Below are 144,179 nucleotides of genomic sequence, written 5' to 3'. Positions count from 1 at the left end.
ATGGTGGCTATGGTTATGGCTGCTGCCGCCCACTGTGTTGTAGAAGGTACTGGTCTTATGGCTTCTACTGAAGAGATTCTGCAGAGGCCCAGGTTTCCTGGCTGGAAGTGCTTCTGAGTATTTACAAGACACTTCAAAAATATATTGAAAAAATTCTACCCTTCTACTAAAATATCTTAAGAAATAATTTAAATACTGCATGACTACCTAATTATTCACCTTCAATTAGACTGTGACTATGTTTTATGTTATCTTCACCATGCTCTGTAAAATGTTTTCAAGTTTGACTCTCAACTTTTGTGTAAAAACTATACGTATTATCAAATAACTGAATGATTAAACTGTTCAACTCAATTTCTGTATGCTTTGTGTGTGCATTTGTATCTGTTTGGTCTCATGTGGGGATGGTTGTGGAAAAATTGGAGGGGAGTGAAGGAGAGAAAAATGGAGAGAGAGAGAAGAAAAAGAAGGTAAATAAGGATGGAGGAGAAGACATTAGAGAGAGAGAAAAACATATCATTCAGCAGCCATCTATGGATGGAGATTTGTTTGTTTATATAACTCCACTATTGTAAAACATGTGACAATAATATTGGTCATGTACATATTTCTTAAAAATCCAGTGATTTTTTTTACCTAACTACAACAGCAGTAATGTGACTTCTAGTTTCTCTGTCACTTCCCTCTATATTTGCAAGCATGCCACATGCTATTTTGTGTCATGGCTGCACCAAGTTACATTCCCAACAAAGGAGAAGCATTCCTTTTTATCCACATGCTCTATAACATTCATCTTTATATTTTGAAATATTAATTACCTAGAAGTTTTAGGGTGTAGTCATATCTTGATCTTGATTTGCATCTCTGCACTATTAGTTAAGTAGAACAATTGTCGATTTGTCCATCTGTATTTTTTCCTTGAAAAATACCTGTTCTAGTTCTTTGCTCATTTTAGCATCTGTTTATACTATTTTGACTACTTAGCTTAGCTGTGTGCACTCCCCACCAAATTTGTGTGTATTAATCCCCTGCCTGGTATACTTATTTCCTTCATTTGTGTGGTGCATCTTTTTATATAGTTGAATGTTTTGTTGTTCAGAACTTCCTTAGTTGGATATCTGAAAAGTTATCTATTTTCATATTTTTTACTGTTGTCTTTATGTTTGTGACATCTACGATTTATTTATATGTGTTCATATATATGTGTATGTGTGCAGGAGCATGTTTATTAGTGTGGCCATGTGGGGAGGTTCCCAAATGGGGTCTTTTCTCTTCCTCAGCTGTTCTCCACATTACATATTGAGGTAGAGTCATTAGATTAGTAGCTGACATTCTTGTTAGTCTGACTCTCTGGCTTATTTTACTTGATCTCCCAGATTTATGAGTAGACTTACACATTCAACTAGCCTTTTAATAGTCTATGTGGGGTCCACAATATTGTTTCTGGTCATTTTATTTAATTATAATTCTTCCCTCTCCACACTGCCTTTCCCTACACCTCCTCTACTTTCATGTTCTATGTGTAACATTTTGACTGTCTTGTTTTCATGCTCCATTGATGTTTTCTCATGGTATCTTTCTAGTTTTATGAACTATTATGAAAATGTGCACACACACATGTACACAAACAAACATACACATATACACCTGCTCACACATACTTGCACACACACACACCTCAACACACACACACATGCAAATGCACTCACATACATAATTCAAATGTTGATTCTGTGTATGACTTAAGCCTTGTAGCATTTGTCTTTTTAATTTTTTAGTGTAAAAATGTTTTTAATTTAAGAGTTTTGTATTATGTGAAAATTGATTACAATGCATTTTGAACATATTCATCTCCTCAACTCTTCCCTTTACCATCCATCTTAGTCAAAGTTCTATTCCTGTGAAGATACACCATGGCCACAATAATTCTTATATTTTTGGTTGTGAGCTCAGCCTTTAATGGCTGAGCCATCTCTTCAGTCAGACCACATTAATTTTTAGAAAAGAGAGCATTTAATTGGGACTTGTGTGAAGTTTCAGAAATTTATTCCTTTTTCATCATGAGGGAAATATGGTGTCACACAGGCAGGTATGGTGATGGAGAAGTAGCTGAGAGTTCTTCATCTGTACCTGCAGGCGGCAAGAGAAGAGAGACTCTGGGCTTAGCACACACTATTGAAACCTCAATGCCCACTCCATGATACACTTCCTCTAACAAAGCTGCACCTTCCAATTCTTTCAAATAATGCCAGTCCCTAGTGACCAAGTATTGAAATTTATGAGCCTATGGAGGCTATTCTCACTCAAACCATCAGGTTCCACTCCCTGGCCCCCACAGGGTTATACTAAATCATAATGTAAAATGCATTTAGTCCAACTTCTAAAGTTCCTATAGTTTATCATAATCTCAATTCAGTCTAAAAGCCCAAAGCTCAAAGTCTCTTCTGAGACTCAAGGCAATCTCTTAAGTGTAACCCCTTTAAAGTCAAAAAGCTGTGCATGGGCAGACTTTTGGGAGCCTGGTGCCTGTGGTGTGACACCTTGTGCAGCCTTGGTGCAGTGGGGAGGGTCTTGGACCTGCCTCTGATCAGTGTGTCTGTCTCTGCTGACTCCTCATGGGAGACCTTGATTTGGAGAATGTAGGGATGGCTTGGGAGGGAGGGCTGGAGGGTCAGAGGAGAGAGAGGAGGGGGGATCTGTGGGTGGTATATAGAGTGAGTAGAAATTTTTTTAATAAAGAAAATAAAAAAAAGCAGATTACATATTTCTAGCACACAATTGCACAGAATATATATTACCATTTCTAATGGAGAAAAGGGGGCATAGTGAGGAAATACTGGACCAAAGCAAGTCCAAAAGCCAGATGTACAAATCCCAGACTCTGCATCCTCATGTTGGAGGAAAACGACCTCTACAGATCTTCATCTCCTTTCAGCTTTGTTGACTTCAACACACTTCTATTTCTTTGGCTGGTTCTATACACAGTCTTCAGCTTTCCTTGGCAGTAATCTGACAACTTTGTCATCTACAACATCTTAGGGTCTCCAACATAACCCATGCTCCATCATCACAGCTTCACACTATGGCCTTCCTATGCCTTCATGCGAGGACACCCCTAACACGTTCCTGGCCTCAGAGGCTTTCCTTAGCCAAGAAGAAAAATTCCATAACCCTTGTTGTTGAATATTTGATCATACTGTAAACCCTTAGATTGCATTAACTAAATAAAAACAACCTTGGTTCAAGAGGCAGAGTCAACAACTAGTCAACAGGAAGTAGCCATAGAGAGTAAGAGGGAGTCTGGAAAATGGATAGAGAAATGCACAGGAAGTAGTGAGGAGGAACTTTGAGTTTGGCAGCTTTTTTGGCTTGGGACAGCAGAAGAGAAGCTCTGTTTCTGAGATGCTGGATAAGGAGGAAGGTCAGCTGGTTGCTCCTCAGCCTCTCTGAGCTAGCAGGTTTCCATCTGATTTCCAAGTCTTTATGGGTAAAACTCGTAAGACTGAGACTTACTTTACAAACAATAAACCCATATCTTATATCTTTTACTCTAAAGCCAGAACCACATATCAAAAACTGTCAAATTCTGCTGTTTGCTGGAGTTGGAACATGCCCCTTCATTCTGTTACATTTTTATCAGCTCTCTGTTGTTGATTATTTCCATCACTGCTTAAGCTTTTCTTTAATTTCTCTTCATAATTTGGATGCTTAGCTGGGTGGCATCTGGCCCTGAGGTTAACTTTTCTTCCACTAAGCACTAGGATTTGCTGTAAACTTGTTTATTTCCTTGAGCACTGAATTTAGCTCCATTTACACTTCCTTTTCTCGTCAAACTGTACCTTTTGTATTTTTCCTTTCACAGATTGCTCCTTTTCTTTGTAGATCTGCAAAAGACTGAACAATAATAACCATGAAACAGTAAATACTAGGCTATCTTGAAATCTCCTTTGTCAACACCATTAATCCAAAAGTCATAAATTTAACCTCAGGCAGACTGCATAAAGCAGCCACATTCTTTGCCAAAATATCAAAAAAAATATCTCTAGACCATTTATTAATATTCTTCTCTAAAACCTCTTGAACTTAGCAATCATAATGTACATTGCTCCCAGCCTTGATATCTTTCCACATTTCTACTAGTAAGGCCCATTAAGCCACACTTAAAGTGTTCACCTCTTTCCCAATCCAATGTTTCTCAGTCCCCATTTTATCTAAGCCTACTGGCATCAAGTTTTTTTTGGAGATGCCAGTACCATGAGGCAACCACCAAGAACATCAGCAGTGGAGTAGAGCCTGCCCAAGCACAGAAGACAAGCTGTGTGTGCTGCAAAGGGCAGAGCCAGAGAAGTGTTTCAGGCCATTTAGATGGAAGACTGAGAGTGGATCCATGACATCGGGCAGTGTGTTATTTACACTGGAGGGAAATTGGTTTTGCTTTGATCAGACTATGATTGTGCCCTAGTTCTTCCCCTTGAAGTAAGAATGTATTCAATTTAATTTGGATTTTTTTTTTTTTTGGTTTTTCGAGACAGGGTTTCTCTGCGTAGCTTTGCGCCTTTCCTGGAGCTCACTTGGTAGCCCAGGCTGGCCTTGAACTCACAGAGATCCTCCTGGCTCTGCCTCCAGAGTGCTGGCATTAAAGGCGTGCGCCACCAACGCCAGACTTAATTTGGATTTTTACAGAAGCCCACAGTTGACAGATCTTGGAGTTTTCAAAGATGTTCTGAATTTTTAAAGATTAGATACTTTAAAGGAACTGAAATTTTAATGGGCTTGGATTTGTAAAGACTGTAAGACTTTTAAAGTTATTTATGTTTTTATTGTGAGATCTTGGGGTAAAGGAAAAAGCAAAGGTTGTAGGTTAATAGAGGTGTGTTTGTGTATCAAGTTGACAAGGTGTCAATTGTGCTGAATACTTTTGTATCAACTTCACATAAACTAAGGTTATATAAGAGGAGAGAACCACAATTAAGAAAATGTCTCCAAAAGGTGGGGAAGTATGCAAGCCTATAGGGCATTTATCTTAATTAGCTATTAATGAAGAAAGGCCAAGTCCATCATGGGTGGTGCCATCTCTAGGAAGGTTGGTCCTGAGTTCTACAAGAAATCATGCTGAGTAGGCCATAATAAGCAAGGGAGTAAATAGCACTTCTCCATGGTCTCTGCATCACCTCCTGCCTCCAGGTTCTTACCCTGTTTCAGTTCCTGTTTTGACTTCCTTTGGTGATAAACAGTGATATGGAAGTGTGACCCAAATAACCCTTTCTTCCTCAGTTTGATTTTCATCATGGTGTTTCATCATAGCAATGGGATTCTAACTAAAATACCATCTCTCTTCCCACTCAACTTGGAGATTACTGGTTTTTTGTTTTTTTGGTTTTTTTTTTTGTAAAATTAACAACATGAAAATGGCTATGTTTGATAAAGTAATATACAGATTTCATTCAATCTCCATCAAAATTCCATTTGTATTTTTAAGAGAGCTAGACAACACTATCCTAAAGAAAATATGAAGGCACACCATGATTCTAAGAGCCCAAACAACACTGAGCAGAAAGGAAGATGTTGGATCTATCCCTAAATCTAATCTCAAATTATACCACAAAGACATAGTAAAAAAAAAAACATAACAATATCACAAAAAAGATATATAAGAAAGAAATTGAAGAAGATATCAGAATATGGAAAGATCTCCTCTGCTCACGGACCAGTAGGATTAGCAAAGCATAGTAGAAATATATGACAGAACATCTACAAATAGAATACATTTAAAATAAAACCAAAATACGCTTATTTACATATTGTGTCATCAAGTTAACTACAACATAGCCAATAACCAGATCATTCTTCATGAGGAATACTTAGGAAATACATGCCTCCAGATATTTATTTTATAATAACAAAGCAAAGAAAACACAAAGACCTTTTATGCATTAGGGTACTACAAAACAGACATAAAAAAGAAGGGAGCTATTTCAATGATTTGTATTGTGGCACAGTAGACTTTCATTAAGTATTAACTAAACTAAATACAGAATGAGGCAGAGTCTTGAAAATAGAAACAAAATTTCACGTGAAAGCCTTATGATTTGACCATGGGATCCTAACACATGAGCATAATTATCTCAAGCGATGCAGCTTTGTTTGTCCAGTAAACCATAGCATGCCGATGTTTTCTGAAGCGTGGTGGAAACATGTTTGATATTATAATACCTGTGGTTTTCCCCACCAAACACCCAGGTATATAAAAGGTCCTTGGCAGGTGGTGACATCCAGATTCAAGAAACTTACTGCTTATCTTCTCTGAACAGTCCACTCCTGACACCATGTGTTACTATGGTGGATACTATGGAAGCCTGGGCTATGGCTATGGTGGCCTAGGCTATGGCTATGGTGGCTATGGTGGCTATGGTGGCTATGGTTATGGCTGCTGCCGCCCACTGTGCTGTAGAAGATACTGGTCTTATGGCTTCTACTGAAGAGTTTATGCATCTTCTTTGCCTTTTTGCCTGCAAGTGCTTCCAAGTATTTTCACACCAATACTTTAAAAACATCTTCCAAAATTCTAACTTTACACCAGAATATCTGAAATAAAACTGAAATACAACATGATCATCTAATTACTCATCTTCAGTTGGACTGTGATTTATGTTTATGTTATCTTCATAATACTCTCTAAAATATTTTCATGTTTGACTCTAATTTTGTGTAAAAATATGTATATTATCAGATAACTAAATGATTAAACAGTACAAATCAATTTCTGCAGGTTTTCTGCTTTTGATTTGTTTGGTCACATGTGGGGGTGTTGTGGAAAGTTGGGGGGCAGTGAAGGAAAGAGAGATGGAGAAGAAAACAGAAGGTAAATAAGGATGGAGCAGAGGACAGCAGAGAGAGAGAAACATATCCTTTCAGCAGCCATCTACAGATGGACATTTGGTTGTTTATATAACGACTATTGTAAACAATGTGAAAATAAACCTGGTAGTGTACATTTTTCTTAAAATTCCAGTGATTTTTATCTAACTACAATAGCAGTAAAATGACTTCTAGCTTCTCTGTAATTTGCTCTAAGTTTGCAAGCATGCCACAGGCTAATTTTCTGTCATGACTGCACCATGTTACATTTTCACCAGCAATCGAGAGGAGTTCCCTCTTCTCAATATGCTCTGTACATTCATCTTGCTTATTTTTAATATTGAGTATCTAACAGTTATGAGGTATAATCTCACCTTGATCTTGATTTGCATCTCTGTGCCTCTGTGCTATTAGTGAAGTAGAACATTATTGTGTGTGTTTGTCCATTTGTATCTTTTCTCTGAAAAATGCCTGTTCTAAGGACCCCAAGAAAGACACGGGGATCACCCAATGACGAAGAAATGGCTGAGATCTACATGAACAACCTGGACATGAGTGGGAGTAATGAAGGGCGAGGGGCGAGGGAAAGAGAGCCTGTGGGAGTGGGAGATCCCAGCTGGATCAAGAACAGAAAGGAAGAACAAGGAATAGGTGACCATGGTAAATGAAGACCACATGAGAAAAGGAAGAAACAAAGTGCTAGAGAGGCCCCCAGAAATCCACAAAGATACCCCCACAATAGACTGCTGGCAATGGTTGAGAGACAGCCCGAACTAACCTACTCTGGTGATGGGATGGACAAACACGCTAATAGTCGTACTAGAAACCCCATCCAACGACTGAGGGATCTGGATGCAGAGATCCATGGCTAGGCCCCGGGTGGAGCTCCGGGAGTCTAATTAGCGAGAAAGAGGAGGGTTTGTATGAGCAAGAATTGTTGAAACCAAGGTTGGATAAAGCACAGGGACAAATAGCCAAGCGAATGGAAACACATGAACTATGAACCAAAGGCTGAGGGGCCCCCAACTGGATCAGGCCCTCTGAATAAGTGAGACAGTTGATTGCCTTGATCTGTTTGGGAGGCATCTTGGCAGTGGGACCGGGTCCTGTGCTCATTGCATGAGTTGGCTGTTTGAAACCTGGAGCTTATGCAGGGACACTTGGCTCAGTCTGGGAGGAGGGGACTGGACCTGCCTGGACTGAGTCTACCAGGTTGATCTCAGTCCTCGGGGGAGGCTTTGCCCTGGAGGAGGTGGGCTGGGGGAAAGGGGAGGGGAGCAGGAGGGGGGAGAACTAGGGAATCTGTGGCTGATATGTAGAACTGAATGGTAGTGTAAAATAAAATAAAAAGAAAAAGAAAAAGAAAAATGCCTGTTCTAATTCTCAGCTCATTTTAGCATTAGTTTATATTCTTTGGGATGTTTAGCTTGCTCGTGCATATCATCCCCTCAAAAAAATTTTATGTATTAATTCCATGTGATGTACTTGTTTTCTTCATTTGTATGGATCACCTTCTTATACAGGTGCTTGTTTTGTTAAATAAAACTTTCTTAGTTGAATGCATGAAGTTATGTACTTTAATGGTTTATATTTTTGTGTTTGTAACATCAGTATGTGTGCTTTACATGTATTTGTGTGCATCTGTATGTGCAGGTGCATATGCATGATAGTGTGGAGTCGTATGTGTGTATAGCTTGTGTGTGCACACAAGTGTATGGGAACAAGTATGCCAGTGTGGGAGGCTTCCACGTGGAGGTCTTCTGTCTTTCTCCATTGTTCTCCACCTTACGTATTTAGATAGTCATTAGAGCTAGTGTTTGGCATTCTGGTCAGTCTGACTATCTGTCTTGCTCTACTTGATCTGCTGTGTTTACAGATGGACTTCTGTGCTCAGTTGTCTTTTAAGAATTCTGTACTGGGTCTCATACTGAGATTTCATAGGCATTAGTTATTTAAGTGTAGAGTTGGTTTATGAGATAAACCTTGTAACATTTATCCTTTAAAAAAACTTTAGTGTTAAAATGTTTTCTAACTTAAAATATTTGTATTACTCCCACAAATTTTGTGCCACCATTGCCCTAGCATATTTTGCGGACAGGATGATTGTAATTCAATGGTTTTGTGGCTAGACTGGTGTTTATGTTTCCCTTTTGGTAGCCTGCAGAGTATCTTCCTATGCCAAAAAACACTAGAACATAAAGTTGAAGGCTCCCTGTAGGTACCAGCTCCATTTCTCCATATTCAGTGGTTTGGGTAGGTGTTGTCCTCAGCAATGGGGTCTAACTGTCAGTTTGTGGAGAACAATCCACTGTCTTAGCAACAGCATTAGTTGTTTAGGACATTTCCATGGGATCCCTTGGCCAACAATTCAACTGAATGAAACGCAGTCCCACTACTGGAAGCCTCATTTGGTGAAAAGAAATGTCCAGTTGAAACTCTGTATCCTCATTATTAGGAGCCTCATTAGGATCACCTTCATATATTTTACAAAGTTTCCACCGCACTAGGTTTCCATATCATCCCACAAATGCCCATCAGTTACAGCTGTATCCCCTGGAATTCACTCCCTCTACCCTATCTCTCCTACACTCCCTGCCTGATACTGCCCTGCCTGTCCCCACACTTCCAGTCCACCCATAAAATTTATTCTATTGCCCCCTCCCAGGGAGGTCCATGTATCCCCCAGTGGCACTTCCTCTATACCTGGATTGATGTACTGTAGCTTGGTTTTTAATATCTGCTAATAAGCAAATACATATCATATTTATCTTCCTGGATCTGGGTTACTCAGTTTTGTCTGATTTGACTTAAGGCACACTCTATGACACATACTCATTATGCCTTGTACCAAGAAATAAGAGTAGATAGTTTAGAGACATAGGGTAAAACCAAACACTACCTAATATATATAGAGAGAGATACCAGATAGATAGATAGATAGATAGATAGATAGATAGATAGATAGATAGATAGATAGAAGATAAATAGATAAATTCCTATTGATTGTGCTATACTTATATCTTAGTTAGGGTTTCTGTTGCTGTGAAGACACACCATGACCATGGCAATTTTTATCAGGAAAACATTTAATTGGTCTGGTTTGCTTACAATTTCAAAGGTTCAGTTCATTATCATCATGGTGGGGAGCATGGCGTCATGCAGACAGACATGGTGCTGGCTACATCTTGACCAGAATGCAACAGGAGGTGGACTGAGGCACTGGACGTGGGTTGGGCATATATGAGACTTCAAAGCCCACTCCACAATGACATACTTCCTCCAACAAGGCCATACCTACTCCAACAAAGCCATACATACCTCCTAATAGTTCCACTCCCTATGAGCTTATGGGGTCAATTAAATTCAAACTACCACAACTCATAAATCAGTACCTTATCTAGTCATCACCAGACAGACTTCCTCTGGCAGCAGATTGGAACAGAGGCAGAGACTCACAGCCAGACATTACATGAAGAGAATGTCCAAATGGAATGTCTCTATAAAATCCCTCCTCTGAGAGAGCTCAAGGAACCCCAGGGAAGAGAAAGCAGAAAGAGTGTAAGAACCAGATATGATGGAGGACAACTGGAGAACAAGTCCCACTGAATCAGGTAAGCAAGGTGCATGTGAACTCACAAAGACTAAAGCAGCAAGGACAGGGCCTACACATGTCTGCACCAGGTCCTCTGCATATGTATGACAGCTTTTAGCTTAGTGTTTTCATGAGACTCCTGAGTGTGAGAATAAGTCAGTCACTGATGCTTTTGCCTGCTCTAGGGACTCTTTTCCTCCTGTTGTGTTGCCATGTCTGATATTAACATAATGGTCGTTGCTTTATCTTATTATATTTTATTTGGTTGTGTTTGGTTGTTACCTATTAGAAGTCTGTTCTTGCCTAATGACAGACAAACATGGAATGGGTCTAGAGGAATGGGAGGTGAGGAGGAATTGGGAGGAGTAGAGAGAGTAAAAACTATAATCCTGATATATTGTGTAAGAAAATATTTTCAATAAAAGGATAAATAATGGAAATATTGTACTAGTTGACAATCACATACAATGAATTTTGAATATATTCACACCCTCAATTCCTAATCTTCCCATTGCTCTTCCTACCCAACTTTGAGATTTCTACTTTTCTTCTAATCCCCCCACCATGGACTCCAGTTTGTGCTGCCCAGCTTGTCTTGCACTGGATTCTGCTTTGGTGTGCCGTTGGACTACCAGAGGTTGTATCAGTAACAAAAACTGACCTTTCAGCAGCCATGTTAGCAAATGCTAAATGCTCCTCAGCTAGTAATGGTTGACCTCCTTTCTCCATCCATGCTAGGAGTTTTTTCTCGTTGGAGCTTCCTCGGGTCTTACCCATATTGTCACAGTCATTATGGATTCAAGTGTCTATCTCCTCTGTTGTGCCCCTTGAAGTCATTCACCACCTCTGACTCTTCCTGTCTTCCTGTCCCCTCTTCTACAAAGAGGGGAGTGTGAGTGTGATATGGATTTCCAACTTAGAACTCCAAACTCCATTTTCTTTCATCTGGACATTAACCAACTGGGAGGCATGCCTCTTTGTTTACTACCATTTAAGGCAAAAAAAAAGCTTCTCTGGTGGGGGTTAAGGAATATACTGTTCAATTGGTATAACAACAAGTCATTAGTGATTTTAATATATTCATTTAATAGAATAATTAGCATCGGTTCTCCCCTGGGGCCTGTACATCTTTGGCTTTTTTATTTTTTTATTCAAATTTTATTCTTTCTGTATGTGTTGGGTTGGGGGATATACATATGCCATATCATGAACCTGGAAGGCATAGGAAAAAATTTGAGACTGAATTTTTTTCCTTCTACTGTATGGAATGCTCAGATCAAACTCAGATCCTTAGGCATGATGGAGGTGCCTTTACCTACAGAGCCACCTCACAAGCTCAGCATTTGTTTTTCTCAGTTTGGCTTACTTTTTTTTTAAAAAAACATAATTAGCATCCATTTTTGGTGAAGGAAATTTGAATAAGAAACCATGGATTGGCAGAATTAATAACATGGGAATGGCTATTTGCTGAAGCAACACACAGATTTCATGCAATCTTCAAGATTCCAATTACATTCTTAACAGAACTAGACAACACAATTCTAAAGGTCATATGAAGGCATAAGTAGTCAAAATAGAACAAAGCAGAAAGGAAGAAGCTGGACCTGTCATGAGACCTGATCGCAAATTATAACAAGGAGCCACAGTAATAAAAACTAAATGACAATAGCACAAAAACAGACACACAAAGATTTGAAAGCACATATGAGAATAGAATACATCCAGAATAAAACCAAAATACGCTTATGTAGACATTAACTGTCATCAAGTTACCAATAAGACAACCAATAACCAGATCATTCTTCATTAGGAAGATGTGGGAAATAAAATCCTCCAGATAAAATTTCTCTATAATAACAAAGCAAACAAGAAAAGAAAACACAAAGACCTTTTTCTTGTGGAGTATTACAAAACAAACAGAAATAAAAAAGAGAGAGCGCTACTTCAATGATTGATATAGAAGCACAGAAGAGTTTCATAAGTATTAAATAAACTAAATACAGAATGTAGCAGAGTCTTGAAAACAGTACCAGAATTTCATGTAAGAGTCCTATGATTTGACCATGGGATTCTGACATAGGAGCACAATTATCTCAAGTTATGCAGCTTTGTTAGTCCAGTCAACCATGGCATGCTGATGTTTTCTGAAGCATGGTGAAGACTTGTGTGACATTATAATACCTGTGGTTTTCCCCACCAAACCCCCAAGTGTATAAAAGGTCGTTGGCAGGTGATGAAATCCAGACTCAAGTATCCTACTACTGGTCTTACTCTGAACAATCCACTCCTGACACCATGTGTTACTATGGCGGATACTATGGAGGCCTGGGCTATGGCTATGGTGGCCTAGGCTATGGCTGTGGCTATGTGGCTATGGTGGCTATGGTGGCTATGGTTATGGCTGCTGCCGCCCACTGTGCTGTAGAAGGTACTGGTCCTATGGTTTCTACTGAGGAGTTTCTGCAGCTGCCCAGAATGTTGGCTGTCACATGTTGTCTTAATAGAAGTATCCTAGAGTTTCTTCACATGAGGAATTCTTAAACGTCTTCACAATTTTCAGCTTTATACTAAACTGAATAAAGTTGTTTATTCTTTACTCAGAATAAAGAGTTATCCGAGAAAACTCAGCAATGCATGACCATCTTCTTTGTCATTTTCGTTCGGACTCTGTGACAGCCTGCAGACAATTTTATTAGTGTCTTTGTAAGGATCTGTGAAATGTGATCAAGTGTGAACTCTCTACTTTTTATTAAGCTGTATATATTAATATTAAAATGTGTTTCATTGTAGATTTTGCCTTTGTATAGTTTTATTAAAGAGTCTCTCAGTTTGTCACATGGTTTTATGTATTTCTGTGTGATTTTTTTCAGATGTGTGGGGTTTTTTTAAACGATACATGGCAGGAGGGAGGGAAGCAGAGAGAGACAGAGGGAAAGAGATTTTATTACATTTGGCTGCCTAAAATCAATAGGAAAATATACTATTTCTTACTAACAGCTCATTACAAATGTTTTCTTTCTCAGCATTCCGTAGTTGACTGTAGTTCTTTGTATAGGGTTGAGACCTTATGAGCTTCCCCCTTCTACATTAACACATCTATTGGTACTGTTTTTGTCCAACTCATATTTAGACACTGGCCTTGGTCAGAGTTATGGGTGTACATTCTGAGATTTCTAGGAGACACAATCTCACAGTCCCCATCCCCTGGATTTCATAATCTTTTCTCTCCTCTTTTGCAATGATTCCCAAGCCTCATGTGCATGAATTGTTATATATAAATGCATATTTAGGGATATGCAAATGTATATGTGTGTGTGTATCCCTGTGTAAGTAATTTTCTCCAAAATAAAAATAATTTTTATTTTTAATGTATCTGTGCCCCACAATTGGGCTGGTAAGACTAAAGGTAATGAAATACTGGTATAAATGAAATACATGGTATAAAATATGAGAAACTAAGGGACCACTATTCTGGAGAACATTGGAAAATAAAAATGGGTTTTCTTTGTACTTTGTTTTCCAGAACTATCAAACCACATCTGTAAAAATAAGTGCACACATCTGTGGCAACACTATGCTAGGGTATACAGAGATGAGCACAAAGCTTTGATACTCTAGGGTTGTTATTTTTCACTTCAGACATTTCCAGGACTAGTTTCCTATGAGACAAAATTGAATTACTTAAAAATTAGAAAAAAAATTCCCATATCAATGTAGGGAGAAAATAATTAACAATTTTCAAAACCTACTAAGAGACATAATCTTTAATTTAAAAAGACAAGGGAATATCTACTATAGACTGGGAAATGGAGACAGATCTTTGCTGGAATATTAGCAATTTTCTTTTGTTTTAGCTTTTGCTGTATTTAGGGCAATATTCTTCTTCCATACCACCCCCACCTCTCTCTCTCTCTCTCTCTCTCTCTCTCTCTCTCTCTCTCTCTCTCTCTCTCTCTCTCTCTCTCTCTGTGTGTGTGTGTGTGTGTGTGTGTGTGTTTATGTGTGTGTGTATGGTGTTTATGTTCTAGATCATCCATAATTTAAATTGAAAATGTTGAACTTGTACAACCCTACAGAAGGATACAAAAGAAAGAACAGATTTTTAAAGTTAACAAAAATATCAGCCACAGATTGGAGTTTTCAGGTTAGCAATTTCAAATTAGTTATGCAGAGAAGCAAGAAACTTTCCAAAGTCTGTGTGAAAATTGTGGAAATTCACCAGAAAAACAAATTTGGGTTCAAAATCATTAAAACAAGTAAATAGTAAAGTTAGTAACTCAATAAACTGATGTAAATTAATAAACTTAAACTTTTGCAGATTAATTAAGTTGAAGTAAAATGATTTCAAAATGGAATGCAAAACACTGAAGACAGCATAAAGGAACTCTCAGCCCCATCCAAGGACTGAGGAATCTGGATGCAGACATCCACAGAATTGTTGAAGCCAAGGTTGGATAAAGCACAGGGACAAATAACCAAATGAATGGAAGCACAGGATCTATGAACCAAAGGCTGAGGGGCCCCCAACTGGATCAGGCCCCCTGAATGGGTGAGACAGTCATTTGGCTTGATCTGTTTGGGAGGCAGCTGGGCGGTGGTGCCGGGTCCTGGGCTCGTTGCATGAGTTGGCTGTTTGAATCCTGGGACTTATGCAGGGACGCTTGGCTCGGTCTGGGAGGGGGGGACTGGACCTGCCTGGACTGAGTCTACCAGGTCGACCCCGGTCATCGGGGAGACCTTGATTTGGAGGAGGTGGGAATGGGGGGTTGGCTGGGGGGAGGGGAGGGGGACGAGAGGGGAGAAACAGGGGATCTGTGGCTATTATGTTGAACTGAATGGTGTTGTAAAATAAATTTTAAAAAAAGAAATTGTTAAGTGTTTGTGGCTATCAATGTTATTTCTATACTTTGCTAAGTGTTTTCTTAAACTTTTACAATGATATCTATAATCCATTTTATTGATTTTTATGTGATTTGACATAGAGGTAACTTTTTACACATGATTAACCAATCAACCTTATACTATATACTTAAAAGAGAATCATACCCACAAAAACTTTAATTTTACATTTCTATTGTATTTTTCTTACTCTGGTTGAATGCAACCATGCATCCATTTCCATAGAGGATCAATTTAAGGACCATCTACATATATAACCAAATCCATGAGCCTTCAATACCTTAAGTAGAGTACCATGGCATGTAATCTATATACTTCATCCCTTATAATTTAAAACTCTCATAGTTTACTTCTAACACCTAATGCAATATAAATGCTGTTCACAAGTGTGGTATTACATTATTTAGCAAATAATGACAAGAAAGGCATGTGCATGTTCACTAAATAAAGGTATTTTCCCCAGAATATTTTCAATTCCAAGATGGTTGAATCCATGAAGCTATATGTGGTTTCCACAAAAAGCAGACTATATACATAAAAAATATTTGTATTTCAATGTGAACATTTCTATCTACCCTGACAATTTTTAATATATCTTTAGCATCACTTACTCTCAAAACTTTGATAATTTCTGCAGTGCTCTTTGTCTTTGATCCTCCTAAAGACGAATTTCTCACTGAGTTTGAAACATTCAAGGCTATCTTTTATTATTGTGAGAGATGAGTTTATCTCAGCTTGTGCCCAATTTTATAACAGCTCATGTATTCTGGAAGAGGTTTCTTTTAATTTGATCTTTTTCTGGCTTTGGGTTTGTCTTTCACTCTCATCCTTTTGTTAAATTCATTAACTGCAGTTAAGTTTTCTATATCTTTTCTTATTTTTAATCCCCTTAGCTCATTCTTTCAATTGTAAGATACATGTTGTATTTTGTCCCATTATAATGATGGCCATTATTTTGCTCAGTTATATTTCATTTATAGATATTTTTATATTATATGAAATAAAAGTTGCTTAGGTTTTACTAAAGGGATGTTCCCTATATGGTTGTAATGATTTATTATTTATTTCAAGCAACTTTTATTACCTAAAATGCTACAATGTTTGATACTAATGTAGCTATACTAATTTCATTTTGTCTAACATTTGTAGTACATAATTCTCCCATGGTTTGGCTTTCAAACATCCTATTACATGATAGTAGAGTTACATCTATTTTAACCACTAAGACATGATGAATTTTACTTTTTCTGGGTTTGTAATTTCTGTTTCTATTGAGTCATTTAATCTGTTTATATTACTGTTCTATTTGGTATTTATCCTCCCATTCCTGTGTTTGTGCAATATTTACATTTTTTTCTCCTTTATCAGTTTAACTTTTTCAAGTTAATAAAAGACTTTGTTCCACTTTTCCTCCATGGATGAGAGAATTATTCATCCTTTTGTTATTCTTGCACTGGTTCCTTTGAAATAAGGCATAATTTTACTTATTGTATTCCAACATAAATTCCCATTTTTGTCAACTCATGGTACAGAACCTTCAAAAAATTGTACTAGCATATTAGCATATATTTAGTATAATTTCAAGCATGGTGATTTTATGTACATTTCATTATGTAATCTACCTATATGCTGCTTATGATGATAATTACAATGTGTGTAACAGTATACATTTGTATTTTCTCACACAAATGGAAACAGTGTAATATATTCTGTTGTTTGTCATTCCTCTCAATTTTTTTGTGTTTCCAAATGATATAAATTTTCTTCTGCCTAAAGAATTCTCTTTAATGTTCTTCAAGTGCAAACCATTAGAGGGACATTTTCTCATGCCATTATTTTCAAAGGAGTTGTAAAAAATTTTTCTTAGGATGTAATATTTTCACTGGGAACTAATTAAGCACATGTAAAATGCTATTTTTGTAAGAAAAAATAAAGTTTTTGCCACATAATTAACATGTAGGCATTAAATTGCACATAATCTTAAATGTGCATCTCTGTCATAATATTCTATAAATATCAATACCATGTTAAACATTTAAATGGAAATTTCATGAAAAACAGAATGAATTTGGTTATTTTTTTTTTAAGGCAAGGAAGGACTTACTTCAAAGAATAGTAATTTTCTAGCCCACTGGAAGTAAAGGGTGGGAAATATTTTTCTCCACGGTTCAAAATTATGCTTCTACCCCAGGGAGTGGGAGCATGCAGGAGCCTCAGAGAGTAGCCAGCGGTTCACATAGAAATTCACATTTTGACAATGCCATATATGACCCCTCTGCTATCATCTGATAATTTGGCTCTCTCTTCTTATTAACCAATCTTGCTCAATTTTGGTCAAGAACATACTACTGAAATCATTTCTCTAAAAATACTTCAAAGAAAAGACACTAACAACTTCAATGCCCAATTCTTGTGATAAAAGAAACATATAGAAAGTTGAGAGTGAAAAAGAAATCTTATTCCATAGGCCTCTCTCATATAAGAAATATTTTTTTTTCTTTTCATTCATATTCACAACTCATGGCCCATTTATGAGGCCCTGTTCAGATTTCTGAGTTTAGACAGAAATCTCTGTCTAATTGTGACAAAGAAATTAAAGTCATATGTAGGTTTAGTCTATAGTAAGACTCCATTCTACTTCTGGAGACACAAAGAATACCTTATAAAGGACATGAATAAATTACTTGGTCGTGGTGTACATGGCTGAATCAAAAAGTCTCCAAAAAGGAGAATATGTAAGTAAAAATTGGAAAAGTAAAATCAATTCTCTTTGCTGATGGTCTATAATCAAGTATGAAGAAAACCTTAAGGAGAAAAACAAACTTACAAACTAGTAAGGTGGCAAATCACAAAAACATAAAAAAATAAGTAAATCAGTGACATTTGTATGCACTAGCAACATGCTACATGAAAAACAAATTTAAAAAACCCCACTTACAATAGTGACAAAATGACATCATTAGGAACAAAAGTACAAGACTTCATAGGGAAAAGAGTACTGCTAATGAAGAAATTAACAGGTAAGAGAGAAAAATGGTTCTACATTCATTTATTGGAAGAATTAACATTAGTCTACAATCTTCAAAGTGTGCTATGGAATCTTTATCAAAATCACAAAGATATTCTTTACAGAAATACAGAAAAACATCCTAAAACTCATTTAGAACCCAGAGAAGACCATGAAAGGCAAAACAATTTTGCAAATGATCAATTAAGCCAGAATCATCTAATTGCCTAGTTTTAAAGTATGTTAGAAAGATGTAGTGTCAAAGACCAGGAAAAACAACAACAACAGGATGATAGAACTATAAAGCATAATATAGTGCCCAAAAATTTTTCATCGTGTATTGCCATCTTTATTTTGACAAGAATGTCACAAACATCCAGTAGTGAAAGGACAAAGGCTTTATTTAATAAGTAGTACTATAAAAACCAAATATCCACATGCAAAAGAATGAAATGGAATCTATATGTGATATCACATATAAAAATCAGCTAAAATATAAGACCTAACCATAGCACTGAATCTAAAAACTACTGTCACAATTATGGACAAAACTGCTTGGCTGTGGTGTTAGAAATGATGCTTTTATTAAAGCCACAGAAACTCTGGTGACAAAAGCTAAGAATATCCTAGTGGGATTGTAGCCCACGAGAAGCTTCTAACTATCAAACAAAATAGCCCAAAGAATGAAAAGATAATACACATTCTGGGGAAAAATTTGCAAGCCATTTGGCCTACAATGGATGGTGCTCACAATTGCCACTTCATTACCTATTCTTTTCCACAAACGACCCCAATTTACACTTGGCTGCTGTTCTGCCGCGCCACATAAAGCTAGGTGAGTGATCTTCTACCTGTTCCAGGCCTCTATGGCAATCTCCACTATGTCACCACCCCCTTTACAGTAATCATAATTCTCAAAGAGTTATGCTTAACTGCATCTCACCTTTCTTCGGTCCCTATAACTTAGTGAATTCCAATATTTCTATTTGAGATCTTATTTCTACTGTAAAAATATAGATTTTTTTTTTTTTAGTATTTCTTAGTGTAGGTCTAATGGACATTTGCCTCTGGGGGAAAATTGTTTTGTATTAACTTTGGAAAGGTACAGCCAATGAGTATAGAATTTCAAGTTGGTGGGATTTTCACCTCCCCAGTAATACTATGAAAGGCATTGTTCATTTTAAAAACAAGAAAAAGAAGCATTGTAATACCAACTACATGATACCACATAACTTGATACATTATATTCATCTACTTTATGCTAAAGTGAAAAAAAAATGTGTATAATAATCTACCTACAGAAATAAAAGGGTTGTTTGAGCTCATGTTTTTAGGAATCTAGTCCATACATATTACACTAGCCACTCTTTTGACAATCATGGTGAGATCATTTCATAGCAAACATTTCTTACTTCATGACCAGGAAATCAAAGAAATAGGAACACAGAGGACCTAGATCTTGTAATTCCACTCAAGAAGATGCCTCAAAGATCTGAATACCCACACTAACTAGCCTTTCTTATAGTGTCTGCTACCCACCCATAGCACACTGTGGAAAATACATGCAAATCTTGGCCAAGTGCCAGGGCTGCTATATTCAGGATACTCTTAACTAGAAGGGAAAGGGGAAAGGTAGAAAGGCCTCCTCCTATCTTAGAATAAGACACAAGTTATCATCAGTACTCCACTCTTGGACAGCATGCTGACAATACTGTGGCCTTCAAATGTACAAAGTCCTCCACCTACCCCAGAGATTCAACTTATACCATTGAGCAAATGTTGATAAGTACACTAGAAAAATCACTGTGAACAAGGTGAAAGAAGTGGCAGCATCAGAATAACAAAGGGACAGATACACAGTCACACTGAAACAGTCACTGCCAGCTCTGTTCTAGGATAAATACTATGAATGCATTAAAATCAGATAAGGAATTTAATAATATTATAATTCATTAATATCTCTAGTCATGAACTTGAAAATTTACATAGAGGTATTGATAAATCCTAGATATACATAAACAAAATGATAACAAGGGCATGAGAAGAATGTGCCTTCTATGCAAACTCATCATGAAAGTTAAACTAATAAAAACATAGTGTTTAGTGCTTGTGCATTAATTCACAAATAACAAGGGCACTCTGTTAAAGATATCTTTGGGTTGTTGGGACCCTAGCATAATTCCAACGGATTCTTATTTAGGAAGGCTTCTGTATCTCTAACAAACTATGCAGCTTAAATCTTTAAAATGTCAATTAATGTAAGGCGTGAGACTAACACCTGCCTGGGGTTTACCCTTCTCACCATGGAAATACACAAAAGCCATGGGCAGCTGGTGACATTCTAAAAGAGAAAGGTGATAATCTGATCAGCTGAACTCTTCCACTCTCAGAACCTGGAGCTACCGAAGCAACTAGTATAGTGGGCTGGGCTGTGACTATGGCTGTCTAGGCTATGACTATGACAGGTGTGGATAAGGCTGTTGCCGCCCACATTGCTGTGGGAGATACTGGTCCTACAGATTCTACCTAGGAACATCTGGAGCTGCTTAGCCCGTAGAACCCTTCCTTCTCTATTTCTCTGTCCTACTGTTCCTCCTATAAGTGACCTTTCGACCCACACTGGAAATGTATTCTAAGCTATTTCAGTTTCTGAGTTATTACTTTGGCTTCAGCATGCTACAACTAGATTGTCCAAGATCGCATGCAACTCCTCACCACTCAGGACCTTGTTTATAGAGTGGATACTGTATTACTTCTTCATTTGGTATGTCTTAACAGCTTTGAGGTGAAAAAAAAAAATTGTCATCTTTTCCAGTAAAGCTTGTCTATCATTGCAGAACACTTCATACTTATATTGACTTTTCTCTGTTATCTCATGTGGGTGTTGAGATGTGTATACTTTTTTCAGAGGTATATGGATGAACCTGAAAACATAACTGAAATGAACCCACTTATCTAGAGTGGCTGCCAGGTCAGATGACAGTATGAAGAGGCACCATTGTCAAAGCCAAGCAAGGAAGCTCTATTCAACAGCAATGTAAACTGTAGCATGAATTGTTAGAAGGTCTTATTAATACAAACAAACCCAAGGCCAGGTATTGGGGTGAATGCTGGAAGATCAGAGAGACAGAACAGGCCGCAGCTAACCTCACCTGGCCAACTTCTCAGCTGATCCTGTTTCCTCAGACTGGAAGCCTCTGAGTCCTCCTCCAAATGAATCTCAGCTGAACTGTGCTGCTCAAAGCCTAAAAGCTTAACCAACTCTAGTTCCCGGTCCTCATGCCTTATATACCTTTCTGCCTCCTGCCATCACTTCCTGGGATTAGAGGCATGAGTAACCATGCCTGGTTGTTTCCAGTGTGGCCTTGAACTCACAGAGATCCAGATGGATCTTTGCCTCCCAAGTGATAGGATTAAAGTGCGAGTGCCACCATTTTCTGGCCTCTGTATCTAGTGGCTGTTCTGTTTCAGATCCCAGAAAAGTTTATTAGGGTGCACAATATTTTGGGGAACACAATATCACCACAGTAAAACAGCAAGGCAAGCATGTTCCATCCACCTAGCTTGTAGGTTATGCAAAGAAAAGTAAACACACAAATTAAATAAGTGATTCTATGGGGAGATTTCTTTTACTTAAAACTATATTAATGAATAAAGTCACTTTTGTTCCTTTTTATTTATTCTTCTCTCATACAATACACCCCAACCACAGTCTCACCTCCCTCCATTCCTCCCAGTCAGCCCCCCTCCTCTCCTCTTCCCTAGATTCATTATTTCTCTGTTTCTCTTCAGAAAAGATCAGTCCTTCCAGGGATAGCAACCAAGCAAGATGTAACAAGATGCAACCAGACTAGGCACAAACCCTCCTATCAAGGATGGACAAGGCAGCCCAGTATTTTTAAAAACAAATAAGAGTCTACATAGAGATATCCATAAATCCTAGATATACATATTACTGGGAAATGAAAATATAATAACAAAATGGTAACAAGGACATGAGAAGAATGTGCCTCCTCTGAAAACGCATCATGAACATGAAACTATAAAAATGTAATGTTTAACAAATAGAAGTACTAATGTGATTCTGCAGTGTGCATGTATATAATAGGAGCCTTGAGAAATGATCTGTGCAGCTCCTTCCATGACCAAGTTTAACTCTAATTTCTCACTGTGTTCTTCATGAGTCCTACCAATACATCTTGGTCCCATGTGACTCCTCAATGAATAGTCAATAAGATGCATAGTTACATTTGAATCTTAGGAACAAGCCTTCAGTCCAGCCATCCCTAACCACTGGTTCCAGCTTTTCATGGTTACAAAACATTATTCACTGTACAAAACACCTTTCTTCCCATCAGAAGGAAATTAAATCAAAAAGTATTTCCATGCTCTGCTGATGAAAGAACATATCTGCAGCAACACCAATCATCCACAAAACAAAAGGTGACCACCAATTTGTGTCAGAATGTTATTTGGAAGAACCCCATTTCTAAAAGTGTGAAGCTATGACAATACCTCTAGGGATAGAACAGGATTTATATAATTTACAAGTCTCACACACATTGAGTAATACGTCAAACATAAATGTCAAGGGGCAAGATGATGGAGGAAGAGGAGAAATATGAAAAGGAGGAAGATAGAGGGAAAATAATCAAATTCAGATGTATTGAAATATTAATAATTGGGTAATATGAGTAAAAAGGATTGTGTGTGTGTGTGTGTGTGTGTGTGTGTGTGATATGTGTGTGTATGCTGGTCAAATATTTTAATATTTGAATTCTTTCAATGTAAATTGTACTAAACATTTTAGAAATAAAATACAATGACAAATTCCTAGTGGACAGTTCTTTCTAAATGGTTCATAGAAAAGGTTTTTATTTGTCTCTGTTTGACTCATTATCTGGAACTTATCAAGTTGCATTGCTGTTCTCACATATTAAATTTTTAAGTGATGTATTGTAAGCATAAAAAGCACTATTCCCCTGTTCATACTGTTTTTAATTTCCTGACACTGCTGTGCAATATCAATTCGTTTCTCTCACATCCCACCCTTGTGATGGTTCCACTACAATTCAAGGAGGAAATGGAGAGAAGAAAGCCTGTAATGTCTCCTCATTGTTGCTTCTATCTCTGTCAGTTTTTTATAAAATATCTGCAGCAGGACCAAGGTTGTGGCTAATTTGATGAGTGTCAAGTGTGTAAACTCGTTAGAAAATACAAATAAATGTGTAGAAGTGCAGGAAGATGTTATGTTTGGGCTGGGAATACAGCTTAGTACTTAAAGTGTGTGCCAAGCATCTGTAAGGCCATGTGTTCAAGTGCAAAACTAAAAACAAAATGAAACATATAGATGGATTGCCACAAGAACCTGTCATCATTCCTTTATGTGTAGGTCAGAGTTTCTCTTCTCTCCCCGATTCTTACAGAATTAGTGATGCCAACTTGATCTTAGATGTTACAGGACTCTGCTTTGTTCAAGACCATCATGGCCTCCACTCACGTGTAAGGCAACTGCAAAATAGAACTTCATCTGAGTAATTGCCATTCACGTAACATAGACAAGAATATTTGGAAAACTTAACTGACAGACGCCAAAAAGAAAAATTCTTTCCTACAAAATCTCATGCAATGGAAACTCAGGCCCAGATGTTTTTACTAATGAATTATTTAAAAGACATAATAAAAAATCACTACAAATCATACTAATATTCCTCTATAAGAATAATATCCCATAGTTGTAGAATTTCTCACTGGTTTAAATTCTAGTCATTCAAACAGTGAAATCCATAGCATGATAGATAGAAGGAAGTTATATACCCAAGTACATTGATATAAGACATGAGAATTATATACTCCCTGTTCAAATTATAACAGGTAAACAAAGTACATATTTATGGGGTACAACTTAATATTTCACTGGCTTCACACAGAGCCCACTAATCAAATCTTTAATAACTTAAAATAGCAGAACTTTCCTTCCCTATGTGCTGACTTAGACTCACTATGCACAAAATTGTCCATTTCACAAACATGTCTGTTCTCATGTAGAGGATAGAATGATTTTTTAAAAAAAAAAAAGTGGTTTTATACCTCCTAATAATTTCTGAAGAAAAATGTCTGCCCCAAGTCTTGGTAACCTTAGAATCACAGGTGAAACAAAAAAAAAAAAATTAAACTCTCAGAATTGTGTTTGGAGGAGCACTGATTCTACAACTGGTGTGTCAGACATTATTCAATAGAGCCCAGATCAGACACAGGGGGTTTTGTGATATAAGGATGTGTAATTCAGGTGGAGAATGAGAGACGTGAGAGAAGTAATATGTGAAAAAGAGATTCACAGTAAATGCACATGTACAGAAATTTCAACATACAAAATTTAGTTAAGAAGAGTGATGCTGTGTGTGTTGAAATTAAACTTCTCCCAAAGTATCTCATCAATTTACAAAAACATTTTTAAAAAAAGAAACAAGATATTCACTATTTTTATCTAATCTACTCATAAAAATTATATAAAGATAGCCCCCAACACCAGCAATCATTTCATAGGTATGAAAACAAAGGTGGCCAGTATCACTAGAGCAAGCAAAATACTAATTACTACCCCCAAGGAAACAGCACTGCGCACCCATCAGAGTGGATAAAATTAGAGACTGAAAGTACCAATTTTTGAAAATGCTCAAAACCTGAGATATATGACAGATTTCTGGTTACATGTTTTGTCTTTGTAATTGAACCTTGCTCTTTCCACATGACACTCTTTGAATGTTCCTCCAAAGTTTAAACATAAAGAGAGGAAATATCTGCTAAGCATTACAGTTGCTACTTCACTGGCTCAGGCCTTCACCATCCTGCAGATGGGTGTACAGAAAGGCATCCTTGTGAACAGCTCTGAATACTTGGCTCTGAGATTTCCACATAACTCATGATTGTTTTCCTCTTTGGATCCAGTTTTTAATATCACGGTGCTTTTGGTTTACTTATAATTGATCTCCTTCACCTTCTGCTTACTGAAGGCATAACAGGAAAATTACATTTATCTCAGAAAACCACATTTTAATAACACCATTAAGAACACCTAATAAATATGAATATTTTGTCACTTATCAAAAGAAAAATGTTTGCTTTAATATCTTTGTACAAAGCACACATTAAGCACAAATGTTTTCACTGAGAAAATATTTAAACCCCATAAACAAAAAATACTGTCAGTCAATACAAATTTCCAAAATGTGAAAATAGCAAAACTATTCACAAAGTTGAAATTTTGTGATGGATTCTCTCTCTCTCTCTCTCTCTCTCTCTCTCTCTCTCTCATCTCTTCTCTCTCTCACACACACACACACACACACACACACACAAAGATAAACAGTCATAAAACTCTTTAAAAAAAATCATCAATTCAAATCCAATGAGCCATATACACTTCAAGTTTTCAACATCCTAGAATTGCTTTATACTTAGAAACTTAGTCAGTGCAACTCACTATATTAATAGGAAAAGAAAGAAATCTTTATGGATAACTCAATAGATTAAAATAAAGTACGATGATCCTTAATACTTATTCATGAATTTTCAAAAATCAGTAAAGTAGGAGAAGGATGTGGCAAATGTCACGTGCATATAATCTACAGCTTACATGTCATACCTGATGCTGAAATATAGGGTAATTTCCCCTTGAGACAATAAAGAAGGTAAGTGTGAGTGTAACCAAATATCCATTCTGCTTTATACCACAGATTGTGGTATAAAGCCACTGAAGGTAACAAATATTAATTACTTGATTCATTATAGAAGAAACTAGAACAATACAGACTTGGACTATTAAAAAATCATGTAATCATTCATTTGGCTATTTGTCCCTGTGCTTTATCCAGCCTTGGTTTCAACAATTCTAGCTCATATAAACCCTCCTCTTTCTCGCTAATTAGACTCCCAGAGCTCCACCTGGGGCCTAGTTGTGGATCTCTGCATGCAGATTCCTCAGTCCTTGGATGGGGTTTCTGGCACGATTATTAGGGTGTTTGGCCATCCCTTCACCAGAGTAAGTCAGTTCCGGCTGTCTCTTGACCATTGCCAGCAGTCTATTATGGGGGTATCTTTTTGGATTTCTGTGGGCCTCTCTATGAACCAAAGGCTGAGGGACCCCCAACTGGATCAGGCCCTCTGAATAGGTGAGACAGTTGATTGGCTTGATCTGTTTGAGAGGCATCTAGGCAGTGGTACTGGGTCCTGTGCTCATTGCCTGAGTTGGCTGTTTGAAATCTGGGGCTTATGCAGGGACACTTGGCTCAGTCTGGGAGGAGGGGACTGGACCTGCCTGGACTGAGTCTACCAGGTTGATCTCAGTCCTCAGGGGAGGCCTTGATCTGGAGGAGGTGGGAATGGGGTGTGGGCTGGGGGGAAGGGGAGGGGGCTAGGAAGGGGGGAGAGAAAGGGAATCCATGACTGGTATGTAGAACTGAATGGTATTGTAAAATAAAATAAAAGGAAAAAAAAAGTATTACATTTTAAAAAAAATCATGTAATCATGGGGAAGTTGGATTCCTGAAGGAAGAGGGTCCCATACTCAGATTCAAATATCTATGATAAACAGATTCAAAAACTGAACTGTTACTGAAGACAAAAGACAAAACTATATGCAATTAAATTAACAATTTGATGACCACATAAAGAGAACTATGGTCATTCACACCATGCACATAAACAAGATATAAGACTTTGTTAGTTGAAGTAATAATTCCTTTTAAAAAGTTTTAAAAAAACAGAATTCATAAAAGGTATAAATAGCATTTAATTAAAATTAAAGTTCCATTTTGGAGACAGAAAAGGTCACCTCTAAAGAGAAGGTATTTATGATATATGTAGCTAAAACAAGAATCATATTAACATTAAAGTACTTATAAAACCCTGTAGGAACCCACAAAGCACAATTAAAGACAGCCAAAATGATCAGCAATTATGAAATGCTTGCAGGTATGAAAACAAAGGTGGCCAATCTCATTAGATCAAGAAAATGCAAATTATTACCCCAAGGAAACAACACTGCACACTCATCCAAGTGAATAAAATTAGAGATTGAAAATACCAAGTAATCTTGAGACTGTTCAGAACCTGGAACTTAGAACAAACATTCCCAGGGAGCCCGTGATTAGCATGACTGCTGGTGAATCTATTAGCAGCATCTGCAGATCCTAAGCCCCATTGTCTCTGTCCGGCCCGTGTATTCTCAAAGGCTTCTATGGAAATGTTACTCTTACTCTGTATTTGGAGAAGTTAAAGTTATTCTGAGGAAACAACTCAACAAACCCAGCCTCGGAGAAGCCACTGTATGTCTTATGCCACAACAAGTAATCAGGGCCTGTCAGTTCAGCTAATATATATGAGTTAGTGTGAACAAAACAGTAGGGAAATGAGTCTCTAAAAACACTTGATTTGAAGTATGTCATTCTGACACAAAACCAGAATAAGTTACTAATGAGCTCTTATCCACAGAGTGAAACAAAGACCCAAGGAATGTGTGCTCTTCTAATGTCTTCTGAACCTCAGTCAGTTCTCCGACCGGTGATATTTCCTGCTGATTGCTGTTTTTGTAAGCTCTCTGGATAAATAAATTCCATGGGCTTGGAGATTTAGTGTTATGTGATATAGCAGAAGCAATGACAAAGAGGTGATTTCTCTAAAATTGAAGCATAATCTTTCATGGATTCATTTTCCTAAGAGCAGAGAATCCGGCAAAATTTATACAATGTATTATGGAGACAGCATGGCAGTGGTTTGACAGCATATAAAAAGATACATTGTGTGAGAAAGGTGACAGTCATTCTAAAAGGAGTGATTCCCCACTCTATGGAACACTGACTCATTCCTGACACAGTGTGCTACTGTAGAAACTACTACGTGATCTGGGCTATGGCTATGTCTATGGTTGTTGTGGATGTAGATATGACTACTATCATCCAATTTAGTATAGAAGATACTGGTTCTGTGGCTTCTACTGAGAAAGCTCTAAAGCCACTCAGCAAGTAAACAAAAAAAAAATCCTCTATACTTCATAAATCAGTATTTATCTTAAAAATAATTTGTTTCCTGAGTAAAAATTGTAGCCTTGGCCATTTCATCATTAGTTGGATGCCATAGTCTCAGCTCAATGGACAAATGTCACATGTAAAACCTCAAAATCCATAAAATATCTGCATTGGATATTGACTTACCTCTCTGTTGATTGTAACTAAATGATATGAAGACTTTTATGTAAATAATATTTTATGCAAACAGTTTTACATTTATTTCAGTAAATGTTTCCTGTATTTCAAACAAGTTTTTGTGCTCCTTTTTCTTTGGTATTTGAATATATTTGGTGAAGTATATATATTCCATTTGAAGTAGTTGGATGAAGCAGTTATCTTTATAGAAACACATTCATACACTTAAGATCGTCTAGATGATCCTATGATAACATTACACACATGTGCTTCCTCTGTACATCTCACAGTAAAATATTACATTTGGTCTTGAACAAAATCTTAAAGAGAGCCTTTTCTTTTTTTTTCTTTTTCTTTTGTTTTTTTTATTAATTAATTAATTTTATTTTACAGTACTATTCAGTTCTACATAACAGTTTGTTCTCCCCCTTCCTGCCCCCCTCCCCTTCCCCCCAGCACACCTCCCATTCCCACCACCTCCAGATCAAGGCCACCCCGAGGACTGAGATCAACCTGATAGACTCAGTCCAGGCAGGCCCAGTCTCCTCCTCCCAGATTGAGCCAAGTGTCCCTGTGTAAGTCCCAGGTTTCAAACAGCTATCCCATGCAGCGAGCCCAGGACCGGGTACCACTGCCTAGATGCCTCCCAAACAGATCAAGCCAATCAACTGTCTCACCTATTCAGAGGGCCTGATCCAGTTGGGGGCCCCTCAGCCTTTGGTTCATAGTTCATGTGTTTCCATTCATTTGGCTATTTGTCCCCGTGCTTTATCCAACCTTGGTTTCAACAATTCTTGCTCATATAAACCCTCCTCTTTCTCGCTAATTAGACTCCCAGCGCTCCACCTGGGGCCTAGCCGTGGATCTCTGCATCCAGATTCCAGCCATACCACCCAGAATGCGCCCGATATCGTCTGATCTCGGAAGCTAAGCAGGGTCGTGCCTGGTTAGTACTTGGATGGAAGAGAGCCTTTTCTAAAGCCTGGTCCAGACTTCGCATGAGTACTAAAGTCCACATCTGTACATACACCACTGTTCTCACCTGGAGTGGATGAAATGAAAGTGTCCCTTCCTTTCTTGTTACGCTAAAATGCACCTGCAGCAGGATTAGAGCTCCTGCAAGAAAGAAGAGAAACCAGTGATGAATTTTATGCAGAATAGTTCCTTGAGGGTGTGTTGGTGAACATGGCTGCATACCAGAGCTGCCCCTCTGAACTAAAAAGCATGTTAACTGTGAAGAGCTAAGAGTTTACAGTGTTAAGATGCATGAAAGGACAAGTCATATATGTTGGTGATCAAGGAAAGCACAGTGGAAAGAAGAGAAGAGTGAGAGAGTATAAAAGGAGAAAGGGAGGAACAGGGCTGGAAGAAAAAGCAGGATGGGGCTGGAAAGAAGAAAAGAGTAGATTGGGGAGGAGGGAAGGTGGGCGATGAGCGAACGGGGAGCAGAGGGGAGAGGGGAAGGTGTCAGTGAAATGGACATATAAATTCTTTACACCAATCTTAAAATTTCACTCTGACACACGTATTTCAGCATAAATCATGCAAATATTTAGAAAAATATAGGACAAATATGTAGTCTCCTGTTCTGTATAAACTTCTTATGTAAAATGCCTTCTTGAGGCTACAAGTCTCTCCCATGACCTCTATAAGTCTCTCCCATTACCTGTATCTAGCCTCGGTGTATTCACAACCTCCTGTAGTAAGCAGTGTCTGTCTAAACCCAGCACTATTTGCACAGACACACATCCCTAGCATGGAAACTGTGGTCCTGTGGAATTGCAGTTTGTTCCTCTCTACATCGCATTCCTTTCAGCATCCCTAAACTTTAAGATAAATGCAACATAAAATAACTCCTATGGCTCCTGATGGCTGAATCCATGGCTGGGTCTGTCAATCTTTCTCAAGAGTGCTACAGAAAGAGCTCTTGTCACAGTTTCACATTCCATATGTAACAGTAATTCTTATTTGTGGTCCATGTCTAACTTTCCTTTGAAGTCCCCAACTTTTATTTGCATGATGTTGTGTGAATGGAGGTGGAGTTTTTCTGTCCCCACTGCCCGGTCACAAATAAACACACAAAAGTTTATATTAGTTGCAAAATGCTCGGCCAATAGCTCAGTCTTATTATTAACTAGCTCTTACTTTTAAATTAATCCATTTCTATTAATCTATGTATTGCCACATGGTCCGTGGCTTTACTGGTCCTCTGGCATCTTGCTTCTTGGACAGCTAGTTTGCATTTCTCTTGAATCCACCCTTCTTCATCCCAGTCCTTAGTTTGAGTGTCCTGCCTAACTTTATCCTGACTTACTATAGGCCAAACATATTTATTATTAACCAATGAGGGTAATACATATTCACAGCACAGTGTACAGGAGGATTATCCCACAGCAATGTTACATCTCCTCTCTCTACCCATAGGAATAAGAGAGGATATGAATTTAGATGGGCAAATATCAACCAGTTCACACATGCAAGAAATAGAATTCACAAATAGCTTAACACTGATTAAATGAAGTAGATCTGTTTAAAACACTCATACAAAGATGGTTCTAATAATAAATACTTTGAAGAGCCTATAAAAATACACTATTAAAAATATTATTCTTTATATTAGAGCAAAGATAAAACATACAACAAATCCAAATACCAACCAGGACTCTGAATGAGAAAGTATGTGTTATGAGCACATATGTAGATATCAAGAGGATACACTAGCAAACTAATCCCAGGACATAGCATCCATAATAATAAAGTTCTATACTAGCTCAGTACCTGAAAATCTAGATACTCCAAATCATCTTATTGAAGAAATGTTAATGAATGTCATATGAGTTTCTCAATCGAGTAAGATTAAACCATGAAAACAGTAAATACCCATCTTTTCTTTGAACTTTAAAACTCTGAGTAGAACAGAGTGGAATACCACTTGCCCAGTTTGATAAATAGAATCTGCAAAAAACCCTACAGTTTCCACATCATAACCAATTCTGAAATATGGATTATTTCCTCCAAGCTTGGGAACAAAATGAAGTTTGCCACTAACTACTTACTTCTACTTAACTTTGTGCTGAAATAAATTGATAAAAAAAAAAAGTGGAGAGAAAAGGTAAACGGTATTATTAACTGATGGTATAGCATGTATGTAAAAAATATGGTTGGTCTAGGTTCAAGAATAAGTGTGTAGACCAATGGAGAGATAAAAAGTATCAAGCAAGTGCATTAACCAGATGCAAGGTCGTCACTGCAGATTAGCAGTTAAAAAAACTGCACTGCAACAAACAGTATCTGTCTAATTTCATAATCACATGAGCAAACAAATGCAACTCATGACTTTAATGAAAATAAGAATGCTTTTACTAGCCAACTTCTAGGGCAAAATAAAAGGGTTCCAGCCGGGAACAATAAGTTGACAAGCTATATATATATATAAGAACTAAAGCTGTTCAATTCTTTGAAAATGAGAAAAAAAATGTTTATTTTTAAGTTATATCATACAGTGTGTCAATGCTTCTAGATTATATAGTGTTCAGACAAGGGTAATATCTATATTCTCAGACATTGATCATTTCCTGTTGAAAAAAGAAATTAAAAATCCTGCTAGTTTTATGTCTATATAAAACATTGGCATCTAAAACCATTCTGCTGTGTTAATTAATTTTGAAAAACACTATTTGATTTTCTAATTTCATAGCAGTACTCCTGAGAAACTGAACAAACACAATGTAGCATATGTCTAGAAAGGAATTTGGGGCAAAATGAAATAAAAATGAAGAAAAAACTTTTTAATGTAAAAAAAACTGCACAAGCATATTTTGGCAACTATACAAGAACAAGAAAATATGAATTAAAACCACAAGGAAGTGTCATCACACACTCATAAAAATGTCTGAAATTAGACACTGAAGATGGCAGGTGATTTTGAGAACATTCAGAACCTGGCACTTATAATGCCCTAGTGGGCATGTGATTTGCAGAACCCTTTAGAAACTGCATGGTATTAACCCAAAATATAAACCAGAAGTATATATCTAAACCCAGAATTTCTACATTATAGACCGTTCATTTATCCGGTTTAAGACTTCTGTCCCATTCACATTCTAACAAATTCATATATGCAAACTTCAGTTTTTATACTACTTTTAAAATATATTTCTTTTAAAATTTATTCAGAATAGTTATTCATTTATGTCTATCCATATGCCTTTGAGTCTGAGAGGAGGGCTGGTGTACATGCAACATATACATGTGTGAGCTGCTAGGCTAGGGAGATGGCTCAGCAATTAAGAGCACTGACTACTCTTCCAGAGGACTTGGGTTCAATTCCCAGCACCCACATGGTAGCTCACAAGTGAGTGCTGCTAAGGGAAAGCACATATTTTAAGGGAGTCACTGGTGACATGTTTTTGGAAAATGTAACTTGTTACAAGACCCTTCTAATTCATATTCTCTCCCCTCCTCTCTCTCTTTCCTCTTTTCTCCTATATCATCTCTTTCTTTATCTCTCTTCTTTTTCCTATTTCCTCTCTTTCTTTCTCTCCTCCTCCTTTCTGCCCTCCCTCTCTACTGTGCCACAATCCCTGGAGCAAAAGAAACAGATTATTAACAGCCAATTATGCGCTTAAATCTCTGGGACCAAAAGGCAAATAAATCTTTCCTTGTTTGTATTGTGTAATCTCAAATGTTCTGTCACATAAATAAGAAGATGATAAATGTGGAAAATTGGTGTGTGAAATGGGATGCTTACTGTGAGCACATCTGATGATGATGCAATGAGAGGTGATGTGAGAGATTGGGAGGTGCAGAACAGAGATGTTCTAAAATGTTAAGTGGAGGTTAATGGGGGGAATTCTGGTTGAGCTCAGCAGAATGGAAGCTGCAGTAACGAGAACAGAGCAGACTGTGCCCACAGGGTCACAGGTAGAAATGGAACTCTTTTAAAATTAGACTAGAAGGCATTCACATTACATTCTGGCAAAGAACCTGTTTACATGTTGTCTTTGACCCAAGACTGTGTGGGGTTGATTTTAAAAGCCTGAGAAATAAAACAAAATAGGAAGGTCTTTTTATTAATAAAATAAAATGGAAATTTAATTTTTTAAAAGTTGAAGAATTAATCAGATAGAAGAAATTTCAAGGTAAGACATGAATATGGATGGTTGCTTTTAGCCGGATTTAGAATTTAGAAGCAAAATTACTTGAAAAAACTCATAATTTGGCCAGAAGAAGCCTATATGAAGGTGGGGACAAGAAAAACATGTTGTTCAAGTGAGTGATGCCATTAAATCTAGGCTGTCACCTTGCAATGGGACAAGAGAAAAATGTCATAGATGCCCCATAGGAATCGAAGACATCAGCAACTGTTGGTTCAAGGGTATAAAAGTTGTATTTAGTTTTAATGAACTTGTTTTGAAACTGAAATCCTAGTATGCTTCCTCACACAGAGAGACCTAGGGCAGTGTTTCCCCACATTTAGCCTTCCAGGGACACAGTGGCCACTGGATCTGTAGTTCAGTGGCACATGACTGCATCTCTCTATAGTGCTGGTGTGGCAGAGATACAGTGCACAAAGCTAATAGTGTCACAGAAGCTTTTACTCAGACTTCAAAGGGAAACCTGGGATTCCAGGCAATGTGTGATAGTTTCAGAATCCCTTAGGAGGAGGATGTAGGAAGTAATTACAGGCAGGCTGAAGCTACAGCAGAAATTCGAGGAAGTCAGAAATTCCAGGAACATGGAATGTCTACCAAAGAACTCCACAGGAAGTGATGATTTGAGTGGAGGGAAAGACCATGTGTGTTTCAGCTAACAAGGCTGTCAGTGGGCTCAACAAACCCTTTGGGGTACACATGATGCCTCTCCGTAACCTAGATGCTAGAAGTGAAATTACAGGATTTACTAGTCCCATGATAGTTGTAGGGTTGCTTTAACCAGAGCTCTCTTTTTTCCTTTTGTCTGTAGAGAATGTTTAGTCTACACTTGTCACACTAATGTATTGTAACCAGCTTTATGACTTTTGAAGGTAGCACAAAGCCTTGTAACTCTTTGATGGCCATCTACATATGTGACAAAATGCCCTAGAAAAACAACTATACTAAGGAAAAATTATTTGGGTTTGTTGTGGCAGAATTTTCCACACATAGGTTGTTGGCACAATTGCTATGGTCCTGTGGTGAAGGGGAACATCTAAAGAGATGGTGTGTTGGGGACAAAGCTGCTTGTCCCATAGAAGCTGGGAAACAGAGAGAGCACATCCAGTGACCTACTTCCTCTGAACAGGGAGTAGTTCCTAGAAGCCTAACTAAAAGTTGACACCAGAATAACCAACTGATGAAGTCCCAGCCCTCTAAACCCATTCGCTGAATACAACCAAGGGTAATTATGAATGCAGCCTTTATTATTAGGGTTTCCACTGCTGTGAAGAGACACCATGATCGTAGCAACTCTTATAAAGGATAACATTTAATTGAGGCTGGCTTACAGTTCAGAGGTCATGGTGGGAAAGATGGCAGCATTCAGGCACAGATAGAAGTAGCTGAGAGGTACCAGAGAGGTAGCTGAATATTCTGCATCCAGATCAGCAGGAATAAAGCCCAGCCCCTAGTCACACACCTCTTCCAACAAAGTCACACCTACTCCAACATGGCCATACCTGCTGGTAGTGGGCCTGTGGGGGCCACTTTTATTCAAACAATCACACAGCCCAATCATTATCACATATTCACTTAAATTTTTTGAATAAAATTTCAGCAACTTTTTCATAATTTTGATTGCATCATTCTCATGTATCAACTTTGTAGATGACAACATCATGTCACAATATCAAAAGGCTGAACATACCCCAAACAGCTAGAAACCAATTATTTAATACATGAGACTTCAAGCAACAGTTAGAAGAAAACCAAAGGAGACTGAAATGTTCAACAGTGCTATAACTGTTAGGAATTTGGTGAATTTGGGTGTGACTAAATGTATCTTGAATTATGGAATGGTCATGAGGCTTTGGAGCTCACAGATAGAATACTATGGTTTGGAAATACATTATGTGCTATCAGCTTGGTCGCAAACTTATGGGAGTTTGGGAAGTGATAGGATCTTAAGGCCTCTGACCTCATCAATAAATTAATCCATTATTTTCTTATTTGATATAAGGATGTGGGTCATGTTTGGAAGAATTGAGTTACTTGTATTGTGCCTGTGACAACATCTTGTTCCCAAGCTGCTTCCTCTCATTTTCTTCATTCTTATCCTGGTGGGCATGAAGGAAGCAATAATGCTCCACGACACCCAACTGACAGTGTTCTGCCTTCGTGCCAACCCACAGCTACAGAGTTAACTGATCCTAGACAGAGACCTCTGAAAATATATAGACCAAAATTAATTTCCCTCCTTGACTTTATGATGTTTCTCTCATTACATTCATGGGTGTTTTGTCACAGTGATATAAAGATAATGAATGTAGTCACATTATAATGAGTGAAGACAAAATTCAAGGGAATTTCTAATGCTTCTTACATCTTTAGGCTCTGATTTGTGACTCTTTTTGGCAAAATTTCATGAAATATTTTGTTTTCACTTCCTCTCAGGAAGTGTAGTCTTTGGGCTTGAATATGTATTGTTTCTTGGGAGTGGAAAAAAAATGATAAAACTTAGTTCATGGTATTCAAAATGTCTTAAAAATGTCCAGAAGAACCACCTAATTTAACTCGGGTGCTTTATACACCAGCCAAGCTATCTCACAGGAAACTCCCCTTTACTAAGTAAACAAAATACTGGATACATTTTTCTTGTGGAAGTTATTTTAAATTATGCATGCAGGGATTCTTGTGGTTGGCCCTACCCTCCCTGCTTGTGTATAAAAGGTCCTTTGCTTGCAGAAATGTCATTTAAACCAGAGGGTATCTTCTACTTTTCAACTATACCTTCTACTCTTAACACCATGTGCTACTGTGGAAACTACTATGGTGGTCTTGGCTATGGCTATGGCTGTGGCTATGGTTGTGGCTATGGAGGCTTGGGTTATGGCTATGGCTGTGGCAGATTTGAATACGGCTACTGCAAGCCATATTGCTGTGGGAGATACTAGTCCTACAGATTCTACTGAGCAACTCCAGGATCCATTCGCCCTGTTTAGACTCATCCAACTTGTACCAAGTATGACATTTCCATTACGGTTACATGTTTATTGAGGGGAAAACTCCCCCAAGATTTTCTGAAAACCATAATTCAGCTTTGACATGAGAAATCTTTATTCATTAATGTCTTTAAATTTATTCAAATGTATATTTTTAATGATACTGTTTCTTTGAAACTACATTTCTGTCATATTTTTCATAAATTCTTGCTAAAAATGCAAGAATGTGAAAATTCTAGCTCAGATTTCAAACATTTCCATATTAAATACAATGTTTTGAAAAGCTTTTATGTATATTCTATATGTGAAACCAGTGGTATTTCTGTCCATAAGAGGGAAAGAGAGTGAAACAGAGAAAGACTGAGGGACACAGAAACTGAGAGACTAAGAAAGAGAAATAGAAACAAAGAGAGTTGTGGTGGCAAGAAGAAAACATATGGCTCCTATCTTTAGTGCTTCTGGGCTAGAAGGCTGCTGGAAATCCAGGCGTCCATCCAAGATCAATGCTCCCATTTGCAATGGTCAGAAGATACACAAATTGAGACAGAGGACACCTATGTCTAAGTCACAAGACTTACAGTCCAAAAGATGAGCCAATGTCTCACCCAGTAAAATGATGTTAAATATGACCTAATGTCTATTGTTTTATCTTGCTAAGCTTTATATTAATTCATATGAGAAGATTTGAACTTGAAGTTCTGAGAATCCTTGGAATTATGCAACAGTGGTTAGGCTCATAGTCTGTAGCCTGCAAGTTTTCCAGCCACTGAAGATCTCAGAGGGTTACTCAGACATTGGCTATAGGGAAGACATGTCTGTACCCATCCATTCTACAATCACTCACTCAGTGCTCACAGGAAGATTCTGTTCCTGTGGGCTGTAGTATGGATTTTTTTTTTTTAGTAACTCAGCCTGACATCTCTTCCTTTGATTCAGTTTTTGTTCCAGTATTCTTTATTTTGACAGTTCTATTATGATTAATGACAAGAATATCTGGAACAATAAACTCAGATGTGGCAGATCTCAATCTCAATCAACCAACAACATCTGTGCTATCTTATATGTTGAAGACAATTTACTTTGCTACAATAATACTATTCTATTTTTGTTACTATTTTTGACAGAATGTGAAAATTTTCCATTCATTTTCAAACAATCATAGTAACATTTAAGTTTATAAACATTTGTAAGATTTATATATTGTGTGTGAAATATGCAGAAATCCCTTTGCTACATTTTTAATGTTCCTTCTTTTAATAAATTCACTGTAGGCAGTTTCTTCCCCATTCCTTGGGCATGCAAAGGATCTACTTCTGTCTAATCATATTAGGTTAAGGCTGGTACTTAGTGAAACTATCCTCCATAGCTCTTTGATGCCTTATGCTAGGAGATTTTTCTACCTCCCAGGAACTGTGCAGTCACTCAGACTGTGCTGTTGGATCATCCTCCTGCTGCTGAGTGACCCTCTTCAGTTCAAGGTCAAAACATCTGAAAACAGCCCCTTAGCTGAGTAGCTACATGCTGGATGGTTCTTTGTCATTCATGCCTATGGAACTCTCCAGGGACATCTACCTGATTACCACATAGAAAAACTAGATCTGATCAAGTTTTCTCATTTCATCATTGTCAGCTGAATTATGAAGATATGTAGATTACACTCTTTCTTTTCTCCTAGTTTCATGTTTCTCAAAATCTATGATTAAAATTACCTTGTGAATGAAAATTAACCTATAAGCTAATAATATTTGGAGCAACCACTTACAAACTAATGCAGATAACACCCAAGCTCAATATGCCTCTGAAAAATTAAGCTGGTATGTGACATGTACAGAACATAAGCAAAGCTGATACCTACTCCAAAAAATTAACCATCATGCACTCTGTCAAATTTAGACTCTAAATATCTGTTCTGTGTTTCTATGTCCTTGGAGTCAAATAAGATTGTCAGTATTTCCCTTGGTCATGTAAAAATGTATGTGTACTCTACTGCAGGGAGAATAATAAAGTAACTTTTTAAAAGCATGGAATATATACATATATATATATGACATTACCGTTAAGAAAACAGTACTACAAAGGCCACAAAATAATATGCAATTGACACAGTTTGCAGTTTATACAGGAAACATATCATTTGTTCTTAAGATTTATACAGATGGCATTACCACTGCTTGGGTTGAGTTTTAAATCTGCATATAAGAGAAGGGTATTATTATCAAAATAATCATGGAAAGAAGGTGGCACTTGCCTCTCATGTGATGCCATGAATCAGGGTACAAAGGACAAGTGAGGGAGAATAAAGCCAATATTTTCATTTATGGTTTATCAGTTTGGGGGGAGAGCTTAAACATTCCAAGAACATAATGTTTTAATATACACAGTCTTCTTTATCTAGTGAAATATGAGCAATGGGATTATTAAACACTACCTGTGTCTTGCCACAACCACAAGATTATATTTTTAAAAACTTATTCCTTATTGCTAAAACTGACTCTTTCTCCTTTAGCTAAATACCTATAGTCTTGTACAATATGCTGCTGAAGCTACCAGTATGGAAACCAGGCTTAGCTCTTGTCTACAGATTTGGTTGTGTTGTGGTTCCTTTGATTCAAGAATATAGGGCTGTGACTATAGACTTAGTGGTGATGGGTATGGATTTATCTTTGGTCACTGATATTGTTGCAGTAAATTCTTGTCCCAAGGCATAATGTATATTTATCCTTCTCTTGTGATTGTCTTACCACACTTTCTTTCTACCTATTTTATGCAATCAGAATTGCTAATGATCAGGATCAAATATGTATTATTAAATTCACATCACTCCTACAGAGGCATCATACACTGAATACATTTTATATTTGTAAATAATTTTGTATAATTATAGAGTAGACAGATTACATTAAATCATGTTTCATAAGTAGAGAGCTTTAGGTTAATTTCTACTAATACTAAGCAGGCTGAACAATGTTAACAGGATTTTCAATGTATCACTATTTGCTTATTCACATTGTTGAGTAACTGCCACATGAGACATTCTGTGTGGTCTTGGTGTTACTTGTATGAAAACAAAGCAGATCTGTATAAAAGATGGTTTAGCTTGGGGCTTGAATTTCAATTTGGGTTGTGCATACCCACCTACTGTTATAATGTGTCTAATTCCTTCACCTGAAAGTACATGAAACATAGACCCCTCTCTACAGGTACATTGAACTACAGTACCACTCCAATTTTTGAACAATGGTATAAGTTTCTCCATCCTCCCTGTAAGAATCAGATGCAGACATTTTTTATTCAAATGTATTTCTAATGTACCCTGGTATGAAGAATGAAACAGCTGATTTAGCCTCAACTGGTTTGGTACATATATATTCAGTTAGACAAGACTGTGTTCTGTAGTAGTCTTTTAGAGAGTATCTCTTATTTGTGATCTGTGGTGGTATGAATAAAAATGGCCGCCATAGACCCATAGACAGTGTCACTATTAGGAGGTGTGGCCTTATTGGAGTGGGTGTGGCTTGTTGAGGTTGGTGTGGCTTGTTGGAGGAAGTATGTCACTCGGGATGGGCTTTGAGGTTTCAGAAGCTCAAGCCAGGCTTAGTGGCTTACTGCCTCCTCCTGCTGACAGTAGATCCAGATGAATAGAACTATCAGCTAGCTCTCTAGCACCATGTCTTTCTGCATTCCACCATGCTTCCCACCATGAAGAAAATGAACTAAACTTTTGAACTGTAAGGCAGCTCCAATTAAATGTTTTCCTTTATAAGAGTTGTCATGGTCATGGTGTCTCTTTACAGCAATAAAACCCTAACTAAGACACCATATTATTCACATGTTTGCATTATTGCAGTATTCACCATGCATATGTTAAAATTGAACATATTTTGTGGAGAGATGTACAGTAGGAAAATGGAATGAATGACCTTATCTATCAGTCAAAATAGAAAAACATGCCCCCAAACATCCCTAAGTAACCAACTTCTACTCTGAATAATAATCAGGGCTCTTGAGTACTCTCACTCTCACAGCCTGCTGTTAATCTTGACAATGTATCCTTCCATATCTTGAACTATAAGTTTACTCCCAGCAAAAGTTTGATTATTTTGCAAATCTGTATAAACACTTCAGTTCTTTGGAAACAAAGCCAAAAATCTGGAAACATCTGGCCTAGAGAATGACCATCTGAAAAGCAACTGATATGTCTTAAGTGGAGAAACAAAGCTATTTGATGTCTATGCTAAAGCATGGCAGATGATGCAATGGCTGAAGAAAAACTCTTGCAAACACTGACAAATTCAAGGCACAAGGGAAGGACAAAAATCTTCACACTGTACGTAACACTTGAAAAAATGACAAATAAAAAATAGAATAGTCTGAGTTTATGTATCAGGTATGTATCCACTCCTAGGGACAGACTTCTAATCCAGCCCACAAATGGTGAGTTCTCCCCATAACAGTCATGCCACTATCAGACCAGTGGACTTATCTAGCCTGGCAGGTTGGTCCTGTAATTTGGAGGGTTTACAGTTGGGTGTGACCATTGATGTCTTTTATTTCCTGAACAGCATCTTCTGTCACCATAAAAGTTCACCGGTAGAAAGGAAGCTTTCAGCTCAGTTTCCACTTGATTTCTCTGTCTTACAAACATAGTGTCTGGTGTTTCTCTAAAGAGATGATGAGCTTTAGTGAAGAACTCACTGCTGTTATTAGCCAAATTGACATAGAGCCAAAGTAATCAATTCAACAACTATGTATCAGAGTCATATTCAAATTGTTTCCTAATTAACCCCTAAATGCCCTTAATAGCTACTTTAATCAATTACAAATCCATTCAAAATTCACAAATTGTACTTTATGGTTATAGCTCTTTAATATCTTTTAATCTAGGGCAGTCCCACCTTTATGCTACCTTAAGTCATTAACCTTCATAGGCTCTGCATGTTTTCTTATAGAGCACCTGCATATTCTACATACACACCAAAAATAAAAGGTTCTAAAATGTGTTCCTCCTATTTTAAAAAATAAAAATATAGTAGAAAGGAAAAGTGTGTATACAGAAAGAAAAAAACAGTCAAAGGTCACAGATAATACACTGGTTTTTAGATGATACAGACAGAAAAGGAAGCATGGCAAACAACAAATAATGAGTCATTCCTGGGCACTGATAACAAGTCTGAGTTCAGGGCATGTATTGTGCCATAGATTCATAAACACTAATTTTTTTAAAACCTGTTATTTTTTGTTTGGTAACTTCTGTTCTTTGAAAGTCATTATGTAAACTAACTAAAGGGAAGGTGGCAAAAGAATATGACCACAGACCTGTACATCATTAAGAGAGAATGAATATTCATACAGCCACTGCGAGGTTTTAATGGCAAAGTATAGCAACTGAGACAAAATGACATCAAGAAGAAAAAAAAATGTACGAGTCTTGTTTCTGGAGTGTGGGAATGAAGAGGATACCAAAAGTTTTTAAAGGGAACATACATTGAAGACAAGATTGGAGGTTCAGCAATTCACAGCTGTGAGACAAAAGGCAGACTGATAAGGAATGGAGACAGTCAAATGGAGACATTTCAAAGACAATCAAGATGAAGGTCTAATCACCATTAGGAAAAAAGTCACCATAGAAAAAATCCTACTGGGTTGCCTCATCCAGCCTTGACACGAGGGTTTGTGCCTAGTCTTATTGTAGTGTGTTGTGTCATGCTCCGTTAATATCCTTGGAGGCCTGGTTTTTGTTTTTGTTTGTTTTTATTTTTGTTTTAAGAGAAATGGAGGAGGAGTGTATCTAAGAAGAAAAATAAAAAATTAAGAAAAAGAAAAAGAAAAATTAAGTGTTGAAGAAGTAGAACAATTATAGAGCATTGACTTGGCATAATGAGGCCCTGTGTTTGATTCCCAAAGCAAAAAGAAAAATCTAAGAGTTGAACAAGTGGGTAAGGCTGAAACTCACTATCACTGTCTAAGCCTGCTGCTTGACCATGAATTCTCACGTTTATTAATTCCTTATTTATTTATCTCAGAGTTGCAAACTTTCAACCTGGTTTTCTTTATATGGATGCTGATAAAATATCATGCAGTATTCATAAAGTCCTCAGGGTAAACTGTTGAAGGAAACTCCACTGCTATAAAAAAAAAAATAGAGCATTATAAGATGTCAAAAGAGACACTCACACAAAGTAGTGGTAGTGATGACATTCTGAGAAAGGTCTGTGAAGAAAATTACACCAACATATTATTACAGAGAGAAAACTGTCTATCTTGGTAGCTAAAGGCAATTGCAAACATTCTCTACAATGGTAGAAACTGAAATAATAAGCACTGGAGATACCTAGAAGGTTCAATTCTTTCTAGTCCGTTTTGCAAAGCAAGGAGTCACAGATTAAACCAAAATAAAGCAAAGACTACTTTGTTCTAGTGCAGAATTGATTTGTGAATCAGGAAAACACAGGAGCACTTTAGAGGCCAGGGGATGCTCCACTGAAGTTCATCAGAGCCAGGTTTTGAACAAAAGGGAGAAAATCCCTAGAGAAGATAAAAGCAAGACTGAGGTGAGGCCAGCAGTGAGAAACCGAGGCAAACCAAAATGGACACAAATTTTGTCATTCAACTGGTGAAGAGACTGTCCAAAAGGCTAACAGTTCAACCTTATGTTTTCAAGCTTTACAAAGGAATGTTAGATTGCGGAAATTTATTTCTTCTGTGGACATAATGTCTGTGAAGCAACTTATCCCTGTCAGAGCACTCCCTAAGGATTGGAGAAGGGGTTTTTCTTTCTTCCTTTTCTTTAACTATTCTGTGGTTGTTTTGACTTTGGGTTATCACTTCTAAGAGGTTTTATGGGTTAATGTCATTAGACTTGACTCAAATCTGTTTCCATACAAAGCAATTTGTTCAAATTCCCTATAAAGATTCAAGAATTCTATAAAGGGTCCAGTATTTCTGTAGTTCAAAAGATATCACAACACATTAAATGAAATACTTATATCTACATATTAAACATCTATATTCACATATATGTATTTGCATATATGTATGCATATATATGTCTCTGTGTATATATATATATAAACAACTGACCAATTTCTCTCCATCCTCCCTTTTTTCTCTTGCTCTATCTCCCTTGTCAGGAGATGGATCTGATATATTTGTTGAAATGCAGATGACAAAAGAATTAGAAAAAGGTATGCAATATAAAGGAAACTTCTCTAAAACAATTTCAAATATAATATTACACACAACATAAATACATGCTTATACTTCTGTTGTATGTAATATTCATAAGAATTGGATCTGTTGACTTACTAGATATTGGAAGTACATATTAAAGGCCCAGTATGATGATTTTGTTTGTTGGTTAAAAGCCACAAACTCCAAGCCCAACATGTCTGCCTAACACTTGAACACAGATAAATTACTTTTGTATATTCAGGAAATAGAAGTAAAGAAAGGTTAGTATGTGGAGTCAGATCAAAGATGAAGAACACCATCTTTCTACAGACCAATTTTTCATTATAGATATGCATTATTTGGTAAAGAAGGATAACATCAAATGAAAGAAACATTTAGAAACTGAGTAAATGCTGTAGACAGTGTAAAACTGAACCAAAGCCCCCATGGGATGAGAGCCACTCTGGAATATTCTTTAATTTTCTAACTTAATCTGTGATTTATTTGATGGTGTTTATGTGAGAGAGCTTGGAATTTGCAAGCAGCTCATACTCTGTCCTTAATTTCTTATATTTATCAAGTTTACTTTGTTTACATATCCTGAGAAGAAGTGTATTTATCCATAGTTCTCTAGAGCACTACTAACATTGTGCATAAAATTCAATCAAATGAGGTAATGTAAAATGTAATGCAGCATTATCATTATTTTTTTTAACAAGCATTCTCTATTCTATTTCCAGGAGAAATTCCCTGCTTTCATTAGCAGAAGCTTCTACCGTCATATATATAATGAAGATGCAGATTATATCTTAGGAAACACACCATGATAGTTGAATTTATATTCCGCTATGCCAAAACAAAATGAGATGTTATTTAGAACCTTCTGAAAGTGCCCAATATTATCAATCAAGGTGGAAGAGCAGAATTGTTTACTTGTTCAGTTTCATAGTCAGGAGAACTAATAGCCAGAGTAGATGCACACTATATTATGCTGCTTCTATAAACTCTGCTAGTAAATAAATGGAGGAAAAAAAGAAACATTCTGGACAGGAAGTAGCAAACACCCACCAAGGATCTTCAATCAGCATAACCCTGACAAGATTCTTATATGACAGAGAGGAGAGATACAGAGAGAGAGAGAGAGACAGAGACAGAGACAGAGAGACAGAGACAGAGAGACAGAGACAGAGAGAACCTTAATAGGTATTGAAAACCACATACACATTTTAAGGGATTTGCTGTGGACATTTTTTTTTTTTTACATATAGTTCCTTGTAGAATAACTTTACTATAAAACTGTTAGGAGAAGCTCAGAAAATAGAGCAGGCTTTCTTTTGGGTAACTAGCCATCTCCCAAATCATGACAGGGAGTCTTGTTATTAGTCATGAATGCTTACCCTTATCTTAGCTCTTGTTTTAATCTGTTTCTTTATCTGTATTTTTGCCTCAGAGCCTTTCGCAGTTCTTTCACTCTGTATGTCTTCCTTTTCTGTTCACCTCTTCTCACCCCCACCATCTCCCCCTGTGTTTGGCTGGCTGGAGGCTGCCTGGCTTCTGGCCCCAGGCATCTCTCTCTCTTTCTCCCTTACTCTCTTTCATTCCTTAAGCCTTAATTTCTCCTCCTACTTATTCTCTGTGCCAGCCAACCCCACTTATCCCTCTACTGCCTAACTAATCAGGTGCCTTAGGCAGACAAGGTGAAACAGAAGCACATCTTTACCTAGTTAAACAAATGCAGCATAAACAAAAGCAACACACCTTTACATAATGAAATAAAAGCAACATAAACAAATGTAACACACCTTTGCATAAAGTAATATTCCATGACAAGAAAATACACTTTTTGAATACTTAAATAATCCAGATAAGCTTACTCATTATAAAAGTTTTTAACTTGTTATAAGAGAACAGAAGGTTTTCAAAGAATGCACGAATTTATTATTAATTTTATTCTGACATATATTCATTTAACATGGTCTATGAACGGGGTCTTAGTGTGTGGACAGTTATTTGCATTAGTGTATTGAATTTATTCCCAGAATGTTTGATTCTTCCATGAAATATAAATAAAATAAAAAATGCCCTTATATTTAATGATTTTTAAATAAAAGAGACAGGGATATGTTCTTATAAGTCAACCTTAACAGCATATACAAAGAAAACATATAATGAAAGTATATGATGTCCATACTACCATGAAGAGAAAATATGAAATGTGAAATCTGCTATCTACAACTCATTTTATTAGTAAGTTCAACAAAAAAAATTAAATTGACTCTAAAATAACATACTAAATGAGATGAAGGTATGTCTGAAATGTTATAAGCCATAAAGATCACAGTAGTTGGGAATGGTAGAAAATCTCAGTGCAAGCCAGGGAGAGGTACGTGCTTCATAGAAATGGTGAGAGAGTCAGGAGTAGTGGGAAAAAAAGACAAATATTTAGATTGTAAGAGGGTGGAAACCAATGAACAAGCTATGTAGAAGTAAACCTGTAGGAGTGCACTGTAGACCTACAAAGTGTTTTTACCAAAGCATTAAGCTTGGATCACAGCCGGGTGTTGGTGGCACACGCCTTTAATCCCAGCACTCGGGAGGCAGAGCAGGCAGATCTCTGTGAGTTCGAGGCCAGCCTGGGCTACCAAGTGAGCTCCAGGAAAGGCGCAAAACTACACAGAGAAACCCTGTCTCGAAAAAAAACAACCAAAAAAAAAAAAAATAAAAGCTTGGATTACACCAAGACTTACATCTAATCCACAGTTAGTAGAAAATACAAGAATTCAAGGATGAAATGAACATGAGAGAAAATAAATGCAATATTTAGCTGTAACACAAACTAATCTGCCTTTGTCAAGAAATTAACAGACTAAAAATGTATACTGTCAATGTAATATGTAAAATTGACTTGCATCCTTATTTTAGTAAAATAAGAAGGACAATTCCTCAAACTGAGGAAAGGTGTGTACAAAGATCCTTTTAATATTACATGAAGTATTGAGACCCTAGCCAGACATGGTGGCAACGTGCTTTTAATCCCAGAACTTGTGAGGCAGAGACAGCTGGATCTCTGTGGGTGTCAGGAGAGCTTGATATACATAATGAGTTTCAGGTCAAGGAGAGTGACCTGTCAGAAACACTCTCATGTTAATTTTGGCTCATACTTGAGGAGATCTCAGGTCAAGATGCCACATCAAGTGATTGCCTTCTTGATGAGACAATCACAAAGTTACATAAGATAGCATCTCAAAAGAAATCATCTAGGAACACATGTATATAAGTATAGTCTTTCTCCCTCTGCCTCTCTGTGTCTCTATTACTCTCACTTACATTCTTTCTCTCTATCTCTGTCCCTTTCATAACTCTCCTTGTGACCATCACCATTAATCAGTGAGAACTCTGTCTTATTAATCATATCTAATTCTTATCACATTCCAAAGAACCCAAACCCAAACATAATAATCAGGATGATTTTTCGCAGAACTATGCATACCAATAAGGATCAAATTTCAATGCAAGCAAACTTAGGGACATTCAAAACATGTCTAAACCATACCATTTCTTTTAATTACACATTTTTCAATACCATAATTGGATTTATAGCTAGAGTAATGAAACAAGAAATGAAAATAAAACACATATGATCAGGAAGAAAAAATAAGTGTCTGTTTAGAGATGTCAACTTTAGATAGAAAATACAAAAGAGAAAACAAACTTCTCATACCAATAAGCTTCTATGGAAAGATTGTAAGATACAATGTCAATATACAAAAGTCAATAGCCATCCTATGCAACAACCAGGAACATGGAAATCTTGAACAGGAAAATGCAATACAACTTACATTTGCAGCCCTCAGAACTGAAGCAAAACATGCATGGAGTCTAAAGGACAGAAACAATAAAACTCAGATGAAAAAAAATCTGTACAAGCAGAGTCAACAAAATTCCAGCAGATTATTTTCTTTAAGGCAACAAACTGATTGTGATGTTTACATGGTGACACAACAGATTTAGACTAGCTAAAACAATAATGACAAAGAACAAATTTATGTTGTAGATGTATGGACTTCAAAACTAAGGTATAGTAGTCAAGATAATTTGGCAGGAATGAAAGCATAGACAAACAGACCAACCAATAGTATAGAACAGAGACCAAGAACATGCCTGTATTAATTGCCTACTGACCTTTGATAATTAAGTAAATCATGAATGTTTCATATAAATTAAAATTCATTATTATTTGTGAATGATACATCTTTAGAGTAAAGTAAGTAACCAGAACACTAGGGAGAAGTAAACAAATAAAAATGCCTGTCCAAATTAGACTGTGAAGTGAAAAAGGTCTTCCCAAAGGTCTTACTAGCCACCTGATAGATACATATGAATAGAAATACCAAGGCAAGGACTAAAAAGGCATTTCGTGCCGAGGAGAAAAGCATAGCAGATATTTGAAGCAATGATAACGTAAAGGAATTTATCATAGATACGACAGAAGTAAAGGAGAAAGTGAGAGTGGAAAAACTAAGATTGGAGAGAGGGGAGGGGAGGAAGAAGAGGAAGGAAGACTGGGAGAAAGGACCAGGCAGAAAGAGGGGTGGCAAAGGAGAGGGGCTGGGGAGCTAGGCGCAGGCAAATACTGGATGATTGTCTCCATATCTGAAACACAAAAGATGGTCTCTGAGAATCTGAGAGTGGGCTGCGGTCTTCAGAGCCTGTCGGTGGAATACTGATTCATGAGCACTAAGTTACCCTTAGGCGAAAGTACCATTGTCACATTGCATAAGGGTAACTGCAAAGAAATGCACATTGTGGTGTAGTGCAAAATCCCAAAAGAAAGAGTTTTAAATATTTCACCATAAAGAAATGACTGAGGAGATACAACTTTAACCTAATGTATAAACATTATCTAATATATGCATGTATTGAAATATGTAGTAAACCATTAATACATACAATAATGTGTTCATCAGATAACAAATAAATTTAATTTAAATTGACAAAAGGCAAAAGCATGTATTTTAAAAATACTTTAAACTCTAACTGAAAAAATTATAAAAAGAAACAAAAGCTAAATCCTTCAAAGCTGAAAGAAAAGACGAATTATGAATTGAATACTATTGATAACAGAAAGTATCAATTAATGGAAATAAATAAAATACAGAACAGAAATCAACAGAGAAAGGTGACAGGACCAAGGTTCACTCTCTGGGAGAAAGCAGTCAGCAAAATGAGCTAATGTTTAGTTACAGAAACAAAGAACAAAGAAAAAATGACAACCACTGAAGTTAGACTTGAGGGAAGAGACATTGCAACTTACTTAAAGAAGTACAGGGACAATGAGGAGTACCATGAACAACTGCATGCTAACATGTTAGATAATAACGAAGAAATAGAAAAACAATGCCCAGAAGAACACAACTACTGAAGCTTTGTCTGTAAATCTGAACAGATATACCAGTAGCAAGGTCACAGCAACTGCAGATACTGCAGATACTCATGGCAGTGCCCTCCTGCATTCTACATGAGCAAACAAGCTCCCTGGGGTCTCTAGCAAGAATCAAACAGTCTGCTAACTCGTAGCATCTTTTGCACAGATGAGCAAAATGGAACAGAATAAAAGTTCTCAAAAGATGAGCTAGCTTCTCATGCAGCAATAAATAAATAAATTAAATAAATAAATAAATAAAAATTTAAAAAAAGTCAGAAGAAACATGAGTTATGTCGTTCTGCAAAAGAACAAAAAGACTTCCTCCATCCTTATCAAGTTCCCAAGCCAAACCCCAGCTACAAGTACAGAATCTGGCCATTGCAAGCTTCTGTTGAAAGGCCTAGACCCCTACATACTCAGAGTGTCTGCATATCACACACCCAAAACTGGTGATAGGTCTTATTCAATAAGCCATTTCAGTTTACTCTTGGACTTAAGTTTACTCTTGTTTCTACAGTCACAAGGATTTGAACAGTTACTGGCTCCAGCTGATTACAGTCCCTGTCTTGGTCTTATATCAAAATCAGAATATGATACAAAAAGTTTATAGCACAAAAACTATTGTTTTATTATGGTTAGCGATTTTAAATATGGACATGATGTAATTTTAACAGTATTTTGATCCATCATTAGTAGTACAATTGTAAAGAGAGCCATAATTAACTTCATTTTAAGAAATGAATAAAATTAGGTCTCATTGTAGGATGTCAGTGCCCTCAGTCTTTGTTCAGTCATTTCTTCATTACTTTCTTGTTCTTCCTCTTTCTTCCCTCTCCAAAATGCCACACTATCTCTTTTTAATTTATTCCAGTCAATTATCACTGAGGTGGCCAATGCCTGGCATCGTGTCTGACACATTAATGACAGAAATTTGCAGTGTTGAGTACTCTGTTTTCCAGCAACTTTCTCTCCCCACTTCCTCCACTCTATGACTACCAAGGCTTCTGGGAGATAAGGGAGGCTACTTCCAGGGGGAATTCATTGTCAAAAAGCTTCCCCATCATTTTTTTAAAAATCAGATTCCCACAACAACAACAAATCTTATTTTCTTGTCACATACTTGACTATTTCCCACCCAGAGGAATGGTTTTATTATCCATTTATCTCTGTGCAATGTAAGCAATGATGAAAAGTCCACATAAACTCTGACATACCCTGTCATCTTGTAAGCTCATAGGTAGTTATCATTTTGCAATACCCGATATTGCTGGCAATGCTGCATTTCAGTTGCCAGGATCCTAGTAAACTTGTGATGAATGTCGCTTTGATGTGCCCTCAATCCAGAGCATATCTGATGGGTCTTAGGCTAAATCACTTTGTCTTGAGTTTCAGTTTGAAGCTTATTCACAGAACAGTATTTGTTTCCAATGTCCCTGCTTGCAAATGGTTGATTGTGTATTCTCTTCATATGTTTCTGTCTAGTTTTAAAAATGCTGCACACTTGAATTTTGCTGTGTAGAGCTGGAATCATTATTTTTAGAGAATGGGATCTCAACAAAAATGAAATCCAAACCTCTTCAGTGAAAAACATTATAGTACATGTCTTCAGATGACTGCCTTCAGCCTGATGCCATGAGAAGACATTAAAAAGCAGTGTGAGAAAAATCATATTTGAAAAATGTTCATCTTTCAACCACAGTAAAGAGGTTGCATATGCTTAGAAAATAAAGAAACTTAAGGCATATTTGTGTAGTTAACTGAATTCTTCATCCCTCAAAATAAATATGTTTAATTTATATGTGAAACTATGTACTCACATGTAGGTTGTGTATTTATCATTTAGAGTCAATGAATAAACAAAGGTTTTCAGTTAACTATGAAATTCTATTTTTAAGAAAAAGATTCCAACTGCACTTGCACTTGGGGCCAATGAGATGGTGCAGTTGGTAAACATGATTGCCACAAAGCCGGATAACTTGACTTTGATCCCTAGGAGCACATTATAGAATAAGAGAACTCATTCCCATGGATTGTTCTATGATCTCCATATCCATACTGTGGCAAGTATGCAGGCACACAAATAAATAAGTATACATTTGTTTAAAACATTTATTCACATGTACAAGAATTTACTATTAACCTAACACAAATATTAAGATTAAAAATTAGAGGCCTAGGGCTGGAGATGGCTAAACAGTTAAGAGCACTGTTTGCTCTTCCAGAGGTCCTGAGTTCAATTCCCCAGCAACTGCATGGTGGCTTACAACCATCTATAATGGAATCCAGAACCCTCTCTGTCATGCTGACATACATGTAGACAGAGTATTAATATACATTAAATAAATCATGAAAGGAAAATTGGAGTCCTGTAGTTCTCCACACCCAGTCATGGTGGTATAGATAGGTTCTACATGTAGCAACAGTAAACTTGAACATTTACTATTCATTTTGTAGCCTATATTCATACCTAAAGACTCTACACAGTAGCTGCACTGGAGGTCATGAGAGTAGATGATAAAGCTGTGGACATCCAGGCAATGCTTATGGTAGAGATTATTAAGGACTGAACCAAGTTAATGAACAGTTACCATGGGGTTGATAGTTCTTCTGACACTCATTTTACTGTGATCGAACTGCCCTGCAGCTTCTATTAAAAAGCCAAAGCTAAAGCAGCTACCTAAAGATTCATCAGCTCACTTTCAACAGATAAGGGAACCTACTCTTTCCATCCACTGTTTATAACCAGTGATCGTATCTCCATTGCTCAGGAGCCTTTAGACAACTGAAAATTTGAAATGTAAATTCCAGCATTTTAATTCCATCCCCTCTTGTCAAATTTATTTTTGGCTCTGATATCAACTACTTTTCTGGTACTTCAAATTTTAGAAGGCTTATACTTTCATTTTTAATAAAAATGCTTAATTAATCCTCACAAACATTGTCCTTATTTTTACTTACTCTGTTCAAATTTATAATATTATAGGTACATCATTTAGAATCCAAAAGTAAATTTCCCTGTACTATAGCTGATATATCCCACAGGAATGGGCATATGCTTATGAGGAAAAAATGAGCCACTTAATATATTCTGGCTTTTTATGAAATAAGTAATAAGGTCTTGATTTTTATTTGCTTTTGCCTTTTCATGATTAAATGTATTTTCCTTCCACTCTGACTTCTAAATACAATCTATGCATAGAACTTAAATGCCAGAGACAGGAATGGAACTGCAGCTGAGTTGCCAGAGTGCCTGCTTGGCATACACAAAGTCCCAGGTTCAAGTCCTCACATCCTATGAATGAGGCATGGTTTTGTATAGCTGTAATTCTAATACTTGGGTGGCAGAAAGAGGGAGATCCAAGTTCAAAGCTATTCTTTGGATACCTAGTGAACTGATGGTCAACCTGACTATATGATGCTCTGACACAAATAAAAACAAAACAGCCAGAGACAATAACAGGAGAAAAAAAAAACATAGTCCTGTACTAATCGCATAAGACAGCCATAGGAGAAGCACTATAACCTGGATGATTTTAAAATCTATTCCCTTTGTTTTGGAGGTAAGTTCTCCAAAGTCAAGGTGTTGGCTGGCCATGTCATCTCTGGGTTCTCCAGAGGAGAATTGTTCCCCTACTTTCCCTGACTAAGGCTGTGAGTAGCACTTGTTTACAGGTATAGACATAGATATTTAGAAGACACCTTGGCACCATGGCAATTTAGTTAAACAATACTAGTAAGTTCACCCCTTGCCTGGTCACAGGAGATGGCCAGTTCAGGCTATGTATCTGCTATTGCTAAAACCCATGCCAGGAGAATAAGCCCATCCCTGATACTGCCTAGAGCACCAGGACCCAGAGACCTAGAATAGAACAAAACATGACTGGAAGAAAAAAAAATGTCAATGTACTGATGCCTAACTATATTCTGCTATACTCATAGATTGGTGCCTAGTCTAATTATCATCAGAGAAGCTTTATCTAGCAACTGATGGAAACAGACGCAGAAACTCACAGCCTAACAATAGGCAGATTTGGGGGGGAAAAATGGGGAGACAGGATTGTAGGAGCCAGAGGGGTCAAAGACACCGCAAGAAAAACTCACAGAATCAACCCACCTGGGCTCGTAGAGGTTCACAGAGAATGAACCAACAACCAGGGAGCCTGCTGGGGACTGACCTAGGCACTCTGCATATATATTACAGTTGTGTAGCTTGGTCCTCTTGTGAGACTCCTAAGAGTGGGAGAGTCTTTGACTCTTTTACTGGCTTTTCAGACCCTACTCCTCATACTGGGTCTCCTTGCCCAGCCTTAATACATGAGGAGGTGCTTAGCCTTACTGCAACTTGATATGCCATGTTTTGTTGATTTTCATGGGAAACTTACCCTTTCCTAAACAGAAATGGAGGAAAAGTAGATTGGGGGGTAGGAAAGTGGGGTGGTAGTTGAGGGAGAGATTTGGAGGAGAAGAAGGAGGGGAAACTGTGGCTTGGGTGTAAATTAAACAAATAAATTATTTTATTCTTAAAAATTAATTAATTAATTAATTAAAAATAGATGAAAAGGGGGAGAAGAATGGGAGAAAGCATCCAGTAGAAGCTGCCAAACAATGGTCATTATTAACACAATACTGGTTTCTTTGGACTGTTAAATTTAAGAATAAACAAATTGGAAAGCCATGTGAAGAAAGCTAGGTCAAAAAGAAAGATAAAATACATAGAAAAAAACAGACAATATATTTTCTTTTCAGTGTTTGAAGCTGAGGTTTAAACCTCTTAAAATATAAGGAGAAAGACTACAGAATTCTTTGGGAATATGATTTCTATCTTGCAGCAAAATTTTAAATCCATGGTAGTGTGGTGATATTATGCACCCAATATATCATGTACCTTAATGAACTTATTTGGGGTCAGAGAACAGAACAGCCACTAGATATAGAGGCCAGAAAATGGTGGCCCATACACCTTTAATCTTAGCATTCCAACGGCAGAGATCTGTCTGGATCTCTGTGAGTTCAAGACCACACTGGAAACAGCCAGGCATGGTGACACATGCCTTTAATCCCAGGAAGTGAGCCTTTAATCCCAGGGAGTGATGGCAGGAAGCAGAAAGGTATATAAGGCGTGAGAAGCAGGAACTAGAGCCTTGTTAAGCTTTTAGGCTTTTAGTAGCAGTTCAGCTGAGATTCATTCCAGATGAGGACTCAGAGGCTTCCAGTTTGATGAAACAGGATTGGCTGAGAAGTTGGTGAGGTGATGTTAGCTGTAGCCTGTTGTGTTTCTCTGATCTTTCAGCATTCACCCCAATACCTGGCTCTGGGTTTGTTTTTATTAATAAGACCTTCTAACAATTTGTGCTACAGGTTAGGAAGAATAAGCAATTCTTAGGAGCTGGAGGATGGCTCAGCAGTTAAGAGCACCTGTTCTTTCAGAGAACCTACGTTCAGTTCCCAGTACCTACATCGTGGTTCATAACCATCCATAAGTTCAGGACCAAGTGATTCAAGCACTCTTCTGACTTCCCTGGGCAGCAGATACTTATGTGATACATAAACATACATGCATGAAAAAACACTCATACATAAAATAATTTTTTAAAGACAGAGGGAGATGAAAATTCGTTCAAGGGAACAGAAAAGCTATAAGATGTGTAGCTAAATAGATGTATAGTTCATAGTCCCAGAATGTAGATACTGAGTTAAATACCTGTTGGCAAGCTCTCTCACTTTCTGTGAAATTTGAAAGGACAAACTCTGAGAACGGCCCATGTTATAGTAGCCATAGTAAATTTGACACAAGACCGAAAGGAATGGTAAGGACTTAAAACTGGGTCCATGCATTGTGTTTTCTGGAAATCTAAGAAGGTATGCTATTTGGTCCCATGGGTGTTTATTATGTTAATACTTTGTAACCAACATTCTGAGTGGAGGTAGAAAAAAAGTAATATTGGATAATTGGGGGAGAAATCACACTCAGCACTGAAAAAGGCCATTGGAGTCATACACCTGGGTCTATATACCACAGGTTTAGGTAATCCATGTGTTATGGGTCACCTCTGGAAAGGTAAGACTTCAAATGGGGCTGGTTTAAAATACTAGAATATTCTTTACATCCTACTTGCTTAGCACAGCCCTCAAATAGGCCAGAGCAATCAAGCCCTCCATGAACTAGGTCTTAGGGAGCTTCTCCATGTTATCATCCAGCATATCACATGTCCTACTATTCTACAGAAAGACCAGAGCATGTAGTATGCCACCAGTCTGAACAGTGTTGTGAATTTTTTGTGATAGCACTAGTAACTAGGAAATAAAAATATGAAATACAACCATGTATACCGTACAATTTCTAGTTATTTGTTGAAAAAGAGAAACTTCCTTCCTGAAATTCTCATAAAGGGTATTAAAAGTCCTTTCTAATACTAGTTTTCATGAACATGACTAGGAAAGCACTTACGGTTGTATACCAGAATAATTTGATTATCACTGTGCTGTAGACAGCAGACATTAGACCTCATGTCCTTGAAATAGTATAAATTTTCAAGTTGAACATGGAAATATAAAAAAGTAGTCATTTAGAATGCAAATCAAGAAATTATTTTGATCATATTTCTATGTAGTTAACTGTAACTGAAACACAGAATCCACAAAAAAATTAGAATAAATAAGTGGAATCTGGAGTTGGTTTTTCTTGTCAGACTTTCCCTGAATTTCCAACCCCCAAGTAATGACACAGAGACTTATTATTAATTAGGAAAGCTTGATCTTAGCTTAGGCTTATCTCACTAGCTCTTATAACTTAAATTAACCCATTTCTATTAATCTATACTCTGCCACATGGCTCTTTACCTCTCCTCCATTCAGTACATCCGACTTCCTCAGTGTCTTGCTGATTTCTCCCACATGCCTACATTCACCCCCCTAAGATTCTCTCTCTGCCCAGAAGTCCTGCCTAACCTCTCCTGCCTAGCTATTGGTCATTCAGCTCTTTATTAAACAAATAACGGCAATACATCTTCACAGAGTGTATAAATATCCTACAACAGGAATCCAGGCAGAACCTAAACAACATGGTAGCTACTATAAAATCATATTATCTTGGACTGAAAGCTTAACTTTGTGATTTATACCCTAATTTTTTTCAGTTATAAATTAAACTGTTATATCTACCTCACAGACTTTTTAAAAGTTTTTATAAAATACAACTTCAGCATGTTGCCTTGCATGCTACTTTATAGCTCATACCTGTCAACTCCTTCCTTAAATCTCTAACTACATGAATGGGTATCATGAAATTATTCAAATCTGATAATTCTTAGCAACATGCTGCATGCTGATGGGCCTGTTGTACAATATGGACCTAATAATTATTTTCTGACATGGACAACTTCTCTTTGTGAAGTTGAAGATGACCAATAGTACCATTAGCCTATGCTGTATCTGAGAGCAACCTGAGTTATGATTCCACTGCGACTTGTGAGTTGAAAGGAAAGTACGGAACTTCCTCAGGGCTATCCTAATTCAGTGGTGCGTGTTTATATAAATAAGACGTGCGTGATGTGAAGCTATAAAGGTTCATCATCCAGTGTGGTTCTTTCATGTGGCATAAAAGACCAGATCCCTCTGGGAATCACAAGGTCCAATAAAGTATAAAAGACTATAAAGTTTGTGATGTGTGTTAATGAAGAAAAATAGCAGTCTTGCTTAGCTAAGTAAGTTTATTAGGGACCTCATTTGCATTTGCTCCTCATGGAGGTAATAGAAGAGAAATTATATAAGCAACACTACCAGGGGTTATAAAAACCAATGTCATTATTTATGAATGCCTTCTTTGAGAATAGTGCCTTCAAGTACTCTGATTTCAGAGTATGACTGGGTGAAAGATTCTGATCATAGACTAAACTTCTTACACTTGGCAAAGTGATGCCAAGCATAGAGAGAGCTGAGAAGAAATATTGGAGCATCTTCTACGTTGTGGAAGTTTTATGAGAGTGTATCATGAGCTGAATGTAGAAGAAACCACATAATTTATAAAACAGGAAAATGATAATCTGTCTTCTCAAGAAATTTAGGTGCTATAATAGCCAGAGCTAGGGCTATGGCAACAACCAGGCAGCTAAGGATTCCATGGACATGCAGGACCCAGGCAGAAGGAAATTAGTCGCCACAGCCAGATACATGTTCTCCATACATATTTCATGAATGGCATGCAGTCTTCTGAAATGGATGCTAAATGACCTTCATTTTCTGCATCCCACACCCTTGTTTCAGGTCTCTCTCTTATGTGCTAAACAAAAATTATGACTTGTTTCTAATGGATTGGCTACGGTAAGTGTGACAAAAATGCCACTTGCATCAAGTTGTAAGAGGATGCCTTTTGTCTTGCTGACACTCTCTTAGACTCCTTTTATACACACTTGGGTGGAAGCCCCAACTGGCAAGCAATGGCTTTTACAGGGTAGCTAAGCCATCAGTCCCAACATGCAGCAAAGAGTTGAATTCCTTCTATAGCCATGTAAATAGGTTTTGAGGAGAGTCTTCACCAAGTCCAGATGGCTATGGAACTGTTCCCAGTTAATCCCTTTCTGAAGCCTTGTAAGAAATTCTCAGGCAAAGAACCCAGCGAATCCATATCCAAATTCCTGATAGCCACATCTTAGAAGGGCATAGTAGCCTTGTGTGGCTTTAAGTCATTTTGAAGTTATTTGTTTGACCATATTACACATAACTGAAATGCCTTAGTAGTTAAAACCTTGGAGTTTTTAATAAATTTCAGATTGAAAACAAAAATTATATTATCTGAGGGTAGTTGCCAACTTTTTCAGAGGTCACACATCCAAAAGCAGTTTTCCCACAGGGACTGTCATTTCACTTTGTCCAAGCTGAATTACTTTATGAAACCCCACTTGTGGGAGTCTGACAGAGTCCAGGTCTGACCTGCTCCACCTTTTGAAGGGTGGAGGAGAAAGGAATGAGGAAATATTAGGTAGAAAGATAGAAAGAGATGATAAGAAAGACAGAAAAACAGGATAGCTTCAGGAGGGCCTTGGGTCAATACACAGTCGCCCAGTCATTCAAAAGGACTTTTCATAATACGCCAAGGGAAAAGGCAAAAGATCTGCCCCTTGCAGAAAGTACCAATAAGTATAGACCCTTCCAAACACCTGGTAACCTCACCGCTGGCCAAGTCATCCCACTATGGAGCTCTGCTGGGTGAAGCAGGCCCAGATTCTCAGAGTAAGGTCTCACTAGATAGCCTCTGTGGACCCCCATACCCACTGTTCTAGAGTAATGGTGAGCAGAGTGTATCTGCACATTGACTAGCTCAAATATAGTTCCATCTTTATCTAGATATTTTATTTTTCATGTGTCAGCCATCTGTTCATGGAGTCTCTATTGTAAAGTCTTGGAATTTAATTATTTTTATACATAAAAATGCTTGAAATCTACTCTTGAATGTATGAAGGATTAAATATGCACTTCTAGTTTTTTGTTTTGTTTTGGGTTTTGTTGTTATTGTTTTGTTTTAAGGATAGTCGTTTGCCTTCACTCACAGACCCAGTTTCTTGTCTTTATTAGATCCATTCCATTTGTTTTCATTTAGTGTGGCATTTTTATCTGAACATACTATAAAAGGAGAGGATAGCATATCAATCAGGACCCAGAGTCATCTCCTACATTTGAGATCTATTTTATGCTCTATAGCCACAAACATGTCCAGAGATTCTCTGAGCAAAGAACATTCCACCTGCTCAGATAAAGTCGAGCACTCTCCTTTCTGGAAAAACAAGAAACATAATCAATTTGGAAACAGAAGAAATTCTTTCTATTAAAACTGGGTGTTCAACAGAAACACCTGGAATAGCTAAATTATGTATCTACCATGCCAGATGCCCACACAGAAAGAACCAAATCCAATTGGGATACAGCCTAAAATTAAAAACTTTTAAAAACACTTTCTGAGGGATTGTAATGGGCAAATGAGGATTGGAAATCACTGATTTAGCATGAAGCCCCTTGTTAAAATATCAAGAACTATAGAGGCTTATTTCAAGTGACATAGATAATTATTGTTAATGCCAGGACTAGATGATGAATCCTCTGATACTGGATACTTGGCTGTTCAACCACTGAGTTTCTCTGCATGCACTCATTATTTCAATCATTCATCAAGCAAGAATATAATGAGAAATTATTTAATATAAGAAATGATAGGAACATAGTGATAAGCCACTCAGAGTCACCAAGTGATATTTTTAAGACTAACATTTTAGAGATTTATAGTAAGAAAATGTGACTGGTGTTTGGCCATCCCATCACCAGAGTAGGTCAGTCCCGGCTGTCTCTCGACCATTGCCAGCAGTCTTTTGTGGGGGTATCTTTGTGGATTTCTGTGGGTCTCTTTAGTACTTTGTTTCTTCCTTTTCTCATGTGGTCTTCATTTACCATGGTCTCCCATTCCTTGTTCTCCCTCTCTGTTCTTGATCCAGCTGGGATCTCGCGCTCTCTTTCCCTCGACCCTCGCCCTAATAGTTGTGCCAGAAACCCCATCCAAGGACTGAGGAATCTGGTTGCAGACATCCACGGCTAGGCCCCGAGTGGAGAGCCGGGAGTCTAATTAGCGAGAAAGAGGAGGGTTTATATAAGCAAGAATTGATGAAACCAAGGTTGGATAAAGCACAGGGACAAATAGCCAAATGAATGGAAACACATGAACTATGAACCAAAGGCTGAGGGGCCCCCAACTGGATCAGGCCCTCTGAATAGGTGAGACAGTTGATTGGCTTGATCTGTTTGGGAGGCATCTAGGCAGTGGTACCCGGTCCTGGGCTCGCTGCATGGGATAGCTGTTTGAAACCTGGGACTTATACAGGGACGCTTGGCTCAATCTGGGAGGAGGGGACTGGGCCTGCCTGGACTGAGTCTATCAGGTCGATCTCAGTCCTCGGGGGTGGCCTTGATCTGGAGGTGGTGGGAATGGGGGGTGTGCTGGGGGGAAGGGGAGGGGGGCAGGAAGGGGGAGAACAAACTGTTGTGTAGAACTGAATGGGGTAGCAAAATGGGAAGCCAAAGAGATAAGGAGTCAGGCTTTCTCTTTCTTATATAACTGTCTGGTGAGACATTCAAATCTAGTGAGAACTACATTAATTCATCCCACAGCGGTGGCTCCATTCTTCTAAGGACTGCCCCAGTCCATCCATTTCATGGATCTATTCCATCATTGACTTATCGAGGCCCAAGCTTACAACACATGGGCATGTGGGGCATAGTCCTTATCTAGGTGAGGTTTGCAAAAACATTGTGTGAAGATTGTCTGAATGAGCCAGGCTTGGTAGTGTGTGCCTCTGGCCTGAGAATATGAAAGGGGGGTGGGTGGCTTAAAGGTCATTCTCCACTATATAACAAGTTAAAGAAGAACATGGTCTAAATGAAATCCTGTCTCAAAACAAACAAATATTATCTAAATGATAACAGTAAATCACATTCTTTTCGTTAAGATGTTTACCCTATAAGAATTTTATAGACAGAGAGGACAAAATATGATCATAACCATTCCCCCATTTCCTCCTCACATTCACCCAAATCCCCACTCTTCCATGTCTCCCAAATATGTCACCCTCCCAAATTCATGTCTTCTTCTCTTTTATTTTGTAATAACCCATTATGTCCAATTGGTGCTGTTTATATGTACATGTGTATGCAGCTTTTCACTCGAGTAAGGGGTACTGACTAGTAACCACACCCTAAAAGAAGAATGATTCTCCCTTTCTCAGCAGCTGTCTGCTGTCAATAGCACCTCAATAAGGAGTGAAGCAAGTTATGACTTCATACTGAAAAGGGATATTTAGCTTTCTTTAGAGTGCAGTCCCTGGCAGTCTGACTGGCCTCCAGTGCATGGCTGTATATATGAGTACAGAAGCTACACAAATCTGGCTTGGGGGGTTACAGAAGAATAAATCACATGACATTTGGAGGGGCTGGAGAGGCAGAAGTGCATCTGTAAAGATTTAGATGTAGGAGTGGGGATGGATGTGCTCAAAATACATCATATGCCTGTATAAAAACCTCAAAGCAGAAAAATATTATGGTAGAAAAAGAATGTGGTCGTCATAAGTAAAGATATACTTCCCATGGACAAATGTAGCTAGTGCAAATTAGTTTTCTGTTTTGTAGCAACAAATATAACTATAGAAGAAAACTAGTTTTCAGAATAAACAATAACTTAAAATAAATACAATAATTAAACTCATTTGTTATATGTTTCTGTGAAAGCATAGTGCATGATAATTATTTAGTTGGCAATCTGTCCCTACCACTATTCTAATACTTTTCAGCAATTTCCTTCCAAAATTATCAGGTCTTTAAAATAGAGCCATCATTTTGGCTTCTCGTTATACTTGTTCAGGAACCCACAGAACACCACAGGCACTTAGCTCAGAGCAAGTCAATACATTTCACAGGAGACATGCAATTTCTTTTAGATGGTTTCAGGATCTTCAGACCCCTTTGACCTGTAAGAGACATAAGTAATCCTTTGAACAAATCAACAATTAAAAAATAAAGAAGCTGCCCAGAGGCCAATGTTGTTCAGTCCTCTCTCAAGTATGATATAACCAGAATTTTTTTAAAAAAATACACTCTCATTCTTCTTTTAGTCTTGAATACAAAATTTCTCATTTGAAAAACCTAAGACTTTGAAGATGGTGAAAATCCCTTGATATTCTCTGTTTACCAATAACAAATCTTTGATTGTCAACCTTTCATCTTTATAAATTACTGGAGGGAGAAATCACCAAGCCAGGTAGATCACATAACCAGAGACAGGATTTTATGTCTGAATGATTGAAAAAGATGTAAGAACTTTATTTGGCTTGTGAATCAAATCATTCTAAGATCTGTATTTCATTCAAGGCATTATGTTATTTTTCTGTAACTAGAAATACAGAGACAAATTAATGTTCACAAAAATTATAAGATAGTAGGAGGTGAACAAGATGACCAAAGAGTCACAAGATGCTGATTCTTCTGTCCAATATTCCTGAATTATCTGAACACAGATACCACATTAAGAAACATGTTCTAATGGACCAATATGGAAAATTATATTTCCTACCTAAAATGTGTTCCTAGTAGACATAAAAAGGAAGGTGAACTACCTATATCAAAACTCTACTACATTAAAAGGTCTCATCACTTTAATTTGTGTGCAAATGCTTTGCTCCACATACGTATGTACACCACATGCACACCTGGAACCCACAGAGGCCAGAAGAGGTCATTTAACCTCCTGGAAATTACCATTACAGATAGCTGTAAATCACAGTGTGGATACTGGGAATTGAATCTGTATCATCTGAAACAGCAGCCAGTGCTATAACTACTGAGCCATCATGCCAGCCCCCTACACCACATTTTGGTATGTACTTGAAAAACTCTAAATCCACATATGACAGAGATACATGTACATTCATCTTTGTTGTAGCACTATTCACAATCCAAGTTATGGAATCAGCTTTTGTATCTGTCAACAGATGAATAGATAGAGGTAAATGTGACATATGAGTATATGCGTATCATTGAGGCAAAAAAGGGTAATAAGATTGTGTTATTTGGTAGAAATTATGTTCAACTGGAAATCATCAATTTATAACAAACTACCTAATAGTAAGCCTATTTCAATTGAATATTTACATATATAAAAAGATGTGGCTTTAATTTTCCATTAAATAATTCAAATCAAATAGATCTAGCTTGTAGCAGGGTCCTTGCTGTTGTTCCCTTTGGGGGTAGAAGGCAAGTAGGCACAGAGTCAACGGCACAACTCCGGGAGAATGTCAAAACAACAAGCTCAGTTTATTCAGGAAGAGGCAAGTCTTATTTATATACCCTCCACCCCTCCTGGGGGGGGGGGTCTGATGAATATGCATCAGCTGGTGTGACATAGCTGTCTCTCATTGGTCTAGGTCATCTCCAGATCATGTTTCAGAAGCTGTTGCTAAGGCCTTAGGCAGACCCAGGCTGGCTCTCAGAATCTTTTTTACTTGGCTGTGCCTCAAGCCTTCTAGAGATGAGTCATCCCACACTAACTAAAGCATTAAAATGATAGGCCACAATTAACATTTCTCAAATATTGGCACTAAAATGCAAGTCTTTGGTTTTATAAATCTCTGAAGAAAGAGAAAGGAGGCATTACCAGGACCTTTCCTTGAAATTTCAGTTTAAAGACTGTGTGTTTTCCTAGAGTTTATAAAGCCAATTTCTACCTTCTTTACTCCCTATTTTATGAGGCTCCACTGCAGATGATGTGGAAGGACTAAATTTTTTTTTTTTTTTTTTTTTTGGTTTTTCGAGACAGGGTTTCTCTGTCTCCCGAGTAATGGGATTAAAGGTGCGTGCCACCACCGCCTGGCATTTTTTTTTTCTTTTTTTGAGAGCAAGGAAGAGAAATTTGTCTTGGCTAGAGTTTTGAAAAGCAACTGAACCACAGGGAACATGTTAGAGGTGGGCACAAACTTGTAAAAAAAAAAAAAAAGAGGTAGTAAAGGCTTCAGGGCCTCTTATATACAAGATCATATCTTTTGCAAAAGTAAAAATTTTCACTTTTTCCTTTTCCTTTGTATTCTTTTATTTTCTACTCTTTCCCTGTTGCTCTAGCTAAGACCTCAAAGCTGATGTTGAATAAAGGTGGATAAAGTCCACACCTTGGCCTCATTTCTGATGTTAGTGGAAATGCTTTCAATTTTCCTAAATTCAGTGTAATTTTGGTTGTAATCCTCAACATAGACTAAAATTAGAACTACAATATTGCCCAAATATACTTCTTCCTGTCCTATACTATTTTAAAGACTACTCTAAATTAATATACAACAGTGAAAACCTGATTATCCATACTTATTGTAGCATTGTTCAGAAAAGCCAAGTTATAGAATCATTCTGAATGTCTATCTGCAAATGAAAATGTGGAGATTTGTTAAGTTGTGAAGAGGTATGAAATAGGTCATTTTCAGGAAAATGGATGTAGCTGGAGATTATCATATTAAGCAAAATCCTGAAGCTCAGAAAGGCCAATGCTTCAAAGTGTTTCCATTCATTTGTTCATCCTATATTTTTGAAGATATATACACTCTCTGTGTTTGCATGTGCACACTGAGGAGAAAGAAAAGTCTGTGGACAGTTAATAAGAGAGAACACAAATAAACACCAATTAAACCATGAGTAATGGGTAAAGATAAAATGATGGGTGTTTTATATAAACAAGAGTCAAACAGAAAAAAAAGCCTCCTAGGTCATCTATTCAATTGGATATTGGGAAGACAAAAAAAGGACTCATCTATGAAAAAAATAGAAATAAAATTCAAGTCCCTGAAGATTGAAGAAGGAAGTCTCAAGTTGTCACCATGTTAAAAATGTCTTTGCCTGCATCAAGAACTTTAAATATTTATCTATGAAACAAAGACAAAAATGATGCTACAGTGTCGTGTGTTTTACTATTCATCACACTAGTTGAGTGTGTTGATTTCTATAGGACAACTTTCTAGTCTGTGAGCAGAAAACACTGAGCAAAGACATTCACCAACATGGCTGACAGATGATCTCATAATTATCACATAATCTTTACATTAAAATGTCTTTGCTTTTTTCTGGGTTTTGTTTGTCTAATAGGCGGAAGTTTCTTTACTTGAGAGGTTGTGTCATTTTGAGAGTGGTATCAGAGTTCTGAAGAACTAGAGAGATTATAAAAAGGTACCAGTTCGACTTCTAATTCCTTTTCCATGTTCATTTTCACAAACTATTTTGCAATGTTCTACTCTAACTGTGAACTCAGTCATGCAGTTTTCTCTGCTAATAATATGAGGCAGATGATGATATGGATATTTTGAGATAAAGAAAACATTGAGAAAAGATTCTTGACCTGGACCTTCACAGTGACATTTGATATACTATCAATAGCTCAAGCAAAAAAACAAACAAAAGCAGAGAGAGAGAGAGAGAGAGAGAGAAAATTATACCAAAAATATTTGCAAAACAATATATACGTTAATACTCAAAAATTATTAGAAACTAACACAACCAAATATCAATAAAATAAACATCTCCATTTAAAAATGGGCAAAGGATTGGAAGTTTATTTCTCCAAAAACAGATATTGTGTGGTTTTGAATGGTAATCTCTCCCACAGGCTATTTGAACACTTGCTACTCTGTTGATGGCATGGTTTAGAAAGGTTTAGGTGGTGCGGCCTTACTAGAGAGAGCAGGTCACTGGGGATGGGTATTGATATTAAAAGTCTTTAATACTTCCAGTTTACTCTCTCTCCTTCATGCTTGTGGTTCAAAATGTAAACTCACAGCATCCTGTTTCTATGACGACGCCTGTCACTTATTGCTTTGCTGCCCCTGCCCTTATGAACTCTAACTCTCTAGAACTATAAACCAAAATAAGCAATTTCTTCCATAAGTGGCTTTGATCATGGTGTTTTATCACAACAACATGAAAGTAACAAATATGGGAGTTGGTGCCAGAAAGTGAGTTGCTGCTGTGAAGAACCCAACCAGGTTAGTTTTTTAAAGAATGTGAATGACTTTGGAACTTTGGACTAGGAGGATGGTTAAATGCTGTGAGCAGAACTTAATGGGCTACCCTAATAGAGGCCCAAAAGTCAGTGGTGCTGAGAGAAAAGCTAACTGTAGGGATCTGGTGCAAGAGGTTTTAGAATGAACCAAGGACTTTAATAGCAAATGAGGTAGAGGCCATTATTACAATACAGTTTTGGTTGTCTTTTTCCTCAGTCTTAAGAACTTGCTTATGGCTAAATTTATAAGTAATAAACTGAGCCTTAACGGCATTTGCTGCTCTTGCAGGAGACCCCGGTTCAGTTCTGACAATCCACATGTGAGCTAACAATCACCTGCAACTCCAGCTGCAAAGAATCCAACACCATCTTCTTACCTCTCTGAACACTGTATGGATAAGGTGCAGTTATATATGCAGGTAAAACATGATGCATGCAAATAAATCAAAATAAATAGGTACATAAGATTAATTTTGAAATAGTGGAGTATTTACTTTGATGGAAAGATTTCAAGAAAGCATAAAGTGGCATGTAATGGTTTTAATGAGAATGGAGCCCCACAGTGTTAGGTATTTGAACACACGTTCCCTGCTTGGTGGTATTCCTTAGGAAGGTTTAGGTGAGACAACCTTGATGGAGTAAGCATTTCACTAGGGATGGGCTCTGAGATAACGAAGCCTCCACCATTTCTGATTTGCTTGTATTGCTTTGTGCTTGAATTTCAAAATGTAAGAACTCACATGATGTCCCTACTGCTATTCTGTCGCTTGTTAGAATGCTGTCTCCATGACCGTGAACTCTGATCTTCTGTAACCATAAGCCAGCACAAACTTTCTTCACTAAGTTGTTTTAGTTACAGTGTTTTAGTGAAGCAACAGAAAGGTGACTGATACAAACATAAAAATGACCCACTGATATATTAAAAGTTCGTCATATCACTAATCCGTAGGGAAATATAATCACCTGTGAAACATACACATTAGAATGACTGTCAGTAGAAAGATAACACCAAAGTGCTGGTAGGGAAAACAGGGAAAAAAGGGAAATGTTAGCAAGACTATAAATTGGTACAGCCATCATAGAAAACAGTATAAACGCTTCATAAAAAAATGAAAAGTTGGAATTATCAAAACTCCAACATTTTCTTCATCTTCAGACTTGTATATTGATAAATTCAACCAACCCTTAGGGAAACATTTACTTAGATCTTCCATAGTTGAGTGTATGGTGAATATATAAGAACAATATCTTCTTATTATATTCTGAATAATGCATCATTTACATTACACTTGCATTAAATAATATGACTTATCTACATAGGGTATATAGAAGCAAAAGTATAATAGTCACATACAATTTTGTGGAAAATGTGCTGTTTGTATTACTATAGGTCTGTAGTACAACTTGAAGTCGGGGATAGTGATACTTTCAACAGTTCTTTTATTGTTTAAGATGGTTTTAGATATCTTTCATTTTTTATGTTTCCATTTGAAGCTGAAATTTATACTTTTAAGATCTGTGAATAATTATTCTGGAATTTTGGTGTAGATTACATTGAATCTGTACCTTGTTTTTGGTAGGATGGCCATTTTTACTATGGTAATTATACAGACCCATGAGCAAAGGAGATCTTTCCATCTTCTGATATCTTCTTCAATTTTTTTCTTAAATGTCTAAAAGTTTTTATCATAAAAGTCTTTCACTTTCTCAGTTAAATTTACCCCAAGAAATATTATATTATTTGAGGCTATTGTGAAAGGTTTTGTTTCCATGATTTATTTCTCAGTCCACTTATCATCTGTATATAGGAGGGCTACTGACTTTGTGAGCTAATTTTGTATCCAGCTACTTTGCTGAGTGTTTAATCAGCTGTCGGACTTTCCTAATGGAATTTTTGGGATCACTTATGTATACTATCATATAATCTTCAAATAAAGATACTTTAACTTCTCCCCTTCCAATTTGCATCCCCTTGATTTCTTCCATTATCTTATTGCTCTAATACTATAACAAGTACTATATCCAATAAATATGGAGAGGACTACCTTGCCTTATTCCTCATTTTAATGGAATTGCTTTGAGTTTCTCTCCATTTAATTTGATGTTGGCTATAGGATTACTGCAAATTCCCTTTATTATATTGAGATATGTCCCTTGTATCCCTAATCTTTTATCATGAAGGAGTGTTGGATTTTGTCAAAAGTCTTTTATGCATCTGATGAGAGGATCATGCGGGTTTTGTCTTTCGGTTTGTTTATATGGTGGATGTACATAGTTTGAACCATCCCCACATCTCTGGGATGAAACCTACTTGATCATGGTGCCTGATCCTGAAGTGGTTATCTGTTACTGAATTGAATACATAGAAATTTGGAGCAATGTGACAGAATCCTGCAAACTGTAGCTTATAAACAACAGAAACATGCCTCACAGCTCTTAAGACTCGGAAGATCAAGATTAAGGCATTGCAGGCTTAGTGTCTGGTGAGGGCCCACTTCTTCATAAGTAGCGTTCCTTCCCCATGCTTTTACCTGAAGGAAAGCATAGGAGAGCCCTGTGTGGTCTCTTTCATAAGTGTATCAACCCCATTCTAATGAGTTCCCTTATGATCCCAGAATCTTCTAAAGCTCCTTTTCCAATATGCCATTACCTCAGGTTTGGGTTTCACCATAAAAAATTTTTCAGCAAACACGGTTCTCAAACTGTAGCAAGATCTACTATGTCCTCAATGTTGCTACACCAAGTTAGAGTACTACCATAAGAGGAGTACTATAGAGAAAAACTATATATGTGTGTGTGTTTATATGATATATATACACACAAATACATGTTATAATACCAAGCAGTCCAACCTAAATTTATATACAAGCTTAAATACTAAATAGACCCAATACATTTTATTTATATATTTAAGTGTTTGTAAGTGTGTAACAATAAAGCAAATGAAGCTATCAATTTGAGTGGAAGTGAGTGAGGGATATTGGAGGAATTGAAAGAAAAAGAACATGGGAGGGATGTGAGGAAAGAAGAGGAATGGGGAGAAGGATGTAATTATATTTTAATCAAAAATTTTAAATTTAAAAGATAGCTCATATACTTACTGAAAGGCAAACAAGTGAATCTAACCAGACATTGTGTTGGAAACCTAGCAAGGTCAAATGCTACTACAGTGCCAGATATTCTAGATGATGTAACAAGTGCATCACATGACCTAGACACTCCAGGACAATCTGAGCAACAGAGCAAGACACTAGCTCTTACTTTGAAAATGTAATCTTGGATATGACTATTTTTGCATACTCTATGGGTCAGGAAGGACTTCAGGTATCAAATGATGTGTGCCCTCAGGGGAATTTTCACTATCAGTTAACTAAATAAATTTCACAGTCTAAAAGGGTGAGCTAAAGAATAGACTGATACATCAACACACCAGAGAGTTCACAGGTGTATGTGCCTGGCTCGCACACGGTAGTGTCAGTTAAGTAGATGGTGACCAGGAAGGAACGATAGGAAGAGCCAAATAATTAGGGTTTCTTCCAAGTTAAAGAGTTGAGCATATTTCTATTGTTATGTAGGAACTTTACACTGGATAGACATGCTATTTTATGTTTCAAAAAGATCATTCTTGGGGCTAGCAAGATGGCTCATTAGAAGCTTGTCACTAAACCTAAAGGCTCAACTTTATTATTCCTTGGGGCCCATGTGTTGGAAGGAGAACTGACTCCTACAAATTGTCTTTTAACTTCCATACACATGTCAAAGTACGTGCATGCCCATACACCTACACCTACAACACACACACATACACACACACACACACACACACACACACACACACAGAGAGAGAGAGAGAGAGAGACAGAGACAGAGACAGAGACAGAGACAGAGACAGACAGACAGACAGACAGACAGATAGATAGATAGATAGATATATCAGTTTTTTAGGTTTCCTAGAAAGATCATCCTAGCACTTTGTGGAGGATGGAATGGAGAAGCACAGGTGAGTAGGAAGATAACTGAAGATAAGAAGACTCTTGACCATGGGTACTGCACAGGACCAGTATAGTAAACCGTAAAAATTCAAGTGGGATTGTAAAAAACATCAAGTGGAGTAAAGCTGCTGCAGCCAACTCATGTTTTATGTTAAATTATACATTGATGATTATAAACTCATGAATTATAGAATCATAGTTTTATTTGTTCATATATCCATTAAGAAGATACATGAAAATAAAAAGTATAATATAGAAAATACTGATTTAGTTCTCATAAAAGCATTTTAATTTTCCTTGGCATTTAAAATATACTAAAGCTTATAAATTGGTTTGGTAAAACCAAAACCTCTTGAGAAAATGTCCATAAATATGAGTAAGTCCATAATAGTTTTCAGAGTCCCGAGTATGAGAATAACTAGACCACAACATGTTCAGTGCAGGTAGAAGAATTACTTGATCATAGACTCACACAGAGGACTGAGCCTCACAGGAAAATCATCGTTTCGAATGTGCAAATCAAGGATATGCCTGACCACAACGTTGAAAGCTTCATTTCTTATTTTTAGGTGACTTGGAGTAGGAGTCTACCAGAGGAAATAGAGATATAAGCAGAGAACTTGAAATGACAAACGAAACTTCCCCTTTGTTGTAGGCAGACAGACTCTCCTTACTAAGGAAAAGATGAAAGGCTGCTTTGAAGCTCTGTGAGAGGACTTCAAGCACGGAGCTCACAGAGGTCTCCAAGCTGCAAGACAATCGCAGTCCTGGCTCTAAGAAAGACAGGGTCAAGCTCAGACAAGAAGCAATGTGAGGCTACTCAAAGCAATTATTAACAAATGCTGAAAATTAGCAGGAAAAGTTCTGCTTTGTAGGTTGTAGGTTTTCTTCATTTTTGCTCAAAATTGAATGCATCTTTGTCTAAAACACAATGCTGCTTAAATTACCTCTCTCTGAGTTCCTCTGCTGTTCAGTTCAGAAGATAACTGAATCCTGTACTCTTATTTCAGCAAAGAATGCGGTAACAATGGATGTTTTAAAAAAATTAACAAATAACAAACTTACATTATAAAACAAACATAGGTTTAACATACCTAATTAAGAACTTTGAAATGTTACGAAATCTGAAAATTTTAGGAGAATGAAAGTGGAAAACTTCATGCCTGACTTTATGTGACTGAACACAATAATGGTTTACTAAAATCACTGTATAAAATTATCTTCAGAGAAATCCATGCTTCCCTCTTAGGGTCCTCATTGTTACCTAGCTTGTCTGGAGCTGTGGGTTGTAGCCTGGTTATCCTTTTCTTTATATCTAATACCCACTTATGAGTGAGTACATACCATGTTTGTCTTTCTGGGTCTGAGTTACCTCATTCAGCATGATTTTTTCCAATTCCATCCATTTGGCTGCAAATTTCATGGTGTCATTGTTTTTTTACTGCTGAGTGATACTCCATTGTGTAGATATACCATGTTTTCTTTATCCATTCTTAGGTTGTTTCCAGGTTCTGGCTATTGTGAATAATGCTGCTATGAACATAATTGAACAAGTGTCCTTGTGGTATGAATGAGCATCCTTTTCATATAATGCCCAAGATTTGTATAGCTGTGTCTTGAGGTATATTTATTCCCAATTTTCTGAGAAACCACCATACTGATTTCAAAGTAGCTGTACAAGTTTGTACTCCTACAAGCAGCAGAGAAGTGTTCCTTTGCTCCACATCCTCTCCAACATAGGCTTATCATTAGCATTTTTTTTTATCTTAGCCATTCTAACAAGTGTGAGATGGTATCTCAGAGTCGTTTTGATTTGCATTTTCCTGATAGCTAAGGCTGTTGGGCAATTCTTTAAATGTATGTCGGCCATTTGAGATTCTTCTGTTGAGAATTCTCTGTTTAAATCTGTACTCCATTTTTAAGTTGGATTATTTGGTATTTTGATGTCTAGTTTCTTGAGTTCTTTATGTATTTTGGAGATCATCCCTCTGTCAGATGTAAGGTTGGTGAAGAACTTTTCCCATTCTGTAGGATGCCATTTAATGGAAGATCGTGGTGGGAGAATCCACAGAGGCAGCTGACCTGAGCAACTGGGAGCTCCCGGATTCTAGACTGACAACTAGGAAGCCTGTCTGGGACTGACCTAGGTCCTCTGCCTGTGGGTAACAGTTGTGTATCATGGTCTGTTTGTGGGGGCTCTACAAACAGAACAGAATCAGAACCTGTCCCTGGTGCATGAGCTAACTTTTTGGAACCTATTCCCCATGCTGGGATGCCTCACCCAGCTTTGATGCAGGGAGAGGAGCTTGGTCTTGCCTCACCTTGATATGAAATGCTTTGTTGACTCCCATGGATGGCCTGCCTCTTTCTGAATGAAGGAGGAGTGGAAGGGGGAGAGGTAGACAAGAGGTGGGGGAGGGGAACAGGAAGAGAGGAAGAAGGGGAAACTGTGGTTGATATAAAAATAAATGAAAAAATTTAATAAAAAAAAATAAAATTATCTTCAAGGCTTCATCACAAGATGTGTATAAAACCCAAATAAATGTTTAGACTTGAGGCCCATCTCGAAGATACCTTATTATATCTGTGTATTTAATTTTATAATAAATGCCCGAAATGCTTCTCATCCCAAGGATTTCTGATAAGGGGTGCTGCATTGCCTACAGTGTTTGGAAAGTATCACATTTAAAAATCATCCACAAAGCCTTTTGGCCATGTAAAGATTTTTGGCAATGTCTACTGATGAGTAAGTAAGTACTGTCAATTGTAAGAGCATTGATTATCATAGATTTTAGAAATTTCCCTATAAAGTACTTAAGGTTAGTGTTACATAAAGAGAAAAACAGATGCCATTCTTTTGTTCAACTAATACTTTCTGGATGTAAACATTGCACCAGACATTTGAAATCAACCACTGAATAACATGTTAATTATTTCCATGAAATTGTCTGAGGATCTCTGGGTGTTGTAATGAATTATCACCACATTTATTTCTTCGTAGTTCTGGAATTTGAAAGTCCCAAATTCTTGAATGGGATGAAATGAAATCTGTGAGGCCTGGGTCTAGGAAAGAATCTTCCCCTAGCAACTTATACTTTCTGAAGACTACAGAATTCTTTGTCTGGGCTTTTATGACTCCAATTCACATATAGGGCATATCTTCTCTCCTTCTATCTGCCAAGCCTTCTGTTTCTCCCTTGAAAGAACATTCATGATCACATTTACAGCCCATACTCATAATGCACATCAATCAATCTCATCTTCTCAAGCTTAGGTTAACACCTATTAATATACTTTATGCAAATAAAGTGATATTGGGATATGATTCTGTGAAGGGCTATTATTTAACTCTCTGCAGTTATTCCATTTACTACACAGCACTAGAGACTGATAATTCATCAAGTGATAAACACATGGTGTAGTAAGCTAGAAAAATGATGTGGGAGAGGTAGGGTGTCATAGACTATGGTAAAAGGATCTGTGGTTCCAAAAGTTGGGGATAAAAAGCAAAACTGATATTTTGAATACCTTCTTTGAGTGGGCTTCATTGAACCCAAGGGAGGTAGAAAATAAGTGAACCATACTCATATCTTCAGGAAAAGCTTTGAGTAAATAGAGAAGCCACAAGGCAGAATTCTTGAGGAGGGACCTCCCTATGTTCTTGAAAAGTAAAAAGACACATCATGGCTACCAGAGAGAAAGTATTGGAAAAAACAGTAGGCACAGTTAGGAGGTAAGCAACACCACGCAGGCAACTGTATGAGATCTATTTTTACAGAGTGAAACAAGAAAGCTTTGGGGTTTTGAGCAGACACAAGGATGTACATATTTTGAAATTTCACTTTGACTGCTGTGTTAGAACTGGACCACAGGTAGCAGAAGGTGATTCCTGACCCTGTACGGAATCTTCACATTCACCCAGGTGGGCAATGATGAAAGAGTCAGAGCACCAAATAATAATTGTAGATATATCTGAAAGTAGAGCCAATATTATTTCCTGACGAATTTGGACTGAAGGGTAAATATGATTCTACCACTTTATTACTAAAAGGATGGACTTGCTATTAACTGAGACAGAAAAGACATTAAGTAGTAAATAGGGGAAATAAATTATGAGCTCAGTTTTAGATTCTTGTCTATTGATAGAGCCATGTGAACATTTCATACAGGCAGTTGGCTATATAAACTGGGAAATATATAATATAGGGCTTTAAAATTTCAGATAATCTAGATTTGTAAATTATTCAAGAGGTTGAGGAATCAGATGAACTCTCATAATAATCAAGAAGCAGGTAGACTGAGAAGAGCCAAGAGATTCCAGAACTGAGACGGAGCATTGTAATGGCAGGGAAAGGCAGAGCCATGAAAAAGGAGTCAAAGAATGAGGGGACACGAAGCAAGGGAAGGCAAGAGAGTGGGATTCTTTCAGTTAAGGGAAGTAAGACAGTAACAAGAAACTAAAATGACTACTAATTACCGATGACTGGCCAAGTGAGCTGAGGATTGAACATAGATCTATGGATTTAGCCCAAGGCCAGAGCTGAAGTGGGCAATCAGTTGGGTGCTAAGGGCAAAAACTACCTGTGATGACTTTAAGAAGTCCTCCCAAGTCATGGAGCAGCAATCATTCCATTCAGCTAATCAGTCTCTGTGTACAATATCACCGCATTTTCTGCTGAGTTCATAATTTGCCTCTTTAAGTAATTTTAATGAAGAAGCTAAGTGACTCTTTTCTTCTTAAATACGTATGTTTCTCCAGTGAATTTCCAGACGTGAGATATACTTCCTATAATTGTCATCAGTCTGGAAGCTTCACTCTAAAAGCATGGTTGTGTGGATTTGGACTCTGATGACAGCTTATCTATATTCCTCACGGGAGCACTGTTCAGTGGCATTTCCTGTCTCAGTATCACCGATGATCCATAGCAAACAAAACAATGAGAGCAAAGTTGTATTTATCCCTACTACAACAAAGTCTAGTGAGAATACTTCAAGATAAGTCCTCTAGGTGACCTAAAAATTCCAAATGCTTTTTAACACACAGGAAAAATGTACCTAAGATAGGCACTAAGGCAAAATGGATAAATACACAGGTTCTTTTTATCTTTTATCTTCTGGCACACTTCTTTTTTTTGTACTATAGTAATTTCTTGTCTTAGAACTCAATATGACAACATTATGAACTACATAATTCTAGATTTCTCATAAATGATTTATAATAGGGTTTTAAATTATGATAATTTTTAATATGGATGAAATAATAGGAAAAAAATAAAATGGCAAATGAAAAGATGGCACAAAGACTAATATTTCAGCAGTCTAGGAGCTACTCAGCTCTAATTACCATCCCAACTTCTTATTCAGGCTTTTATAATATCAGAACAGAGAGGCTGTATTATCTGAAGGCGGTATCTGCAACCACCACACATTGTGTTTCTTTTCTATAATTTCCATAGGCTGGGAGTCCAAGGTCAAGGCACTGGCTATGTTGTTTTCTGGATGTTCAATTCCTGTCATAAAGATGGCCACATTCCCACTGTGTCCTCTTGTGGTCTCTTCTCCCTTTGCTACAGACCTGGTATCTCTTTCTCTTCCTTTAAAAAGAATACCTTAAGCTGGGTGTTGATGGCACATACCTTTGATCCCACACTCAGGATCCTTGAATCTGTGGCTTTTGAATTTTAAAAATGAAAAGATACAAATTACAAATTATGATTCTCTCCTTGTGTCGTCCTTTGATTATTTCTTTTCTGTTATTTGCGGTTTGGAACTTGTTTGGTTTTGGACTGTTTATATTTAGAATCACAAGTTCATTCTTAATAAAAGGTAATGTGAAATGTTCCCCCATAGAATTAAAAGTAAAGGCTTTATACATCCGTTGAAGAAGTTGTTTTATAAGGCATTGATATCGTTCCTGTATTAATATATGGAAGCAGAGTTTACTATTTCCAATGGCTGCATAACAATGAAAACATAGCTATCTACCAAGGCATTTTCCAGCACCTTGTTTTTCCCATCAAATCATTAAAATGTAAACTATGCCTATGACACCCAGAGCTCAAGGAGAGAAGGCTTCCCAGAGCCATTACTACCAGACATTGCTGGAAGGTATTTGAAATACCACAAAGCTTTTGGAGAGAAAGCTAAAATTCTGTCTACTGCAGATATAAATACACCAATTGATTGTATATAAGAGGAAACATATTGCCAACATAGGAAGTAATTGGTGGCAATAGTCATTTTCTACTGAGTAATTATTGGTTTTTAAGTACCATGTTACATTTTATTTCCTTCTCATTCTGGGTTAATATGAAGCCATGCCATATGCTTTAGTCCTGTGATTCATAAGGTCAAGGACAGCATCTGTTCCATTTTTACTATGGAGCACTAAATACAACCATCAGCACAGGAGTGGTCTTAATTAATATTATCCTAAAAATAAGAATGAAGTACATGAAAATTTCCTTTCATCTGCTAGTGATGCTTTCTCCTTAACTATGCACATAGGGAATTAATTGTGATATTTTCATGCTATTTTTGAACTGCTGCTTAACTACAACTTAGACTATTAAAAAATGAATAAAGTTAAATGGGTTGTTTGATGTGAGTCAAGTTCTCCATCTAATTATCCAACCTCTAAAAATTCTAAAATGAAATATAAAGAACCATGAAAAAGATGTTTATGTGTTTAGGTGGGTAATAAGGGTAATAGGGATATAGGAGTGATAGCAAGGTCAGCATACATTGTCTATATCTCCAAAACTGTCTATGAAACAGTTTACTTATTAAAAATAATTTTAAAGAACTCTTAAATCATTATTGTGAGTTTTAATTATTTTGTCATATGTTGATATCACAATAGAATCCAGTAATTTATTTTAAAGCTTACCAATGTGTGGCTTCACTGATCTTGAAACTTCCGGTCACTCATCTCCCTTTTGGATTCTGTTCTTATGCTTCCTTGTTCTAGTCTAAAGTTGACAGGGATTTCTACTTCTGTGTGATCTCATTAGGTTACTCTTTGCTCTCTACAGCAGATTTAATGAAAAACTGTTCCCCATGGAGTCATGTATTTGAGCAGTTGGTCCCAGTTTTTGGTGCTGTTTGGGGAGATTGTGGAATCTTTAGGAGGTAGAACCTTGTTGGAAGAAGAACATCACTGAGGGATGTGGCTTTGGAGGTTGTAGTCTCACTGTACTTCCTGTACTGGCTCTCTGCTTCAATTGTGTTAATGAATATGTGATCAGCCAGTTTCCTGTTTCTGCCACCATGTCATACTCATGCTATCATAATGAGTTCTATTCCTCTGGAACCATGAGCTAAAATAAACCCATTTTTCCTTAAGCTGCTTTTTGTCACAATATTTTATCACAGCAACCAAAAAGTAACTAATACCCTCTCATTCTACTGCTATTAGATATCTTCATGCGTTCTTATCAAAATTACTTGTTTCATATGGATTGGATAGATAACTTTGCTTAGAGAGAAAAGATCCTAGTATTAACCTAAAAAATAAAACACTAGTAACAAAGATAATACAAGAATTTTGATCTAGTTTTGTTCTTTTATTTTCTGTATTGAGAGCTTCTAGTCAACAGGAATAAAGATAGAAGCAGGTTAAAGGATTTGTAAAAATTCAAGTTTTAATACATAACTCAAATTACCATTAAGTAATAAAGCTTTCAATTTACCTATTCATACATTTATTAATCTTCTAATTCAGAGACCCGTTTAACAGATAGAACTATATTTTATCATGCTCTTGACTCTATACTTGCAAAGAGCACCTCTTGTTGCAAAGGAGATAGGCGTCCAATATTTTAAAAGGAAAAGAGAAAAAAGGAAACAATGTAAGAAAAAAGTTAATGTAATGATTTTAAGTTCAACATCTTAGTTTGCTTCATACTACTGTGATAAACACCATGACCAAAAGCAACGTGTGGAGGAAAGGATTTATTTCTTGTTACATCTTATAGCCCATTATGAAGGAAAGTCAGTTCAGGAACCTGGAAGCAGGAACTGAGGCGGAGTCGGCTTTCTCTCCCATGCTCACTCAGCCTACTTCTTATACAACACAGGATCAGCTGCCCATGGGTAGAACTACTCAGAGAGGGCTGGGCCCTCCCCACTGATCATGAATCAAGACACTTCACATGTGCCTATAGGCTAATCTGATATAAGAATTGTCTCTAAGTTCCCTCTTCTCAAATGACACTGGCTTATGTCAAGTTGACAAAAAACTGACCACAGGGAGGGTGCTGTGAAAGCCAAGAACAGATAAGAAGTAGGTATATGCAGAAGATGTTTAAGTTTTCATTGGAGAAGGGGTTTCTTAGAGCGAAGAAAGAGGAGGGGGGAAATCTGTAGAATTAATGGTGGAATGCAGATATGTTATTTCTCCAAATACCTTTTGAGATTTGATGGGTCAAGTGCAGCCATATGTGTTGCAAGAGCAGACAATAGAAGATGGACAATGAAGCCTAGAAGAAACAGGTAAAGACTGTAATCTGGCACTCATGGAGGCACCTGGCTGAGCCTCCCTGGAAAAGCATGATGAGATTCCCCATTGAACATGTTCCATTATGCATAATGGTCCATCCCAGACAAACATTCCCCAGTATTGGCTCCCTACCTTTACTCTAAAGGAGAAACACTGCTTCATGCCATACTGCACAACATCCCAGATAGGAAGAGCACTGTACATGGTCAAAGGAAATATACAAGGAAGAAAAGTCACAGGAGACTTACCTTTGAGTTATTATTTTATACTGTTATTTCACTTCTTTAAAATTAGTCAGAAGGAGAAAATTTGACTGAATGCAAAACAACATCTCCTATCTTATTATTATAATTTAAGTGTGTTAGCATTAAAAAGAATAAAGGGAGTAAAATAGGAAGAAAGAGTGGAAAGATCAGAGACAGTAGTCTCACCTTATGTCCTTGAAAAAGAAGTGCATGAGTCCTGTGAATCTCTTGAGCAGCAAGAATCTGAGTACCACTCAAGGGTAATATTGAAGACATTTCTAAGTTCTCAAAAAAAAGGTATGGTGACAGATATTAATCTATTTGCATTCTTCTATGTGTAGACATCCAGTTACGCCAGCACCATTTATTGAAGATGCTTTCTTTTTTCCATTGTAGCACCATTTATTGAAGATGCTTTCTTTTTTCCATTGTATAATTTTGGCTTCTTTGTCAAAAATCAGGTTTTCATAGGTGTGTGGATTAATGTCAGGGTCTGCAATTTCATTCCATTAACCCATGTGTCTGTCTTTATGCCAATACCAAGCTATGTTTATTACTATAGCTCTATAGTAGAGCTTGAAGTCAAGGATAGTGATGCCTCTGAAAGTTCCTTTATTGTATAGGATTGTTTAGGCTATCCTGGATTTTTGTTTTTCCATGTGAAGTTGAGTATTGTTCTTTTGAACTCTGTGAAGAGTTGCATTGGGATTTTGATGGAGATTGCATTGCATCTGTAGATTGGTTTTGGTAAGATTGCCATTTTTGCTATGTAAATTCTACCTATCCAAGATCATGGGAGATCTTTCCATTTTCTGATATCTTCTTCCATTTCTTTCTTCAAAGACTTAAAGTTCTCATTATATAGGTCTTTCATTTATTTGGTTAGAGTTACTCCAAGATATTTTACGTTATTTTTGGCTACTGTAAAGGGTGATGTTTCTCAAATTTCTTTCTTAGCTCATTTATCATTTGTATATAGGAAGGCTACTGACTTTTTTTAGTTAATCTTGTATCCTGCTACCTTACTGAAGGAGTTTATCAGCTGTAGGTGTTCCCTGGAAGAATTTTTGGGGTCACTTATGTATACTATCATATCATCTGCAAATAACAAAAGTTTGGCTTCTTACTTTCCAATTTGTATTCCTTTGATCTCCTTTTGTTGTCTTATTACTCTAGCTAGAACTTCAAGTACTACATTGAATAGGTATGGAGAGAGTGGACATCCTTGTCTTGTTACTATTTTTAATGTAATCACTTTGAGTTTCTCTCCATTTAGTTTGATGTTGGCTGCTGGCTTGCTGTATGTTGCCTTTATTATGTTTAAACATGTTCCTTTTATCTCTGATCTCTCCAAGACCTTTATCATGAATGGTTGTTGGATTTTGTTAAAGGCTTTTTCAGCATCTAATGAGATGAATATGTGGTTTTTATCTTATATGGTCAGTTACATTGACAGATTTTTGTATGTTGAACCATCACTGAATCTCTGGAATGAAGCGTACTGGATCATGGTGGATGATTTTTTTTATGTGTTCTTGCATTCACTGTCAGTATTTTATTGAATATCTTTGCATCAATGCTCATGATGGAGATTGGTCTGTGATTCTCTTTGTTGCAACTTTGTATGGTTTGGGTATCAGGGTAATTGTAGCATCGTAAAAAGAGTTTGGCAATGTTCCTTCTGTTTCTATTCATCAAAATGTTTTCAGGGGTATTGGTATTAGCTCTTCTTTGAAATTCTGGTAGAATTCTGCACTGAAACTATCTGGCCCTGGACTTTTTTTGGTTGGGAGACTTTTAATAACTGCTTCTATTTCCTTAGGGGTTATCAGTCAATTTAAATTGTTTATCTGATCTTGGTTTAATTTTGGTATGTGGTATTTATCCAGAAAATTGTCCATTTCTTTCACATTTTCCAATTTCATGGAGTACAGGTTTTTGAAGTATGACCTAATAATCCTCTGTATTTCTTCAGTGTCTGTTATTATGTCCTCTTTTTTAGTTCTGATTTTGTTAATTTGGACACTCCGGTTTTTTTGGGGGGTTTGGGTTGGGTTTTTTTTGGGGGGGTAAGGGCTTGTCTATCTTATTGATTTTCTTGAAGAACCAACTCTTTGTTTCATTGATTCTTTGTATTGTTCTCTTTGTTTCTATTTCATTGATTTCAGCCCTCAATTTGATTATTTGCTGTCATCTATTCCTCATAGATGAGTTTGCTTCTTCTTGTTCTAGAGCTCTCAGGTGTACTGTTAAGTGGATAGTGTGATATATCTCCACTTTCTTTATGTAAGCATTTAGTGCTATGAAATTTCCTCTTAGCACCACTTTCATAGTGCTCTATAGGTTTGGGTATGTTGTGCCTTCATTTTCATTGAATTCTTGGAAGTCTTCAATTTCTTTATTTCTTCCTTGACCCAGCAATGATTCAGATGAGCATTGTTCGGTTTCTATGAGTTTTTAGACTTTCTGCAATTTGTGTTATTGTTGAATTCTAACCTTAAGCCATGGTGATCCAATAAGATATGGGGTGTTATTCCAATTTTTTTTTGTCTGTAGAGATTTTTTTTTGTTACTGAGTATGTGGTCAATTTTGGAGAAAGTTCTATGAGGTGCTAAGAATAAGGTATATTCTTTGTGTTTGGGTGAAATGTTCTATAGGTGTCTGTTGGGTCCATTTGAGTCATAACATCTGTTAGTTCCTTTATTTCTCCATTAAGTTTCTGTCTAGCAGACCTGTCTAGTGGTGAGAGTGGGGTATTGAAGTCTCCCACTATAAGTGTGTGGGGTTTGGTGTGTGATTTAAGCTTTAGCAATGTTTCTTTTTCAAATGTAGGTGCTCTTGTATTTGGGGCATAAATGTTCAGAATTGAAACTTCATCTTGATTGGGTTTCACTGTGATGACTATGAAATGGCTTTCTCCATCTCTTTTGATTAATTTTACTTTGAAGTCTATTTTATTAGATATTACAATAGCTACACCAGCTTGTTTCTTAGGTCCATTGGATAGGTAAATTTTCCCCAACCCTTTATTCTGATGTAATGTCTGTCTTTGAGTTGAGGCATGTTTCTTGTATGCAGCAGAAGAATGGATCCTGTTTTCATACCCATTCTGTTAGCCTGTGTTTTTTTATAGGTGAATTGAGTCCATGGATATTAAGAGTTATTAGTGAGCAAACATTGTTAATTCTTGGGTTTTTTTGTTTTGTTAGTGATGATGTAAGTGTGTGTGTGTGTGTGTGTGTGTGTGTGTGTGTGTGTGTGTTTCTCTTCTTTGGGATTTGCTGGTGTGAGGTTATCTATTGCCTATCTTTTGGTGGTCACAGATAACTTCCTTGAGTTGGAGTTTTCCTTCTAGCACTTTATGTAGGGCTGGATTTGTGAATATGTAATGTTTAAATCTGATTTTTGTCTTGGAACACTTTGTTTTCTCCATTTATGGTGATTGAAAGCTTTGCTGGCTATAGTAGTCTGGGCTGGCATCCATGGTCTCTAAGTGTCTGGAGAATATTTGTCCAGGACCTTCTGGCTTTCAGAATTTCCTTAGTGAAGTCCAGTATAATTCTGATAGATCAGCCTTTAAATACTACTTGAACTTTTTTCCTTTACTGCTCTTAATATTCTTTTTTTATTCTGTATGTTTTGTGTTTAATTATTATGTGATGAGGGACTTTTTTTTTTTTTCAAGTCCGTTTGGTGTTCTCTAAGCTTCCCATACCTTCATAGGCATGTCTTTCTTCAGGTTGGGAAAGTTTTCTTTTATAATTTTGTTGATTATATTTTTTGTGCCTTTGAGCTGAAATTCTCCTTCTTCTATCCCTATTATTTTTAGGTTTGGTCTTTTCATGGTATCCCAGATTTCCTGAATGTTTTGTGTTAAAAATTTGCTGGATTTAACATTTTCTTTGACCTATGAATCTATTTCCTCTATGGTATCCTTATTGCCTGAGATTCTCTCTTCCATCTCTGTTTGTTATTCTTGCCTCTGTAGCTCCTGTTTACTCAGATTTTCCTTTTCCTCAGTTCCCTTGGTTTGTGTTTTCTTTATTGCCTCTATTTCATTTTTTAGATCTTGAATTGTTTCCTTCCCCTGTTTGATTCCTTTTTCTTGGGTTTCTTGGCTTTCTTTAAGGGATTTATTGATTTCTTCCAATTTTTTTTCTTTGTCTTTTCCTCCATTTCTTTAAGGGAAATTTTCATTTCCTCTTTAAGGGCCTCTATCATCTTCATAAAGTTATTTCTGGTCATTTACTTTTGGAAATGGGGTGTTTGGGCCTTGCTGTTGTAGGATCACTAAGTTCTGGTGGTGCCATATTGTTCTTTATGTTTTTGAATGTGTTCTTACACTCCCTTCTACCCATTTCTTCTTTCAATCCATACAGGTGGAACTTTGGGTCACTCTTCTTCTAATTGGTGTAGGCGAGGGCGATTACTGGTGCCTTAGGGACTGGTTGGTGAAGGGGCAGGAGTGGAGGCTGCTGGCTGGTCTATAGGGCTATAGTGGCTGGGAAGAGGAGCACAGAATGTGCCTCAAGGGCCTAGGGAATAGAGAACTGGGCTGTCCATCTGGGAGATCAGGGCCTTACCTCTTCTTCCCAATCAGTACAAGAGGGGCATGTGGGTCTTGTGGTTGCTGGTACCTCACCCATATTTCCCATTCTTAATGTGGGAAATATTTTTCTTTTTAATATTATTTAACTCTCTCCTAAAGAACTTCCCATGTATCTTACCAAATCTGCTGAATTCTGTTTGTTCACAGCATCAGTAAAGTTGACCACCTCCCATGATTCAGAAGTACAAGCCCCATGTTCTAGAGTCCCTGTGAGTAGTAGCCAACTGCTGTGAGTACTCACAGAGAAGCCCTGGTGGTGACTGTGGTAGTACCAGCTGGCATGAATTCTCCTTCTATGTGGTTGTGCCGTGAGCTGGAGCATCAAATGTTCTATTCCCAGTACAGCAGCTGTTCCTGAATCTACTGATATTTTGACTACCATCTGCAGTCCCACAGCCATGCCATCAGCACCATGCTGCTCAGGCCATGGCCTGGCGGAACTGGCACCGGCCCTGCCACTGCCACCAAAATGTAAATTTTAACTAAGTCTCTGTTGTTCTATTTACCAAGAAAGACTCAAGAGTCAGATGTTGGGGTGAAAACCTGATAGCTCAGAGAAGCAACCAGAAGACCTTCATTTCTGGAAGATCAAACAAGAAAGTATTTCTCCACTTATCCTAAACCAAAAAAGACCAAGCATCTCCAAATCCATCCTTACTCCTTTCCTGTGCATATCTCTATCTGTATTCTTGGTTTCTCCATACTCTCTATCACTAATTCCTGTCAACTAGTTGCTAGCTCCACCCCCAATCCAAGGTTGATTTTATTAACACAATCTCAGGGCTTCACAATGTGATCAAATACCCTGCAACAGAGGGCTTTCTGAAGATTATAGCTAGCAAATAGAAATTAGGGACCTGTATCTCTGTGTGTCCAAAGCCTGTGCTCTTTAACAGAGCAGTCTGACCACCCTTACCCCTCTTATCCCTCCAGGAAAATTGTTACACACACACACACACACACACACACACACACACACACACACACACACTTAATCTATTTATTTAAAAATAAGATGACAAGAGGAAGGAGAATGGGAAGGATGATCCCAGATTGTTGTCAGGGAAAAGACTGCATGTTAGTCTGGATGTTTGGAAAAGAGTGGTAAAGTGGCATTGGCCAGAACCCTGAGCAACACCGGCAGAGCTGCCAAATATGAGACTGCATGAGAAAAGGCCTGCCACCTGCCACGGAGGCAGTGGGGTATGAAACTTTTTATTAACCTCTAGCTCAATACACTAAAATACATACCTTATGAAACCAAATGTTCCCTTATTTCTAACCAGGCCATGAGCCATATCTCCAAGCTGAATACTTGCTTCTAAAATAGAAAGACAGACAGACAGACAGACAGACAGATAGATAATAAGCAAACCTCACTGATACTTACATGAATATTTGTTAACTCCACTTGTCTCTAAATGTGGAATGATTGGTTTTTATTTCCTGTAAGTATGTGTCTGGTGAGAATTTCTCTCTCTTGGTCTGTGTACTCCCTCCAAACTTCCTTCCTGCATCTTCACCCCTGTATGTGTGTGCAGGTGTTTGTTTGTTTTATCTCTCTTGCTCTCTCCCACTCTTTGTCAGCAACCATCATATCTATATGACCAAGACACACACATCATAATATCTCGCAAGGGACATGTCTTAAGACATAAGTACAAATAAGTACCATAATACCTGAAAATCACTGAGGGCTTCAAGTGGTAGAACCCTACTGATTTCAGGGATACTATCTGTTTAGTGTTCATCTCTGAAAAGTTAAGCCAATGTAAACACCTTTATGTATGCATTGAGGTAGTATCACATACATACATACAAATTCTCATGTCTTAAATGCACATTTTGACGAGGATCCATAACACAAGAGTCCAGTAAAATGTACAATGATCAAAATATAAATATTTTTAAAGCCCTAGAGAGTTCTCTCAGACCTCTTTCAGCAAGTCACTTTGAACCATAGTAATTATGACTTTCTGTTGGTGTTCCTGTAAATTGGATTTGGCATCTCTTGACTATCACATAGAGTTTTACAGTGTTTTTGTGGCTCTTGTAGCTAATTCTTATGGTGTTCTGAGATTCCTCAGCAGTGCTGAGCTCCTCCACTGTGTTTCAGTATCCAAAAGAGTCCATTTTCCTCTGGATAATTGTTGCCTCTTGTAGATTGCTTCTTTAATATTTTTAATAACTTTTCCACAGTAGAGAGCTGAAATATGCAAGTTTTTTTAAAACATAATTTACCATTGTTTGTTTAAATATCTAGGAGCAAACTTGTTCAATCCTAAGCTGTTTTACTCAGTAAGAACCGTAACATTCTGTATGATGATATTTCTCATGCCCACTCAAAATGTGCACAATCTGATGGCTCTTACATCTGTTCCACTGCCAGATATTGTTAGTTGTAATTATCTCAACCATTCTAGTGAGTGTAATCCTCATCACAACAATTAAATTTGCATTTCCATAAAAATGAGCAATACAGAAAACTGTTTCAAATGTCCTTTGTCCATTAACATACCTTGTCGAGAAGTATTTTCTCATTTTTAACTAAGTTATGTTTGAATTACTAGCTTGTCTAAAGTACCTTTTTTGAACATATATGAAAATGTATTTCTTTCTGTCCATGGCTCTCTTTCATTTCCAGTAATACTGTATTCAGATAATGTTTACCTTTGAATCCAAGCATCAAATTTTGTGCTTACTGTACTTTTTGCTTCAGAATAAAAAAAAAATCTTTGTTTACTTCGAAAAATTGTCTCTTCTATGCATTGTGTTCTTTTCGAGTTTATATCTAATCCCACCCTCCAGTATGAGTTATCTTCACAGATCCTTGTAGCATATAGTCTCTGTGAATTCTCTAGAAACCTCATGGCTTCACATTTTTATTTTTTCACCCCTTTATGGTAGATGATGATGGTGATGATGATGATGATGATGATGATGATGATTGATGATAGATAGACAGACAGAAAGACAGTATATTTTGATCATTTCACTCCATGACCCTCTCTTATTCTTCTGTTCACCTACCTACCCACCTGAAACCCCTACCCACCCACCTGTCCAGTAAACGTTACTTCCCAACAAGCCTCTGCTTCTCATTTCAGGATTAGTTTTTAAATAACTCTGCATTCTAATTCAAATCAGTTTTATATGATGTAAACCATAAGTCAACATTTGCACTTAACATTTCCCCTTTGATTGCTAAAGTTTTGTTGGTGCTATACCTCCAGACTTTTGATTATAAAAATGTTAAAAAGAAAAATAATTAACTTGTTTGGTTAATTAAATGCTTGAAAATCTGTTTTTAATGAAGCATAGTTGTATAATACACTAACTAACAGCTTATATATTACTACATGTCATAATAACTTTGCTGAAGGTTTCATTTTCTTCTAATTAAAAGCTCTCAAATATAAGTATAATCTTCATTATGTACTGTTTATGAAGTCTTCTTATATTCTCCAAGCATTCTGAAGGATGGAAGATTTTTGAGGTTTTATGGAGGATCAATATTCTACTTAAACCTATTGTTTAATATCATAATCCTAGCACAGTTTTGGAACTTCAATTTTAGCCAGGGTTCTTGTGATTATAATTTTATTTGTGAGATAGATCTATAATCCATTTTCCCTCAGTAAGATGGAGACCACTATGTATCCTTTATCAATTTCTGTATGTGTAAATGTGTGAGTGTATGAGCATGTGACACACCACACCACAGCATGTGTCTGGAAGCCAGAGTACAAACTCAGCTTTCATTTTTCCCATTCAACTTTAAGACAGGGTCACTTGCTGTCCACCACTGTATAACTGAACTAGCTGTTTGGGGGCTTCCAGGGAATCTCCTGTCTCTGCCTCTGACATTACCTAAATCACGGGTTCTGGAGAACTAACATGATCATATTTGCACACTAAAACTTTATTCTCTGAGCTATTTCTCAAGGCCCCTTTCTTCATTTTGTGTGTGTGTGTGTGTGTGTGTGTGTGTGTGTGTGTGTGTGTTTAAAAAAAATAGCTAATCAATTGGTCTTCATGTGGAAGTGAATATATAGTGAATATTGTGATGATAGATTTGAAATATAAGAAATAAAGCTTGACTGAAGATGAGAGGACACAACTAGCCACAGAGTTAGCCACAGATGTCAGACAGTGACACACACATTTAATCCTAGCACTCGGGAGGCAGAGGCAGAGATCTGTCTGGATTTCTGTGAGTTCAAGGCCACACTGGGCCTCATGAGATTAATCCAGTCTAAAAGAGAAACAGAGACAGACAGTGGTGGCACACATATTTAATTCCAGCACTTGGGATCACACACCTTTAATCCCAGCACTAGGAAGGTTGAGACTGGAAGTGATATGGCTGGGCAGAGAAAGGAATATAAGGCGGGAGGACACAGGAATTCATTCACTCTCTTGCAGAGACTGTCAGGCTGAGGAGTTGGTGAGGTAAGAGGTGGTAGCTGTGGCTTGCTCTGTCCTTTGATCTTCAGGCAAGCTTTATTTCATAGATTACAAATATATCACCACAGAATATGACAGTTAACTCAAATTTTCACGTACAGTATCAAAGACAAAACGTGATCATTGAAGTTTTTAAGCCAGTGTCTAAGAATCTATGGCTGAAATCTATTGCCTGGATTTCAGGAGAATCAGAAATCCAAGATAGGTGTCATTTCACATGAGTACACACCTACTGAGTCTTTACATTTCAAAACTTTAGAATCATCAATCATAGGTCCAATCTCAGGACTTACATGGACTTGAAGTCATTGAGGTTCGTACCATGCAATGATTGATCAATTCTTCAGTGAAGTACTGATAGTATTGAGGGGAATTAGAATGAATCTTTAAGGAACTAAATAAAAGACAGTAGTCAATGGTGATACTCCAGAAGCAAATCTCCAAACCTTCCATAATAAAACGTAGCTATCTTAGCCACAGTGGAAATTCTTGACATGACACACCCACAACTATCATAAGAGCCATAAACACAGTACACACACACACACACACACACACACACACACACACACTTCTGTAGTGACTGGAACACATACAGTCAGGAGATGAGGATGCAGCTGGGTGATAAATGAAACTTCCTGGAGGTGAAGCATAGTGTAGTATCCTGGGATCTTTCTATGTGACCAGAGTTCTGAACTGGGCAGATCACCTACATGTTGTCTTCCCGTTCTCACATAAAAAGTCATATAATAAAAGCTTGCTGTTGTTTCATTTTGTCATAAAAGTTCCTCTCGTTTTATGAACTTCAGTTTTCAGTTACTCCAAAGCAACCACATGCTTTCAGAAGCAACTTGTATTATCTATGCACAAGTTCTCAGGAAGCCAAACTGCAAATATGTATTCCACAATTGTCAGGATTCTAAATAACATGTTACCTTTCTCTTCACTAATCTATAATTATATCTTGTACTGAAGTTTTGAACTATGTTAAATTTATTGCTGTATCTCCTAAGCCAAAAGTTGGCTTCTTGCTTCTTCATTATTCATTTTCTACTCACAGTTGATTTAGAGCCAATTCATTTTGAAAATAATCAGTGTGCTATCCTCGGCCTCCAAGGTGAAGTCCTTGCACATCCATACCTTCTACCTCATCCCTCCCACTTCTTCAAATCCTTTTCCTCAAACTCCAGCATATTTTTAATATTTACTATTCCTTAGAATACTTTCATTTCATTTCTATCTCCTCACATTTAAAAAGGCTCTGGTATCATTTACAGATTTTAGAATCCAATATTTATCAGTTGTCATAACATCTCTAAGATTAGAATATAGAAATGTATGCCTACCTCCCTACTGTTTCCCAAGAAATTCTATCCTTAAAACCGCAACAGGCTACAATTTTTACCAGTGAACCTAGAGGTCTGGATTTTTGCTCTTATCTTCCACATATGGCAAGGAAGTTCAATTTCATAATACCTCATCAGCACCTTTTTCCAGGGTCGTCCTCCAAAAATAATATGACTTGATATCCAATAAATACCATGGTGAACCCTGTGTCTACTGTATCTATCATTTTCACTAATATTTTAATCACTTGATAGAAAGAGAGCAATCAAGCTCCTCAGAAGTACACAGTAAGGTTGCCATTAGGCCAAAGAGTCTCTAGTTACAACATGAATGGCAGTGGTAAAATCAGTAAGATGTGAAGAATATTTAGACATTCTCTCTCTTTGTTCTTTGGGGTGGATATTTTCTCATAAGTAACTAAGTAGTATTAGTGGTCTGAGACTTAATATATTTAAAAGAAAATTGATACATTACATTAAAATCCTGCCCAAGAAAATGTCTTCATTGCTAGTCTCCTCAGCTTATCTAGTTAAGGAGAAAAACCTATCTTCTCCTTAACTGATGTGAACTGATTAAACAGAAAAATATCTCTTAAATTCAAGTAAGAATGAACATATAAGTATGGGCTTCGTTGGAATTTTGAGTGTGTGAATACAGAATGTCAGCTTTGATGTAGGGTGGTATGTCCAATATTTGGGATATCCTTATGCACTTTATTCTCTATTTATACAACATTGACATTTAACCAAGAGACTCTTTTGCTAAATCTAGAAGTTCTTATGTAAGCAAAGGCTTGAAACACCCTTAACATATATAGCTGCATTCTTCTGGTAAATGTTAATCCTAAGAGGAAGCAGAAGTAAGTCAGTGGGCCACTGTATTTATGCTAGCAACAGATAAAGCCATTTTTTGTTTGGGGTTTTTTTTTTTTATTATTTTGCACTTTTCATTCTGAGGACTACATGAAAAAGAAAAGGTCTTATTAATGAGTCTTCAGTTCCTTCCCTTGCTTGGCCTTCAGAGGACAACCACAATAAGGCCACCTTTCAGCCTGGAGCCACAGGCCTATGAACCAAAGCTTTGTTTGGAAGCATTTACAGAGCATTTATAAGCCACTCCAAAGCACCTGCTAGGGAGTGCTGCCATTTAGATGCTTCACGGGAAGCACATTTGGATTGCTGCTTTATGTTCCTATCCACATAAAACACTTTAAGTGAAATGGTAGCATGCTGTCCTCTTTAAAGATATCTACTTTAAGGTAAATGGTAGGCATAAAATATAAAATGCATTTGTTTTTAAGATATCAGCTGTTGGTTATAGGTACATCAATATACCATCAAATAGAATAACAAGAGACTCGCTAGCAGTGAGTGAGTTCATGTTTTTAAAATAAAAGCAAATTAGAATCTTTTTTTTTTTCAAAAAAATATACACACATATAAGTCTTTAATTTTAGAAAGACTGGAAAGATAATAATAAAATTGAAATGGCAATTTCCTCTGGTTGGTAAGGATTATAGTTGGATATTTATTCAAATTTTTTATAGTTTATAAATGTAATTGATGAAATATTAGTCACAACAAAAAATGTTATTAAAAAATTATATCTTTCTAAGATATTTTTCTGTCTTAAATTTAATAAAATTCATACAAATTAAATTAGCTAATTGCTTTTACTCTTGAAGCTGTTAATATTTCTTAACCACTTCTTTATTTTATGGCCATTTTAGGAAAATTCTATAAATGAATAAATTTTAATAAAACACTGTATTTTGACAATAACCAATACTCTAGGTGTTTTGTTACCATAAGTAACAATTTTTTCCTCCTTTCTGTGGAGGACTGAATTCCAAAATTAAAAACACAGACTGAGATCCTTCCAAGTGTTGGAGAGAAACATAGGCCTCTCGCCTAGCTTCTGGAGCAATGAACTTTTCTTAGTTTGAATGCTAGATTCCACTTTCATCTTCACACTGTCTTCTTTCTGTTTTTTATATTTAAAGTTTTCCTTTCCAAGAGGAAATAAACCATCTTTGCTTGAGCATCCACAAAGACCCTATGTCCAAGTAGATTCACATTCACAGATACTCATATTAGGATTACAACATCTGCTTGGGGAAACACATTTCAACACACAGAGGCCAGCCTGGGCTACAGAGTAAGTTCCAGGAAAGGCGCAAAGCTACACAGAGAAACCCTGTCTTGGAAAAAAAATTATGATTCTTTATGACAAAGCTCATTCTCAGGAGGATGTCTTATTTATTGTGCTATGTGAATTATAAGTATTTTGCCAAGAGGAATGAACTAGTGCTCCCTATTTCCTCTTTTACCAGGACCTGTCAATATGTGTAGGCAGAGTTCTCCTGTCCCAAAGCCACTCTCAAATAAACACATTGAAGTTTATGTTAATTACAAATGCTTGGCCAATAGCTCAGGCTTATTACTAACTAGCTCTTACACTTTAAATTAACCCATATTCCTTATTTACACTCTGCCACATGGTGGTATCGTTATTAACATGGCACATTCATCTCCTGCTCCCTCTGTGTCTGGAGAGCAACTCCAGACTCTGCCCCTATTCCTCCCAGCATTCTCCTAGTCTGACTCTCCTGCTTAATCTTATTCTGTTCATCTATTGGCCAGTCAGCTTCTTTATCAAACCAATCACACTGACATATATTCACACAGTGTGAAGGAATATTCTATAGCAAACACGGGTTGCATTTGACGGGTTGTGAAGAAAGCAGCCCAGGTCATCATTGAGAAGTACTACATGCACTTGGGTAATGACTTCTACACCAATTGTGTGTTCAAAGTGATCGCTATCATCCCCAGCAAGAAACTCTGCAACAAGATAGCCGCTATGTCATGCATGTTTGAATCCTCTAATGAAGAGGATCAGAGAGGTCCTGTGAGAGGTATCTCTAACAAGTTGCAGGAGGAAAACAGAGAGAAGAGAGATAATTGTGTTCCTGAGGTCTCATCCCTAAATCAGGAAATCTTTGGGGTAAATCCTGACACAAAGAAATGCTGGAGCTTCTGGACTTTGGCACCCTCTGCAACCTGCAGGTCACTCAGCCTACAGTTGGGATGAATTTCAAAAACACCACGTGGAGCCGTTTGAATCTCTTCTGTCATGTTTTCAATAAACCTGAAAAAAAAAGAGAACTGAACTAATGTTAAGATGAAAATGTTTTTTTTTTTTAAATGTTTCTAGGGAGTTGGACATGGTGGTGCATCCCAGGAATCCCAGCTCTCAGGAGACAGACACAGGAAGATCTACAAGTTCAAGGTCAGCCTGGTGTTCATTGTGAGGTCCAACCAAATAGTGAGGCCCAGTTTCACAGACAACAAAAACACACAGAAGTTCCTTTTAGAAAAGTCACAAAGGCTCCTTATAACTGAAACTACATCCATGGTCCTGCTCTTTGCCACATGGGTTTCAGGGGTCCATCAACTCCAGAGATACTGGTTGACTCATAGCTGTTCCACAGTTTGAGGATGCCCTTTATAGTTCACATGTTTCAAGTCCATAGGAACACATCTGCAATAGATTAGATAGATAGATAGATAGATAGATAGATAGATAGATAGATAGATAGATAGATGACAGATAAATAAGACAATGAAGGAAGACTTGGTGTTTAACCAGTGTCAAAGATTGTCTGCAACTCTCACAGATAGTTTACAGATGGGTCAGGTGCACAGCCATATGGACACAGGTCATAGTTGCTGCTTACTCTGGAAGGATGAACTCTATGAAAATGGGCAAATCTGAAATTCATTGTAAATTCTATTTCTGAAGACTGCATTCACTGCTTAGAGGTGAAAATACAGTATATATTTTTACCAATAGTAAAAGTGTAGCTGGTTTCCAGTTGCTGCAGAGACTCATATCTGATTAAAGTGTTGGGAATAAGTGACTGTTGACTTCCTAGGTCTGCCTACATCACATACTCCAAAGCTAAGGAAACATCACAGAAGAGTGGATAGAAAGAATGTAAGAGCCTGATCAAGGACTGGAGTTTGTGGGATGCTCTCTTCTACACATGACAAGATACTATATTTATGAACTCTAGAATATTCTCATGTGTTACTGTGGTCTTCATAAAACAGAACATCTTATAACAGATTCTAGACTGGCATAAAGTACATGATATGCAGCATTTGCTTTTGATGCTTTATTGATTGTAAAGTTTGTGTTACTATCATGCGTCAGCTAACCCTCTGGCATTGCTTGAAGCAGTATAATACTAGTGCTTTAATCTCCGGATTTTTAGCCAATTAGAATATATTTGGGGGCCTAATGAGACATGATCTAAATGTATGTGTACATATATGCATGCATATAACAGCATATTTTTGCAAATACGTATTGTATAATTATTCTCACGATGGAGCTATTTTTTGTCACTAAGTTGCCCAGGTGTGTTTGTGTGAGCACATGCACACATGTATGTCTGTTATATGTATTCTTACAACTTATACTCTTTGAACATTTTGGGTTTATAATGTATTATTATCAACTATATAGTTACCATATCATATTTTAAAATTTTTTAAATTAAAATATAATTATATCGTTTTCCTATTTCTTCCCTTTAAATCTTCCCATTTGCCCCACCATACTCTCTCTCTCAAATTCATTACCTCTCAGCTCTTTTTCTTTAAGCATATGTGTGTATGTATTTCTAATTTATGAATATATTAAATACAATCAGTAGAGTCTGTATTATGTTACTTGCATATATATACATATGTATATGTATATATGATTTCAATACTGAGCATCTGGCATTAGATAACCAATTGTGTACTTTTCCCTAGGAAGGACCATTTACTCCTGCTCTCGGCATTCCTTAGTTGCCATTTTGTTCTTCATGTTGGAACTCAATCTGTACAAGTACCCATGTGACGACTTTTCCCGCTGTGGTGGTGTTAATGTGATTTGCTCACATTTTCTGGATTCCTACAGCACATAGAGTGCATACAGATAGTTTCCTGGACCCAGCTGCTCTAAAGCATGGAGTTCTGTGATCTTCTGTCAGACTTCATCTGGACAGTGTCGGTTTGTATTTTCATCCTCAGCAAAGTATTATGTGTTAAAATATTGATATTGAGCCAGGCGGTGGTGGCGCACACCTTTAATCGCAACACTCAGGAGGCAGATCCAGGAGAATCTTTGTGAGTTTGAGGCCGGCCTGGTCTACAGAGCAAGATCCAAGACAGGCACCAAAACTACACAGAGAAACCCTGTCTCAAAAAACCAAAAAAATTGATAATGATTAAAAAGTTTGCATGAGTAAAAGAATATATTTGATGACCTTTAATAAATAACCAACCCATTAGTTATTTATGACATACTGTCCATGAAAATAATACAAATCAATTTAACAAATTTTAATATATTTTTAAATTAGTAAATTGTTTTGCATGGGATTTTTAACCTGTTTTTTGTGTATAATTATTTTGTCTGCATGGATGTCTATTAACTATGTACATGTCTGGTGTCTACAGACCTGAGAAAGGATTGTAGGACCCATGGGAACTGAAGTTACTGATTGTTGTAAGTGATTATGTGGCTACTCAGAACTGAACCCAAGTCCTCTTCAAGAGCTGCAAGTGCTCTTAAGCATGGAGCCATCTCTCCAGCCACATTTTGCACAAAATTTTAAGATATCTGTTTGACAAGCGTGGTCACAATAATCAAGCAAAGTTGCCATAACTTACAAAGTTGAAAAATTTTAAGATCCTGGGTTCTGGCATCTGATGAGGCTTGTGAAGTTACCATAATTATGTGATCCATGTGTGATCTTCAGTGTGTTCCTCAAGTGGGTTTTCACTGATAAGAAGTGCTAGAAAATATAGCAGCAAGTGCTTCAGAGATACACTGTGTTAGCTTACAGTGCCAATCAAAATTCCACTGTGGGGCTTTTTAAAATCAAATCTGCGGCAGGGGAAATGGTGCGGTGAGTAAAACACTTACCCTACAAGCATTAGGACCAGAGTTCAAATTCGGAGAACATGTGTAAAGCTGCATGGGGGTGGTCCAAATCTGTATTCCCGGTGCTTCTAAAGTAGGTTGATAGATGGGGACAGAAGAAACTCACAAGACCAACCCAGCCAATATCCCAATATAAAAGAGGGCATGCTTATGAAGGTCCATCCCTGCCAAAGGATGCTTAAGACTATATTTTTCAATTGCATGTAAACAGAGAAAACATCCTTTACTAGATATTTTCTGATATACTTAATAAGGTTTCCAGACAACACAGCCTTTATTTTCTATTTCATATTTCCATATGTTCTTTGATAATTCCATATGTGTATGCAATGTATGCCATCCCACTGTGCCCAATGAAGGAGACCTGTATGATTGTTGGGATGTGGTGCTGGCTAATGAGTGGAGCCATCTCTGAAGCACTGAGCAACCCAACATCCGGCCAACTCCCCGACATAATGATCATCCTTTCCCCAGAAGCCATTGACTACCAATATCCCTTAAGCTAGGAGTGAACTTTGGGATTTCATTTCTTACCTGTAAATCTTGACTGGCTTGAGCCTGTGCAGTCATGAGTGCAACAACATTGTAGAAGAACTTAACTAAATACAATTGATCATCGCCCATGGTATCATTGCTGCCCAGAACAACAAAGACGTCCATTTAGAAAAGACTTCATGCTTACAGTGCTTCCCAGAATATTGATCCTGCACCCAATGCCTACACTCTGATCACGTCCATTCTAGAGCTTATTGAACAGTATACCCTCATAGCTAATGTATCACATTTGGTCTGGTCAGGCATCCATAAAAAATTATTGCATTATTTTCCTAGGACTTCCATAGAAATTGCCACAAATTCTTAACTTAAAACAATGGAAGGTTATCCTTAATTTTGAGAAGACCCAAGGCTCCAAATCAAGATGTCAAAGAGTTGGTGATTTTTGTGGGTCAGCAGGAATATATGCTCCACGTGCCTCTCCTTGTATCCAGTGGGAGCTTGCAGTGTATTTGTACAGACATTTCACTCCTCTGCCCCCATCTTCATATGGTACCCTGGCCATTGGATCAGACTGTACCCAAATCCAGTGTGTCTCATCTACAAAAATGTGACTACCTCTATAAAATCCTCTTTCCAAATAAGATCACACTTAGAGGTTTTGTATAGCCATAATGTTTGCGAAGACATTCTTCAGTCCAATCGAGCTACAGACATAACGTCGTCAGAAGGTAATGAAGCAAACATTAAAGGATTCTCTGACAATCATCCTGGTTTACATATAAGACTAGAACTTTTTCTGAGGTGTTAAAAATGACAGGTACCCCTTCATCATCTTTGATTTTGAAAGTTGTATTGTCCTCAACACACTGTGAAGCCTAATTCTCTACAGAAGAATTAATAAATCATTACAAACTATGTTTTGGACCTCATGGTACACATGGTCATAAGATAGTAAAATCCCTGTATTCCCAACCCAACAGGAAGAAAACCCTGGAACAACAGAGGATCGATTCATTTAACTCTACCTCAAACCACTAGCTCTCCCACCGTTGGCAACCCTCTTTTATCAGGCCCCCAGGGAAAGATAGATGAGTATTGAACACTACACTGTTAACCCTAATGTCACTATTCACACTCACAGCAACTGTACTTGATAACTGAACAGTTGGGGAAATCAGTATTTATATTTATTCAATTCAATTAGAATATATTGACATATTCCAAATATAAAGCATGACATTGGACAATGCACTAAGCCAAAAAGTTAAATAAGACGCAGGATATACCATCAACTTCCAGCTTTGTATTATAAAGGTGGTAAACATCAGTCAGCCAGGTGCTGGGTTGACTGGGTGAGGCAATGACAGTATGAAACAATATTATGATAAAAAAAAATAATGAAGGAAGTCATTTGGGACAGCTCAGCACTCTAGTAGCAGGTCCACTTAGGGCTTCAGTCCTTCCTGTACTTCCACCTCCATCTTTCACCTCGAGCGCCTAGTCTACTATTGCCTCACTGCCATGAAGCTCCAGTGTGACACTGGCCTAAGGGAGCCCTTTCCCAAACAATCCTATTTATACATGCTGTCTTTACACATATCTCTCTGCCTTCCCTACAGATTTTCTGTACATTCGTGATCCTACTGTACTGTGCATATCTTTTGTGCGTTCTCCTAATATTCTTTTATTTAAAAGTTTTTTTTCATTTTACATACGAATCACAGTTCCCTCTCCTTCCCGCTCACCCCAAATCTTGCCCCCACCCATCCCCCAGAGAGGGTAAGGCCTCCCATGGGGAGTCAACAAAGCCTGGCATATCAAGTTGAGGCAAGACCAAGCACCTCCCGCTGTATTGAGGCTGGACCAGGATTTATCCACAGTACTTGAACTGGCTTTTTGGAGCCCATTCCCTATGGAGGGATACCTTGATCAGCCTTGTTTGTTCTCTTACAGAACATAGCTGCTGTAAAAACAGATTTATTTTTATTTTCCATTTTATTTATTGTTTGAGAACTCAATAGAGAAAAGAGAGTAAAGGGTAAATAATATATAGCTTTGACTTTGAAGGTAGAAAGGATGGAATTCATTATTAAGGTAAGATAATAAGAAAAAATTGGGGCCAAACAATGAGGTCTATGGCCATTTTGAGCTACAGGAATCATTGCTCTTTTTCCAATGCTTTTAGTTATGTTCTGTTTCTTTGAAACCATTATTTGTGAAATCAATCTCTTGAACAAAGATCATTCCACGAGCCTTAGCTCTGATTTGGAGTTATGATTGTTTATTCTCCCACTGTGTTTCCAGGAACACTCAAACCAGAAGGTCTTAAAATGTGTTCTAAGATGTTTCCAAGATGAAAAATACACTGAATAGCTCTAAAAAATAAAATTCCTCACAGAATTACTATTCTACATTTATTTTTAAATTATGCCACTATCTGTAAAAGGGCTATAAACTAGAATGTAATGTAAGCTTTTTTAACTACTCTCATGAGATGCAGTGTACAACAGAATGAGGCTAGCGTTGTTCAGTAAACTGATATATTTGTGAAATCAAACAATTTCGGTTTGACTCTTGAGTATCTCCCAAAGGTCCATATAGTGAAAGCTCTGCTCCCAGCACAGTACTAACTGGAGCTGGTGCAGCCTTTAGGGGTGTGTTCTAGTGAGGCATTGAGGAAAACAATGGGGTATCAGGTCTTTCCTTTCCCTATTTTGTTCTTTTATTTCCTTTCCAGCCGTGAGGTATTCCTTCCCACGAATGCCACCTAGTGCCTGCACCAGGGGCCTAGCACTCACAAGTCGTCAGCTCATGTACTAGAGCCTCCCAAACAATGAATCAAAATAAACCTTCTATCAAGCAAATTGGAATTGTCATAGAAATTGGAAACCAAAGGTACTCAATACTATCCCAAACTAAGAAATTGTGTTTTAAGTTCTGTGAAAGGTGTTAGAGCATAAATTAGAATATGGAAGGCTTCTGGTTGTACACGCTCCCCAACCTTAGAAAAAGCATTGCTGTGTCTATGCTGCACAAGAGAACTGGCCATATTTAAAAAAAAAAAAAAATGAGTAGGCCTTATCTTAAATAACCATTTAGCAGATACATTTGCCTGAACTCATTTGAATATTTTTCAAATGTGTCTTCAGTAGGGCTGAATTAATTTCCCATCAGATTAGTCTCAAAGCAACCTAAGTATGATATTCACTTGACCAAGAGAATTGAAAATCATATATAAGATGCTCAATTGGAATTGAATCTTAACAATTTAAATGTGACTTCTAAAATTTCATTCTTCCTACTGATCAATCTGACTGTAAATGATATACACTGTGACAATTGGGTGTTTATTTGCACCTGGGTCTTATGGCCCCAGTTATAACTCATGAAAGTTCTTTGCAACTTCAACTATAATTTTTGCTGATTATTCTGTTTTTTACACCCCTGCAATCATTTTGCTTAGTGCAGGGATAATAGGGCAAAATTCCACTTGTGTGGAATTGCCTTGTGTTATAATTTTGTACATTTAAGCATTTGTTTCTTTTCAGATTTGAGTCCTTTATGTTACTGTAAGGAATTTAGCTCATAGTTTTCTGCCACCTACATAATGTTGAGTTGTGCTAAAAAATTGGTTTTTAAATATGAAATTTTATCTTCATCTTCTGGAAATTTCTTTCTACTTATTGTATCAATTATCTTTGCCATGTTTGGTAAAATGCAAATTTTATTACTTATTCAGCTTTCCCATTTTCTTGCTTCATTACTATACCAATGCCCTGTGTTAAGCATCCATGACAACACTGTTCAACTCCTTGATGAACTCAGAATTTCTGTAACTCCTTATACTTGGATCATCATCATATGTGAGCCTGTCAGTTTCTGTGATGATTTTTTTTATGTGTGCATCTCAATAAAGTTTTTCTGAGGATCAGAGGAAAAAGCCAGCCATTATGTTAAACATAGAGATCAGGCAGTGGTAGCACACAGCTTTAATTCTAGCATTCAGGAGGCAGAGATTCATCTGGATCTCTGTGAGGTCAACGCCACACTGGGAACAGAGCCAGGCATGGTGGCACATGCCTTTAAATTCCAACACTAGTTAACCATAAACAGACAGGAAGTGATAGAGCTGGGTAGAAAGAGGCAGTGATGTAGCTGGGCAGAGAGAGGAAGTGAGATGGCAGGGCACAGATAGGATATAGGCATGAGTATACGGGAAGTAGCTCTCCTTTTGGCTGAGGACTTCCAAATGATAAGAATGTGGCTGGCTTCTTTCTGCTTCTGTGATCTCTCAGTTTACACCCCAGTATCTGGCTCTGGGTTTTCTTTTATTAATAAAACCAGTTAGCAAATCACCTTACAAGCTTCTTTATCCCTCTGAAAACTACATGTCATGGTGTTCTTTATCTTCCATGAAGATTTCTCCACATCCAAGGGTAAAGAATTGTCTGCAAGGCAGGGGACATGATGGGAAGACATGCAGAGATGACCGAACACACTAGTGGAAGCCTGTAAACTGTAGACTAGTGGCTGGGGAGCCCCCATGGGACTGAACTAGGCCCTCTGGGTATAGAAGACAGTTGTTTGGCTCGAACTGTTTGGGGGACACCCAGGCAAGGGGATCGGGATCTGTCCCTAGTGCATGGGCAGGCTTTTGGGAATCTGGTGCCTGTGGTTTAACACCTTGCTCAGCCTTGGTACAGTGGCAAGCGGCTTGGACCTGCCTAGGCTCAGTGTCCTGGGCTCTGCTGACTCAATTTGGGGGATGTGGGGATGTGGGGTGGCTTGGGAGAGAGGGCTGGGGGGTAGGAGGAGGGAGGAGGGAGGATCTGTGGGTGATATGTAGAGTGAGTAGAAAATTTCTTAATAAAAAAATGAAAAAAAAGAATATCTATATAATCAACAATTAAAGAAAAAGAGAACAAGGGGGCTACATGGGAGAGTTTGGAGGGGGAAAAGGAAGGGGAAATGATGCAATTACATTATAATCTCAAAAATAATAAAAGTATTTTAAGAGAAAAAATGAATTGTCTGCAAAAGTAACCTCATTCATCCACAAAAACACAAAAGACAGAAGTTGAAACTAAGCAGTTTGTTATCCTAGTTAATAGTTCATAATTTACATGTATTAGATGTATCTCATTCAGTCAAAATTCACATAAAAATCCAATATTGTCATAACATGCATGGAAATTGCTTTAGTTCTAGGCCAGTGTTAGCTCCATGTGTACATTCACATATAATTTGTGATGGATCATGTTGTGTGCAGTAAATATGTATAGATTTATGCTGAAATAACATTTAATTTTGAAAGCTGATTATATTGAAAATAAATCATTCCCACAGTACTTTCTCGTCAGGCTAAGAGATTCAAGACTTTTTATCCTTCTTTTAATTACCATCAGCTAGCACACAACCTCATTTTCTCCTTCATTTTCTCCAGCTCTATCATTCTCTTCAAATCTACTTTCTCCCATTTCTCCTCCTTGTTTGCCTTGACTTTCTGTCAGTCATCAAATCTCTCTTTAAATGCATTGCAATGCCACCCTGGTTATCTTTTCTTTACTTTGGATCACGTGTTTTCTTTATCTCTTTCTCTACTTTTTCCCAAGCTTCAATGAAGGGACTTTGCCAAATAAGTCCTCATCCATATCTTCTTGTCCTCTAAACCCCTTCATAAACTCCAGTTTGTACTCAAAGCCTAACCTAGATAATGCTATTGATTAAAATCTAAAGAATAAAAATAGATATGGCTCATATATTTCTAGCTTTTAAAGGCAGTTCCAGACTGATTTTCACAAAGGCTTCAGGAGTTTAGATTCCCATCAACAGAGAAGTGGATTTCCCTTTTCCTCACACCCTCCACTTCATTTGTTGTCATTTATTTTCTCAAACTTAACCATTATAACTGGATGAAATCTCATCCAGTGGATGGCCTTGAACCCATGCATGTACTGACATCCTTAACTGGATTCAGTGGGTTACATAAAAACAACAAAAGAAACAGGACATGAAAATCGGATGGAGACGTGGAAAAACTCCAGAAGGATTTGGAGGAGGTGAATATGATCAAAATTCATTGTATTTATGCATGACAATCTCAAAGAATATATAAAAATAGTATTTTTAAACTTTTCTCCAAAAAAGTATATTGCTACTTCCTTCCTTTCTTATAAATACAAGCATAGAACTGGCCCTGATCTCACTCTTTACTCCCCCAAGGGACATTTAGCTCCAGGTACTCAGAAAATTGCTTATCTCTCCACTCTACTTACCTGTCACATTTTACTACGTTTATATGTATACCATTCCCTTTAATGAGACATTTCTTTTGCTTAACAATTTGAATTTCCTACTGTGATCACCCTAAATCCCCCACTGTGCTCTGAAGATCTTTAGTGATTTTCTTCTCCCCAACCATTTTCAATACTTTAAGTTAGGAGAATCATCAAATTATTTGTCAAATTCATCTGTGCAAGACACCAGGCACTTTCTGTGAAAAACTCCTCTGATGCCCATCCTCACTTGTCTCTGTTTCTGTGTGATTCTTGAGTCCCTCCTTTTCTAATTGAATGATGCAGTTCTTTAAGGATGAACTCGGGTCTCCTTCTCAGTAGAAGCCTTCTGCAGCTGCAAGAAGCCTCGCTGTCTCCCACTCCTATGAACCTCTGCTGACCTTTTTATCTGTGTCACATGACTGTGTCTGCTGAAGTTTGTTCTTTACCACAGATAGGTATGTCTAACCTGATCTCTGGAAGGATGATTAATTAGTTCTTCCATGACAGGAATGTTTCTTGGGTCACCACAGTTCCTATCACACAACGTACAAAGCATTCATCAAATAGATATTTGGAGACAGGAGCAGTGGCACACACCTAAAATTCGGGCACTCAAGGGGTTAAGATAAAAGATTAAGAATTTGAGGCGAGACCCAACTACATAAGTAGACCAACAAATTTTAAAAACGCAACTATTCGGTTCTCATAGATTCCTCATTGCTTATATGTTGAACTCAGATAGGAATAATATTAGGCTTGATTTTATTGCATTTTTAAGAGCCAGCTTTTCTGAATGTGGAATGCATAGGCAGTTGCAAAAATGACACCTGATAATTCATTGAACATGTAGAATTTTCAGCTCCAGCTAAGACCCATTGAGTCACAAACTCCTGGACTGAGGCCTAGACATCAGTGTTTCTCAAGCACTTCACAGAGTCTGATAAGCACTCGTGTTGGAGAAACACTGCTATGGATCAATCAGGTAGTCCCCATAGCACTTCTAGTTAAAGTAATACTAGTCAAGAGATGGTTAATTTACAACGCATTTGTGTTTGAATATTCTGACCTGTTTAAAACAATACAAACAGCGATTAGCATTGTGCTTTAGGTCATTTCCAAAGCTTTGACGATAATGAAAATATAACCTATTGGGGCAGACATTCTTCCACGTGATTCTAAAAGTTTTGATGGTGGAAGGTTAATGTTTATGTTTCTTTAACTTTTACTTAGATCACCCCCAAATCTGGCTTGATGTCAAGGTCTGCAATCTCAAAATCGATATCATTGTGGAAATCTCAATCTAGCACACAGAAACTTTTGCTATTGGGAAAGTGTTCAGGACTCAAATATGAGCAGCTCTGAGCTTCTCATCCATCATGCTACATGAACATTGGCATCTGAGGGGCTCCCATAAATAGTGAGATCTGGAGCAGAGATGGCAAATGCCATAGCCAATGATCTCGGAGAGGCCACCACATGCTCAGAAGGTATTAAGAGTAATTCAGGGAACTCAATGTTGATCTGCAATCTGTTCCAGAACCAAAATTACACAGAAGTCATGAACTCTGTAAGTTACGTAGTTAATTTTACTTCCATTTAGTTGGATAGTGTTTAGTCAGGGTCCTCCAAAGAAAAAGATTCTGTGGGATATATGTACACACCACACACACACACACACACACACACACACACACACACACACACACACACAAAAACATATGTAACTCACACATACACACACAACATATATGCAACACACACATACAACACACACAACATATACACATAAGAGATTTAGAGTCACAAGACTTTAAATTTCCCTATGAAACACATAAAATACCAATAGTTTTATCCAAACCAATGAAAGAATATTGTGGAAATGGCCCGGGTATTAGCACTTAATGGAAAGTTTCCCAGATAAATTTGGCAATGATTCAGTCTTGAGAATAGCTGTTCTAACAGACAAATTTCTTCCCTTTAATGTCACACCAAAGGCCTAGATCCTGAAATAAATACTGAAAGATAAAATGTTTCTCCCAACAATGGAACATGATATATCACTGGGGCCTTTGAACCATTTTTTCTCATCTTTCTCCTCCTCTTGTTCCTCCTTCTTCTCTTCTGTCTCCTCTTCATCATCTCCCTCTTTCTCTCCCTCCCCCCCTCCACATCATCATCGCTTATCCATTTTAGGAATGACAATGGTAATAAATTAGAGTTAACACCAGAAGTGTGTAGTCTAGCGTCTTCTAATTTAAGACAGAAGAGATGCATGTGTTGTAGGGAGTCCAGTAGACTCGCATTCCATGGGTCACAACATTCCAGTAAAAGGATACGTTTCCAGAGACTGGAAAATAAGCCATTGTTTCCACCTTCACAGAACTTATACCTTTGCAGGGCACAAGTTCATGCATGTCCACTTTAGAGAACCATGAATTAAATGGAAAAGTCAGAATGCTTGAAACTAAAGCATAAGCTCTCTTAAAACTAAAAGGTACTACTATTACTTTGTTTCCAAAGATAACCTGAAATTAGAGTCAATACTAAAAATTGACTTACTGTCACAAAACAGATTATTAGAACCTCATCTCTGTGTAATGAATACATTTATGATCACAATAACATAACAGAATTGGTAAATATGAATGTTGGCTCAGAATGCATATTGTCAAAAACGTAAATATTGAGTCTAAATTTGGAAATCATTTTCTGGTATCTAGATCAACCCCAGATCCTCAGTCATGTTAGAAGAAATGTCCTTCTTCCAGCCTTGAAATATCTTTATTCATGAATATTTAATATTGAACATTTGTAAGAGACTTTTATTATGGTTGGAATATAAAATGCCCCACAGTGGTACAAGTGTTGAACATTTGGTCCCCAAGTAGTAGTACTATTTTGAAAAGATGTCCATAGTTTATGAGGTGAGACTTAGGAGGAGACTAGGGTCAGACCTCGGCGGCATCTTTTCCAGGCTGACAACCTGTCTCTCCTTACCTGTAATGAGGTAAAGTCCCTTCTCTGGCCACACTTTCCCACCACCATGATGTTCTGCCCAATCAAGTAACAATGTGCTGAAACCTCTGAAACTCTGAACCCAAGCAAACCCTGAATCCTTTAAGGTGTGTGTTTCAGGTATTTTGGTGACAGGGACAAGAAAAGCTAATTAATATAGTTCTCCAGCTTGGATTGAGGACAGGGTTTGTATGCAATGCACAGATGATGTCAAGTGCATGGAATGTGTCAGAAGTTACCATCTAAGAGGGGGTAAATGGCAGCTTTGGTCTCTGGATGTTTTTATAGTCAGAGCAACCAGGCCTGTAGGATCTAGGAAAGAAGGTACCATCTTCATGGACTTCCCAGGACCCCAAGGTACAACTTTACTAGGGACTGAATGATTTTTTCCCAAGATTCTGTCAACAAGAATTACAAACACTGTATTGACTTTCTGATAAGATAGTATTGTGGTATTTTTTATCTTGAATTTCCCTAACCATGAGTGAATTTGCATATTTTTTAACAGTTTGGATATTTATATTAACTTAGATGAGATTTCTACTAATCTTCTATTTCCTTTTTCATTGAGGTTCTATAGTTTCTGTTTACTAAGATTTAAAAACTCTTTTGCTAACTTACTTTCATGCATGTATCTTTTCACTTATAGTTTCTAGAGTTTAATTTTTGGTAAATATCTTTGGTGACTATAGAGTCAGCCTTATGTAATCAAAGATTCCACATTGTGAATTGGACCAAATATGGATAGAAAATATTCAGAAAAAAAAGTCTTTGTACTGAAAATTCACAAAAGCTTATGCTTATTATTATTCCCCAAAGATTTTATATATAGAGAGAGAGATATATAGATATAGATAGATATAGATTAGCTGTTACACAGAATTTACATTATGTTGATAAATACACACAATCAAGAGATATTTAAAGAATGTAGAGGTTGTGTTCGTGTTGTATTCAAATACTATATCATTTTCTATAGCAGACTTGAGCATTCTTGAAATTTGAGGGGGGGTCTAGAACAATCTTCCATGGATGTGAAGGGATGATCCATAATGGGGGTATATGTATATATGCATGTTCTCTTTTTATCTTTACACATTTTTTCTTGCTGTTGTTTGGTTCTTTTTTTTTTCTTTTGCTTTTTGTGTTTGAATTTTTTATTTTTATTCAATGTCTTCGCAAATACAATAATGTATCCACAGTTCTTGCTTTCTGATGAGTTAGCAGCATTATTAAATAACCAGCTTTCTATCTCATCCCACTTCAAAGTTTGTATTATATGGTGATAACTCAAGTATACTTGCCTATGATTCTAAATTCTTGATCAAACTCCATTTTTCCATTTTTCCATTCTGAAATCAATACTACATTCTTAGCCTTCACAGGTCCTGGGGTTGTATTTATGTACATTTAGGATCTTTATTTGTGTAAAGAAACCAGTAGATATTTTAAATCATCTCTAACCTGGGGGATTGCATTTGATGCCTGATCTTCCCATTCAAGACAAAATGGGAGTGTATCTTCAGATTTTTTGTTAAGATAATTTGTAGTTTTTTTACTAGATCTTTGCAGCTTTCCTACTAAGTCTTTACTGACAATTTAGTTACATGATATAATAAAGATTACTGTCTCTAGTTCTAAATCTGTATAAGCAGAAAATTTTTCTAATGTATTTTTTAGTGTATATATACCTTAATTTTTGTACCTGTTTACTTGTGTATCTAGAGTTTTTTTTTTTCAGAAGGATATAATCACCAAAATACTTGTTTTCCCCAGTGTTACACCATATTTATTTTCTTCTCTATATAAACTTTATTATGGTGATGAGGACAATTGCCAAAACCTATCGGCTTCCTAGTTTAACTGAAAATATTTTATTTTTTGCCTAAAGTGTTTTGTTTTTGTATAGGTGTAAATTGCTTTATTACATTGTATTTAAATAGTTTTTTCCACTGTGTTCATTTTTTAATTTTATTTTATAATTTAATTTAATTTTACATATCAGACACAGATTCCCATGTTCTCCCCTCTCCTGCCCTCCCCCCATTCCCATCTCCTCCAGGGCAAAGACTCCCCTGAAGATTGAGTTCAACTTGGTAGATTCAGTCCAGGCAGGTCCAGTCCCCTCCTCCCAGGCTGACCCAAGTGTCCCTGTATAAGCCCCAGGTTCCAAACAGCCAGCTTATGCACTGAGGACAGGTCCTGGTCCCACTGCCTGGATGCCTCCCAAATAGATCAAGCTAATCAACTGTCTCACTTATCCAGAGGGCCTGATCCAGTTGGGGGCTTCTCAGCTATTGGAAAAAATATATTATCCTACTTGTTGATCAGTGAATTCAACTGCATCCAATGTCAGAATCTTCTGTGCCACTTATACTCATTGAGATTTTTGAGAAATGTCAGGACACATCAACAACTAAAAAATAGATAGGGTTGGCAGGAAGATTTTCACTTTGATCAAGAGAGCCTGAGTTCAGTTGATTATTCAATATGGATCTAAGAGAATCTTTGCATTTGCCCAGCAGAAACTTCATCTCAAAGTGTCATAAGATCTATTAACATGTCAATCAATGTAATTACTATTGATTTAAATACCATTTCATTTCTCCTTCTCCTCCTTCTCCTTCTCCTCCTTCTTCTCCTTCTCCTTCTCCTTCTTCTTTTTCTTCTTTTTGAGACAAAGTCTCACTGTGTAGCCCTGGCTGATCTGGAACTCTCCATGTAGACTGTACCAGCCTCAAATTCACAAAGATCTATCTGTCTTTCTGTCTGCCTCTGCTTCCCATGTGCAGAGAAAAAAAGTATAGTTTACTAAGCCCAGCCACTCTCCCCATATCAATTCAATATAGTACTCAAAGTCCTAGCTAAAACAATAAGACAACAAAAGGAGATCAAAGGGATACAAATTGGAAATTTAGCTTTATAATTACTGCTGCTGATTCTCTTCTTTTGAAATGATCCCATACACAACAAGCAGTTTCTAAATTATTTTTCTTTTTATTAAGAAATTTTCTATTCACTTTACATGCCAACCACAGATCCCCTCTCCTCCCTCCTCCATCCTCCCACCTCCACCCCCAGCCTTTCCCCCATTTCTATCTCCTTCAAGGCAAGGCATCCCACAGGGCATCATCAGAGCCTGATAAACTCAGTTGAGGCAGGTCCAAGCCCCTCCCCCTGGACCAAGGCTGTGTAAGGTGTCCCACCATAGGTAGTGGGGTCCAAAAAACTCATTTATGCCCTAGGGATGATCCTGATCCCACTGCCAGGGGGCCCTCAAGCAGATCAAGCTTTATAATTGTCTTGCCTATGCAGAGGGCCTATTCCAGTCCCATGGAGACTCCACAGCTATTGGTCAACTGTTCATGAGTTCCCACTAGTTTGGTTTGGTTGTCTCTGTATGTTTTCTCATCATGATCTTGATGTCTCTTGCTCATAGAATCCCTCTTCCCTCTCTTCAACTGGACTCCAGGAGCTCAGCCTAGTTCTTGGCTGTGGTTCTCTGCATGTGTTTCCATCAGTTACTGGTTGAAGGCTCTATGATGACAGGGTATTCACTAATCTGATTACCAAAGTAAACTACATTATTTTTAAGTCCTTACTCTTCAGCATTTTCTAAAACTAGAAAATTAATATGTAAGGAATACTTTCCTATTTTTGAATCCTTCTTTCTCTTGGTTACAATAATTTCTTAATGAGAATTTATTTTATTTTTCATGCCTCAAACTTTTAAAAATAAATTTTCCTGAAATATCTTTTCTATTTTCAGGATTCAGTGTCTTTTTAGAAACTTTAATTCAAACATTAAAGCTAAATATCACAGAGATTTGCACAGCAGTTTGTTGCTATGGCATCTTTCTGGCTTCTTCAGTTACATCACCTGCAAAAAGAAAGTCACTCATATGTCTCTCAAGCTCTCCTTGTTGAGCCCATGCCTCCATCTACAGCAGATAACTAACCAAGTTATTGTTGGACACTGCTCTGTGTGTCTTAAAATGTAGATTAAATTATCCAGACCCAACATCATTGAGGAATCTTTATAATGTTGGAAAACCTCAGTTATCAGAGAGCTAAATCTGAGTCCAGGGTCTTTCATTTAGAAATATACTTGAACTAATTGAACGTTACCTAAAAATGTGTTTGGTGGATAATATGTCCCTCATGTATTTGCTCAATTCCTCCTAATTATCCTAATGTTTGCTAGCTGCAATGTGATTACAGCTTTGTATAGCAAATTACTGCTGGAATACAATGTCAATACATCACACTTGGCATCAGGACATATCCAGTTCTGCAACCTCAAGAGGCACATACCTTCTGCCTATAACACATATTTTTCTTTAAATATGAAAGGTTATTGAGGCCCTGATTTAAAATTGTAAGGATACCAAAGGGACTGGCATCATAGGAAAGAGACTGTATCTTGAAATTGTGTCTACACTGAAGATACTAAAATTTCAAAACCATGAATCTGGAGATTAAGGTGAATAAAAACATAAATTATAAATCATCTATTATTCATACTAAGGACTGTGTTTTAGAGGGCCCTATGAGAAAATACATCAATTAGTCTCTTAAAGTTTGAATTACTGTTTTCCTGTGAAGACTCCTTTGAAGAAATTCATATGACAGGCTCTTAAAATAGCTCTTACAATAAAAAGTAAATTGCTTTTTAAAATAGTATTAATGTGAGTCTTACAGGAACACTGGGAGATCATCTAATTCACATTTTACAAGTGAGAAGCCTGAGTTTTGGAAGTGAAGCCTTACAAAAACACTGGGAGATCATCTAATTCACATTTTATATGTGAGAAACCTGAGTTTGGGGAGTATTAGTAAACAATTGAAGCATCATTCTTACAAAGTACATTAAATCATCACCCCACCATTGGTGCCTCATCTCTAGCATGAGATGCAAGTTTCCAACCGCAATGGAACTGTTATCACCATGTCACACCTCATAATCTCCTAGGACCTCCAACTAATACCCAAGATCTCTTCAAATAACTGAAGTAGAGTCCATTCTCCCTGATCACACCCCTTTCATGATCTGATCTCTTTTTTCTGCACCTCTAAGGCTTTCCTCCTCATGTATCCCCAAAGTCCTGATTCTGTCTGCAGATTACATACAACCAAGTTTTCTGAGAAAGTAGCATGCTTCTCATACCTACAGTAAGACTGAGAATGACTTTATTGGCTTCCTGGTCTAGGCTTCAAAAGTTCTTCACCAGAACTTTATCTTTTTTTTAAAGCCTTTGAAAAATGTAAACAAAAGTAAATGTATAATCCCAGCACTTGGGAGGCAGAGCCAGGTGGATCTCTGTGAGTTCGAAGCCAGCCTGGGCTACCAAGTGAGTTCCAGGAAAGGCGCAAAGCTACACAGAGAAACTCTGTCTCGAAAAATAAAAATAAAAAAAAAGTAAATGTAAAGAGAGTTTAATAAGTAATTCAGAGAGTAGTTTGGGCTTATGTTAAATAATAGGCAATACCACCAGCCAATGTCAGGATGAACTATTTTGTGCATTGAAGAAAATTGATCAATATAGTGGAAAAATGAAATTATAACAAAATGTATAAAGGGAAGTTCTAGGCAGTATGAGTGATGCAAATGTGGAAACTATAATGTTACTGAAAGAAAACAGAATGTCAAGGCTGTAGTGAGGACTCAGTAGCTAAGAGCACTTCCTGCTCTTCTCAAGGATCCAAGTTCATTCCCCAGCACCTTTATCAGGCAACTTGGAACTTCATGTAAGTCCAACTCCAGGGGATCAGATGCTATTATAGCCTCCATTATATCTGCACAACATGTGGCGCGCACATACACACACACACACACACACACACACACACACACACACACACACACACAAAGTGTGTCTGTATGTATTACCAAAATGTGTAGAATCCCCTTCATAAAGAGTGAGGGTCACCTTTCTAAACAAAATTACCAAGTCACATAAGTCATGTGGTTACTTTTCTCCAGTTGTGTAAACTACATTATAGATATAGGCAAGCAAATGATTGTCTGGATGAAAATATTTGCAATATCTGAAAATAATAAGGGGATTACACAGAATTTCTGTAAATCAATTTTTAAAATACAGAACTTCCCTGGAGAAATATGGAAGAGACTAAGAAAGATTAATGTTGCTGGAAAAAGAATGTTTAATGTTCAAAGTCATTACTAAACACAGATATATAAATTAAAAGATTATATTATGCCTTTCGGTTCTCAAGGAAGCAATAAGAGATGTTTATATGCATATATGTAGAAGTGAGAAAATGCAGTGTCAAAGCATGGGCTGGAATGTGCAGTAAAGTTGAATAATCACATTCTGCCTCAAGTCATATGTTGGGTTGAGTGTCACAGATACCCCCAGGGAACATGTATTCACTGCAGCAATATTGTGGTAGAAAGAAACCCATGGCAGGTATGACCATATCTGCAGTAAGAAAGAGCAAACTCATAGTTAATGCCTCATGGACCAGCATGCTGCAGCTTCAATATAGGACCTACCTGTAGAATTGATAGCCACGATGGAACTTTGAACACAAGTAATACTAAGTGAAAGAGGGTTTGAAAAAATGCATTAAATAGTATCATTTACTTGAAATAGTGTGATCAAGTCTGTTAAGGTTTGAAATGGCCGAGACAGGTGAGTACATACAAGTTACAGTATAACTATAAGTAAGAGGCAGGAAAAGATTGGGCAATGAGAATAACTAAACTAAGCAACTGTTTATGAACATGACAATGTTTGGCCTCTGAATGCATGTGTGTTAATTTTTCGCCTCTCTCAGGGTCATAGAAAATTTCTATTACAAAGATGCTTGACTTACTACTATTAGTATTTTTCCTTCTTCTTAAATATAGTCATCTTCGTTATTGTTCCCTTTAGTAAAACTATCATATATCTATCATAACCTTTCTAAAATACTATTTATGTTTTACTGATCAAGAATTGAAAAGTTCAGCACATCACCTCCACTCCCAAAAATCTTACCCTTTTCTCTAAAGGAAAGATTTCCAGAGAGATTATCAGCATCACTTTCATATTGGGGTAAAAAAAAAAAAAAGGAAAAAGAAATGTTAGACTAATAAAAGAAATATATCCATTTTGTACAGAGATTTACTATTTAAACACAAAAAGAAATTCTCCTAAGTTTCAATTTGGAGTGTTGTAGATGCCTTCAGTCAACAAATTTTTGGTTTATAGTTTGTTTTGATTCAGGGGCTCACTATAGAGCTCAAGGCTGACTTCAACCTCATTTTATAGCCCAGACATGAAATATACTCAACAATATTCTTGTAAAACAAATCAATCCAGTGTTCAGTCCCTAACAGCATTTTGATATTTACTTACTCAGCTTTTCATTGGCTACTTTACAATCACAATATTAATGGCAGTCAATCTTTCTGTGTTACTTATAAATTGCCAAGACTTCCAAGTTGGTATAAACTTGTAGGAGTGATTCCATAAGGAGAGGTCTCCCCAAGACCAGTCACTCACTGGCAGCTGCCTGGAATTTTGAGTTTCTTGTTGGTGTACTGCCCTCCATTTGCATATCTCAAATTACACACCAGTAAATCTGCTACGTTACCCTGGACTTGGCCTTGATATAAACAGTAATGTATCTGTCTCCTAAGTCTGAAATATCCCACCCCTCTGGGTCCAATCTGGAGACACAAACAGCACAGCAGTTTAATCAAACAAATTCAATATGAAATTATCCATCTGTAGCAAAAAAGAAACTAAAATTTATCAGAATCTCTAGGTTTGGAGGAATCCTCAAAGAAGGAAAACTAGACAAGAACGATACTCGCCTGACTAATTTAGAAACTGCTGTACTGTGCCAAAGAGTAAGGGCATTGTGCCCTTAGCAAGAAAATGTAGTTACCATCTGAACTTCTTCTTCACCTAAGGGGAAAAATGCAAAACAGAACATGAAGAAGTCTTGAAAGGTGATGGACGTGTTTATGGCTGAGTTTATAAGCATGATTTCAGAGGTACAAGGATGTATTCAAATTGACAAATTATATACATTACATACAGGCAGCTTTGTTACATTAATTATAGCTCTTAGAAACCACAAAATATTCTCGTTCTTCAGTCCAGGGGGAGCAAGCGCAGGACTGCCACTGAGGGTGCTATCAACCAAGAGTGGAGGAGTGAGGCGGTGAGAAGCCCGGACCCACAGGCGAGCCCCTCAAAGTGGAGACTGAGCAGGTTATAGAAGGTGTCTGGCTTCCGGAAGGTCAGCGCGGTCAATTGTCGGCCTTAATTTCTGAGCAACCAGAGTCCTATTTACGAAGTTGTTACGGGTGCCTGTGTGCGGTAGTGCACTCCTCCCTGCCCTCCTCACAGCGGTGGAGCTTCACGCTTTCCACTGATGTCTTTGATCCGCTTGGAGCTGGTTTTTGTGCGGGATGAGAGCTACGGTTCTAGATTCATTCTTCTTTAAGCCACTGTCTAGTTTTCCCGGAACTATTTGTTAAAGATGCTGTCTTCTCTCCATTGTATAATTTTGAAGTGTTTGTAAAAATCCAGGTGGCTGTAACAGCACACACGTAGACCTAGGTCTTCTGTTTTGCCTCATTGATCTACATTTCTGTTTTTGTGCCAGTACCATGGTTGAGGGGTTGGTTTTTTTGTTTGTTTGTTTTTTGTTCAAGTATAACTTGAGATCAGGTATGATAATGCCATATTCTTTTTTATTCAGATCATTTTGGCTGTCTTGATCATCCCATATGATTTTTAAAGATATTTTTCTACTTTTATGGAATCAAAAAGCTTTTGTTTATAAAAGGATGCAGTCATTAGAATGAAGAGAAAGCCTGTAGAATGGGAGAAAAGTCATGGCAAACTATACATCCAAAAGAGGATTAATATCCAGAATGTACAAAGAACTCAAAGACCAACATATCAAGAAAAATAAAGAAATTCAATCCAAAAGAATAGGCTTTTAATATGACCATAAATTTCACAACAAATAAATACAAGTGCCAAATAAACATTTTTTAAGTGTAAAAATCATTGGTCATCAGGGAAATCAAACTAAAACTACTTTGAGATTGCCTCTCATCTCAGTCTTAATGACTGACCTGTGGTGATATACTGTGTACCCTAGTAAAGTTTGCCTTGAGGACCAGAAGACAGAGCCAGCCACTAGATTAAACATAGAGGTCAGGCAGTGGTGGCATACACCTTTAATCCTATCACTCGGGAAGCAGAGATCTGTCTGGATCTCTGCGAGTTCAAGACCACATTGGAAAAAGAGCAGTGGTGGCACACACCTTTAATCCCAGTACTGGGGAGCACACACTCCTTTAATGCCAGGAAGATGTCTGGGAAGAGAAATGTATATATGGCATGAGGAAACAGGAATTTACTCTCTTGAGGCTGAGAACTTTGTAGAGTTAAGCTAGTGGCTGGCTGTTCTGCTTCTCTGATCTTTCAGCTTTCACCCCAATATCTGGCTTCAGATTTTCTATTAATAAGACCATTTAAGATTCCTGTTACACTGTTCATCATAAAAAAAATCAACTGACAACAATAATTGGAGTGAATGTGGAGAAAGAGGAAACCTTGTTCACTGTGGCAGGAGAGTAAGCCAGTATAGTCTCTAGAGAGATTGTTGTGGGTGTGGAGGTTTTCAGAAGTAAATTGCATTATGACACAGCTATACCACTCCTGGGCATATATCCAAAGGACTCTACATCCTACTGACACATACTTGCTCAACTCTTTAGAGTTGTGTGTTTAACTGAGGGTGCCTAGAACCACCTGGAAATTAGAAGAGATTATCATACAACCAATGCCCTAAGGGAAGGAAAGTTGAGGTGGGGAACTCTTGGGCTACTTAGGTAAGGATAGTGTGGATGACTTGGGAACATATGGGGACACTTTATTAATAAAGTCACCTGCCAACCATACAAGATTTATCTCACGTAATTCAAAGAACATTATATTTCAGTTATTTAATTTCAATACTCTATTAATTAATGATCACAATTACATAAAGGAGTCTATACTTCTTAGTGAATCGTTTATTTTATTCAGAAACTGGCATTTTTTTTCACATTCATATATTCCAACTGGACATTTCTTCTGTGCCTCTGAAGACAGCTGCAGCACAGGCTCCAAGAGATGATTGTGAGGGTTTACACTTCAAAACCAAGTAAAATCAAATCCATCTTTCATGATGTGCTGAAAGTATTCAGGCTATACCAGGAGCAAACTGATACTGTGAGATGTTTCCAGGTATCAGCACACAGCTGTCAGTCATTCCTTGAACTCACAGTAAATAGATGGAGGTTCCAGTTGGACTTTCTCTTGCAGTGCTTGTTCCCAAGCTGAAGGAAGAATTGCCCTGGAGACTAGCAGCAAGAAGAGTGGCATTTTCTGTAGCAAAGAGGTCTGTAGCTACAGCAGCCAGAGCTGAATCCACAGCCATACCTGGAACCATATCCACAGCCATACCTGGAACCATATCCACAGCCAGAGCCATATCCACAGCCGTACCTGGAGCCATATCCACAGCCAGAGCCATATCCACAGCTGTACCTGGAGCCATATCCACAGCCAGAGCCATATCCACAGCCATAGCCAGAGCCATATCCACAGCCATAGCCAGAGCCATATCCACAGCCATAGCCAGAGCCATATCCACAGCCATAGCCTGAGCCATATCCACAGCCATAGCCTGAGCCATATCCACAGCCATAGCCTGAGCCATATCCACAGCCATAGCCAGAGCCACAGCCAGAGCTGTAGCCACAGCCTCCACAGGAGTTTCTGTAATAGTTGCAACACATGGTGTTGAGAGATTTAAGTTTCAGTTGAGAGGTCAGATATTTCTGAAGTGAAGCTACCATCCAGTCTCTTCAGACCTTTATATACTTACAGGACTGGATGGCTCATGCCATCACATGGGTTCTTCTCTCTTTTTACAGCCATGTTCCAGAAGTTAACTCATCCCCTGAACAGTCATGTTAGGAATTCACAATTTACTTCTCAGGAACTCACACAAACATTTAAAGAAATAGATATATTTTCTGAACACTCAAACTTATGCATCATAATTTATTCTCCATAAAGTCATTTTATGACCATGACATAACAGAAAACATCACCAGCCTATGTGGAACCTGTGAAGATGTGTTTTTCACTATATTATTGAAGTCCTCGTTTTCACATGCTGTATACTTAGAGTTAAGAGCATCACCAACAGTAAGAGCTGGAGCTTCACTCTGTGACTTGTTCTCCTTTCCTCATGATTCATCCTCCCCATCAACAAATCTCTAAATTCCTTTTCATGGATTCTAGACAAAGAAGTATATTTTAACTTGCTACAACCACTTTTTAAGCTTCCTCCTTCCCTCTTATGGAAGTCTCATCTGTCTGTCCTTCTGTAGGTGGGTTATGTACTTCTCTTTCTTTCTCTTTCAAAACATGTTATTAAATTCCTATGTATTAGCTTCTGAGTATATTTATCTCATGCAGTTTAAAGGTGAATGGATCCAAAAGTTTCCATGTGAAGAGTTGAAAATGTTTTGGTTCAGTAAGTTACTTGTTCAGTTTTTAGACAAATTGAGTGGAAAAAAATTTAAGCAGGTCAATTTTTGTGAGATTACTCAATCTACACTTAGATTTGGTCAGTGTTTCCATGCTTCCTTATACAGTGTGATTAATATATAAGAATTATTCTGGATGAGTGGAGAGCATATGTAAATGACATCTCAATCAAATGGTATGGAAATATAACTAGAAGCAGAGTGACTTAGTGTCTTGTTGCCTGGAATGGTTATTATAGCAAATAACCATGCTGTGTGCTTCAAGGCATCTATAAAAGGTGGTTTTGGCCAAGGGGGCAGAAGCATGTTTGTTAAGTATGCATATGATCTCGTCTCCATAAATGGCCATAACTTATAGGAGATCTCTACTCTTATCTAAAAACTATGTGCTTAATTACCTTTTTCTCCCACTATTTCTATAGTGATGGGTTTCCATAAATTACTTCTCTCCCATTCTTAGCGATCTTGAGCATTCCCGTGTTGGCCGTCGCTGGAGGATCTTCACCTTGACCCTCTTTCACTCTTCTGCTCACTGTAAATGTGTACTACCCCTGGCTCGGCTGTCATATGCACACAATCACACCTCAGTATAAAAATCTTCAAATAATTCTAAGTCTAGTCAGTAGTCGTAAGCCACATATGAGACAGTAACAGACAATTCAACACAAAATCATTATTCCATGAAAGATAAGAATTTAAATATATTATGAATATGGTCATCTAAGAAAGTCTAGCAAATGCTTACTGGATGAAACTTTATAAAAGGCATCATTCCCATTTAACAAATGGACTGAAATCTGTGCTATAGTCCACAATGGGGTACTTGGCACTTTGAAATCCATGAGAAGCAGCTATCATGTTAAATATTCCTGTCATGATTTTTTTTTTAAAAAAAAAAAGCAGAATAAGGAAATTTGACAGGGATTAATATGTTTGATTAATTACACATGACAGATTTGCATGTGCAAGCATAGCTCTAAAGTCAGGAATTTATATGCATTACATTCACACACTTTATATGAGTGATGTCTCCATAAGGATGATGAACAAATACACAAACAAACACGCCTTGCTGTGTAGTCATTAGAAAAGTGGGACTAACCTGCCGGAAACATAGTGACAATCATCAGTGCGTTTTGGAAACAGGCATGGGATCATAAAAGGCTTCATAAGTGACAGCCTATGATGAAGGAAGAGAGGATAGATGACATTGTCATCTGGTTCCATGTATATGGCTAGGAGGCTACCCATAAAACAAAAGCAAAAACAAAAGCCATGGTGGTACAAAGGCCTAACCCAGTAAGGGGGAACTGGAGAGGGGGAGACCCCTGAAGCTCACAAGCCTAACCCCAGGCCATTGAGATGACCCTATCCCCCAAAGAGGGAATGGAATGTCACTAAAAGCTGTCCTCTCCTTTCTACACGTAGCAAACATATGTGCACATGTTATACACACGGAGGTGGGAGGTAATGAATAATACAGCACCCTTCCTTCTGTTCTGATGTCTTACTTTTCTTTTCTCAGGCCATACAACTCAGTCACCTGTTACATTCCTGAACAGGCATGGCAAGAATGGGCATCCTTTAGGAAAGGCTTTAGATTTTCCCTGTTGAATATAATGTTAGCATCAGACCCGGTATGTACACTTTAATGTGTTCAGGTAAACTGATTACAGATCAAAATAGTTGAGAGTTTTTTATTGTAGACTGTGACAAGTATTTCTAATTGTCTTTTCTAAATCTGGTACTATTATTACATGAGTTTTGCCTTTCATTGTGTTAACGTGGTGTGTCCTGTTGTTTATTCAAGTGTAGCAAACCATCCTTCCATAACAGGACAAATTCCACTTGTTCATGGGAAATGACTCTCATGATGCCTTATGGGTTTTGGTTTGCTAACTGTAGAAGATTTCCACATCTGTGTGCATCAAAAATGCTAGCCTCTTACCTTGTTTGCTTACCATACTCTATCTTCCTTTGGTTATAAAAACAAAAAACAACAATAATAAAACCACTGGACTCATTAAACAAATAACAAATATGGCAGAGTCCCCTACTCTTCAATTCTCTGGAAATGTTATAAATGGTTTTACTTTAGACCTTTAAATATTTGATAAGGAAAAGTGACAGTTGAATGATGAGCCCTAAATGAGACATCTGTATCACTCCTCTTAAATGCCCAGGAAGCATAATCACAAAAGAGGGTGAAAAATATTATAGGCTCCAGAGAATGGAAAGGGTCACTACAAACACTGTCTTCTGCATATATCCTACTGTGCCTGATTAATATATCTTGCCCGCTCTGATTTTGGGATATACTAATGGAATTATAATATATTTCTATTAACGAATTCCCATATCATAATATGTAACATTCTTCATTCTGTTTTATATTTCTGTCTATTTCTCATGATAATCTCTTCTCACTTGCTATTGTTTGCCACTTACACAAATTCACTTTTAATAGATTATGTTGTTAATTGTAAAGTGAGTTTCTGTTGGGTAGCAAAGAGGTGGGTGATGTCTTATTACTCAGTTAAGCATTGAGTGTTAGTGATTAGATAATTCTAATCATTTTGATTGAAGCTATAGCTATGGACATACTACTGCTATTACTTAGATTATTTAATTATTAATGAAAACCTATAAATGATGGAGGTAGATTATTTCAAAGTTCATCACAAATGTAATATTATTCCTCATAAATCCACAAATAACTGGACATCATTTTTCCTTGGCTTGTTGAACACATAGTCCTTACTCTATTCTTTCGAATGTGTTTTTTTTTTTCATTTATTCTTCCCTTACAGAATCTAGAAGTGATTGGAAAGGATTAATTAACTAAGCTTGCATTTTAAGTGTGAAAAGTTACTCAACCTTACAACAAGTAGAGATCCCAAAAATTGAATCACTTCATGACAAGACATGAAGAGAAGCTCTTCTGTTTTTATACCCCTCTAAACATTTCAAAAACTTCTCATAGTGTGAAGAGTATTTTGCATTAAATTCTAACAGTTGATGTAATTCTTTTTAGTGGTAATTAATTCCACATCATACATAAAAACTAAGATTTAATATGCATAAATATGCAAATTATTCATAATATGAATAATATGCATAAAATGAAGAGAGCTTAATATGCAGTTCGAGATAAATGTGAAAACACACTAGTAACACAGAGTCATCACCTAAAAAAGGGATGGCCAATCAATTGAAATGATTTACTGCCTAGCAGATTATGCAGAGAAAACCTTCTCAACATAGATATATATGAAACTGAAATTAAATATAAAAAGGAAGCTTCTTGGCCGGGCGTTGGCACACGCTTATCCAGCACTCGGAGAGAGCAAGATGCTGTGAGTTCAGCATCTAAATGAGTAGAAAAAAAAGAAAATTTGAAAAAAAAAAAAAAAAAAAAAAAAAGGAAGCTTCTTGGCGGTTAATGATCCAAATGTAAAACATAAATATTTTAACAAATGAGTAAAATGTAGAATTTTTTGGCTTTTTTACATGTTTTCATAAAGTATTTTTATCTTTTCCTCTCCTCCAACTTCTCCAAGAATCATCCCCACCTTTCTACCCACACAACCTTTTCCTCTCTATTATTTAAAAGAAAAGAAACACAAAAAATTCCAGCAAAACAGATACAAAAATATACAGCAAAATACCAACACCTCCCCTCAAAAAAAAAAGCAAGACAAAAATAAAATAAGTTCACTTTGTGTTGGTGAAATACTCCTGCGTATTGACCCTATTCTGAAGTGTAGATAACACATACAGTGAGACTCCATTGGAGAAAATGAATTTTTCTTTGCTGGTGGGTATCTATTTCAGATAGCTTCTTGGTTAAGAACGGGATCTTGTGTCCACTTCCTTTTCTCAGTACTAGAATCACATCTGGTTTGAACCAGTACAGGCCTTGTGTGTGCTGCCACAGTCTCTGTTGGTTCATATGTGCATCAGTCCTATGGAGTCTGGAAAACATGGTTTCCTGGGAGCCATCCATCACCTCTGGCTTTTATGAACTTTTTACCTCCTTTTCTACATGAGTCCATGAGCCTTGAGGGGATACAGAACTCCCATTTAGGGTTGAATGTTTCAAAGTCTTTCACTCTCTGAACATTTCTAGCAGTTCTGTGGTAAGAGCAAAAGAGGGTAGATTTTTATGACTCTTTATGATTATGGAATGGCAAATTTCTGTATCTGCAACACATGGAGAACCATGAAGCAAATAGAAATAACAAATATAGGTAAGTACAAGATGTAATTGTCTTTATCATAAACCCCTCCTATTTACAAATGTCTATGCCCAAATGGGCACATGGTAGCAAAGATGAATCTTTCAAGACAAAGCATGCTTAATGATAAAAAAAGATTTTTCAAAGATAGCCAATATGCTTTCACCACCTGAAATGCACAGAGGAGATTAAGATGTCCCTTACCCACTAGCACTAATATATTTTGCATTTTTCAATATTTATATACACAAAATAAGATGTCATACAAATAGGATTCATATCTAGACAAAGAACTCATTGCATTCAAATAATCCTAGCATACATAGTGTGAAGCCAATGTTTTTCTTTGTTGCTAATATTTTTCTGCACAACATAAAGTTTTGCAGTATAGAATTTTCCAGTGGTCAACAAATGAACCCTTTCACATTTGGAGGCTTCCAGGTTTCATACTTGCATAGTAGGTATATGCAACTTATAGAATGATCATTTCTCTGCGGACCAGCTGGCAGGTGTTGAAATGTGATAGAATAAATTAGAAAATGGCTGAGAATGGATGATGGGGAAATGAATAGAAATCAAAACAAAACTGCAAGAAAAATAGTGACATTTGAAAGGGCACAAAAAGCCCATGGGAACAATAATCTAATGGGAAAGGGGTGTTTTATTCAGCTCACTCTTCTACCCTGTATGTGACACAAGTGTGTGCCTGCACAGTCAGAATTCCCATCAGTCACCTGTTCACTACTTAAAACTTTTGTTCACTTAGATCTTTGTTCTTCTCCCCAGAACCCCAAATCTATCAGATTTCAGAACACGCTGGATGACTGACATGGTAGCTGCTCACACACCTCCTCTGCTCAGCCACCTTTAACTGTGAGTGGCCACAGGAGCGTGTATTAGGCAAATATAGATGAGCAGGAAGGAGGCAGTTCCTTTTCCAAAAATGTAAACCAAGGTTCTCAGTAAGCTTTGATTGCCCTCACCATCCACCATCCTTGTTTTCATGCCTAGATCATGAGCAAAATGGGGGTCACATTCATCACCCTCTTTGAAACATAAACATAAAAGTAATATAGCAACAGCAGGAAGAAAAATCCTAGTCCTTTCCAATGATTTGGGTTCTGGCATATTTTTTGCACTCTAAGACTTCTTATTTCACATATTTCAAAAGTGTTAGTGTTCAAGTATATAATAATTAAAGATAATGCTGACAGAAGAATCCAGACTTCATGGTAAATAAATTATTTTATTCAGAAACCGGCATTTCCCCCACATTTGTATATTCTAATTGTACATTTCTTCCGTGCTTGTGAAGACAGCTGCATCACAGGCTCAAAAAGACAGTTATAGTCCAAAACCCAGGAAAATAAAATCCATCTTCGTGATGAGCCAGACTCTTCAGTTTATATCAGGAGCAACTGCGTATTGTGAGAAGTTTTCAGCTGCCCAGCACACAGTTCTCAGTCATTCCTTGGGCTTGCAGGGGATGGATGGCGATTCTAGTTCAGCTTGCTCTTACATTGCTTGTTCCCAGAGTGAAGGAGGAATTTTGGTTGGAACTAGCAGCATGAAGAACGGCATTTTCTGTAGCTGCAGCAGCCAGAGCCATATCCATAGCCAAACCTGGAACCATAACCACACCCAGAGCCATATCCACAGCCATAGCCAGAGCCGTATCCACAGCCATAGCCAGAGCCATATCCACAGCCATATCTAGAAACAGACCCACAACTAGAGCCATATCCACAGCCATACCTAGAACCATATCCACATCCATAGCCAGAGCCGTATCCACAGCCATAGCCTGAGCCATAGCCACAGCCATAACCAGAGCCATATCCACAGCCATAGCCATATCTTGAGCCATATCCACAGCCAGAGCTGTATCCACAGCCTCCACAGGAGTTTCCGTAGTAGTTGCAGCACATGGTGTTGAGAAGTGAGGTTTCAGTTGAGAAGCAGAGGGATGTTTCTGAAGTGTGAATGTCATCCAGTCTCTCCAGACTTTTATACCCTACAGATTGATGGCTCATGCCTCACATGGGCTCTGCTCTCTCATTTTACAACCATGTTTCCAGAATGAATTCATTCTCTGGAAGTTTTGTTAGGAATTCACAATTTACTTACTACTACCCTAGGAACTCAAACAAGCATTCAAATAATAATAATAATACATTTTCTGAACAGCAAAGCTTAGGAAACTATAACTTATCCTCTATAAAGTCAGTTCATGACCATGACACAACATAGCACATCACCAAATATGTATGACCAATTAACATATGTTTGTGATTGTGTTTTTCAAGGTCTTTGGAAATATCAACTGTATAACCTCATTAATGGTAAGGAGAGTCATTAACTATCCCCATTAACTGCTGTTAAGGAAGAATCATTGCACCAACTTAGTTTTCATCATACAAATCAGTCCAAATTACCTTTCATAGAGTTTTGACAAAGACTTGAGTTTTGAACCTACATCTACAGCCATAACTCAGTTCTTTCTGAAGGAAGACTTACTAACTCCATCATTCCCTGAAAGAACTCTTTCGATTAAGTTCCTTATGCATCAGTTACAAAATGAGACTTAGTCTTATCATCCACTGACAAATATTTCCAAGGGTTATCACCTAAAAGGTTGAAAATATCTTGGCTCTATTTTTTAAATTGTTGTGTTTCACTTAAATCAAATTCTTACACATTAGTCAATCTTGGCAATTACTCAAAGTACACTCATACTAATTCAGTATATAAATGAATATAATTACTTTTCTCTAAAATATAAGTAGCCAACAGTGACTACTTCCATATGGATGGAGTAGATGGGTAAATGAAAGATTTTGATCAAAGAGTATGTTCTAAGAGACTAAGTAAGGGACACAGCTCAACACAATGAAACCAATTTATGGCAATCCCACAGTCACCATCATTCTGAACAGAGAGAAATGCAAAGCATTCCCACTAAAACCAGGAACAAGTCAATGATGTCCATACCTGTTCAATATAATACTGGAAGTCTTAGCTACAACAATAAGACAATTGAAAACGGCCAGATAGAGACTAATAAAAAAGGAAGAAGTCAAATTATCCTTATTTGCAGACGATATGATTTTGTACATATGGAACTCAAAGACCTCACCATAAAATTTCTACAGCTGACAAATTGTTTCAGCAAAGCAGCAGGATACAAAATTGACAAACAAAAATCAATAGTCTTTCTATATACAAACGACAAACATACTGAGAAAGAAATCAGACAAACAGTACTTTTCACAATTTATCAGTAACTATCAAAGCAAATGAAAGAACTGTATAGTAAAGACTTAAGACCTTTAAAAAGAAGTGAAAGAAGACAACAGAGCATGGATAAACTTCCCATGCTCATGGATCAGTAGGATAAATACTGGAGTTCTAAGTACAAGGAGCATTATTTAGAGTCCTATTGCACAGCACATGCTGACCATGATAAATAACCATGAATCATATTTACAGACATTTCTGGAAGAACTGATTTTAAGTGTTTTCAGACTAAATACTATATATATATATAATATATAATATATTATATATATATATATTTCCATATATGTGGAACATTGTTCATGAGAACTTTCTCAGTTGAACCATTCCTTCTAATTCTCCTGGTCCTACTCTCATTTCTCTGTTCCAAAACACCATTTCAGCAGGATATTTAATGCCACTGCTTTGATAGGTTTCTGCAGATGTGATATGTATGGTGGTCGACTTTTCTGGGATTCTATTTTCATCTTTGCCTTTAACTTCATGCTATCATCATCAACTGATTCCATGATAAGGGTGTCTACTGAATGTTTCTTAGGAGTATTCTTTAAATGTTTCTGCTCTGGGAGTCATGCTGGACTCTGATCAGTATGCACCTTTATATCTTTCATTAAACAACAGGAAATTTTGTGTCTTAACACTGATTCAACTACTATAGATGCAGAAGTGACCTCTAAGCTGAAGATCCTCTAATTAACAAGATAACAGCCATATAAAAGTTCAGTTTTAGTATTTAGAGAAAAAAAAAAACCTCCCAGACAGTGAAACCCCACAACTACGATACATGTGAGACTCAATGCTGTGGATATCGCTCTGTATAAATAAAATACTGGTTGGCCAGTAGCCAGGCATGAAGTATAGGCGGGTCAAGCACAGAAGAGAATTCTGAGAACAGGAAGGCTGAGTACCTTCATATAAGCCATGAGTACCAACATATAAGATACTGATAAGCCACGAGCCACGTGGCAAGGTATAAATTTATAGAAATGGGTTAAGATATAAGAATGGGGCCAGGCAGGACCAGGAAAATTCTAGCTACAACTCAATGTGAAACTTTTGTTCTCTGAAAATGTTGAAGGGATCTTAAACAGGGTACTGAACTGTAGCTTGAGTTTTCCTGCCTTGCCCACAGTCAGGACAAATCAGTCACCCACCAGTCCCACAGCCACTCAGACCCAAACAAGTAAACACAGAGACTTATATTGCTTACAAACTGTATGGCCGTGGTAGGCTTCTTGCTAACTGTTCTTATAGCTTAAATTAATCCATTTTCATAAATCTATACCTTGCCACGTGGCTTGTGGCTTACTGGCATCTTCACATGTTGCTTGTCATGGCGGCAGCTGGCAGCGTCTCCTCCTGTCCTCCTGCCTTCCTGTTCTCTCCATTCTCCTTTCTGTTAGTCCCGCCTATACATCCTGCCTGACCACTGGCCAATCAGTGTTTTATTTATTGACCAATCAGAGTAATTTGACATACAGACCATCCCACAGCACTGAACCTGATGTATAAATATTTCAGGGAGTATTGTAATACAGCTATCAAGATTCTATTATGAACCTAAAATTAATTTTAAAAAAGGAGAGTAGCTGTCACGTTGTAGGCTGCCATCACAAGCTTGTCAGAAGCTTGTCAGTGCTCTCCTCCTCAAGTTGTCAATTTCTTTATTACAAGTCTTTGTGTTAAAGTCCCCTAATTTTTTTCTATTTAAAAATTTACCATTTATAATGATCAGATAAGTAGTCACAGTGGACTCTGTTTACAGGGAGGATCATTACCCATCCAATAACTTCATAGTTGGAGTATAATTAAACCCATTTCCTAAAACCAACTCTATAAGCTTAATCAGAGCACTCTTGTGTCCATGCTGTATGTAGACCAGAGCTCCTCAGAGAAATAATAACAGTCGGTATTTACTTTAGATGAGGATGGTGGTTGAAAGAAGGAAAGTTTTAAAGAAAACATGCAAATTTTCAATTAGTTATGATGGACAAACTTTAATGCCTTGCCAAAAAGAATGGTACTTATATAAGAATGTACTATGTATCTCATCATTGCCAAAAGGTGGGTCTTAGGGGCTCTAAAAAGATGGCTCAGCAGTTAAGAAACCTACTGCTCTTACAGAGGACCTGAATTTAACTCCTAGCACTCATATACGGTAGCTCACAACCATCTGTATAACTCTAGCTCCAGGGGATCAGACCCTCTTCCAGCCTTGATGAACACTGCAGATACCATGAGCACACACACACACACACACACACACACACACACACACACTACACCTCAAGTAAAATAATTTTAAAGTAGGTTTTAAAGTATTTTTCACCACTGAAATAAATATGTGAGTTCACAAATGTCAAGTCATGAGATCCTGTCATTGCACACCATTCTCAATCCTCTTTTGCGTCCTCTTCAAAATAATATCCACCAAATATATTTACCCACAATAATTTTGCATATTCTTGTATTAAAAAAATCAAACAAAAACATGAAACTTTTGGAATTAATGAGTGTGTTGGCACTTTGGTTGTCATGATGAATCTGTGGATGTAGTCATTTATCCAAACCTCCAAAGTTAAATATGTTAAATAAGTGTGATTCTGTAATGAGTCTTTCTCTGTTCTGCAGCTAGCTTCCAAATAATAACATGGAGACTTATTTATTATGAAAGCCTGGCCTTAGCCTAGCCTTTTCCCACTAGCTCTTATAACTTAAATTAACCCATTTACATTAATCTATGTTTCGCCTCTGGCTTTCTACATTCCTTTCATTCTGTATGTCTGCTCCCTCCATGTCTCATTGGTGTCTGACATGCACCTAGATTCATCTCCTACTTCCTTTCTCCCTGCCAAAGTCCCACCTATACCTCTTGCCTACCTATTGGCCATTCAGTTTTTTTATCAAACCAATCACAGTAATATGTCCTCACACTGTGTACAAATATCTCACAACATGACTCTTTATATCAATTATACTTTCATAAGCCTGGCAAACTAATAACCCAACAAATACACAAAAAAATACCTTTTTATGCAGTTACTGAAGAAGAAAGACCTTCCTCTACAGCACAGATGGTGAGTGAGTGATCATCAGACAGTGTTGTCTCTGCCTGGAGGGCTGGGAAAGTGGATCACAAAAAGACTAAGTGGAGAGATGGGATAGAAGACAGAGGGCATGTAGATTCTTGGGTGGACAATAACCAACTTGTAGTATTCCATACATGACAAGTAGTCTCTGTAGTAGTTTATGTATCAGTAGTGGAGATACATAAGATTGCTCTCAGGTAATAGGTCCAGAACATAAAGGAAAAACTATAACAATTTTTAACTTGCTGCTTCAGTTTCAAATTACTCATTGATATATGAATTTTGAGCATTTATCTTTTTTTTTTTTTTTTTTTTGGTTTTTCAAGACAGGGTTTCTTTGTGTAGCTTTGCACCTTTCTTGGAACTCACTCTGTAGCCCAGGCTGGCCTCAAGCTCACAGAGATCCGCCTGCCTCTGCCTCAGGGATTAAAGGCGTGTGCCACCACTGCCCAGCAAGCGTTTATCTTTAATTATGAATGCAGACTTAAGCTTTATCAAGAGAGGTTACATACACACATTGAGGGAAGTATTGATATTCCTAGATTTGTGGTAGAGATAATGAAGGGAAGAAGATATTGTTGGACAAGTATGTATGAGGAAATCTTTGGGAGTCTGACTGCTGTATCTGGAGTTTCCCCTTAGCAAAAGGCACACAACAATATGTATGTAAATACAGATGTGTACATTCATATATGTGTGTAAAAATGTATGTAAGTGTGAAAATGTACAAATTCAACTACAAGCTGCACTAAACCAAACCATGTGGTGTTGATGAAAGAGTAGAAAGTATGAAACTTAAGAGAAGCAGTAAGTAGACCTGAGTTCCCACTACCACAGTCACAGTGCTTCCTCAACCTTCCAGAATCCCACTGATGCTCCAGTCAGTCATAACTGACAGAAAGGATGCAAATTTTGCCAAAACAAATGAAATGCACTGACTGAAAAAGCATTATTTTTCCAACTACAAAGCATTTATTTACCACACAAAAAGCATAATAAGAGACACAAGAAACATTAATTTACATTTTGCACATAATCAACCATCTCCAGTCGTTGATACCCCTAATGGAAGCATGTATATTCTCTCAACAACAACTTCTCTGAAATTAATTAGCTGTCTAACCTGTGTGTGAATGCAGAAATGGTAGAATGGGGCACTTTTCGTGGAGAAATGTTAATCTTGAAATACTTTGCTTCTTAAAAGATTTATCTTATTTTTAATTATGTGTTGCATGAATCTTCAAAGTTCTTATTAATAAAATCAAACCCGAGGCCAGTTATTGAGGTCCATGCTGGTTGATCAGAGAGACAGAACAAGCCACAGCTATCTCACCTCACCAGTTCCTCAGTTGGTCCTGTTTTCTCAGACTGGAAGCTTCTGTGTCCTCATCCAGAATGAATCTCAGCTGAACTGCTGCTCGAAAGCCTGAAGCTTAACCAGCCACATGCTTAACTAGCCACATGCTTAACCAGCCAAATGCTTCTAGTTTCTGGTCCTCACGCCTTATATATCTTTCTGCTTTCTACCACCACTCCCTGGGATTAAAGGCTGGCTTTCTGGATTAAAGGTGTGTGTCACCATGCTTGGCTATTTCCAATGTGGCCTTGAACTCACAGAGATCCAGAGGGATTTCTATCTCTGGAATGCTAGGATTAAAGGTGTGAGTGCCACCATTTTCTAGCCTTTGTATTTAGTGGCTGTCTGTTCTCTGACCCCAGATAAATTTATTAGAGTACACAATATTTTGGGGAACACAATACCACCACAATTATGTGTATGGTATGTGTGTCTCTACATGGGTATGTACACATGAGTACAGATGGCCACAGAGGCCAGAAGAGGGTATCAGACCCCCTAAAACAAGAGTTACAGGATGTTGTAAGCCACCTGATATGGATGCTGGGGAACTTAACTTGGTTCCTCTACAAGAGCACCAAGTGCTCAGTGATCTATCCAGCCTCTTGTAACACTTTACAGACATGTTGTACAATGATGTTCTATCAGCATGATGTATAACATATTTTATAACAGCTATATCCATAGCCAGACTTGTGCCCACAGTATTTCTGGAGCCACCATAACAGCAATATCCACAGCCCCCACAGTGACATCCAGAGTGGTTTCAAACAAAGTGCCAAAAAGCCAGGTTCCAGTGAAGGGGCTGGATTTTTCCCACCTTTGCATTAATCTTAGAAACACTGTAATTCACAGGAAGATCCATAATGATTATGGTAAAAAAAAAATTCATCTAATGCCTAGTATGTATGAGTCATCTCACTCAACTGCTAATAAGAAAAGCTAGTCTCTTTATAGCTATAGCATCTACCTTAAGAAAACACCTTATTCTAAGTTCTTCAGTTTACTATAGAACTGTGTGGTTGTCAGTACTAGTCATCATCCTATGCCAGCTTTCAAGTCTACACGAAAAGTCTACAGTCAGGTAGCCATCTTAACACATGACTCCAAAGGCATATTCTATATAGTGAAGCTCTGTAGGAGATTAGGCAATGTGCTGAGAACGCAACTGTGAAATGAACTTGACTGATTACATGCATTGGTTTCCTTGTTTCCAATTGCTTCATAGGCAACTGTGAGAGAACCTGAGGCCTCTCACACAAAAACTCAGTGCTTCATCTTTCTCAGGATCCACATAACCATCAAAAGAACATTTTAATAAGGTGTTTTTCATTCCTAGGGCTCAATAAATTTCTCATCAGCTCTGTGTACAGATTTAGCTCAAACTAAGATAGAAGATTAATATCCTCTACAAAGAGAAGATAAATGTTTTGTAAATCATAAATTTCTTCAATTATTTCATCTATATAATCTCAGTTGGGAATGTGAGAGATGTAGGTACCAAATAGATAGAGGTCAATGAAAAAACTGTTGAGAAACTTACATCACTAATATATTACCAAACATAGGTATGTATTTTTCTTCCTTAAGCTACCTAAAGTCCTAATTTCTTACTACCAAAATATTGAGCATTAACTGTGGCAGGGACTTTATTACATCTTATAGTGACCCATCACACTCTGTAATTATTTTTCAGTAAACACACACACACACACACACACACACACACACACACACACACTAGTATATAGTAGTATGTAACTAGTGTATAATCATCCCCATAGCATATAGACAAATTGTTTTAGTGTCTTATTCTCATGCCTCCTCAGTCAAGTATGGAGAATGGATCTTTTCACTCTCACCTTCATTCCATAATGGTCTATTTTTAAAACATTCTCATGGTATTATCTTCCTAATCTCTGATAACATGTGAATATTGTTCTGGTCACCCAGTGTGACCAAGACTTCACCAAATAGTTCAGAGGTCAGAAGAGGAAGCCAGCAGTGGTTGTTTTCTATTACTATGTAACAAATTTTTAAATTAACAATGTAACACAGGATTCTTTATCTTGGTCTTTGTTCAGTGTTTGTAAATCAGAAGTCTAGATACAAGCTAGCTGGAATCTAGAGTATCATAGTGCTACCACAAAATATCAGCCAGAACAAGCTCAAGCTTCCTTTTCCAGATAATTTGAATAGTAAGGAATCACTCCTCCATGCATGAAACATACTTGCACCAGAAAATTATTTCTTTTTGTTATCTGCAATTCAAATAATCTACATGTGCTTTGTCCACCAACCCCAAAATTATTACTTAAGTGATATCCTCCCCTCTTTGCTATGGTTAAAAGGAAGCTTCTTCCATACCTAAAAAGACAAGTCACAGAATGGTGTAGGTCATTAGAAGCCATCTTAGAATTCTCTCTACCAACACCTGTGAACTTCTGCCTTGACCTGTCTTGTGATTACATTTTCTCCACAATGACTATGAAGCTAAGCTTCCAGCATATTGACAGTTCCAAAATCTCTCTCCCCACTCTCCCCTTCTAAGAAGGCTCCAACTCTTCCTGAACAATTTGACCAACTGTCATTCATCCTCAATATTTATAATTTTTCTTTTTCAAAAATATTTCCAATCTTTCACTCTAATCTCAAAAGAAAAGATTTCCACAAAAACAAAAACTTAAGAAGCTGAAAAGTTAAAAAAAAAAAAGCTTAAATGTTCACTAACACACTGAAAAAAAATTCAAGGCCATCAGTGCTTGTGAGTGGTTGAATCTTAATTATATAACTGAAGGCCTTTCTATATTCCAAATGCATAATGGGTCACTATAGAGAAATGAAAAAAAAAATGTAAGAACCTCCCTTTCTGCATTTTCCTGGAATCAGCATTACCGTTTTCACAATCAGACATTAGTATCCTAAAATAGAGTGGGGATATATATATATATATATATATCCTATCCTGTTATTCCTTCTTGCTTGCTGGATTCATATTAATCCCCCAAAATGAACTCTAACAGTGGGTCAGCTACATGGTTTTAAATGAATCTGTTTGTAAACTACCTGATAAGGAACTCATTCTTGATTTGCTGAATCATGTATTGGAAAGAACTCTGTCACTGCTTTACTGCTGCTCATTCACTTCAAACTTAACTGTCTCTCCAGGGACAGAGGACACGCCTGTAATGTATGCAAGAGCCAGAAGGGGTGGAGGACAAGGAAACAAGGCCTTCCAAACACAACAGGACCACTGCACACAAGAACTCACAGAGACTGAGGCAGCATGCACAGGGCCAGCACAGATCTGCACCAGCTAGGAACCTGGAGCTGAAAGGAGACGTGGACACAAGCTCCATCCCTAACCCAGACACTACCACCAATTTATAGCCACTTGTAAATTAAAATATAGTTTTCTCTCAGGGGCTCTCATTGGGAAAACAGACTACTCTTAAATGTAGGCCCCATGTCCAGCAGTCAGTGGCCAACAGAAAACAAGCTCAACAGCATCTTTGTAGGTTCCTTGACTCATAATGTTGTGGCAGAGCTTTTTCTTTTTTCTTTTTTTCTTTTTTCTTTTAGGATTTTAACTTTTTTATTTTTACTCTTTTTTTAATTGTATATCTCTCTTCTTTTTTTGTTATCCTACAGGTCCTTTGTGTATATGTTATGACTTCCAGTGTTGTGTTGTTATGGGGTCCAAAGAATGTGAAAACATGACTTTCTGTGTCTATGTTTGTTTTGCTTTGGCTCTTTTCCTTCTGTTTTTGTTTGTTTGTTTTCTCCGATTCCAATATGTTTGTCTTTGTTTTATCTAATTATATTTTATTATTATCCCTTCAAAGCCTATTGGTTTTCTAATGAGAGACAAAAAGGATGTAGACCCAGATGAAAGAGGAGGTGCTGGGGACAAACTCAGAGGAGTAGAGGAAGGGGAAACCATAATCAGGAAGTAAAAGAAAAAAATCTATTTTCAATAAAAGAAAAATATATAATAATAAAAAAAAATACCGGGCAGTAGTGGCGCACACTTTTAATCCCAGCACTTGGGAGGCAGAGCCAGGCAGAACTCTGTAAGTTCAAGGCCAGCCTGGGCTACCAAGTGAGTTCCAGGAAAGGCACAAAGCTACACAGAGAAACCCTGTCTCAAAAAAACAAAACAAATAAGTAAATGAATGAATGAATGGATCCCATTGTCATGTCTAATTCCTTCCAAGAGAACTCATTGATATGGCGTTTGATAGTTACCATATATTTCACACTTCATTTCATACTTGCCACATTTCACATATTCCACAGCCATGTCTAACAGTTGATTCTGGTGTCTTCACCTGGTCCTAAAATGTAAGGAACTTCTTTATATACTTAGCACTTGTTGCTAAATTTTCTTGACTTTCTTTGCTATTGTGATTTTTTTTTTGTATTAGCTCCAAGAACACTACTTCAAAATACCTCCCTGAACTGTCTGACTGATCCATCCCTACTCTTTCCCACTGTCTGCAGCCCCTCAACTGGAGTCATATATCAATGTATCATCACTGTTGCTGTCTTCTCTATTGTGATGCAGATGAACTGAGAGAACAGAATTCCTCTGTAATAGTCTTGCTGTATCCAGGATGTGGTCTATTCAAAAACACTTGCTGTTTAAGAGAATCAAATCACTAGGCTGAATTTCAGCAAAGATATTTGCATTTCTATCTGATGTAGAATGTATAATATATTTTTCTTCTAGCTTATCCCTTTCTGGGGTTTTAATCCTCCTGCTTAACATCCAAGTCTCACTTTAATTCTTCAATAACTCTGAAAACAATCCCTCCCATTTCATTCCTCCATCCAGGTCTCAGGCTATCTCTGTTCCCCCTTGGGACATTTGCTATAACCTCATAAGTGGGTATCATCCTCCTCCTCTCATCCTCTCCTTCCCCATTTCAGGCATAGTACCATTTCCAAAGCTCAGTGCAGAAATACCCCATGGCTTGTGCTTAGATGAATGAAGTCCTGAGATGTCCATGGAAAGCATGTGGAGAAGACGTTATTGATGCAAAATAAGAAGGTCCACACATATCAGATAAGTGCTCCATAAACTTCAGCCAATGTAGAGTTAAGCCAGGTTTCAAGATAAACCAAGGCAGGAATATACAAGTACACAAAGATTTGTTAGAATCCAACGCTCATTTTATTGAAAATAAATTATGTTCCCAGCTGTAGATGTTACAGCCATTAACACATTCAGACAATAGAACCAGAGGGCAAGAGAGCAAAGACTGACATTTGAGAACCAGTGAGATGATACTGTAGATCCCACCATCACAAAGATTTCTTCTAAATATGTGCAGGTGGAGGTCAAAGATTTTGTCAAGTTTGTAGTTTCTTGGGCATAGAGATCCTGGCCATGGGTCTTAAAAGAAGCGTCATCTTCAGAAGTGTCATTTCAGAAGCAACTGGTCCTCTCCTAGGGATGTTTTAGCAGCAGGAATAGCATCTTCTGTAGCAAGATGGTCTAGAGCCACAACAGCCGGACCTGTAGTAGGAGCCATAACCACAGCCACTTCCATAGCCAGAGCCATATCCACAGCCATAGCCAGAGCCATATCCACAGCCATAGCCAGAGCCATATCCACAGCCATAGCCAGAGCCATATCCACAGCCATAGCCAGAGCCATATCCACAGCCATAACCAGAGCCATATCCACAGCCATAGCCAGAGCCGTATCCACAGCCATAGCCAGAGCCGTATCCACAGCCATAGCCAGAGCCATATCCACAGCCATAGCCAGAGCCGTATCCACAGCCATAGCCAGAGCCGTATCCACAGCCATAGCCAGAGCCAGAGCCACAGGAGCTGCCGTAGTAGTTACAACACATGTTGTCAATAGGGGAGAATTCACTTGGGTTGCAAAAGAATATTTCTCAAGTGTAGATGCCTCTGCTATCCTGGGACCTTTATATACTGCCAGTAATTGGCAGAGCATACCATTCATTCCCTGACTTAACTAACAAACATTTAAACTATTGCATTCCAGTCACTGTTGACAACCCATAATGGTTGCTTAAAACAAGCACATTACTTTGTAAACTCATTTCATTTAGAGAGCATCATTTCAATTTCCTCTGTTAGAGAAGTTTCTTAGTCAGATCATGTTGCCAAGCACAGAATTAATCTTTCCACTTGTCATTCAGTGTGTATCTTATATAGCAAGGCTTGGAGAGACTGTAAGAAAATCTCTCTTGGGGGCTGGAGAGATGGCTCAGTGGTTAAGAGTACTGACTGCTTTTTCAGAGGACCCAGGTTCAATCCCCAGAACCCACATGGCAGCTCTCAGCTTACAACTGTCTTTAACTGCAAGATCTGACACCCTCACATAGACATGCAGGCAGGCAAAATACCAATACACCTAAAATAAAAACAAATAAATTATTAAAAAAATAAACTCTTTTTTCAAAAAAAGAAAATCTCTCTCCTCCTCCTTCTCCTCCTTTCTTTTTTTTAACTCTTTCTTAAATTTCTAGCTTCTCCTACCTGTCTTCACTTTTACAACTCCCTCTACCCACCATCTCTACAGATACCATATATCTGATCATTCAAGTACAAGAACGTTTATTGGGTCTCTTATAATTTACAGATATAATTAATATGCTATCTGTATTTGAGCCATGCATAACCTTCTTTCCTCCAAATGCCAAGCAAGCTAAGGCCCTGAGAACCTCAGCATCTTTCCTCTTATCTCTTGCTTTCTGGGCCAAAATATGTCTTGTTGTTAAGATACCTTAAAAAATCATAACTAGCGTAATTTGGATGGAAAAGTAAAAATTTTAAATCTCACTTAGATAAGGAACTATGTTCTTTTCTGAAAAGGAGTTTTTTTTCAGACTTTGTAGATGAGATACCTGTGCATTTGTGGAATTTAATAAGCCATTTCCTTCTCCATCCACTAATGTTTCTTCACCTTTACTTTGGAAGTTAAAAGATGATGAGTAATTTTAGGATGCTGACAGCAAGGTGCCCTTGCAGCTCCTAACACTTTGCAGATATAAAATAGGGAAAAAATATAATTTCTTCCATCTACTCACACTGGCTGAAACTACTCATTTTTTCCAAATTCTGAGACTTCTACACCCAAAAGAGTTGTTCATTGCAACTCTGAAATATGGCATTTTCTCAAGCTCCTCAGCAGTTGTATTGACCTTTCCAACATGTAAGAGAGAAGAATGAGTATCATTTCTTCAGATACTATTTTTTCCTTGTCCTTATGCCACAGCTAAAGAACATTCCTACTTATACATTAAATCAAGATTTCAAATCTTATCCTATAGGAAGGATTTTCTTGCTGATACTTTGATAACTCTCCTCTTTACTCTTATGTGTAAATAAAAGTCATGGACTTGTCACACTCTACTGAAATTTTGTTTTGTCCATAGATTAAAATATGGTGTTCATGAGGCAAGAAATCATACTGTCTACCTGGGAACTTCCAGTCAGATCCATATTTTACTGCAAATAAGCTTCAGATGAATATGAGACCGTGACAAAGAAGACATTCAAATTGAAAGCTAAATTTACCAGGTTCTATTGAGGCAACTCTGAAGAGCTGAAGAGTCTACTAAAGTTCAAAACATGGTCAGGATTCAGGGTGGTATATGTAGGATGTGGTTGCTTGATCAGATGGTTGAATGGTTGACTAATTTGGCTCTAAAATTCCTATTATATCCCACAAAACATCGAAGAAGTATTACTTCTTTTTGTATTTTCTCTAATTAATTTCAAATTGTACTTTTACAGATCTACATGAACCATTGATATTCTCTAAGGAAATGTTCATAATTTGTGTTTGTGCCATATATATATATATATATATATGTCCCTATCCCTCCATTTGTAACAGTTTGTTGCCATATACTACCTTAGTGGAAAATAGTATGTGTGTAGTATAACTCAGTGCTCCATTTACATGATACAGAATATCTTTCAGAATATTGAAATTGGTGTAGTTAAACAAAGAGTGAAAAAAAATCTATCTTTCGATGAACTTCATCTTATATTCCTATCACTAAAGAATTTCAAAATTCATCCACACCCATAGCAAAAATGAAACCTAGAACCACGTCATTTATCAGTATCCCTAAGACATTTATGGCAGCTTGTTATCCTCGAATTGATGTAGGGCAGATTGCATCAGTTGTCAGTGACTACAGTGACATCCTCTCTAAGAACGTGATATTTTCAAAAGAATGTGGAGCTTAACAGAAGCCACTTTACAGTGTGCAGGATGGAGAAGCATATTGTAGCTTGGTATTCTTCTCTCTCCTCTGTTCTTTCTCAGAGTACAAACCTACTAAAGTAATTATTTGAGCAACATGATAGTGCTGTGCCCTGGTTGTTATTTGAACCTATATTCGTGCTACCATGCCATAAGAACTTGTACTTAAACTTTATGAAATTCCATTTAAGGGAATATTCATAAACTCCAAAGATGAGTAGTTCTTGAAGCAAGCTTAGAGAAGACCACATCCTTTCTACAGGTCATGGAGGGGTATCAAACAAATTTGGGGCCCTTAGTGTCTTGGTCATCCTAATCAGTGCTGCTTTCCATGTTTCTAGATCCTTAAAATCTAACCCTGGAGTTCTAACTCTAAATTTAATTCCAAGAAATGGATCATAAACTCATTGATTTCCACTCCCTCTGCAATTAAAATCATGAAACACACTACAAAGAATTCATAATTTTTTGTCTCTGAGTTTTATCCCTGTGTAGGCATCACTTGTACAACTGAGCTGAGTATGACAGACCCTAGATAAGCTCATGATAGATGAAGGGTGTTCTTTTGGGAACTGGGCATTTGCAAGATCAGATATGTGCACAAAGAAAGTCACTCCCATTGGAGACCTTATATAATCCCAAGTGTAGGGCTTATTGTTTCCAATATTGCAAGAACAGAAATGGAGCTACTGTCGCATCTTTCCAAACTCTTTAGTTACTTTGTCATGAAAGTCTTATAAATAACATGAGAAAAACTATATACAAAAGTACAATAACTATATACCATATATACAAGTAATAAATACCTAAACAATGTCTAGTCCATTTGTATTTGACAAATTCAGAGAAAATAATTCCATTATCTATCCTATTTTGGTAAGTCCAATTCACTTAATTCACTTTCTATCCTAACTAATCTTCAACTATAACTAACTAATTTTCAACTATAACTAACTAATCTTCAACTATAACTAACTAATCTTCAACTCCCTCCTTCAACTTCATGTCCACAGCCATGAAATCCAAGTTGGAAATCAGAATAAAACTTGTATTCTTGGCCATGGATGATTGTGCTGTTGGAGACATCTGGAAATCACTGGAGAAATTTTCAATTGTTTCAACTTATGGTGAGAAGGAGCCTCCTCCTGGGGTTATCAAGTGGTAGAAACCAGGAATGTTCCTAATTTTAGGAGACCAAGAAGAGTACCAAATAAAAGTGTATCTGACCTGAAATACCAATACTGTGGAGGTCTAGAAACTGATTGACAGCCATATGTCTATCAAGAGATGCATCTATTATGAAAAATTCTAATCCAAGCATGTCATTTTTTTCTTATGTTTACTCCTGATCCTTGATATCACCGTACATGAAATGCAAATGTCTTAAAAATTGTAAATTAAAGGAAGTCTGCTTACTTATTTTTCCTTGTCCTGCTTACCTAGATTTGATTTGAGTATCACCTTAGAATCATGCAGACTCCAAACTCCAGCTGTTTTTCCACTCCAACAACCATGAGATCAAAAGTGGAGGACAATATAAACCAGAAAGATCATTCCCCTACTTAATGCTCAGTTTCAGAAGGTAGAATAATGAATGGAGAGCCACTAAATTAATGAATGTCTTCAGTAGGGTTTTCCCACAGATGACAGTTACATTTTGTGATGACTTAAGGCACCAAGCATTCTTTTTCCTTCTGTTGAGGAATCCCCTGCCTTCCCCCACCCCCAATATCGGTCATTGGTCTTCCTGGTCCATCTGCGGTGCTTCATCCCTAGCAACAAACATCAAGAAAATAAAACTTCACTGAGAATCTCAGTTTCTTTCCTCTTCTGTCGATCTGGAAATTCAAAACTATAAATCCTACTTTACAGATGCTATGGAATGGATGCTTTGCTTTTCACTGTCACAGTACCTACTTCCAAAACAGAAAGCACTAAATTATCTCAAAGTTTTCCCATCCAGATTGTATGGCTTCCAGTACATTCCCATGAAGATGTTGATCCAGAGAAACAAAAACAATCTGTACTATGTACATCCATGAATAATCAGATCTGAATGAGTGCTTCACACACAATTTATACTTATCCAAGGCTTCATGCCTTGGATAATTTTGGGGTAGAAACTGCACTCAAGAAATGTTACTCCCTCATTTTGTTTTTTTAATCACACCATAGTTTTAGATGCTTATATGTAGTAGATTTTCGGACATCCATACTTAATTATATTTAAATACTGATGTACTCATACTTTAATGCAATAGTTTCAAAGTTTAAAGGCACATACTCGGTGGCATATGTGTGTCCTCTAATTCACAAAGTTATGATGAAGTTAGCAAAACATCTCAGAAATAAATCACCTTTTACATGGCCTTCATACAACCTGACTAAGTCATTTTCATTATTTTCCAGTAAAACTGTAGCAGCAAGCTTATGCCATTGAGCATGATGTTATGTGTGTTCTCAAAGTTGGCAACTACAGAGTGGCTATGAGGTGTTTCTATAGCATTTTACTTGATAGCATGATTAGGCTTCTGCTGGGAAAAATTATCATGGAATATTTTGGGAGAACTACTAGAAGGATTCAAAAATTATTGTAAAATATTTTATTGTTTGGGCTACAACCATTTTGATAGCTTCCTTGAGTACTAGCCAGTAGGATATGTTAGCCAATGTCAAATATTTGTTAGATAATAAATCCTTAGTGTCCATGAAATATATTCTAGAAACGCCCTTAATTTGGCTTGTACATGAGCCCCTAATCCCTTCTCATATATTGGATTTATAAGTTCTGGTTCCAAAACTACTCTAAACTTTTACTAAACAATGAATAGCATACTTTTAATCAATATATCTGTATTATTTGCACAATATCTTTATACATATCATCTCAATTTATTCTTGTAATCTGATGTCAAGAGTAAAGCAGGTAGTTGTCACACTCATGTTTAAGGAAAAGAAGTGCTTATCAAGCCACAAGCTAAAGACACATAGCTGACAGGTGCTGTTCCTAGAAAATCTCCTTCCTGTTCATTACAAGGTGAGTGACTGAATAAGGAAAGATTTAGAAAGACCTCTCCTGACTGGGCAGGCAGTTACATTCTCCCAGCCGTGGTCATAAAAGCATTGGCATTCAGTCCTCCTGTCCTAACTCACTGGCCAATTGCTACTTTTGCTTCATGCCTCAAGTCAAGTGCCCTCTCTTATGGAATTCTTTCTTGATTCTCTCACCACTAAATAACCTCTTTGTGTTTTATAGCTCTTATACACTTGCTTCTAAAAATTGCCTCTTAATGTTTTTATTCTTATTATATAATCCATATAAAATTTAACAACTGCTTTCCAAACTACTGAGTATCTAGAAGACTTGATTTTTATCTAAAAAAAATGATATTTTACTCCAGCACTTGATAGTATTCCTGGGGTATTTGCTTTGTTTTATTTTTCTGTTTTTATTCTCATATCTGTTTTTCTTATTTAAAAATTTTAATAATTGTTTTTGCTTTTTTGGCTTATGACACATTTGATCTAGCCATGGTGAGTTTTATCATTCAGGTCTGTCTTGCAATCCTAGGCTTCAAAAGGTAGTGTTTAATACCAAGGTGGGTAACACAGTGGAAAAGAGGAAATGTGAAAGATGTTTGAGCCTGGTGAAAATTGTATTCAATTTGTTTTCCTTGCTGTTAATATTAGACCAAACAAACAAAGTAGGAAAAAGGAAATAGGTTTAAAAATTAAAGATTAAAATTTCAACTTTACCTTCCATTGGTTATACAAATATACAATCCCCAAATCAAAATGTTAGGAAAAATGAGATGGTAAAACTGTCTAATGTGTGGTATATAAAAGACCAAGCACAGAATAATACTGGAGAGAGCAGAGGAACAAGATCAGGGCTCCCCACCACTCTCTCTGTTATCCATTTTCTCTCCTCTCTCTCTCTCTCTCTCTCTCTCTCTCTCTCTCTCTCTCTCTCTCTCTCTCTCTCTCTCTCTCTCTCTCACACACACACACACACACACATACAATACATCCTAATTATAGTTTCCCCTCCCTCTACTCCTCCCAGTACTTCACCTCCTCCCCTCCCCTCCAGGTCCACTCCCTTTCTGTCTCTCATTAGGAAAGGCAGGATTCAAAGGGATAACAACCAAACACAACAAAGTAAAATATAATTAGGTGAAGGAAAAACTCATACAGAAGTTGGACATGGCAACCCAACAGGAGGCCAGGAGTTCCAAGAACAGGCACAAGATTCAGAGATCCACATGTTCTCATAGTCAGCAGTCCCATAAAAACACTAAGCTAATAGCTATAGTATACACACAGAGTATCTGGTGTGTGGTGATATATTGTTTGTAATCTAGGAAATAAAGTTTGCCTGAAAAACAAAGGACAGAGCTAGCCACAGAGTTAGCCATAGAAGTCAGGCAGTGGTGGCACACACCTTCACTTGGGAGGCAGAGGCAGAGATCCGTCTGGATTTCTGTGAGTTCAAGGCCACACTGATTTAAAAGAAAAACAGAGCCAGGCAGTAGTGGCACACACCTTTAATTACAGCACTTGGGATCACACACCTTTAATCCTAGCACTGGAAAGGTTGAGACAGGAAGTGATATGGCTGGGCAGAGAAAGGAATATAAGGCAGGAGGAGACAGAAACTTGGTCTCCCTCAGGCTGAGGAGTTGGTGAGGTAAGAGGTGGTGGCTGTGGCTTGCTCTGCTTCTCTGATCTTTTAGTTTTCACCCTGATATCTGGCTCTGGGTTTTTAATATAAGACCATTTAGGATTCATACATCACTGGTGTGGACCCATGCAGGCCCTGTGCTTGCTGCTTCAGTCTCTATGAGCTCATATGTGCCTTGCTCAGTTGATTCAGAAGGTCTTGTTCTCCTGGTGTCCTTATCTCCTCTGGCTCTTACAGTCTTTTCACCTCTTTTTCCTTGGGATTTCCTGCACTCAGAGGGAAGGGATTTAATGGAGACCTCCAATTTAGTCTCTCTTTCCAACAAGTCTCTCTGATGATGACTGGATAAGGCACTGATCTATAAGTATAGCAGAATATCATTAGGAGTCATTGTATTGATTTTTTAAGACTAGTAGTGTTTGGTTTTAGCCTATACCCTAGGTCTCTAGCATATCTAGTCTCTGGTTCTAGGTTAGCCAAGCTGTATATGAGTTCCTTCTTATGAGCTTTAGGTCAAATCAGACATTGACTGGCTGCTTCCACAAGTTCTATGTGGCCATTGTTCTAGCGCATCTTGCAGGCAGGACAGATTGTAGGTAAAAGATTGTGTGACTGGGTTTGTGTCCACATTTCTCTTTCATTAGCCTTCAAAGTACCTTCCTACACCCAAGAGCCTAGAAGGTAGGAATGAAGACTCCATGGAGGCACCAGATAGACTCCTTGGTGTTCAAAGAGTTGTGTAGATGTTGTCCCCAGCAATGGGTACCCACTGTCAGTTTCTACAGAAAATATTTTATCTAAGCAACAGCCTGGGTTGTTTGGGAATTTCCATGAGACCCCTTGGCCAACAACCTAGTTGAATGTAATCTAGTCCTGCCCCTGAAAGCCTTGCCTGGCCATAAGATATGGCCAGTTGAGACTCTATTCCCCATGACTAGGAGTCTTCATTAGAATCACCTCCATAGACTCCAGGAAATTTCCATTGCACTAGGTTTCCATCCCCTAGCACCACCCCCTAGTTCCAGCTGTCTTCTCTCCACACCCTCTACTTCCACCCCATCTCCCCCCAACCTGATCCCCCAGCTCCAGTCCACATCTGACCCAAGTTCATCTATAAAATATATTCTATTCCTCCCTGCCAAGGGAGATCCATGCATTACCCCCTAGAACCCTCCTCCTTACATCTCTGGATTTATAGATTGTAGCTGGATTATCATATTACTTAATAATTGATATCCCCTTATAAGTGAATACATACCATCTTTATCTTTCTGTGTCTGGATTACCTCACTTAGGATGATTTTTTTCTGCTCCCATCCATTTGCCTGCAAATTTCATGATGTCATTCTTTTTAAAAGCTGAGTAATAATACCCCATTGTGTGAACATACCACATTTTTTTATGCACTTGTCATTTAAGGGACATCCAGGTTGTTTCCACTTTCTGGCTATTATGAATAAAGCCTCAATGAACATTGTTGAGCAAGTGTCCTTATGGTTAGGAAGGAGCGTCCTTTGCCCAAGAGTGGTATTGGGTCTTGAGGTAGATTGAATCCCATTTTTCTAAGTAACCACCATATTGATTTCATAGTGGCTGTGCAAGTTTTCACTCCCACCAGCAATGTAGGAATATTTTCCCTTGTTCTACATTCTCACTAGCATGAGCCATCACTTTTTTATTGATCTTAGGTATTCTGACAGGTGTAAGATGGAATCTCAAAGTAGTTTTCATTTGCATTTCCCCAATGGCTAAGGGTGTTGAATACTTCTTTAAGTGTTTCTTGGTCATTTGACAATCCTCCATTGACAATTCACTGTTTAGATCTGTTCCTTATTTTAATTGAATCATTTGTGTTTTTTTATATATAATTTCTTGGGGTTTTTGTGATATTATTTTTCTATCTGATGGGGAGTTGGTAAAAACTTTTTCCATTCTGCAGGCTGCTGCTTTGTGTCATTTAAATTACAGAAACTTTTATGTGATCTCATTTATTGTTGATCTCAGTGCCTGAACTATTGGTGTTTTGTTCAGAAAGTTGTCTCTTTTGCCAGTGTGTTCAGAGAGCTTTTTCATGCTTTCTCTTCTATTAGACTCAGTGTGTCTGGTTTTATATTGCAGTTTTTCATCCACTTTGACTTGAGTTTTGTGCAAAGTGATAAATATGGGTCCCTTTGTATTCTTCTACATGCAGACATCCAGTTTGACCAGCACCATTTGTTGGAGATGCTTTTTAGAGTGTGTGTTTCTGTCTTCTTTATTGAAAATCAGGTGTCCATATCATGTGTGTGGATTTATGTCAGGCTCTTCAATATGAGTCCAGTAATCAATGTGTCTGTTTTTATGCCAATACCATGTGGGTTTTATTAGCATAGTTCTGCAGTATGACTTGAAACTGGGAGTGGTAGAGCCTCCAGTGGTTCTTTTCCTGTTCATTATTGTCTTAGCTATCCTGGGTTTTTTTGTTTTTCCATATGAAGTAGAGAATTGTCCTTTTGATGTCTATAAAGAGTTGTATTGAATTTTGGTGGGGGATTGCACTGAATCTTGGATTAAGTTTGCATGTATTTTATTGAGTATTTTTACATCTATGTTCATATAGGAAATTAGTTTGTAATTCTCTTCCTTGAGTCTTTATGTAGTTTTGGTATCAGGGTAGCTGTGGCCTCATAAAATGAATTGGTAATGTTCCTTCTAGAATAATTTGAGGAGTATTAGTGTTAACTTCTCTTTGAAAGTCTGGTAGAATTCGGCACTAAAACCATCTGGCCCTGGGCACTCTAGGATAGCTTTAATGATTTCTTCTGTTTCACTAGGGGTTATAGGCCTATTTAAATTCTTTATCTGACCTTAATTTAAGTTTGGTAAGTGGTAC

The 144,179-nt window shown here is 37.4% G+C and overlaps 4 protein-coding genes and 1 pseudogene across 4 annotated transcripts in view; 3 read left to right on the top strand and 2 right to left on the bottom strand.

The window, feature by feature from the left end:
- LOC114698390 (keratin-associated protein 20-2-like) overlaps positions 1 to 225 on the top strand; it is a 369-nt gene extending 144 nt beyond the window's left edge. The window contains exon 1 of the mRNA XM_028877046.2: positions 1 to 225. This exon is cut by the window's left edge and continues 144 nt beyond it. Coding sequence (XP_028732879.1) covers positions 1 to 71 — 71 coding nt within the window. The 3' untranslated portion in view covers positions 72 to 225.
- A 6,086-nt stretch (positions 226 to 6,311) lies between these two features.
- Positions 6,312 to 12,939, top strand: LOC114698382 (keratin-associated protein 20-2-like). The gene is made up of 2 exons (XM_028877038.2): positions 6,312 to 6,412; positions 12,816 to 12,939. The coding sequence occupies exons 1-2, from the start codon at positions 6,327 to 6,329 to the stop codon at positions 12,901 to 12,903; spliced, it is 174 nt and encodes a 57-aa protein (XP_028732871.1). The 5' UTR covers positions 6,312 to 6,326; the 3' UTR covers positions 12,904 to 12,939.
- A 23,561-nt stretch (positions 12,940 to 36,500) lies between these two features.
- On the top strand, positions 36,501 to 92,138 carry LOC114698405 (annotated as a pseudogene).
- Positions 92,139 to 114,879: 22,741 nt separating this feature from the next.
- Positions 114,880 to 122,588, bottom strand: LOC114698404 (keratin-associated protein 21-1). The gene is made up of 2 exons (XM_037210005.1): positions 122,355 to 122,588; positions 114,880 to 115,537 (listed from the first exon to the last, which is right to left on the bottom strand). Exons 1-2 carry the CDS (start codon positions 122,548 to 122,550, stop codon positions 115,188 to 115,190), a joined length of 546 nt encoding a protein of 181 aa, XP_037065900.1. The 5' UTR covers positions 122,551 to 122,588; the 3' UTR covers positions 114,880 to 115,187.
- Positions 122,589 to 133,539: 10,951 nt separating this feature from the next.
- LOC114698386 (keratin-associated protein 6-2) lies at positions 133,540 to 134,266 on the bottom strand. The gene has a single exon (XM_037210004.1). The coding sequence runs from the start codon at positions 134,228 to 134,230 to the stop codon at positions 133,829 to 133,831; it is 402 nt and encodes a 133-aa protein (XP_037065899.1). The 5' UTR covers positions 134,231 to 134,266; the 3' UTR covers positions 133,540 to 133,828.
- Between the last annotated feature and the right edge of the window lie 9,913 nt (positions 134,267 to 144,179).

Source organism: Peromyscus leucopus, chromosome 12 (assembly GCF_004664715.2).
Source record: "Peromyscus leucopus breed LL Stock chromosome 12, UCI_PerLeu_2.1, whole genome shotgun sequence".
Lineage (NCBI taxonomy): Eukaryota > Metazoa > Chordata > Mammalia > Rodentia > Cricetidae > Peromyscus > Peromyscus leucopus.
Note: the sequence above shows the minus strand (reverse complement) of the source record. Positions and strands in the feature narration are given on the sequence as shown.

What these genes read in the sequence shown, in the direction of transcription:
- LOC114698382 (XM_028877038.2), top strand. Translation starts at nt 6,327, where the DNA reads ATGTGTTACTATGGTGGATACTATGGAAGCCTGGGCTATGGCTATGGT. An exon ending in GGTGGCTATGGTGGCTATGG is followed by an intron (nt 6,413 to 12,815) that starts TGGCTATGGTTA and finishes ATGGCTGTGGCT; the next exon opens with ATGTGGCTATGGTGGCTATG.
- LOC114698404 (XM_037210005.1), bottom strand. Translation starts at nt 122,550, where the DNA reads ATGTGCTGCAACTACTACGGAAACTCCTGTGGAGGCTGTGGATACAGC. An exon ending in TGGCTGTGGATATGGCTCTA is followed by an intron (nt 115,538 to 122,354) that starts GTTGTGGGTCTG and finishes GATATGGCTCAG; the next exon opens with GCTATGGCTGTGGATATGGC.
- LOC114698386 (XM_037210004.1), bottom strand. Translation starts at nt 134,230, where the DNA reads ATGTGTTGTAACTACTACGGCAGCTCCTGTGGCTCTGGCTCTGGCTAT.